This window comes from Coenobita brevimanus, chromosome 29, assembly GCF_032717465.1.
Source record: "Coenobita brevimanus isolate Jiangsu-jjx chromosome 29, ASM3271746v2, whole genome shotgun sequence".
NCBI classification, from domain to species: Eukaryota; Metazoa; Arthropoda; class Malacostraca; order Decapoda; family Coenobitidae; genus Coenobita; species Coenobita brevimanus.
The window spans coordinates 18,953,542-19,097,720 of NC_136982.1; the positions used below are offsets into that span (position 1 = coordinate 18,953,542).

The following is a 144,179-nucleotide window of genomic DNA, read 5'->3' on the forward strand; positions in this document are numbered from 1 at the left end:
TATGTGCCCCAGCCACTTCCAGCGAGACAGTCTCACATATTCATTAACTGGTTCCACTCTCGTAATATCCCTTACTCTTGCATTTGTAACTCTGTCTTGCCACTTTACCCCAAGACTCCTTCTCAGTATTTTATTTTCAAATCCTAATACTTTCTGATCTGTTGCAATTGTACTGTACCATGACTCATGCCCTTAAATTAAAATTGGTCTAACCATGGACTTGTAAATTTTCACTTTAGTGTGTACCGAAAGCATATTATTATTCCAAACAGATTTTAACATTCCAACAGCTCGCCAAGCCTGTCTATTCCTTTCCTCAATTTCATTGTTTAATGATCCATTAGATGATACAATCGTTCCCAGATATTTAAAGTTTTCTACATTCTTCACCACATTATTCCCAATTACGCAATCGATTTGGTTCTCCACATTCATATTAATAATTTCAGTCTTTCCACAATTTATTACCAATCCCACTTTTTCTCCTTCCTCCACCGGACAATCAAGCACCCTCTGCATCTCGTAAATACTTCCGCAAATCAGTACAATATCATCAGCATAGGCCAAATCCATCAGCTTCTTATTTTCTTTCCAGTTAATTCCTGCACCTGTTCTCCTTACAACCTTTTTCATAACATAATCCATAACCAAAACAAACAACAATGGCGAAAGAACTCCTCCTTGAATCACTCCTGATCTAACTTGAAATGGATCACTCAAAGAACCACCCACCATTACCTTTCAAAAAGTACCTTCATGCAAGCTTTTAATAATATTTACAAACTTTTCTGGTATACCATAGAATCTCATAATTTTCAACATAGCTCCACGTGAAACACTATCAAACGCCTTTTCAAAATCCACAAAACACATACTAAGTGGCATTTTCATCTCAGTAGCTTGTTGCATTAGATGCCTTACATTAAAAATCTGATCATTACAACCTCGACCCTTTCTAAATCCCGCTTGTTCTTCTCTTAAAATTTTATCAATTACTGGCTCTATTCTGTTCAACAAGATTTTGGAAAAGACTTTTGCAACTACAGGTGTCAAAGTTATCCCCCTCCAATTGCCACACACACTTAAATCTCCCTTTTTTGGTATTTTTATAATCACTCCATTTTTCCACTCTTTTGGAATTCCACCATTATCCCAAGCTACATTAAAAAGTTTCAAAAGCGCATTCATCAACTCGTCATTTTCCACCTTAAGCATTTCAGGGAATATTCCATCCTCTCCAGGGGCCTTAAAATTCTTTAGCTCTTTTATAGATTTTGCTACCTCTTCCAAAGTTATATCCCCTGTTTCTATCTGCAAATCTCTCTCGGTTGGCAAAATGTCCTCTTCAGCTGGGATTGGTCTGTTTAGAACAGATTCAAAGGCTCTTTCCACCTTCCTTTTATATCCAGATATTTAGTCATCAAATTACTATTTCTATCTCGTACAGGTATTTCCTTCCTTCTCTTTTCAGTCCCAGTTAACTCCTTTATGGCCTGATACGCTGCTCTTGTGCTCTGACCGTCATTTTTACTTAATTTAATTTCTGTCTCTGTCGCCTTTTCATCATATAGTCTCCTCTTATCACGTCTAACGAGTCTTTTTACTTCAGAATGTAAACTCCAGTACTTTGCTCTAAGTACTTCAACTACCTGGCCATCAACATGTTGTTCTTCACTTCTTAACTTAGCCTCTTTCGTTTTCTGAATTGCATTCCATGTTTCATCTGACATCCACTTTTTCCTTCTCGCTTTTCCCTTTTTCTTAATAGTAACCTTAGCACTTTCATGCAAAACCTCTTTTACCTCTCTCCACATTTGATTAATATCATTGTCTTCAGATTCCATCAAAGTCTGCAGGACTAGAAACCTGTTCCTACATTCCCACCGAAACTTTTCCCTCGTGCTCTCATCACTTCTCAGCTCATCAAAATCATAATTATTACCTCCTGTACAATTACCATTAACGTTTCTCTTAAGTTTTATTTTAATCTTTGACACAACAAGTTGATGATCACTACCTATATCTGCCCCCCTCCTTACGCAAACATCTTGCAAATAACTCCTATGCCTTCTGCTAATTGCAATGTTACAATATTTACCACATATGTCTGGTTACAATATTTACCACATGGTGAAATCCAAGTAGTCTTATGTATTTTTCTATGCTCAAAGATAGTTCCACCAATTATAAGGTCATTTGCCAAACAAAAGCTTCCAAGTCGCACCCCATTTTCGTTCCTTATACCAACACCCTCCTTACCCATACAATCTTCAAAGCCATCCCTTCTACTGCCAACAATCGCATTAAAATCACCAATGCAAACTAACACATCATGTCTTGCCACTCTATTCACTACATCCTGCAGCTTCTCATAAAAGTCATCCTTCTTTTCATCAGCAGCCTCATTTGTCGGAGCGTACCCTACAACCATACTGATATTGCCATGGTCAGATTTAAAACGAGCATAAAGCAAGCGCTCATTAATTGGTTCAGACTCACATACTGCCTTACAAGCATCTCTACTCAGCAGTAAGCCTACTCCTTGGTAATGATTTCCATCACTCCTACCAGAAACCAACATAGTAATACCAACTTCCAGATTCATTTTATCAACTCCAAGCAACCTCGTTTCTGTAAGAGCACAAATATCCATCTTGTATTTTGAACACTGAAATAAGTTCTTCCATTTTACCAGCCTGATTGAGAGTTCGAACATCCCAGTTTCCTATTCTTAAGGTTCGTTTAGGATGTATGAACTTATTTTACACCGTGGGATTCTTAGCACCCCCTGCCCACTTAAGGGCTGCACGGAACTGAAGGCCATTGCTTCGTAACCAGAGTTCATCAAGATTTCTTAGGCAAAAAAATATTTTACCCTGGAGCCAATGCCAGTGACTCACAGGAACCAGACAGGGTAGAGAGGAAATTAACTAAATGAAAGTAAAATGCAGAGGGTTTGGACAGACAAAGTACAAGGGAAAGAAAGAGAGCAAAGAGAATATATATATATATATATATATATATATATATATATATATATAACTATATATATATATATATATATATATATATATATATATATATATATATATATATGTATATATATATATATATATATATATATATATATATATATATATATATATATATATATATATATATATATATATATATATATATATATAGATCCGTATTGTCCTTACCTTCATCCTCAAACTTTCATATCCCTAGCACTATCCCCCATTTCCACCACTCCCTCCTTCCATCATTCTCCATCTCCTACTCTTGGCTCTTCACGTCCCATCACCCTCGATCTTCACTCGACACTCCACCCCCACCACCATCATCCCAAGGCATTTCCTCTCCAAAGAAGGGCGGAGATTGCATCGAAAACCCATCCTCTCCAATATCGAATTCTACTGAGTTACATCCACATTTCTATTCGCCATTACTCCCAAGAAGGCAACACTACCACCCGCCTTTGCCGCCTTTGTTTTCACCGCCCCGCATTTTACTTCGGGAATTTCTTATTATTTTCCGATACTTTGGTGCAGCGGCGGGACTTACGGCAAATTACGGGCGATAGTGTCGCGTGGAACGTTTTGGTAATTATTTTAAGGGGATGCGTGGACTGTGAGAGAGAGAGAGAGAGAGAGAGAGAGAGTGGGTGGGTGTGGGTTTGGGTGTGGGTGGGTGTGTAGTGTATATCCGACTCTGGACATAGGCTTAAAAGCCTGTTCCCAGAGGCCCAGCATTCACTACGTACCATACACCTCCACAAGTTTTACACCCACAGTCCATATTGAATGCTAGGGGTGTTTCATTGCCGTAAGTGTTTTTATGACATGTTTGCGGTGAACATTACAGTAATCAGTAAAGTCTACGTTAACAAAATTCAGATCATTAAGCTTCCCCCTACCTCTGCCAAAATTCGAACCCCCTTCCACTGGTACAGCACATCACGTCTCTACCGACTCCTGTCCTAGTGAGGGAGGACATAAGGAAGAGGGACGAAGCGACGGGGGACAGATGGAAAGGAAAACACTGGGAAGAGAAAGGGGCGAAAGAGGGGAGGGGGCGCGAGGTGGGACACAGTTGGAAGAGGGGAAACGAGGGTAGCAGAGGAAAAGGAGGGAACCAAAAAGAAGGCAGGGTAAAGGGGGACCCATGAAGTAGACTGGTGGAAGTGAGAGAGAGAGAGAGAGAGAGAGAGAGAGAGAGAGAGAGAGAGAGAGAGAGAGAGAGAGGGAGGGAGGGGAAGAAGGTAAAGCGGGAGGAGGAGGGAGAAGTATGGAGAGGAGTGTAGGAAATGGGAACAGAGGAAACTGAGCGGTAAGTGAAAGGGAGGGTGCCGGTATGGGTGGGGAAGGAATAGCGGATCAAGGAAAGTGGGATTGGATAGGGAAGGAGGGGAGCAAAGATGGAGAGGAGGAAGAGAGGATGGGGAGAAAGCAAGGAAAGGCGCAGGGAGGAGAGAGGGCGGAATGAGGGAAGTGGGGTTGTCTTTGTCTACATAATCCCTATTGTTTACGCTGGATCAGCTGTTGACTGCAGGAAAATATTGTGCATTTAATGCATTGACCGTTTTTATAATTCACTTCCCTCACCATGAGGATGTTTTCTTACTGTATTCTTGGTACTTTTAGACGATTATATATCTCCTCGTAAGGGCCTCTAGTGTGGACAGATTAAAAATCTAATTCCTCCAAATTATGCAAATTATGCTCTAAATTGAATGAAATTGTCTGTACGCAGCAAGAATAACGAAAAAAACAAAAAATTACTTCATCGAACTGAAGATGTTAACTGCCGTTTGACGGAAATGGTATAAGAAAAAAAATATTTTCAGGAATATTTCACTGTCTTTAATCATAACTGCTTGTTCTCGAGTTGGGTGGAGGAACGATGGGTTTGCTCACTTTTTTTTTTTTATACTTGCTAGTCCATGGCCATGTGGAGAGGATGGAGGGTGAGAGACTGACGAGGAGACTGTATATGAGTGAGGTGGAGGAGGGGAGAGGGAGGGGGAGGCCAAGGATGAGGTGGAGGGATGGAGTGGAGAGGTATATGAGAGAGGGGGGTGTGAGTTGGGAGCGGGGCAGTGAAATGGCGGGGGACAGGGCGACGTGGAGGCGATTTGTTTGTGGCCACCCCGTACGGGATTAAGGCGTCTGGCAATAGATAGACAGATAGATAGTCCACCGATTCATTCTGACAGTTCCAAACGGCACATCTGTAAAGAAAAAAAAAAACAGTATGTACAAATGATTACCCCTGTTGTGGGGAGTCTGGTTTTCCGGGGCTTTGGTGGGCTGTGAATGTCTAACCAAGTTCACTCGGGATGTTTTTGATAATTCTTGTGCCTGCGTTTTCTCATTCCTTCCTTCCTTTCTCGACCATCCTCACCCAATATTTAGATGGGTAAAAAAGCCGGAAAGATGATGATTATGATCTACTGCGGCTGATCAGTGAAACCAAGAAGTCAGTTACGTAGTAAAAGAACTGCCAAATCACTTTCTATTTCTTCACTGAGGGCGTCTTCAGAACGTCTTTAAGGAGCAGTTAGCCGAGGTTTGGCAAGTCTGTTTAGTTATAACATGGGCCAGCCATAATGACGCTTATAATAAGCAAATGCTACCCAACTCAGAGAGAGAGAGAGAGAGAGAAAGAGAGAGAGAGAGAGAGAGAGAGAGAGAGAGAGAGAGAGGTATATACAGACAGATAGATAGACAGATAGACAGATATACAGAATCATCACCAACATCATCATCATCGTGCAGACCTCATTCTCACCTCATGGTGGGGTAAGGTAGCGTCCAGAGTGCCTGAAAAACACTTGATAAAATGAGATACTAACCAAAGTAGACTGGTACACCAGTAAAACAGGGCAATACTGCCAAGGTGGATGGATTTCTTGTGACAGAAAGGGCTGGATTCCGTTTCACCAGCTCTCAGGACTAGCTTCTCGACATTCCCTTTGCTGATTTTCTTTCTAGTGTTTCAGTAACACAGGCAGTAGGCCAGTATACTTTTCGATACATTATCCCCTAACTGTTTACACCAAACTACTTGCACAATACACACCACAGTGAATGCCTCAAAACTTTTATGAAATGGCTTCACAATACCCAGCCTCAGAATTCCCAGGAAGGATGGCATTATAAATGCATGCACCATCCTCCCCTCTCCCGGTGACAACCAAACAAGATGCATGGAATTATTATCTGACCCTCTCTCTTGACTTCTGCAACTTTCGTGGGCTTTCTTTTGATTCTGCTATCTGTTGAACACCACCGCTCTACTTAATCTCAGCTTCTCTTCCTCGCTGAGAATCAGCTGTCTGAGGTGACTAATGGCAGACGCTTCTCTGTATCTTCCTACTTTACAGCCATTTAAAAAACAAAGGTGGTTGTGTATCTGTGCAATAATTTACTAGTGTTTTGCTATTGTGTTCTTGGCCTTGAGTCCTCTGATCTCTCTACACTATGACTTCGTCAGTCATGTCATTCTATGGCTAATTATATCTGTTCTGTGTACTTAACCTCTAATTCCACCGACTATGAAAAAAGAATCTTTGAATCCCTTACTTATAAGATGGCACACATTTTGTCAATATCTCCCTTCTCTGAAAGCCCTTTTCTAGGTGATTTCAGTGTTCACCACCACCTTTGGCCCTCCTCTACATTCATTGATCCACCTGATAAAGAACACATCATTTCTATCCTAACCCATCACGTCCCGAGCTATTTCGCACCTCCGACATCCCCCAATCCAGAGGCATTTTCGAATTTTTTTTTTCTTGGCTAAAACCTCTGCTTTTGGTGAGAAACATCGAAATTTCATAGAGAAATTTCTCACCTGAGGTTTAAAATACTCGATCCAGGTAGCAGTACCTCCTTACCTGACTGGGTTTTCTAACAGGCTGGCACCAAAGAAAACGAGTTCTATGGGAGGGTAACTATTTCACACTACTCATAAACGGTATTTATTTATTTACTTGGTACGAATGTATATGTAGTATGAGAGTATATTGGTTTTCAAACAGTAATATAGGCATTATAAGCACTGTTTCACTCACTAACTCATCACCATACCTGACCTTCTTTTACCACATTACCTGATCATCATTTCTGACTGTTTCTTCCTCTAATGCCATGTAAACTTTGTCCTCCACATTGTCATCGATTGGGGAATCACTCTGGCCCTGAATGACTTTATTGGCCAGGTCACTGGTAACAGGTGAATTGCCGAGACAATGGCGTGCGGGGGGGGGAGAGGTTATGCGGTGTAAGGCATTGTCCCTGCTTGGCATCTTGTAGAGGAATAGAGGAAGGTGTCCTGTGTACATGTACGAAAAATCACGTGCAAAAATTGAAAATTGTGCAAATTATGAACCTTGCAATTGCACGACATACCAGTACATCAACGGGACTGGCAAATGCAAAATGTTGCAACGTACCCATACGTTGACGGGACGCCTCGGGTTAATAACCTAGAGCAGCTTGTACAGCGCCCTTCCTGTATCCCTGACCACCTCGGAGAGAGTTCCAACATACCTAACGTTTTCTTTATTGCTATTATATCTGCTTACTCTTTTTATCTTTTCTTTTTGTTCGGCTACTTTGATCACAGCCTTATCACCTTAACATGTCCTATTGCTCCACTAAGGCCTGCAGACCATCCCAAGAAGCAGCATCTCTTGTACTTTGGGGCTACAAATTGTGAGGCCCTCAGGCAGTACTTCTTTGATTTTCCCAGGAATGGTTTCTGTTTTAACGGTCGACAGTCATCCAAGTGTGCCTCACACACTACAGATTTTTTTATTTTTTTATTATGTGTCCAACTCTGGGCAAAGGCTTCAGAGCCTATTGCCTGGGGGCAGTGACCTATCCCAAGGCCCAGTAGTCCTCCTACACCTCCACATGTCACCACTTTGGCACTAACACCCACCATCCATATTGAATACATGCTAGGGCTGTCTCATACAGGATTGGTGTATTGGTATTAGCGGGGGTATTTTTACATGTTGGTGGGTCATCTGGTAGATCAGGAAAGTCTGCTTTTTTAGGAAATTCAAATCCTCAAACTGTTCCCTGCCCCAGCCGGGATTCGATCCTGGGTCCATTAGGACCGCAGGCCGTGTCTCTACTGATTCAGCCACGCCTCAGGCATAAAAGTATACACTCCTTCATCATATCCTCTGACTTATACAAAAAACCTTGGATCAATAATGTTTCTTCTAATGCTGTACACAACAGGAAGATCAACAAAGAGTACCTGCACCATCCCACCCCTATATCTCACCTCTTTTATGTTTCTGCCCGAAACAGTGCTAAGTCTGTTTTTGCTTTGCTAAGAATAATTTCATTTGTACGAAATGCTGTGAACTCTTCAATTCAGATTCATCCTGCTTCTTTTGGCACTGCCAAAAAAGAAAAAAAAAACTATTTAACAACTTCACTTCATTTTCCTTCCATTTTCTGCTATGATAACTGTTTCTTCTGTCTTCTCGTAGAGCTATAAACAGTGGTATTCCTCAAGATTCTGCCCTTACACCAGCATTCTTCCTTCTATTCAACAGTGACCTTCTACGCTGTACATCTAACCATATCCACTCTCACACTGATGACCCCACCTTTCACCTTTCCATCCGTTTCTTGTGGCATCCATCTCAGCAGGTATATCAACAAACGTGGGTTGAGGCTATGGCACATCTAATTTCTGTCCTGGATCATGTAAACCGATTGGGGTCAAATAACCTTGTTTTTACCGTATCCAGGACTCAGTTTCTACTTCTTTTGACTTGCCATAATTTTTCCTCCAGAGGAACATCGTGCATCATCTCTGAATATACTTGAGGTCTCATTTTCTCCGGATTTATCAGGAAAGGATCATATTAGCTCTAATGCAAAATCTGCCTCCAAGAGAGACTCCATGTCTTTTTTATTCCTGTACAGCTGTTGACTTTGTATTCTCCCTTGTGTATACAACTCTCATGTGTGTAAAGGCTCCCCACATACAGCTTTTCTAAACAGGATGGAGTCAATGGATTTTCCTTTCAGCAACTCTCCATCTCTCACTGACTTCATTAACCTCTGTCTTTTTAATGCATTATTGCATTTCTGTCTCTTTTCTGTCACTATTTCAATGGTCACTGCTTTTTTTAACTGTCTTTTTGCATTCCTCCTCCACTATGGCAGGCACGTAGCAACATTCTGTCAGCAAACTCTCACTTCTTTCCTGTCCAACTCTTTAATTCATGACTTAACCTATACTCCCAGTTTTTCACTTATGTACAGATCAACTCTAGAAGTGTTTTCCTGTGTTTGTATTTCCTTCAGCCTATGACCACGAGTGTATTAACCCGCCCCGTCCCGTCGACGTATGGGTACGTTGCAACATTCTGCATTTGCCAGTCCCAGCGATTTACTGGTACGCCGTGCAATTGCAAGGTTCATAATTTGCACAATTTTCAATTTCCGCACGTGATTATTTGTACGTATACACGGGACACCTTCCTCTATTCCTGTACAAGATGCCAAGCAGGGACAATGCCTTACACCGCATATCCTCCCCCCACCCCTGTCACGCCATTGTCTCGGCAATTCACCTGTTACCATTGACCTGGACAGTAAAGACATTCAGGGCCAGAGTGATTCCCCAATCGATGACAATGTGGAGGACAAAGTTTACATAGCATTAGAGGAAGAAACAGTCAGAAATAATGATCAGGTAATGTGCCAAAAGAAGGTCAGGTATGGTGATGAGTTAGTGAGTGAAACAATGCTTATAATGCCTATATTACTGTTTGAAAACCAATATACTCTCGTACTACAAATAAATTCGTACCAAGTAAATAAATAAATACCGTTTATGAGTGGTGTGAAATAGTTACCCTCCCCTAGAACTCGTTTTCTTTGGTGCCAGCCTGTTAGAAAACCCAGTCAGGTAAGGAGGTACTGGTACCTGGATCGAGTATTTTAAACCTCAGGTGAGCAATTTCTCTATGTGTTTCTCACAAAAGTGGAGGTTTTAGCCAAAAAAAATTTTTTCGAAAATACCTCGGGACTGGGGGATGTCAGAGGTGCGAAATAGCTCGGAATGTGACGGGTTGAATGCAATGTGTCCAGGCATCTTGAAATGAGTGGATCTTGAATTGGGTCTCTCTTACTTTTTCCTTGGAAAGAACTATCTTGCTGGCTTCTGGCTTTTCCTTCCTTCTACCGTGCATTAGAAAAATGAGCCTCCTTTCCATCCACGCACCATTCAAGACCCCAGAATCCTGGCTCTGTCCGATACATCATAAATCACTGAACACTTAACTTCATACTCAGCTATGTGACAGAGTGAATCTGATGTCTGTCAAGTCAAAAAGGGGTGCCAAGCCTTGGTTAAACACTTTCCGCACAAAATTCATCCACCAAGCGTGTTTTCAGTTACTTAGTCTCGATAGCTCCCATATCTTTCTTTCTCCTAAATTCATTCTCCATTTTTATCTACAGTCTTCAAGGCTATCACATCTTCTCCCACCCTCAGATTTGCTTAGATATATCCATTTCACCACTCATTTCCAATTCATTCCTCCGCAACCCCATAAAATCTAAGCACACTTTTGAACTCTGGTGTCCACAGAGTTCACTAATCTGGATCTTTGTTGGATCAAACTAACAAAAAAAATTTTATATATATATATATATATATATATATATATATATATATATATATATATATCGTAGCAGCTGTGGCTCAGTGGGTGAGCACTCCGCTCTGATCGAAGGGTTGGAGGATCGAATCCACCCATGGGTCATTGGTAGACATCAAGGAGGGGCATCCGGTCATAAAATGCTACACGCTCCAGTCCAAAAGTCCTCTACCCAGGGGCAACGCCTTAGCCCTTCGGGGATACCTGGCGTAAAACCAAATAATTCGTAGCAGCCATGGCTCAGTGGGTTAGAGCGCTCTGCTCTGACTGAAGGGTGGGAGGATCGAATCCACCCAAGGGTCATTGGTAGACATCAGGAAGGGCATCCAGCCATAAAATGCTACACGCTCCAGTCCAAAAGTCCTCTTCCCAGGGGCAACGCCTTAACCCTTCAGGGATACCTGGCGTAAAACCAAATATATATATATGTAAGAATACTTGTCTGTCACTCTGTCTGCCTGTCTGTCCTCTGTGGAAATCGAGGACGAGGTGTACAAAAGTCTCTAAATACCTCTAACATGCGTAAGATTTATGGTAAATTTTGAATCTGCCCTCCTCTCTTTCTATTTCTCCCATCATTTCTCTCACTTTCTAATCTTCTTTCCTTTTCAGGTGGCTTTACATTGAGTGACAAGCCTAATGCTTTTCTGTAAGGCAGGAAACCATTTACAACGCTGGGTGGTAACCATATATCCAACCCACACGTGTTCCTTACGTGTCAACAAGTGGGTTGGCGGAGGGCTAGTGTCCCTCTCTGTAAAACCACTAACTCAAAGATAATTGGCCACCCATTTGGAACTGTGGTCTCCGGCTATAGATAGATGGACATCACAGTTTTAAAACTGCCAAACGTTGCTGAAATTGCAAAAAGTTGGATTTTTTTAGCATCCCTCTGCTGGTCTAAATTGGAGCTACACTTTTTTCAGTGCATCTAAGGACACTTTTCAAAACTCTGAGCAGAGCAGCCCGGGAGATCAGCACATGCAGGGTGAGCAGCTCATGTAAATTTGAGGGTTAGGTTCAGAGAACATAACTGAGATTAAATGATGTATCACATAATCCATACACACATAAGAGAGAGTATTTGTCTGTCTGTCCTCTATGAAAATCCAGAGACAATGTATATAGAACTCTCTAAACATCTCTGATGGGTGTAACTTTTTACGATGAATCAAATGTGTAGTTACAGTTGCAATAGTGGCACTTCTGATGACCAAGGAAAGAAGTCATTAGGATTTTTGTGTGTGTTCAACTTTGGGAACAGGTTTCACAGCCTGTTCCCAAGCCCCAGTAGTCCTGCTGCATACCATACACCTCTACATGTTGCCTCTTCGGCGCTAACACTCAATGTCCATAATGAATACATGCTAGGGCTGTATCATACACTGGTGTATTGGTATTTGCAGGGGTATTTTTATGACATGTCAGCGGGTGTTTTGGTTGATCAGTAGTCTGCTTTTATAAAAAATTCAAATCCTTAAACAGTTCCCTGTCCCAGCCGGAATTTGTACCTTTGTCCATTATGACTGCAGGACATCTCTCTACAGATTCAGTCATCTCTTTCTCATCAATATGATGTGAAAATGATAGCCAATCAACGTAGAGGTTTTCACTTCTACATCGATATCATTATTAGTTAGAATGGATCAGGTGGGTGGACGGATTGGTGCGGTGTTTGGCAGGGTTGAATGGATGGGTGGATGTGGAGAGGCAGTGTGGATGGAGTGGGTGTGAGGGTGGGAGGTGAGTGTGGTGAGGCAAGGTGCGTGGGCAGTTTTGGGTGGGTGTGGTGGGCAGTGTGGATGGGTGAGTGGGTGGGCAAGTTAGGTGGGTGAATGTAGGAGAGTGGGTGTGCAGGATGAGTCTGGAGGTGGGTGGGAGGATGGGTAGGGTAGGTGGATGAGCAGGATGGGTGGTGCGAAGGGTTGGTTGGTGGGTGGGTGGGTAGTGAGAAAACAGGTCCATGGGGAATATCATTTCCAGCCTGTAACATTCTACAGCAGAACATGTCTTTCCCAGACATATCCACATGGATGTGTTTGGAAGAAAAGCAGCCAATATAATCCATCAAGGCTGGCTTATGACTTGGAGGGAGTGCTTTTAGTCTGACTGGTGCTAGCAATGCTCTTCTAGTATAGCTGTACCTATCTAGTCTGGCCCTACTAGGTCTAAACAGTGCTCAAACGTGCTTCTCCCTGTATGGTAGCAGACTAGTCTCCATCTCAGAAGGGGGTCTGAGGAATGGCTGAGGTTGAAGAGGCAATCCATCCTCTTCTGTGCCTCCTCGTCTGTACCCCTGAAGGTCCACCGCTAACTGGGACTTGGCTCAATAGAGCCTTGGAAGAGGTGGTGGATGAGGTGACCTTGTCATCCTCCTCTGCACTCTCCTAGTCGCTATCCTTAAAGGAAGAAAAGTGAGGGGAGAAAACAGCCATTACTCCATCCTGGCTGGCCTATGACTCAGGTGAGGGGAGTGTGTTTAGTCTGACTGCTGCTAATGGGTCCTTCTAGCATGACTACATCTTATATGAAGGGCCGCGTGATGGAAGGGGTTCACAGACCACTGTCTGAAAAATTCGTTTTTGTTGGATAACATTATTTTCACCCAAATTCTATCTTGTGGTCTTGGCTGAGAACATCCTCCACTGGAAGTGTGGTTGAAAGTCGAAAAAAAGTATTGGTTATCGTCCTCACGCTAGATACTCGCCATTCACTCAGGACTGGCCACAAAACATAAGGTTGCCTCATGTACCCAGCTGTGGTGGTGGTATGGGAGTGGAGGAGCGTGTCTTGGCTGTGTGTGGATGTGTTGGTTTTGGCCAATGGGAACGTGGCTTGGTCACGAACCTAGCTTACTGATTGGCTCTCAGTATGTGGCAGTGTGTTTGGCGGGAGTTTTTGCCATGCCATTCGTCAGTACCCACTGTTGTGCTGTGTTCATAGCATGCAATAAGGAATTCTTGCTATTTTACAGGTATTTTTTGCAACTTTTATGGAGTTTTGTGTGTGATTAGTGGGATAACAATGTCCCATCGTGCTGGTGATAGTGATGTTCCTGGGAGCTCAGGAACTGATGATAACAATGGTTTTGTGGTGAAGTCGTTCTATAGCAATAATGGTAAACGACTCCGTGATACTTCTAAGGAAAACAACTGTGTTAGTGATGAGAGTATCGATGACCCTGATTACAGCCTTAGTGATGATACCGGAAGTGGTTCTAGTAATCATCATAATGCTCGAGGAGATGGTGATAGTAGCGTGAGTGGTGTGGGTGGTGGACGTAGTGACATGGGTGAAGTGGAGCTGCTGTTGCTGCTGGCTGTGGTGGTGGTGGTGGTGGTCGTGGTGGTGATGATGATGATGGTGCAGCAGGTTGTTATCAAAAACATTGTTCCTTCTATGCACACTGAAAAAAAGGGCAGTGTTTGTGTTAGGTACCAGAAAAGTAGGGAAAGAATGTGGCCTTACAGAAACGTATTATGGGGCAGAAATATGTTAGTTATGACACACACAAAAGTTGTGGAAGCATGCAAAGTTTGTCCCCCATGCCATGATGGCTGCTATGAGAAGATAGGCACAGAAGAAAGAGACGAAATTTGTTACCGGTTTCTGGGCAATTGGCAATTACATTGCCCAGAATGCCTACCTTCTAAGCCTGATATGTGATGAGGCAAGCAAGTAGAAGCACACATATGCAGCAGTGAGCCTCAGGCCAGCCCATATTGTGTATTAAGTACAAGTGGAGCACCAGGAGACCAAAGTGTGCCACTCTGCCTTTGCATCCACCCATAGGCTGAACAAGAAGAAAATGGCCATTCTCCTGCAAAAGTGCTCTGAGTCACCCAATGGGACCCTAGTGCCTGACAAACATGGACACAATCCCTCTCCACATGTCATCACTGGGAGTACCTTGGAGCATGTGCATGAGCACATGCAAGGTTTACCTGTCACTGCAAGTCACTTCACCAATACCTATGTTACCTGGAGGCTTGCAACAGCATCACCGAGCTCTGTATCTGCTACCTGATGTGGATTAACTAGAACAGGAATGATCAGTACAAGATGTCAGAGCGCTATTATAGAACTTTGTTCACACGAGATTACAACATCGTCTTCCAGCCACATGTGAGAGGCTTAATAAAGAGATCAAGAACCGGAAGGATGCTGGCTTTGATGTTGCCAACATTCAAGACCAGCTGGCTGTACATAAGGTTGATGGTAAAGTGCCACAGGACCTCTGGCGTCAGCCTGAGCAGACGGCACCCTCCAGTGATTCAGCCAATGTCAAGATGGTGACCATAGACCTGCAACAAGCGGTTCCTTGCCCACTGCTGTGAGCTGGTGTGGCTTACTATGAGCGGAAGTTGTGGATCTACTACTTTTGCATTTACGACATCAACGAGGAGGAGGCCACGTTGTTTGTGTGGGATGAGGTGACAGTGGGGTGTGGCTTAGACAAGGTGGACAGCTGTGTGCTCAAGTGGCTTCAGATAAAGATCAACCTGCAACAGCAGGAATTTACTACTCAATGTGTGTTCTGTGACAACTGTGGGGGGCAGCACAAAATCGTCACTATGGTTTTTATGGCTCTGCACTTGCAGTGCATGACAGGCATCTCTTCAGGGTTGAGTTCGTCTTTATAATGTCTGGCCACTCATTCCTGCCTCATGACCATATGTTTGGCCTGTTTGAGAAGGTCTGCTCTGCTATGTAAATCTCTAGCACCAAAGTGTACATCGATGTTATGGCTTCCTCTATCAAAAGGCGGTTCCCTGTTGTGGCCATGAAATTGAAGGACTTTTTGGACGTCAAAGCCCTAATGAACTACATCTCAAAACGTCAGGCAGTTGGCTTCTCCCAGGCCTGCCAGTTGGTGCCTGACATCACCTTTCAGGAGGGCTATTACATCAGAAATGACTACAACCTTGATGACATTCCAGCCAACATCACCAAGGTGCGAGTGATGAAGGGAAGGGTGAAGTATGAACGGGAGAGGTTTGACTTGTCCAGCATGGCACTAATGCCTAAGTACCCCACTGATCACCCTTCTGGCACCGCAGAAGTGCGACGATCTCAATAGTCTCAGCTTTCTTGAGTCAGAATCCCAAACGTGGCTCAACAGTCTCTTTGACCATCAGGAGGAACTGAGGCAGGCACAAGGGAGGCGTCAACATGCTGGTGAGGAGTCAGAGCCAGAGCGTGACCGTGATAACGACACTCTGGACTATGTGTCAGCTGTTTGTCACACTGATGTCATCAGGCACTAGTGTCTTTCCTCCTCTCCACCTATGCCTCTCTCGTTTGCAACTATGGCCTGACAATGGAAAATGGCGTTTAGATTACCTCTGTTGAGACCTTCAGTTACTAATCTCTGGTGTTTGGTGTGCATATTTAATTTTATTTTCTATCATTACTCTGTTTAATAATAATACTATTTTATATACTATTTTTCTGCTAATGCAGTATTCACCTTCACTGATAACAAGAACCATACATACATACAGACATAGTGAGGAAGAAACAGACAGGGAGCCCGACAGACAGACAGACAGACATACAGTAAGAGGAGAGGGAGTGGAAATTTGGGAGTTGCTTTGATTGTAACTATTTTTTTTAGGCCTACCCATATGTTATTTTTTATTTGGGGGGGGGAAGCGTAGCACATTCATATTTGATAATGGTACTTATCCTCGTGCTAACCAGTGTTTTTTTTTATTTTTTTTTATTAAGCAGTCAAGCTTTGCCAGAAAGTGATATGAAAGCTCAATCCCCCCAAAAATAAATAAATAAATAAAAATGGAAAAATATAATAAATTAACATTAATTTCATAGATATGACCAAAATATTGTAAGAACCACAGTCTACACTAAAAAACCTTTCCTAGAAAAAAAAAAAAAAAGTTCTACCGTCAAAATTTAAAAATTTCAGACTGCAAGAACATTGCTGAACTTTGAACCCGTTTTCAAGTGTTTTACGAAATGGGTGTGAACACATATGTCGCTCAACCCCTCATTTAGTCTGGCTATCATAGCTCGAAGCAGTACTTAGTTCTGCTCACCATTACAAGGCAGCATTCCACAAACAGGCGATGGGGAACATATCCCTCGGGAAATGGGCCCAAGAAGAAACGTTGGTTCAATGCATGAGTAAAGTACACCCACGGAGATCTTCCACAGGGGAACTGGCCATCCAGCATCCCGGCATTTCCCATATGAATAGACATAAGGTTTTACACTAGCATATATATATATATATATATATATATATATATATTGTTACATAGCCTATGATTTCATCATCCTTTGTGTAATTTTAATGCACAGTATGCTCCATGTTTGATCACGAGCGTGTTCTGCCTCAGTTCCCCCCTTCTACCGTTATAGTAGAGTAAGTCGTCATTTCTGGAGTTCAGACCAGGATTGTCAACTCTTTGTCCCCATGGCTTCATTTGCGCGTCCTTCTTACAAGTTGTATCAAGCTCTGCCAGCCCCTATATAATGAGCTCAGTCTTTGCATCATGGCCACTTAGATCTGCTCCTCATTTTGTTCACATCTCTGTCCTCCCCTGTACAGATATTATTATTGTGAGTGCTCAAGAAATCTCCAAACACCTAGCAGCTGTGTGTAATTTGAGTATAGCTGTTGTTGCATTTTTTTCTTGTACTGTGTAGCATAGGGTTGATTCTTGGGCCTGGTGAGGTCTTTGTGATTAGTGTGAGGTTTTATATCAGTCATTTTAAATAATATTTTATATCTGTAATTATTTATCTTGCATTAACTGAGCATTACCTTGTGTATTTTTATTTTATCAGGGCTGACTTAGATAAATTTACTCTTGCTAATTTCGTGTTAATAGAGGCTATTGCAGTTAACCATATAATTAACCCGTTCTTTGCCATTACATTATCCTCATGAGTTCTGAATGTTTTGTTGTTAGTTTGAGCATGAAACTTTAACTTGTAATTTTACCTAACTCTTTTGTTTTGAACCTGGAACTTTACGGGACAGTAGTGACTCTTAGTATTCTCACTTAAAGTGTACATTATCTTTCTCTGTTCCGTAACATAAATTTGGCGATCTCGCCAGGATATTCAGGATATTATCATAAGGATATTGCTTGATATTTTGTGACTGTTACTTATTCATGATGTCTACTATTACTACACTTGACGAAGCCAAAGATTTTTTGTCAAATGTGCAAACAGTGTGTGATATAGAAAACAGAACAAAGAATGAACTTAAGCTTGTTGCTCAACAATTGGGAATTGCTGTTCGCTCTCATCATTCTAAAGATCAGATTGTTGACATGATTAATGAAAGCTTGTTTAATGTAACTCCTCCAAATGAGCAAACGCAGATTGAATTAGCTAAGTTACAGCTAGTCCTGCAGGAGGCTCGTGTGAAAGAAGCTGAATTTCAAGCACGTGCTAAGGAGGCTGAGTCTCAGGCTAAGGAGGCTTGTGTTAAGGAGGCTGAATTTCAGGCAAATGCTCGTATTCAAGAGGCACAGGTACAGGCTCAGGCACAAATTGAACTTGCCAGGATTCAGGCAGACCATGAGTATCGCATGAAACAAGGTGGAACTGGATCATCTTGCTCTGATGATTTTGATGTGGCTAAAAATGTTAAACTTGTCCCTCCTTTTAATGAATCTGATTTAACAAAGTATTTTCAGTTGTTTGAGAGGGTAGCTACAGGTTTTAATTGGCCCAAACAGAATTGGCCAGTACTCCTTCAAACTGTTCTCACCAGTAAAGCTCAAGTAACTTATGCATCTTTGCCTCAGGATCAATCTGATAATTATGATGTAGTTAAGAGCATGATTCTTAAGGCCTATGAGCTTGTTCCTGAAGCTTATAGAGCAAAATTTAGGACAACTTACAAGCAAGATAAGCAATCCCATGTTGAGTATGCAAAAATCAAAGAAGATCTGTTAGAGCAGTGGTTAAATTCTAAGAATGTGGATTCTGATTTTGGTAAATTTAAGCAGATGATTTTGCTGGAGGATTTCAAAAGGTGTATTTATAAAGATGTAAGCCTATATCTTGATGAGAAAAGAATAGATAATTTGTCTGATGCTGCAGTTTTAGCTGATGAATATGTTCTCACTCACAAGAGATATTCTAAAAAAAAAGGGAAAGCTGAGAGTAAGTACGTTGCCTCTACTCAGAGTACAGGTAACAGGAAAGATAATAAGGATGATGTTTCTCAGGAAGTAAATACCAGCTTCACCTCTAGATTTCAGAAAAGTAAATGTACTTATTGTAGTAAGCTTGGTCATACTACGGAGAGATGTTTCAGGAGACAGCGTGATGTGAACAAAAAGGAGTTTTTAAATATTCAGTCAATTGGTCTAGTGTCCACTCTTGAGAGTTCCCAGAATTCTTTAACCGAGTTAACTGAACCTGCTTTGAGGGGTAACTTAAATTCTCATGATGGAGCTCCTCTTTTGAGCAGTAACGTGGGTGACACTCTCAAGAGTTCATGTGCTAATTTCCTGTCTGATGGTTTTGTCAGTCCTCTGGACAGTAATGACAGGAAGTCAGTTCAAATATATCGTGATACAGGTGCTTGCCAATCCCTTATGCTGACCAGTGTTCTAGGCTCTAATGTTAATTCCTCTGATGAAACTGTAATCTTACAAGGTGTAGGGAATAATTACTTCTCTGTCCCTCTGTGCAGAGTGAATTTAGAGTCTGGTTTTGTTAATGGTTCCGTTATGGTTGGGTTGGTTGAGACACTCCCAATGTCAGGTGTAACTTTCTTACTTGGAAATGATATTGGTGGAAGTCAAGTGTGTCCAGCTCCTCAGTTGTCTAGTGAGCCAGTGGCTGCGACCCAGGATTGTGATGTCCCTGATGTGTTCCCTGCATGTGCTGTCACTAGGGCTAAGTCTAAAGTTACTGGTGATTTAGAGGATAATGATGATGATGATGTTATCCTAGCTGACACTTTTCTTGCTAATTTGGACCACTCACCAGATGAGGCAGTACCCCGTAGTGTTGATAATTTGTCTTGTCAAGAGTTGGTTGAGTTGCAGGTTGCTGACCCTGAGTTGAAAGGTCTAGCTAATTCTGCTTACAGTGAAGAAGAGTCAGCCGGTGCTTCTACTTGTTATTATGTAAAGTCAGGAGTACTTATGAGGAAGTGGAGACCCCCAACAGCATCAGCCGACTGTGAATGGGAGGTTGTACATCAAGTTGTCATCCCTCGTGTTTGTAGGCAGGATATCATTAGAGTGGCTCATGATTCCAGTTTGGCAGGACACCTTGGAGTGAGGAAGACTGTGGCACGCATTTTGAAACACTTCTACTGGCCAGGTATCTTCAGGGATGTTTCCTGGTATTGTAAGTCTTGTCACACCTGTCAAGTTGTGGGGAAGTGTAATCAGACTGAAAAGGTTGCACCTCTAGTTCCCATTCCTCCTTTTGAGGCGCCTTTCACCCGTGTGTTGGTGGATATTGTGGGCCCTCTTCCTAAGACTTCTTCAGGATTTTCTTATGTGTTGACCCTGATTGATATGGCTACTCGTTATCCTGAAGCCATTCCACTTAGAAATATCTCAGCAAAGAACGTGGTTAAGGAAATGCTAGGGTTCTTCACAAAGTTTGGTCTGCCTAAGGAGGTACAGTCAGACCGGGGAAGTAATTTCATGTCAAACGTTTTCAAGCAGTCTCTGAAAGAGTTGGGCATCACCCAGATCACCTCTTCAGCTTACCATCCCCAGACCCAAGGAGCGTTGGAGAGATATCATCAAACACTCAAATCGATGCTCAAGAAATACTGTTTGGAACATCAGAAAGACTGGGATAAAGGTCTTCCATTCGTTGTGTTTGCTGCAAGAGAATCTTCAAATGAATCACTGGGCTTCTCACCTTTTGAACTACTGTTTGGCCATGAAGTAAGAGGACCCCTTAAGTTACTCAAGGAATGCTGGCTGTCGGAGGAAGATGACGTCAACCTGCTGGAGTATGTGATGAAGTTCCTAGAACGGCTGTCCACTGCTTTACAGCTGGCAAGAGAGAATTTAGGAGCTGCTTAGAAGAAGATGAAGACTTGGTATGATAAGAAGTCCAGGTTACGCCACTTTCAGCCAGGAGATCAGGTTTTGATTCTGCTACCAGTTCATGGGCAACCTCTTCAAGCCAAGTTTAGTGGTCCTTATTTCGTGGAGAAGAAACTCAGTGATGTCAACTATGTCATCGCCACACCAGATCGTAGAAAGAACAAGCAACTATGTCACATCAACATACTAAAGTTATATCACAGGCGGGACGAAAATAACCCAGTCTGCACTGTAGCTGTTCCACCCGAGTCTGCAAGTGAAGCTCTCCCATGCAGTATGAGCCTGAGTGATAGTTTGGGGAAGAATCCTGATATCATGAATGATCTCCAGACTAAGCTTTCTCATCTACCTCCCGAGGAAAGGCAGGAGTTTTCGGCATTACTGCAGGAGTACCCGCAAGTGTTCTGTGCCACTCCAGGAAGAACCACTGTGTTGATGCATGATGTCGATGTTGGAGCGCAAAGCCAATTAAATTGCCTCCTTACCGTGTGAACCCAGTGAAAGTTCCTCTCATCCAGAAGGAGCTTGGCTACCTGTTGGACCACAAGATGATTGAGCCCTGTCAGAGCGAGTGGAGTTCTCCTGTCACTCTAGTCCCTAAGCCTGGTGGGTCACAGCGGCTTTGCATTGACTACAGACGTGTTAATCAGATAACCAAAACAGACACTTGCCCTCTCCCTCATGTGGAAGATTGCATAGACAAGATCGGAAAGGCTAGGTACATAAGTAAGTTTGATTTGTTAAAGGGATACTGGCAAGTACCTATGACTGAACGTGCTACGGAGATCTCATGTTTTGTAACACTAGGAAAGGCTTTTGCATGTTCGGTAATGCCATATGGTATGAAGAATGCACCAGCCACATTTCAGAAGCTCATGAATGTTGTAACAGAGGGTTTGGCAGGGTGTGTTGTTTATATTGATGATGTATTAATCTTCAGTGACAACTGGAAAGATCATCTATGCCATGTCAGTAAATTTCTTGACCGTTTAGTTCAGGCCAATCTTGTAGCTAATTTATCAAAGTGTGAGTTTGGTCAAGCTAAAGTTCAGTACCTTGGGTATGTAATTGGTGATGGACATGTTGCACCACCAGGAGCTAAGTTTCAGGTTATAAGTGATCTTCCCAGTCCTAAAAGTAGGAAAGAGCTACAAAGATTTTTGGGAATGGTAGGTTATTACAGGAGATTTGTTCTTAACTTTTCTATTCTTGTATCACCACTTACAGACCTACTGAAAAAGGGAGTTAAATTTGTCTGGACCGATAACTGTGAATCATCTTTCAACAAACTTAAAGCTATTCTATTAAGTCAGCCAGTGCTCGCTACTCCAAATTTTGCTAAGCCTTTTAAGATGGCTGTTGATGCAAGTGATACAGGAGCTGGGGCTGTTTTGCTGCAAGAGGATGATCAGGGTGTTGAACATCCTGTATCTTATTACAGTAAGAAGTTCACTCCACCTCAAAAGAACTACTTCACTATTGAGAAAGAGCTTTTGGCCTTGATTTTGGGTTTACAGCAGTTTTCATTTCATTTGTGTTCTGGTTTTGACCCCATAGTCATTTATACCGATCATAACCCACTGAAATTCCTTAGTAAGTTTAAAGATAAAAATCAGAGATTGACAAGATGGAGTCTACTTCTTCAGGAGTATTCATTAGACATACATGTCAAGGGGAAAGAAAATGTTATATCAGATTGCTTATCTAGACTTTAGACAGATTGTTTTAGAGTAATAAGAAATTTCCTTTGTAAATTTCTTTTTCTTTGTGGGGAGGTGTTACATAGCCTATGATTTCATCATCCTTTGTGTAATTTTAACGCACAGTATGCTGCATGTTTGATCACGAGCGTGTTCTGCCTCAGTTCCCCTCTTCTACCGTTATAGTAGAGTAAGTCGTCATTTCTGGAATTCAGACCAGGATTGTCAACTCTTTGTCCCCATGGCTTGATTTGCGCGTCCTTCTTACAAGTTGTATTAAGCTCTGCCGGCCCCTATATAATGAGCTCAGTCTTTGCATCATGGCCACTTAGATCTGCTCCTCATTTTGTTCACATCTCTGTCCTCCCCTGTACAGATATTATTATTGTGAGTGCTCAAGAAATCTCCAAACACCTAGCAGCTGTGTGTAATTTGAGTATAGCTGTTGTTGCATTTTTTTCTTGTACTGTGTAGCATAGGGTTGATTCTTGGGCCTGGTGAGGTCTTTGTGATTAGTGTGGGGTTTTATATCAGTCATTTTAAATAATATTTTGTATCTGTAATTATTTATCTTGCATTAACTGAGCATTACCTTGTGTATTTTTATTTTATCAGGGCTGACTTAGATAAATTTACTCTTGCTAATTTCGTGTTAATAGAGGCTATTGCAGTTAACCATATAATTAATCTGTTTTTTGCCATTACATTATCCTCATGAGTTCTGAATGTTTTGTTGTTAGTTTGAGCATGAAACTTTAACTTGTAATTTTACCTAACTCTTTTGTTTTGAACCTGGAACATTACGGGACAGTAGTGACTCTTAGTATTCTCACTTAAAGTGTACATTATCTTTCTCTCTTCCGTAAAATAAATTTGGCGACCTCGCCAGGATATTCAGGATATTATCATAAGGATATTGCTTGATATTTTGTGACTGTTACTTATTCATGATGTCTACTATTACTACACTTGACGAAGCCAAAGATTTTTTGTCAAATGTGCAATCAGTGTGTGATATAGAAAACAGAACAAAGAATGAACTTAAGCTTGTTGCTCAACAATTGGGAATTGCTGTTTGCTCTCATCATTCTAAATATCAGATTGTTGACATGATTAATGAAAGCTTGTTTAATGTAACTCCTCCAAATGAGCAAACGCAGATTGAATTAGCTAAGTTACAGCTAGCCCTGCAGGAGGCTCGTGTGAAAGAAGCTGAATTTCAAGCACGTGCTAAGGAGGCTGAGTCTCAGTCTAAGGAGGCTTGTGTTAAGGAGGCTGAATTTCAGACAAATGCTCGTATTCAAGAGGCACAGGTACAGGCTCAGGCACAATTTGAACTTGCCAGGATTCAGGCAGACCATGAGTATCGCATGAAACAAGGTGGAACTGGATCATCTTGCTCTGATGATTTTGATGTGGCTAAAAATGTTAAACTTGTCCCTCCTTTTAATGAATCTGATTTAACAAAGTATTTTCAGTTGTTTGAGAGGGTAGCTACAGGTTTTAATTGGCCCAAACAGAATTGGCCAGTACTCCTTCAAACTGTTCTCACCGGTAAAGCTCAAGTAACTTATGCATCTTTGCCTCAGGATCAATCTGATAATTATGATGTAGTTAAGAGCATGATTCTTAAGGCCTATGAGCTTGTTCCTGAAGCTTATAGAGTAAAATTTAGGACAACTTACAAGCAAGATAAGCAATCCCATGTTGAGTATGCAAAAATCAAAGAAGATCTGTTAGAGCAGTGGTTAAATTCTAAGAATGTGGATTCTGATTTTGGTAAATTTAAGCAGATGATTTTGCTGGAGGATTTCAAAAGGTGTATTTATAAAGATGTAAGCCTATATCTTGATGAGAAAAGAATAGATAATTTGTCTGATGCTGCAGTTTTAGCTGATGAATATGTTCTCACTCACAAGAGATATTCTAAAGAAAAAGGGAAAGATGAGAGTAAGTACGTTGCCTCTACTCAGAGTACAGGTAACAGGAAAGAGAATAAGGATGATGTTTCTCAGGAAGTAAATACCAGCTTCAGCTCTAGATTTCAGAAAAGTAAATGTACTTATTGTAGTAAGCTTGGTTATACTACGGAGAGATGTTTCAGGAGACAGCGTGATGTGAACAAAAAGGAGTCTTTAAATATTCAGTCAATTGGTCTAGTGTCCACTCTTGAGAGTTCCCAGAATTCTTTAACCGAGTTAACTGAACCTGCTTTGAGGGGTAACTTAAATTCTCATGATGGAGCTCCTCTTTTGAGCAGTAACGTGGGTGACACTCTCAAGAGTTCATGTGCTAATTTCCTGTCTGATGGTTTTGTCAGTCCTCTGGACAGTAATGACAGGAAGTCAGTTCAAATATATCGTGATACAGGTGCTTGCCAATCCCTTATGCTGACCAGTGTTCTAGGCTCTAATGTTAATTCCTCTGATGAAACTGTAATCTTACAAGGTGTAGGGAATAATTACTTCTCTGTCCCTCTGTGCAGAGTGAATTTAGAGTCTGGTTTTGTTAATGGTTCCGTTATGGTTGGGTTGGTTGAGACACTCCCAATGTCAGGTGTAACTTTCTTACTTGGAAATGATATTGGTGGAAGTCAAGTGTGTCCAGCTCCTCAGTTGTCTAGTGAGCCAGTGGCTGCGACCCAGGATTGTGATGTCCCTGATGTGTTCCCTGCATGTGCTGTCACTAGGGCTAAGTCTAAAGTTACTGGTGATTTAGAGGATAATGATGATGATGATGTTATCCTAGCTGACACTTTTCTTGCTAATTTGGACCACTCACCAGATGAGGCAGTACCCCGTAGTGTTGATAATTTGTCTCGTCAAGAGTTGGTTGAGTTGCAGGTTGCTGACCCTGAGTTGAAAGGTCTAGCTAACTCTGCTTACAGTGAAGAAGAGTCAGCCGGTGCTTCTACTTGTTATTATGTAAAGTCAGGAGTACTTTTGAGGAAGTGGAGACCCCCAACAGCATCAGCCGACTGTGAATGGGAGTTTGTACATCAAGTTGTCATCCCTCGTGTTTGTAGGCAGGATATCATTAGAGTGGCTCATGATTCCAGTTTGGCAGGACACCTTGGAGTGAGGAAGACTGTGGCACGCATTTTGAAACACTTCTACTGGCCAGGTATCTTCAGGGATGTTTCCTGGTATTGTAAGTCTTGTCACACCTGTCAAGTTGTGAGGAAGTGTAATCAGACTGAAAAGGTTGCACCTCTAGTTCCCATTCCTCCTTTTGAGGCGCCTTTCACCCGTGTGTTGGTGGATATTGTGGGCCCTCTTCCTAAGACTTCTTCAGGATTTTCTTATGTGTTGACCCTGATTGATATGGCTACTCGTTATCCTGAAGCCATTCCACTTAGAAATATCTCAGCAAAGAACGTGGTTAAGGAAATGCTAGGGTTCTTCACAAAGTTTGGTCTGCCTAAGGAGGTACAGTCAGACCGGGAAGTAATTTCATGTCAAACGTTTTCAAGCAGTCTCTGAAAGAGTTGGGCATCACCCAGATCACCTCTTCAGCTTACCATCCCCAGACCCAAGGAGCGTTGGAGAGATATCATCAAACACTCAAATCGATGCTCAAGAAATACTGTTTGGAACATCAGAAAGACTGGGATAAAGGTCTTCCATTCGTTGTGTTTGCCGCAAGAGAATCTCCAAATGAATCACTGGGCTTCTCACCTTTTGAACTACTGTTTGGCCATGAAGTAAGAGGACCCCTTAAGTTACTCAAGGAATGCTGGCTGTCGGAGGAAGATGACGTCAACCTGCTGGAGTATGTGATGAAGTTCCTAGAACGGCTGTCCACTGCTTTACAGCTGGCGAGAGAGAATTTAGGAGCTGCTTAGAAGAAGATGAAGACTTGGTATGATAAGAAGTCCAGGTTACGCCACTTTCAGCCAGGAGATCAGGTTTTGATTCTGCTACCAGTTCATGGGCAACCTCTTCAAGCCAAGTTTAGTGGTCCTTATTTCGTGGAGAAGAAACTCAGTGATGTCAACTATGTCATCGCCACACCAGATCGTAGAAAGAACAAGCAACTATGTCACATCAACATGCTAAAGTTATATCACAGGTGGGACGAAAATAACCCAGTCTGCACTGTAGCTGTTCCACCCGAGTCTGCAAGTGAAGCTCTCCCATGCAGTATGAGCCTGAGTGATGGTTTGGGGAAGAATCCTGATATCATGAATGAACTCCAGACTAAGCTTTCTCATCTACCTCCCGAGGAAAGGCAGGAGTTTTCGGCATTACTGCAGGAGTACCCGCAAGTGTTCTGTGCCACTCCAGGAAGAACCACTGTGTTGATGCATGATGTCGATGTTGGAGACGCAAAGCCAATTAAATTGCCTCCTTACCGTGTGAACCCAGTGAAAGTTCCTCTCATCCAGAAGGAGCTTGGCTACCTGTTGGACCACAAGATGATTGAGCCCTGTCAGAGCGAGTGGAGTTCTCCTGTCACTCTAGTCCCTAAGCCTGGTGGGTCACAGCGGCTTTGCATTGACTACAGACGTGTTAATCAGATAACCAAAACAGACACGTGCCCTCTCCCTCATGTGGAAGATTGCATAGACAAGATCGGAAAGGCTAGGTACATAAGTAAGTTTGATTTGTTAAAGGGATACTGGCAAGTACCTATGACTGAACGTGCTAGGGAGATCTCATGTTTTGTAACACTAGGAAAGGCTTTTGCATGTTCGGTAATGCCATATGGTATGAAGAATCCACCAGCCACATTTCAGAAGCTCATGAATGTTGTAACAGAGGGTTTGGCAGGGTGTGTTGTTTATATTGATGATGTATTAATCTTCAGTGACAACTGGAAAGATCATCTATGCCATGTCAGTAAATTTCTTGACCGTTTAGTTCAGGCTAATCTTGTAGCTAATTTATCAAAGTGTGAGTTTGGTCAAGCTAAAGTTCAGTACCTTGGGTATGTAATTGGTGATGGACATGTTGCACCACCAGGAGCTAAGTTTCAGGTTATAAGTGATCTTCCCAGTCCTAAAAGTAGGAAAGAGCTACAAAGATTTTTGGGAATGGTAGGTTATTACAGGAGATTTGTTCTTAACTTTTCTATTCTTGTATCACCACTTACAGACCTACTGAAAAAGGGAGTTAAATTTGTCTGGACCGATAACTGTGAATCATCTTTCAACAAACTTAAAGCTATTCTATTAAGTCAGCCAGTGCTCGCTACTCCAAATTTTGCTAAGCCTTTTAAGATGGCTGTTGATGCAAGTGATACAGGAGCTGGGGCTGTTTTGCTGCAAGAGGATGATCAGTGTATTGAACATCCTGTATCTTATTACAGTAAGAAGTTCACTCCACCTCAAAAGAACTACTTCACTATTGAGAAAGAGCTTTTGGCCTTGATTTTGGGTTTACAGCAGTTTTCATTTTATTTGTGTTCTGGTTTTGACCCCATAGTCATTTATACCGATCATAACCCACTGAAATTCCTTAGTAAGTTTAAATATAAAAATCAGAGATTGACAAGATGGAGTCTACTTCTTCAGGAGTATTCATTAGACATACATGTCAAGGGGAAAGAAAATGTTATTGCAGATTGCTTATCTAGACTTTAGACAGATTGTTTTAGAGTAATAAGAAATTTCCTTTGTAAATTTCTTTTTCTTTGTGGGGAGGTGTTACATAGCCTATGATTTCATCATCCTTTGTGTAATTTTAACGCACAGTATGCTGCATGTTTGATCACGAGCGTGTTCTGCCTCAGTTCCCCCCTTCTACCGTTATAGTAGAGTAAGTCGTCATTTCTGGAATTCAGACCAGGATTGTCAACTCTTTGTCCCCATGGCTTCATTTGCGCGTCCTTCTTACAAGTTGTATCAAGCTCTGCCAGCCCCTATATAATGAGCTCAGTCTTTGCATCATGGCCACTTAGATCTGCTCCTCATTTTGTTCACATCTCTGTCCTCCCCTGTACAGATATTATTATTGTGAGTGCTCAAGAAATCTCCAAACACCTAGCAGCTGTGTGTAATTTGAGTATAGCTGTTGTTGCATTTTTTTCTTGTACTGTGTAGCATAGGGTTGATTCTTGGGCCTGGTGAGGTCTTTGTGATTAGTGTGGGGTTTTATATCAGTCATTTTAAATAATATTTTGTATGTGTAATTATTTATCTTGCATTAACTGAGCATTACCTTGTGTATTTTTATTTTATCAGGGCTGACTTAGATAAATTTACTCTTGCTAATTTCGTGTTAATAGAGGCTATTGCAGTTAACCATATAATTAACCTGTTTTTTGCCATTACATTATCCTCATAAGTCCTGAATGTTTTGTTGTTAATTTGAGCATTAAACTTTAACTTGTAATTTTACCTAACTCTTTTGTTTTGAACCTGGAACTTTACGGGACAGTAGTGACTCTTAGTATTCTCACTTAAAGTGTACATTATCTTTCTCTGTTCCGTAACAACATATATATATATATATATATATATATATATATATATATATATATATATAAAATGGTAGAGGTGAAAGATAAAAATGGTAGATTACTAGTGGAGAAGGGTGAAAAAGTGAGCAGATGGAGAGAACACTTTAAGGAATTGTTGAACGTAGAGGATGGAAGTAATGCGAGTATAAGTGGCTGGGGAATGGCTGGGAGAAGGAGGGAGGTGAGAAGACAGGAAGAAATCAGTAGGATAGAAGTTGTGGAAGCAATGAAGAAAGTTAAATCGGGGAAAGCCCCAGGAATTGATGGAGTGTGTGGTGAAATGCTGAAGCATGGGGGAGAGATAGTAGTAGAATGGATGTGGAAGATGTGCAGATTGGCCTGGGAGGAAGGTAGAGTCCCGGAGGATTGGAAGTCAGGTATAATTATTCCCTTGTACAAAGGAAAAGGGGAAAAAGAAGTGTGTGGTAATCATAGGGGCATTTGTCTTCTTAGTATAATAGGAAAAGTGTATGGTAGGATACTTATAGACAGAGTTAGAGAAAGAACAGAGAAATTAGTTGGAGAAGAACAGGGAGGCTTTAGGAAGGGAAGAGGTTGTGTAGATCAGATATTCATTCTTAGATCTTTAGTGGAAAAGTTTCTAGAGAAGGGAAAGAAGTTGTATGCGGCTTTCATGGATTTGGAGAAAGCATATGACAGGGTGGATAGACAAGGATTGTGGAAAGTGTTAAGAATATATGAAGTAGACGGGAAGTTGTTGAATGCTGTGAAGAGTATGTACGATGGTGCGAAGGCTGCAGTGCGTGTGGATGGTGAACTAAGTGAATTTTTCTCTTTGAAAGTTGGTTTGAAACAAGGATGTGTCATGTCTCCATGGTTGTTCAATCTGTACATGGATGGGGTAATAAAAGAGGTACAAGGTAGGGTAGTGGATGTTGGAGTGGCCCTGGTGAGAGAGGATAGTGTTTGGAAACTCTCTGTACTGTTGTTTGCAGATGATACTGTGTTATTGAGTGAAGACGAAGGGGAGCTGCAAGGCTTGGTGGATGAGTTTGAGAGAGTGTGTAAGAAACGGAACCTAAAGGTGAATGTAGGGAAGAGTAAAGTGATGGTCTTTGAGAGAGGTGAAGTTAGTGAATGTACAGCGAGGTTAGATGGTGAGGAATTGGAAAATGTGAGTACATTTAAGTATTTGGGTAGTGTGATGAGTAAGGATGGAGGTTTGGAGGGTGAAGTGCTTGAAAGGGTACAGCAGGGAAGAAAGGTTGCTGGTTCCTTGAAAGCAGTGATAAGAAACAGGGAAGTGAGCATGGAAGTGAAAAAGTTACTACATGACAGTATTGTGATACCAACTCTAACGTACGGAAGTGAAGCTTGGACAATGTTGGAAGGACACAAGGCAAGAGTGAGAGCAGTGGAAATGAGTTATTTAAGAGGAGCCTGTGGAGTCACGTGGAGAGACAGGTTGACGAATGAGGATATAAAGGAGCGTTGTGGTGTGGATGTGGATGTGATAGGAAGCGTTAGGAGGAACACACTGAGGTGGTTTGGCCATGTGGAGAGGATGGAGGGCGAAAGACTGACGAAGAGAGTGTATGTGAGTGAGGTGGAGGGGGGAAGAGGGAGGGGGAGGCCGAGGATGAGATGGAGGGCTTGGGTGGAGAGGTATATGTTAGAGGGGGGGGTGAGGTGGGAGCAGGGCAGTGAAATGGCGGGGGACAGGGCGACTTGGTGGCGATTTGTTTGTAGCCACCCCAAACGGGATTGAGGTGTCTGGCAATATATATATATATATATATATATATATATATATATATATATATATATATTGTTACATAGCCTATGATTTCATCATCCTTTGCGTAATTCTAACGTACAGTATGCTGCATGTTTGATCACGAGCGTGTTCTACCTGTCCCCCCCTCCTCCCTTATAGTAGAGTAAGTCGTTCTTTTTGTTGTTCAGAGCAGGATTGTCAACTCTTTGTCCCCAAGGCTTCATTTGCGCATCCTTCTTACAAGTTGTATCAAGCTCTGCCGGCCCCTATATAATGAGCTCAGTCTCTGCATTAATTGCCACTTAGATCTACTCCTCATTTTGTTCACATCTCTGTCCTCCCATGTACAGTTGTTATTATTGTGAGTGCTCAGGAAGTTTCCAACCATCTAGCAGCTGTGTAATTTGAGTATAACTGTTGTTGCATTTTTTCTTGTACTGTGTAGCGTAAGGTGTTAATTCTTAGGCTTAGTAAGGTTTTTGTGATTCATGTGTTTTTGTTAGTCATTATTAATAATATTTTGTATCTGTAATAATATATCTTGCATTCACTGAGTATTATCTGGTATTTTCATTTTATCAGGGCTGACTTAGATAAATTTACTCATGCTAATTTCGTGTTAATAGAGGCTATTGCAGTTAACCATATATTTAACCTGTTTTTTTGCCATTACATTATCCTTATGAGTCCTGAATGTTTTGTTGTTAGTTTGAGCATTAAACTTTAACTTGTAATTTTACCTAACTGTTTTGTTTTGAACCTGGAACTTTACGGGACAGTAGTGATTTTTAGTATTCTCACTTAAAGTGTACATTATCTTTCTCTGTTCCGTAACATAAATTTGACGACCTCTTATCAGGATATTCAGGATATTATCATAAGGATATTGCTTGATATTTTGTGACTGTGATTTATTCATGATGTCTACTATTACTACTTTTGATGAAACCAAAGATTTTTTGTCAAATGTGCAAACAGTGTGCGTGATGTAGAAAACAGAACAACGAATGAACTTAAGCTTGTTGCTCAACAATTGGGAATTCCAGTTCACTCTCATCATTCTAAAGATCAAATTGTTGGCATGATTAATAAAAGCTTATTTAATGTAACTCCTCCATATGAGCAAACGCAGATTGAAATAGCTAAGTTACAGCTAGCTCTGCAGGAGGCTCGTGTTAAGGAAGCTGAGTTTCAGGCTCGTGCTAAGTAGGCTGAGTCTCAGGCTAAGAAGGCGGAGTCTCAGGCTCGTATTCAGGAGGCTGAGTTTCAGGCACAAGTTGAACTTGCTAGGATTCAGGCAGACCATGAGTATCGCATGAAACAAGGTGGAACTGGATCATCTAGCTCTGATGATTTTGATGTGGCTAAAAATGTTAAACTTGTCCCTCCTTTTAATGAATCTGATTTAACAAAGTATTTTCAGTTGTTTGAGAGGGTAGCTACAGGTTTTAATTGCCCAAAAAGAATTGGCCAGTACTCCTTCAAACTGTTCTCACCGGTAAAGCTCAAGTAAATTATGCATCTTTGCCTCAGGATCAATGTGATAATTATAATGTAGTTAAGAGCTTGATTCTTAAAGCCTATGACCTTGTTCCTGAAGGCTATAGAGTAAAATTTAGGACAACTTATAAGCAAGATAAGCAATCCCATGTTGAGTATGCAAAAGTCAAAGAAGATCTGTTAGAGCAGTGGTTAAATTCTAAGAATGTGGATTCTGATTTTGACATATTTAAGCAGATGATTTTGCTGGAGGACTTCAAAAGGTGTATTAGTAAAGATGTAAGCCTATATAAAGATGAGAGAAGAATAGATAATTTGTCTGATGCTGCAGTTTTAGCTGATGAATATGTCCTCACTTGCAAGAGATATTCTAGATAAAAAGGGAAAGCTGAGAGTAAGTACGTTGCCTCTACTCAGAGTACAGCTAACAGGAAAGAGAATAAAGATGATGTTTCTCAGGAAGTAAATACCAGCTCCACCTCTAGATTTCAGAAAAGTAAATGTACTTATTGTAGTAAGCTTGGTCATACTGTGGAGAAATGTTTCAGGAGACAGCGTGATGTGAACAAAAAGGAGATTTTAAATATTCAGTCAATTGGTCTAGTGTCCACCCTTGAGAGTTCCCAGAATTCTTTAACTGAGTTAACTGTACCTGCTTTGAGGGGTAAATTAAATCCTCATGATGAAGCTCCTCTTTTGAGCAGTAACATGTGTGACACTTTCAAGAGTTCATGTGCTAATTTCCTGTCTGATGGTTTTGTCAGTTCTCTGGACAGTAATGACAGGAACTCAGTTAAAATATATCATGATACAGGTGCTTGCCAATCCCTTATGCTGACCAGTGCTCTAGGCTCTAATGTTAATTCATCTGATGAAACGGTAATCTTACAAGGTGTAGGGAATAATTACTTCTCTGTCCCTCTGTGCAGAGTGAATTTAGAGTCTGGTTTTGTTAATGGTTCCGTTATGGTTGGGTTGGTTGAGACACTCCCAATGTCAGGTGTAACTTTCTTACTTGGAAATGATATTGGTGGAAGTCAAGTGTGTCCAGCTCCTCAGTTGTCTAGTGAGCCAGTCGCCGCGGCCCAGGATTGTGATGTCCCTGATGTGTTCCCTGCATGTACTGTCACTAGGGCTAAGTCTAAAGTTACTGGTGACTTAGAGGATAATGATGATGATGATGTTATCCTAGCTGACACTTTTCTTGCTAATTTGGACCACTCACCAGATGAGGCAGTACCCCGTAGTGTTGATAATTTGTCTCGTCAAGAGTTGGTTGAGTTGCAGGTTGCTGACCCTGAGTTGAAAGGTCTAGCTAACTCTGCTTGCAGTGAGGAAGACTCAGCTGGTGCTTCTACTTGTTATTATATAAAGGTAGGAGTACTTATGAGGAAGTGGAGACCCCCAACAGCATCAGCCGACTGTGAATGGGAGGTTGTACATTAAGTTGTCATCCCTCTTGTTTGTAGGCAGGATATCATTAGAGTGGCTCATGATTCCAGTTTGGCAGGACACCTTGGAGTGAGGAAGACTGTGGCACGCATTTTGAAACACTTCTACTGGCCAGGTATCTTCAGGGATGTTTCCTGGTATTGTAAGTCTTGTCACACCTGTCAAGTTGTGGGGAAGTGTAATCAGACTGAAAAGGTTGCACCTCTAGTTCCCATTCCTCCTTTTGAGGCGCCATTCACCCGTGTGTTGGTGGATATTGTGGGCCCTCTTCCTAAGACTTCTTGAGGATTTTCTTATGTGTTGACCCTGATTGATATGGCTACTCGTTATCCCGAAGCCATTCCACTTAGAAATATCTCAGCAAAGAACGTAGTTAAGGAAATGCTAGGGTTCTTCACAAAGTTTGGTCTGCCCAAGGAGGTACAGTCAGACCGGGGAAGTAATTTCATGTCAAACGTTTTCAAGCAGTCTCTGAAAGAGTTGGGCATCACCCAGATCACGTCTTCAGCTTACCATCCCCAGACCCAAGGAGTGTTGGAGAGATATCATCAAACACTCAAATCGATGCTCAAGAAATACTGTTTGGAACATCAGAAAGACTGGGATAAAGGTCTTCCATTCGTTGTGTTTGCTGCAAGAGAATCTCCAAATGAATCACTGGGCTTCTCACCTTTTGAACTACTGTTTGGCCATGAAGTAAGAGGACCCCTTAAGCTACTCAAGGAATGCTGGCTGTCGGAGGAAGATGACGTCAACCTGCTGGAGTATGTGATGAAGTTCAAAGAACGGCTGTCCACTGCTTTACAGCTGGCGAGAGAGAATTTAGGAGCTGCTCAGGAGAAGATGAAGACTTGGTATGATAAGAAGTCCAGGTTATGCCACTTTCAGCCAGGAGATCAGGTTTTGATTCTGCTACCAGTTCATGGGCAACCTCTTCAAGCCAAGTTTAGTGGTCCTTATTTCGTGGAGAAGAAAGTCAGTGATGTCAACTATGTCATCGCCACACCAGATCATAGAAAGAACAAGCAACTATGTTACATCAACATGCTAAAGTTATATCACAGGTGGGACGAAAATAATCCAGTCTGCACTGTAGCTGTTCCACCCGAGTCTGCAAGTGAAGCTCTCCCATGCAGTATGAGCCTGAGTGATATTTTGGGGAAGAATCCTGATATCATGAATGATCTCCAGACCAAGCTTTCTCATCTACCTCCCGAGGAAAGGCAGGAGTTTTCGGCATTACTGCAGGAGTACCCGCAAGTGTTCCGTGCCACTCCAGGAAGAACCACTGTGTTGATGCATGATGTCGATGTTGGAGACGCAAAGCCAATTAAATTGCCTCCTTACCGTGTGAACCCAGTGAAAGTTCCTCTCATCCAGAAGGAGCTTGGCTACCTGTTGGACCACAAGATGATTGAGCCCTGTCAGAGCGAGTGGAGTTCTCCTGTCACTCTAGTCCCTAAGCCAGGTGGGTCACAGCGGCTTTGCATCAACTACAGACGTGTTAATCAGATAACCAAAACAGACACTTACCCTCTCCCTCGCGTGGAAGATTGCATAGACAAGATCGGAAAGGCTAGGTATATAAGTAAGTTTGATTTGTTAAAGGGATACTGGCAAGTACCTATGACTGAACGTGCTAGGGAGATCTCATGTTTTGTAACACTAGGAAAGACTTTTGCATGTTCTGTAATGCCATATGGTATGAAGAATGCACCAGCCACATTTCAGAAGCTCATGAATGTTGTAACAGAGGGTTTGGCATGGTGTGTTGTTTATATTGATGATGTATTAATCTTCAGTGACAACTGGAAAGATCACCTATGCCATGTCAGTAAATTTCTTGAGCGTTTGGTTCATGCTAATCTTGTAGCTAATTTACCAAAGTGTGAGTTTCGTCAAGCTAAAGTTCAGTACCTTGGGTATGTAATTGGTGATGGACATGTTGCACCACCAGGAGCTAAGGTTCAGGTTATAAGTGATCTTCCCAGACCTAAAAGTAGGAAAGAGCTACAAAGATTTTTGGGAATGGTAGGTTATTACAGGAGATTTGTTCTTAACTTTTCAATTCTTGTATCACCACTCACAGACGTACTGAAAAAGGGAGTTAAATTTGTCTGGACCGATAACTGTGAATCCTGTTTCAGCAAACTTAAAGCAATCCTATTAAGTCAGCCAGTGCTCGCTACTCCAAATTTTGCTAAGCCTTTTAAGATATCTGTTCATGCTAGTGATACAGGAGCTGGGGCTGTTTTTCTGCAAGAGGATGATCAGGGTATTGAACACCCTGTATCTTATTACAGTAAGAAGTTCACTCCACCTCAAAAGAACTACTCAACTATTGAGAAAGAGCTTTTGGCCTTGATTTTGGGTTTACAGCAGTTTTCATTTTATTTGTGTTCTGGTTTTGACCCCATAGTCATTTATACCGATCATAACCCACTGAAATTCCTTAGTAAGTTTAAAGATAAAAATCAGAGATTGACAAGATGGAGTCTACTTCTTCAGGAGTATTCATTAGACATACAACATGTCAAGGGGAAAGAAAATGTTATTGCAGATTGCTTATCTAGACTTTAGACATATTGTTTTAGAGTAATAAGAAATTTCCTTTGTAAATTTCTTTTTCTTTGTGGGGAGGTGTTACATCATCCTTTGTGTAATTTTAACGCATAGTATGCTGCATGTTTGATCACGAGCGTGTTCTGCCTCAGTTCCCCCTTCTACCGTTATAGTAGAGTAAGTCGTCCTTTCTGTTGTTCAGAGTAGGATTGTCAGCTCTTTGTCCCCTATGGCTTCATTTGCGCGTCCTTCTTACAAGTTGTATCAAGCTCTGCTGGCCCCTATATAATGAGCTCAGTCTCCGCATTATTGCCACTTAGATCTGCTCCTCATTTTGTTCACATCTCTGTCCTCCCCTGTACAGTTGTTATTGTGAGTGCTTAGGAAGTCTCCAGCCATCTAGCAGCTGTGTGTAATTTGAGTATAACTGTTGTTGCATTTTTTCTTGTACTGTGTAGCATAAGTTTAATTCTTAGGCCTAGTAAGGTTTTTGTAATTTATGTAAAGGTTCTTATTGTCAGCCATCATTAATAATATTTTGTATCTGTAATAATATATCTGGCATTCACTGAGTATTATCTGGTATCTCGTTTTATCAGGGCTGACTTAGATAAATTTACTCTTGCTAGTTTCGTGTTAATAGAGGCTATTGCAGTTAACCATATATTTAACCTGTTTTTTTGCCATTACGTTATCCTTATGAGTCCTGAATGTTTTGTTGTTAGTTTGAGCATTAAACTTTAACTTGTAATTTTACCTAACTCTTTTGTTTTGAACCTGGAACTTTACGGGACAGTAGTGATTTTTAGTATTCTCACTTAAAGTGTACATTATCTTTCTCTGTTCCGTAACAATATATATATATATATATATATATATATATATATATATATATATATATATATATATATATATATATATATATATATATATATATATATATATATATATATATATTGTTCCCCTCCAAAACGGCTGATGATTATATATATATATATATATATATATATATATATATATATATATATATATATATATATATATAGTTCCCCTCCCTTTAATACTTTCTTTGTAATTTTGTTGTGCTATCTCAAGACGACTTTACATAGGGAAGAGTATACTAATTTCGTGCCATTGCTTATTGTATAGTTTGTCTTTATTCTAGTCCACAACTATTATGGCACTCTTTGTTGTCGGCAAAATCGTTTGGTGGTAACAAGAAAAAGGCTTGCTAGGGCTCAACTGATTAATTCCCTCATTCTGGTGGGTGTTTTATGTTACATTTTTGTTATTTATAGAGAGTTTTATTCAGTTAAAGAGAAATCTTTAGACTTGGAGTGAATCCCTTAAGTACTTGCGTGGTTTCAATAGCTTTATGCAGTCGTCCTGTGGCTGAAGGGTTAAGGAGTGTGGAGGTGCTGCAGTAGAATAATGTTGTCGTGCTTGCATGCTAATGAGCTAGACAGGTATAAAGGAGTTAGAGTTTTACTGGGCTCCGATCCTTACTGTTAGAGAGAGAGAGAGAGAGAGAGAGAGAGAGAGAGAGAGAGAGAGAGAGAGAGAGAGAGAGCTAGCCGAGGATGTGGAGTGGAAGGGGAGAGGGATAATGATGAGTGCCAGGAATAGGATGGGGGGATGTGGAGGGAGGCAAAAGAGTGTTGGGAAGGAAGGAAGGAGAAAAGCGTGAGAGAGATGCAGAGGGTAATTCGGCAGGGAGAGGGATGAGGACAGGGAAGGCGACGCGTGGAGACGAGAGTCAGAGTCGGTAAGGAGATGGGATAGTGTCGGGAGGATAAAGAGCAGAGCTGAGGGAAATTCGGCAGGGAGTGGGAGGAGGAGAGAGGCAAAGCCGACAAGGAGATGAAGTAGTGTTGAGAAAGTATGGAGCAGATCAGAAGGGGTAATATGCCAAGAAGAGGAGGGAGGTGGGGAGGGGTGTTCAGCGGAAGGTTTTAGGACGGTACGGGGGGAGGGGGAGAAAGAATTCTTACTGTTAATACAGATTTTTATTTATTTATTTTATTTTATTTTTTTGAGGTTGAGAAGAATTGTTACAGGCTGACCATTACTTCTTCGACCCAAGGACGTCATTTTTGAACTATTCTTGTTAACATCCTACGGTTTTATTTAGCTTTGAGGAAACCTTTTATAGTGGAGTTTTCCCGAAAATGAAGTCGAAAGTCCTAGAGCCCTTGAGCCAGGATGATAGTTTCCGTACGTCTGTTCGTCTGTCCGACTGTTGGCAGCTAGGTAAGTAGGCAGGGAAGAAAGCAGACAAGGTGGTAGGTTGGGAGGTAGGCAAGGAGATAGGTACGCATGTCGGTAGGCAGGCAGGTAGGAGGTCGGGTGGTTAGGCAGTTTGCTGCGTCGGTCAGTACCCAGAAAGTAGGCAGGAAAGTAACCAGGGTGGTAAGTAACGAGGTAGGTAGGCAGGAAGGCAAGGAAGTACAGCATTATTTTTTTTAATGACTAGAAAGAACCAAAGGCTAGAAGTCAGCATTAAGCTGTTGCATCCAACGAAAAACAAAAGAGCCTTATTGAAGATCCGTTCATTTTGAAATGCATGCACACATTGCGTTTAAAACACTGGAAGTAACAAGCAGTGGGAAAAACACACAGTCGAAGACATTTCAATAACGGACCTGTTGCATACATGAATGACTGATTATCAGTTAATCCTTGCATTAGAGAAATGGACAGAAACAAGGTAAGACTGAACTGCTAAATTGGTGCTACGCACCCGCCTTATGGATGAGGAATGCAGTCAGATAGTTCAGAATGGCAGCGACCACTGAAGTAGGGATAGTAAAGAGATGAAGATGCAATAGTGCTGAGAAGAGACGTGAGGATGAAGGGAGTCAGTATGAGGAGAGGAAATGATGAGATGGAAAGCCTTTGAAAGTCAACCTTGCTGAAAAGAATCGTATATGGGAAACCCCTCTATCCCTCATACGTGAGAGCTGTGCTCCACACAGGGGTGAAAAAGATCCATATACAAAAAAAAAGCTGCTGTGCATGGAATAAAGAGGGAAAGAAGCGGCTTGGCACAACTAATCTCTTGGAAACAGCTTTTACAAGAGAGGAAATGTGATCTTTCTTTGATAGGTCCCAAGAAATTGAAACCTAACATTATTGAGAGATGTTGTAGAGCTGAGTTGTATGCTGTTGAAATCTACTGACTATTAAGGAAAGGTAAGTAGGCAGGGAGGTAAGAAGGGAAAGGTGACAAAAATGAAGTGTAAGTTACTTTATTTAAGACTGAAGCAGTAACTTGCAGGTTGATACTTCCAGTTAAAGGATCACATTGCTAACACAGAGATGTAAAACCGTGATCATCGCGTAACAAAAACAGTGATCATCGCATAATAAAGAATCCGCTGTTCATAGCAAAGCTTATACAACACTTCGTGTCCAAGACCCTAGTGTGGAGACAAGCATGTAGTATATGTCTGACTGCTCATAAAATTGGCTAGCTGAGAAAGATGGAGTGTGAATTCTATATATTTTCTCACCCATGTTGTAAGAGGTGGCATTGGGCATTGTTTACGTTTGTCACAAGATTATGCAAATGAAATTAACGCAATCTTGTCTAGACTAAAAATATTAAGACAGCAATACCCATTTCCACGGGATATAATCTATTTACATGGCTTATGTTCACCCCCTTCACGATTCCAGATCATCCCACATGTTACACTTCCCACGCCCACTTCTTGCAGGACATTTTGAAATAAACCTTCATACTACTTAAACCCCTAATCATACAACATTCATTTTCAGAGCGTATACTGTATTGCCCCCAAACCACTGCCCAGTAAATTTCCAGTGTATCTTGCATAGTAGAGTAGACTGTAGCGCCAGTCGAGCAGGACAGTACTCCCAAGGTGGATGGAAAGCTGATGACAGGGAGAGCTGGAGCTCCCGTTTCAGCAGCCCTCGGGACTAGTTCCTGACAATCCCCCTTTGCTGAACTTTTTCAGTATCTCAGTAACACAGACAGTAGGCCAACATGCTCTCCAATACAAGTTTCTCTAATTTTAACACCGAACTACATGCACAGTACACACTACACTTCCTTTTCCAAAATTAAAAACAAATCACGGCTTCTTTACAACACATAGCCTCGGAGTCCCCAGGGAAGGGGACCATAAATGCCCCAACCATCAGCCCCTCTCCCGGTGATGACTCGAGCTTCCTGGCACCAGTCTGACTCAATTATTCTTCATTTCTGCAACATTCGCGGCCTTTCCTCTATCTTTCGCTCTGTTGAGCACTATCTCTCCTCCTCTAAATCTCACCTTCTTTTCCTAATTGAAACTCAGCTATCTGAGGCAATTGACAGCAAACCCTTTTCTGTATCCTCCTACTTTCTCCATACCCGTTTCAAAGCCAAAGGTGGCTGTTGTGTATATATACACAACGACTTATCTTGCTCTCATGTTCCTGAACTCGATTCGTCTGAATTCTCTATGCTCTGGCTTCGGCTTTCCTGTCATTCTCTGACTAAATATATCTGTGCTGTTAACTAATCCCCTAATTTTACTGACTATCAAAAATTCTTCGACTATCCTACTTCTACAGTATGATGGAAAACATTCTATCCATTTCTCCTTTCTCTGAAATCTCTATTCTAGGATTTTTCAGTGTTCACCATTACCTTTGGCACTCCTCTCCTTTCACTGATCCACCTGGTGAACAAGCCTACATCTTTTCTATCCTTAAACTCTTAACCACGGGCATGTCGGAGGAGGTCCGTGCACCTCATGCGGGGATATTCGCGCTCCAACTGACTTTTTAAAAATATTTGCCAAAAATCAGTTATTAGTCCAAGAATATTATAATTAAATATGCTTATGGCACATACCTTCAGCTTTCTCCTGGGATGTTTTTTGAGCCTCCGTTGACTACCGTAGGACTTGTGGAGACTTCTGAATTTGGGTAACAAAGTCTCCACTTTACACTTCCCGACACCCCATAATATGATTACCACTACCTGATATTATCACTAGAAACACTATTCTATGAATTTCAAGTAGTTTGGAATCCATACTCCAAAAAAAAAAAAAAACTGTGAAAGCAATGTAAATTACGAGCGCATACCAGCCTCCCACTCGCGCTTGTTCCCCGCTGGTATTCTGTCATTTATTATTCATAAACACGCTCACACTTTATATTCCTAGTACCTTATTACACTTATATATATATATATATATATATATATATATATATATATATATATATATATATATACAGTATTTATCCATAAGTTTCCTTCAGTAATAGTAGTTTATTTTCACTCCAGGCATTCACTTTCTCGTTCAGTAAACTAGCGCAGAGAGCAAAGCATTCACGATCACTGTCATTACTCCAAGTATTTGTATTCATATTCTTATATTAGTAATTATTTACATTTCTATTTTATTTCCACTATGTTATACACTGTCACTTCCAGTAACTAAGGGCTCCTTTCCCTTGGAGCCAGGATGAACTTAGGACACTGAAGCACTCGTACTGGGAAAGTATCACCATTTCCTCCACTGGCTCATCACACGATTCACCAGAAAGATTGTAGTCACTGCCCATCATTATCATGGATAAATTAGCCAGTTCACGTTACACAGCAGAGTCACTTAGTCCTTTACCCCTTCCCACACGAGGTTTAGTAGGGGTAGAGGTCACAGGGCTCTCTAGAAGTGACGGAAATGGAGGGACGTGAGTACGACGTGGTTTCATCTCAAGAGACAAGACTGAACTGAGTGACGAGGCAGATGTGGGGCTGCCAAGGGTTGACAACTTCAGCATGGTGACAGCTGCTAGTTTATATGCTGTGAAATGATTGGCAGGAAATCTAGACAATACATAATAAATTAGGTAGTTCCAGGTGAATGTAAATATCACTTAGGCTTCTCTCTTCCTTTCTTATATATAATTTTTATTATGAGAACAGGTCATACAGCATATTTCAAGGGGAAATAAACAGGGAAAATTAGCGAACGAGTGCACATGGGGTTTTGGCAGTTGATAATTAGCCAGTTCCATGTGTATGGCACTATTAATTACCCTTTTTCTTTTTTATATATATTATTTTGTATAAGAATAAGGCATAGGGCTCGTTCCAATGGATGAAATGAGTGAAAAAATCCAGGCAAGATTTACCTAGTGTGGCGCAGCTGGGGCAGGCAGGAGGAGAAGGTAATGGAGAGGAGGTAGGAAGGGGAGTCAAGAAGGGGGAGGAATGGCTAAATTGTCAGCAATGGATGGGAGTACAGATGACAATAGCAGCACTGACTATTGTTAGACACTGGCAGCACTGACAGATGATACAAGCAACCATTTGAAAGCCCAGGCGAATTCAAAATAACACAGAATCGCAAAAGTGATGGCCCGTGGGAAGATCCATTGCACCAGAGTGTCACAAAAGTGACAACTCGCAGTTAAGTGGTTAATGACATAGAGCAGCTTGTACAGCACCCTACTTGTATCCCTGACTGCCTTGGAGAGAGCTCCAACATACTTGACCTCTTTCTTACAACTAATCCTTCTGTTTACACTGTTAATCTTTTCTCTCTGTTGGGCTCCTCTGATCACAACCTTATTACCTTAACCTGTCGTATCGCTCCAGTACGGCCTGTGGACCCTCCAAAGAAACGTCATCCATGGCACTTTGGAACTGCAAAATGGGGAGGCCCTCAGGCAGTACTTCTTTGATTTTCCCTACAATGATTATTGCTTCCATAGCTGGGAGCCATCTGAGTGTGCCTTGTGCATTACAGAGGTTATTCTCTCAGGCAAGGAAGTATACATTCCTTTCTCATATCCTCTGACTAATGCAAGAAAGCCATAGTTTAATCACGCTTGTTCTAATGCTGTCCACAACAAGAAGAGGGCCTATAAAAGGTACCAGAGCCAACCCACCCCTGAATCACATCTTTTTTGTGCCCAGAATCATGCTAAGTCTGTTTTTTGCTCTGCTAAAAGTAATTTCATCCGTACTAAATGCTCTCAGCTCTCCAACTCGAATTCTTCCCACTCCTTCTGGCACCTTGCCAAAAACCTTTCTAAGAACTTTATCTCATCAGCCTTCCCTCCCCTTTTCTAGTCTAATGGTTCTGTAGCTATTTCTTCTACTGATAAAGCAGATCTTTTCACTCACACTTTCTCCTCCAATTCCACCTCAGACGGTTCCGGTGCTGTTCCTCCATCATTTCCCCCCTCTGAATTCCTCACGGCTGACATTAAAATTTCTTCAGCTGATGAAATTTCTGCCATCAGAGGCCTCAATACTAACAAGGCATATGGGCCTGACAGAGTCCCTCCTGTTGTCCTCAAGAACTGTGCTTCTGTGCTTACACCCTGCCTAGGTAAACTCTTTCGCCTTTGCCTGTCAACTTGTACCTCTCCTTCCTGCTGGTTGTTTGCTCTCATTCAGCCAGTCCCAAAGAAGGGTGACCATTCCCAGCCCTCTATCGTCCAATTGCTTTAACATCCTGCATCTTGAAAGGTTTTGAGTCAATTCTTAATAGAAAAATTTTAAACCATCTTTCCTATCACAAGCTTCTTTCTGATCATCAGTATGGGTTCCATCAGGGATGCTCCATTTGCTATCATCTCACCTACCTTTCTGACTCCTGGTCATCCTCCTTTTGGGAATTTGTTGAAAGCTTTGCCATTGCACTTGACATCTCAAAGGTTTTCTATTGAGTCTGGCATAAATCTTTAATTTCCAAACTGCCCTCTTATGGTTTCTATCCTTCTCTCTGTGCCCTCATCTACATCTTCCTTTCTGGTCATTCTATAGCCACTGTTGTAGATGGCCATCATTCTTCTCCTAGATCTATCAATAGTGGTGTTCCTCAGGGTTCTGTCCTATCACCAACTCTCTTCCTTTTATTCATCAACGACCTTCAAAGCTGTACATCTAACCATATCCACTTGTACGCTGATGATTCCACCCATCACCTAATCTGGTTCTTTTTAATGCATGAAAGACTCAGTTCTTACACCTATCAACCTGACAAAATCTTCCACAGGTGTACCCAGTAATGTTAAATAATATTCAGCTTAATCTGCATCATCCTTGAACATGCTTGGGGTTTCAGTCACTCAGGACTTATCTTGGAAAGATCACATTACATCTCCTGTAAAATCTGCTTCCAAGAGATTAGGTGTGCTAAGCCGACTCCGTTCCGTCTTTATCCCTGCACAATTGTTGACTCTATACACGGGTTTTATCCGCCTCTGTGTAGAGTACAACTCTCATGCATTGGGAGGTTCCCCACATACAGCTCTTCTCAATAGGGTGGAGTGAAAGGCTGTTCATCTCATTAAAACTCCTTGTCTTACTGGCTCCCTTCAACCTCTGTCTCTTCGCCACACTGTTGCATCTTTATCTCTTTTCTGCCGCTACTTCAATGGTCACTGCTCCTCTGAATTGTCTACAATGGGGCACAGTACCCGTCTAGCAGCAAACTCTCACCCCTTTTCTGTCCAACTCTCTAATGCAAGAGTTAACCGTTACTCCCAGTCCTTCATTTATGCGACAGGTCAGCTCTGGAAGTGTCTCCTTCTGTCTGTATTTCCTGCTAACTATGATCCCCAGTCTTTCAAACACAGTGTGTCCAGGCATCTTGAAATGATCGGATCTTGAATTTGGCTCTCTCTTGTATTTTGTTATTCTCTTTGAAGGAACAGTTATTACAGGCTCATGGGCTTTGGGTCCTTCTTCCTAGCATGAAAAAAAATGCAGGTATTTGTTTGCTCACCATTCCAATTTCTTTACTCTTCCTTTGATGGGTTCATGACACGACCTCGGTCATATAGTCGACAAAAGCACCTTTTTAAAAATGTAGCTTGGACTCTTTGTGAAAGCATGGCTGAACCTACACCACCACTGGAACAGTGTAAAACCCATCCACCCTCAGACAAATAGTGTATAACTGACAAGCTTCATATTTCAATCCCTGGTTTTAGTTCTAGGAAGGAATATACTATGTTAATGGAAACCATACCCAAAGGTTGCACGATGGGTCTAGGGTTTGAAACCATCTCACTGTGTCTATGAAGTTGCCACCAAAATTCCCTTGGCTAAAAGGATATTAAAACTTCTCATCACAGAGTGTGGTAGCCACTCTGTAAGTAGGAATGGCGTAGGTTCAAAATGCTGTCCTGTATATGGGGTATAGGAGAATTCACGCAAAAACGGTCCCAAAGCCCAGTTCTGTGCTTATGAAATAAAAGACCTTCGCTATTCAAGTGCAAAACTGTTCGCAAAGTCTTGCTAACCTTTGTAGGAATCTCAAAATTGCACCATGAAGATATTTTGTTCTTCTTTCTTTCTTTCAGAACTCCAAAACAAAAAGGCATACACGACTGTACTATACATCAAAACGCTGCTTGTCAAGTGTAAGTGTTTCTTTTCATGTTCAGAAAAGCATTCAGGCTATGGTTCGCAAGTTACAGCCTGAAATCCGCAGCACAGTCACCCGTATGTACACCATTTGGTGAAATACTAGTTAGCTACAGTTCACCTACGGTTAACCCGCACCGTCCGGACCACTTTTCCACCACTGACTCCCCCCAGTCCCGACCAATTTTGGAAAACAATTTTTTTGGCTCAAACCTCCACTTTTGGTAAGAGACATCGAAAATTCATAGAGAAATCGCTCACCTGAGGTTTAAAATACTCGATACAGGTAGCAGTACTCCTTACCTTACTGGGTTTTCTTTCAGGCTGGCTCCAAAGAAAACGAGTTCTATGGGAAGGTAACTATTCCAAACCACTCACAAATGGTATTTATTTATTTATTTGGTACGAATTTATATGTAGTACGAGAGTGTATTGGATTTCAGACAGTAATATAGGCAATATAAGCATTGTTTCACTCACCAAACACACGAACATACCTGACCTTTATTGGTGATATTACCTGATCATCACTTCTGACTGTTTCTTCCTCTAATGCTACGTAAACTTTGTCCTCCACATTGTCATCGACTGGGGAATCACTCTGGCCTTGAATTTCATACTGTGGCATGACATGTCTTTACTCTGGTAACAGGTGAAATGCTGAGATAATGGTGTGTGAGGGGGGAGGAGGTCATGCAGGGTAAGGCATTGTCCCTGTGTGGCATCTTGTAGAGGAAAGTGTCCCGTGTATACTTACCAAAAATCACGTGCAAAAATTGATAATTGTGCAAATTAGGGACCTTGCAATTGACTCGTGTTTATATACATCAACGGGAGTTGCAGTGACAAAACGTGTGGATGTATACAGTATATATGTCAACGGGATGCAGCGGGTTAAAGAAAGTACCAAAACACTTCAATTCACGGGAAGGCACATTCGTTTTGTCCTTTCAGTATGCTATGCATGTAACAATCCAAATCTAAGACTAGCTTGACGCATAAGTATACTCCCACAAAAGATCATAAACTAGAAAACAAAAAATTTCTTTCAAAGTGATTGTTAAGAAGAAATGGCAAAAGTGCACAGATAAGAGATAAAAAAGCACAGAAACTAGAAAGCATTCAGGATGGGAGGATAATTGGAGACCTATTCCCACTATAACGTTCCACCAGCTGCAAGTCTGTGGCAAAAGTGTGGAATGTAGTAATGGGTATAGGTCTCCCAATCTCCTCCCTTCCTGAGTGCTCTCTTGTTTTTGTGCTTTTTCCATCTCTAATCTGTTCACTTTTGCCATTCGTACTTCTTAACAATCGTTTAAGAGGAACATTTTTGTTTTCCAGTATAATAAACGAGGAAGTGGCTCATATTGTGGTGAGATGTTTCAGGTATCTATCTCGGTCTTTGACTTCATTTCCTTATATACATGAAGGACAATATATATATATATATATATATATATATATATATATATATATATATATATCATCATCATCAGCCGTTGAGGTCCACTGCAGGACCGGCCTATCCCTACCGAAGCAGGGATGATACAACCAATGTATCTCTACCCAGTGGCTTAGGCTGTCTGGTAGAGACTGTATGTAGGGTGAGAAGTGCTTGTGAGTGTGATTGTAGTGTTGTGGTGGCTTTGGATGTGTGTGTAGTTTGTGAACCAAGTGTAATCGGCCCGCCTTAAGCAGATTGGGTGCAAGCATACTAGTATGCAACACTGGTTCAACCACAGCACCCCTTGTGTCCACCAAAGTAGCAAGTAGCTTGGTGAACACTTCCCAAAGTTTTTACAACTCTGGCAGGAGGCGAACCTGCGCTCACCAGTGTGCGAAACACACACTCTACTACTGTACCACAGAGGCTCGATACATACATATATATATATATATATATATATATATATATATATATATATATATATACACACGAAGCTTCTAAATGGTTCCAAATCACAAAATGTTAGAATCAGTAATCATTATGCACATCAAAAGGAAAGTATTATGAGAGGTGACGCCTCCAGCGTTCTTAAGCTACAACTTGGGATTCAGTTGTAATGCAGGCGTTCCCTTTCTTTCACAGCCCGTTTACTGTGCACGCCTTCTGATTACCTCCACCAACAATGTTCACCTGTTTGTTACTTGCTGGAATCGAAAGATTCAGCAAGCATTTTGGTCAGCTCTGCCTGTTTGTCTGCCTGTCTGTTTGTTTGTCTCTCTCTACTGGTCACAATCTTGCACCATTCTTTCTGAAAAAAAAAAAAAAAATCAGAATGTAGATATCCATAAACCCACAAAGCCTATTGTTCATCAAAATCCATCAAAGGCCTTGGGATGGGTGGGGAGTTGAATCCCCTCAATGGCCGTGGGTCTGGAAATTGTTGGGACTACAGCAAGTGGCGGGCCCAGATACCATTTTTTCAGATTTCGAAAATCGATGTTTTTTTTCCTTACCAAATTGAAGATAAATGTTTGACATACCCGGCATTGCAATTTTTAGCTTCCTAAACCCATCCCGTGCTTCACAATGAAGCAAGAAAAAAAATCGCCAATTTACTGCCTACACGCTGGTGAAAGCAAAGCAGACACAATTGGATCCATCTGGCAAGCGCTCTACTGCGCAGACACCAGTGAAAAATAAGCAGGCACAATCGGATCCATCCAGCAAGTGCTCTGTTTATGGCAGTTTCATCTGTCTGTTCCTATGTCTTACCTCAACAGGTGACAAGTTTGTGCCAATCGTTCTGAAAATAATTCCGAAGGAGGATATCCATAAACTAGGAAAGCCGATTGTTTTTCATCATAATCGGTCAAAGGCCTTTGGCTGGGTAGGGGACTGAATCCCTGTCTTTAACATGGAGCAAATGTTCAAAAATTCATCTCTTGTCAATTCTCACTGGATAGACACATTGAGGGTGGCTATGTCTAACGTCAGACACAATCGGATCCATCTGGCAGGCGCTCTGCCTATGGCAGTTTCATCTGTATGTTTCTTTGTTTGTCCAGACAATATATCCAAAGTTTCTCAAAGAACTGCAATAAAATTTTGTGGAAGGGTGGACCATGGGCCAAGAAAGGCTTGATTAAATTTTGGGGTGGATCCGGATCTGGAGTATCCCGCGCAGTATCTCCAAAAAGTTCTTGACGAATTTCAATGAAAGTTTGTGGAAGGGTGGGCCATGGGCCAAGGAATAATTGATTATAATTTAGGGCAGATCGGGATCCGGATCCGGATCCGGACCCTGTGTATCGCGCACAATATCTCCAAAAGTTCTTAGTGAATTTCAATAAAATTTCGTGGTAGAGTGGGCCATGGGTCAAGGAACAATTGATTAACTTTGGGGGCGGGTCCGGATCCTATATATTCCACAATATCTCCACGGATTCGGATTCATATTCATTTTAATGATAATGGCATTGGCGGAGGTATGCGCTCTCAGACGACCTTCCAGTTGATACATGCCACCGCAGGATGATTCGTTAATACTGAGGGAGACTTTTCGTTATGAAGAAGTTAATAGTCATAAGTGTGAACTGGGATGAATTGATTTGTTACGTTTAATAAGTTATTTGGAAATTTTGCTAAGAGTTGATGAGGTAATTATATTATATTCCTGTTACTTTCAGACGGTTATATTGAACTTAGGGAGAGACGCCAAGTTGGAAGAGATAAATAGTGATCGTTTCTATCTCCGTCATTAAAAATAAAGTTTCACAAAACAAGATAACAAGTATAAATTAACTTATTCGCCATTGTATTCAGGAAGTTCATGCTGTAACAATTATGTAACTACATAACATAAAACATACTAGTACGAGAGTTTAGCTACAATGGATAAAACAACTAATTCATTTATTTTTCTGTTTCAGGTAAATGTCTTAACTATGGATTTGCTGTGAGCTCAGGAAAAGGACAAAGGTAATGTGATGACATGTTGAGCATTGATGATATTAGCTTATGGATTCATCAGTATCGCTCGTCGCTTAGGTTGGCCTAGACCACTGGTTCTCAAACTGAGAGCCATGGTCCCCAAGGGAGCCAAGGCAGGATTTTAAAGGGGCCATGGCGGGCTAGTGTAAGTAGTAAATCAGAGTGTGTGTGTCAAATTGCACTTAGATTTCTCTTACCATTTTCCACAACATATTTATCTGAATCTGGTTTCTCGATTAATCTACGCATAATAAAAGCCGAATCCGGTTGGATGTGGACCCAGATACGAGATGTAGGTTAACTGTGACTTGATCACGAAGCAGTCGACTGACTAAAAGCAAACAGTGTCCTCCATCCCTTGATATGTTACAAAATATGCATTCTGATTGATGGTTGTAACCACTTAAATAAATGGAGAGCACCAAAACAGTTTTATCATCATTATTTGTGAGGGGGATGAGAGAAAACTGAAGGACAGCACGAGGATGTTAAGATCCCTACAAGTGGGGAATGAAGAGAACAAGTCTGAGACTAGGTTAATCAAAAAAAGAGGCTTAAAGGACAAAGACTCGTACAGCTTTAAGGGTAGGAGAGAAATTTTGGAATGTGGCTAGAGTGATGTGTGGATACTTTTTAAAGGAGAAGACTGAACTTGTTGAGGCGTCCAATTGGGGAGTCTGTAGTATGCGCATTTACCAGTCCAACTGAACTTGGTTAGATTGCACTCTAGGAGCTAGGATTTAAAACGTTAATGTCTTTTAAGAGGCTACATAACTATGCTGTTTCATAGTTCATTATTTCACGTATTGGCACCTTGTCCAGAATCATTTTATGAAATATGAAGACTCATTATTAGAAACAACTGCTCCAATACAAATTTCTGTTGCATTATATCTACCCTATACTATAAAACTTTCATACGTATATCTGTGCATGAAACGCTAGGAGCAGGTGGGACACATCTTACTGACAAAGTATTGCAGCTTGGCAGTTCCAATCAATTGCCCTTCAGGACTTCTAAAACACGATTTTAACGTGGCTCAATCGGTAGAGACGTGGCCTGGAGTGCTGCCGGACCCAGGTTCAAATCCCCGCTGGGGCAGGGAACAGATAAAGGATTTGAATTTCATAAAATCAGACTTTACTGATCTACCAGAAGACCCGCCGACATGTCGTAAAAATACCCCCGCTAATACCAATACACCAGTCCTGTATGAGACAGCCCTAGCATGTATTCAGAATGGACTGTGGGTGACAGGACCGAAGTGGTGACATGTAGAGGTGTATGGCATGTAGGAGGACTACTGGGCCTTGGTAGCAGGCTGTGAAGCCTATGCCCAGAGTCGGACACATAAAAAAATAAACACCAGACGATTATATTCAGTTGATAAAGACGGCTAAGTTTGTTTCAGTATGGATAACATTAACCCTATCAAGGTCAAGACAAATCCTACTCCAGCTGGCGTCCAATGATTGTAGCAGACTGAGAGAGTCAAAGGAACCTAAGTGTTAATAAGGGTACCATTGGTCCTATCTTGGTTGGGACAATTCTAATGTCATACTTCAGCCGACGGTAGATATTATTCACCAGAGAGAAAGTCGTTGGTGTGTGAGTGTATTAATACTGGCATACCACAAACCACTTCATGGTGGGAACACAATTGGTATTCTTTTCTAGTTAATGCCAGACAATTACATTCAGCTGAGAGTGAGTTGGCTAGTTTGAGAGTATTAATAGTAGTATCATTAACTTTTTCATGGTTGAAATAATTAAAATACTGCATTCAAGCTAATGCAAGACGATTTTATTAAGTTGAAAGTAAGTCACAGGAGCCTGGAAGGTTGAGATGAGGAGGAAGGAAAATGTGATAAATTTTAAAGATTGTAGTTAAGCCATTCAATCAGGTAACCTACTTTAATTTATTCTTGCTATCCCCAAACAGCTTGAGTCGGCTAATAGTAGTTTTTTTTTTGTTTTTTTTTAACTGGAGAGGTTAGGTAGAGCCTTCGTGAATCCGTTATCTGCCAAAGATTCCTTTTAAACTGAATAAACTGCCTGTGGGTAGCAAGAGTAAAACCATGAAAAACATCATGTGGCTGAAGGGGTTAAGGCAGTGGTCCCCAACCTATTCTGATTGAGTACCACCTGGAGGTCCCATACAGTCACCTCGTACCACCTGGTTCCAGAAAAAGTCAAATCGATAAGATATCAATTTATTCACAAGTCGAACACACAAATAAACTATAAACAAAGTACACAATTTAATGCGAGGGCTGCATCTGTTTCTTCTCCACCAGCTGGTCGATGCAGGGCATAACTTTGCTCACAGCACATCGGAAATCATGCCCAGGCGCAGCAAGACGGTTCCGGCTCTTTGATTTAATGGTCATCATGGCTGAGAACCCCTGCTCGCACTCCCACGTAGAGTGGAAAATCAGTAGCTGGGAAATGCGTGACGAGCTAGTGTGGGGTACGAGGAGGCCATGCTTACCCAGAAGTTCATAGGAGAGCATTCCTTGTGCTTCATCTTTGCTGTCTCATCAGCCTGGATATCTATGAGTTCCTCTTGTTCCCTGGTCCCGACAGGCAGATCGGCTGGATCAACGGAGAACGGATGGGCGATGTAGGCACAACATGTCACGTCCAGGAAGTAATACACCAACTCAGTCTTGAGCAGTGAGAGGTGATGGACGATTTCTTGGGAAAACTGATCATTGGGCTCGCTCTCAAGGGTAGTCAGGAGTTCGAACATTCCGTAGCGTTTCCTTTCCACGTTCTTGATCCAGAGGTCCACTTCCGGACAAATGCGCCTAGCTTCAAGATGAAATCTGAGACAGAGCAGTTAAGCCCTTGGAATGACAGGTTTAAGTGGCTGAGGGCCCCAAAAATGTCTGAAAGGTAGGCCAACCTTGAGATAAACTCCTCGTCCTCCAGATCTTTTTGAAAATCGTGTTTTTACTCCATGAAGAATACGAGGAGTTCATCCCTCAGTTCAAGGAGACGTCTCGTTGTATTCCCCCAGGAGAGCCAGCGAACCTCAGTGTGGTAGAGGAGACAGATGTGGTCGGAGCCGAAATCTTCACAGAGTAGTTTGAACAGCCGAGTATGCAGGGCGGATGTTTTGACGAAATTCACGATTTTGATAACTCGGTTCAAGCATGATAACAACTTCGGAGGGAGCACCTTAGCACAAAGGGCGAATCTGTGTATGAAACAATGGACAGTGGTGGAGTTTGGTGACACGCTTTCACATGGGCCTGAAACCCTGACTTTCGACTGAGCATAGACGGAGCCCCATCTGTCGTGCATCCGACTAACTTTCCCCAATCCAGTTCATTCTATCTATCTATCTATCTATCTATTGCCAGACGCCTCAATCCCGTTTGGGGTGGCCACAAACAAATCGCCTCCAAGTCGCCCTGTCCCCCGCCATTTCACTGCCCTGCTCCCAACTCACACCCCCCTCTCTCATATACCTCTCCACCCCATCCCTCCATCTCATCCTCGGCCTCCCCCTCCCTCTCTCCCCCTCCACCTCACTCATATACACTCTCTTCGTCAGTCTTTCACCCTCCATCCTCTCCACATTCATTCTGCTTGAAGAAATTGTCCAAAATGTTGAAAATATCCTTTCCTTTTGTTGTACTGGACAGTTCTTGGCTCAGCAGTAGCTCAGTCTTCACAGTATTATTCTGTGTGAAGCGGACGTAGACAAGTAGTTGACAGCAGTTGCCGACGTCTGTCGATTCATCGAGTTAAATGGCAAACCCAAACTTTGAGGCTCTCACTCCCACAATCACTTGGTCAGCAATGTCGCTTGACATTTCCTCCATACGGCGCTGTACAGTGTTGTTCGAGAGGGAAACACTCTCCAACTTCGCCACAGCTTCCTCTCCAATCACGTGTTTGACCAAGATCTTTGCCGCTGGTGTGACAAGAGACTGCAATGGTATGCGCCTTCATGTTTTTGGCAACCAGAAGAGCGACTTCATAGGATGCTTTGACAATCCCTGCCCCTTTCTGGTACGTCTGGCCAGTCTTGTCCAGGCGCTGCCGCTTCACGTTCTCGCCAAGTCGCTGGAAGTAGGTCTGATCTCGGTCCTTCTTGTCCGCGTGGTTCGTCTCAAGATGACATTTGAGCAGGCTGGGTTTCATGGACTCATTGGAAAGAGTCTTCATGCGGACCACACACTGTGGAAGAGATTCTCCTCCACGTTCTATTGCTATGAAACTATACTTTATGTATGTCGGGTCATACTTTCGCTTCGGCATGTTACCAAATCCTGTGGAAAAGAAAAATAATATGAAAAATAATTAATCAAGAAATAAATAAATATAGAAATAGAAAAATAAATAAAGATACAATATAATAACAAATGAAGGGAAATACAGACGAGGGCTTCTTGGTTACTTACTTTACTAAGTGATAAGACACATACACGTTCACAGTATGGAGGCAGTGGGATAACTACCAGCGCCAGACGCCAGTGGACCGTTACGTGACATTATAATAGTTGCCAAGTGCCGACAACTAAAAATCGCACATGACCCCGAAAGTGCTCGCGTACCACCTGGAAGGCCCTTGCGTACCACTAGTGGTACGCCTACCACAGGTTGGGAACCACTGGGTTAAGGGGTTTGTAAGACAGAGAGATAATTCAGTTAAGTATGCCTTACATATTGCGGTTGCATATAGCATGGAGCTGTGGACTGCAAGTCTTTTGATGAAGTGTGGCTCCATACCACATCTCTATGATGATGAGTTTATTTCCTTTGGTTGTTACCAATGTCTGACAGGTTTAAGCTGCTCCAGAGATCACGTAAAAATGGCCTCAGTTTACCCCTTCAATAAGTTGATGCCCCTTTATTTCTCTTACTATCGGATAATTTTACCCAACTCGGGAGACTGTTTAAACTGAAGGAATTCAACAAGACATTCATTAATAATAATAATAATAATAATAATAATAATAATAACTAGAAAAGGGAAATTGCCATTTGCAATTTCAGTAACTCACCACATGACAAGGTCATCCAATTTCTTCTTCAGTTCAACTGCAGGGGCCTATTCCCCAGTGTCCCAAAACTGTAGCTATCGATGGACCTGGTGATTTCAACGCCATTCATATAGTGAGCACTTTGAAGTGAAGGTAGTAGGGCCCCCCTAGAAGAATGTGAAACATGTTGCGTGAAGGTGAAAGCAACAAAATCCACACAGTGCAAAAATGGCGGAGCCCAAACTACTTTCCAATGACCCTTAGGTGATCTCAGCAATTACTGGCCCAAATGGGCCCATAGTAAAATCAGACTTGATCCCCGACCCTGACTATGCCCCATAAAAATTTCAAGTTTGTAGCTTTGGCGGTTTCTGAGAATCCATGAATAGACTGTTTTTGGTTTTCCACTATGTAAGTGGAAAACCAGTACCAGGAATAGGATGATACTGAGTCATATGAAACCGCCAGCTGGGGACTCAGATGACCAAGTATGATGGCTGTAGCTTTGAAAGTTAGCAAACAGGAGCAATTTACATCTTCGTAAGAAATTAATAATAATAGTAATACTAATAATAAAAATAATATTAATAATAATAATAATAATAATTATAATAACAATAATAATAATAGTAATGACAAGAACAATATAACTCACCACTAGTGTGGTGAGTTATAATAATACCAATACCAATAAATGGTTATACACATTAGTACAGTAATCCCAGTATTTTCCGGACGTCCACTTTCTGGACACCTCACTTACCGGACATTGTGAGCCGGACCTTTGGAACCCAAAAATGGCCAAAAAAGAAATAAAATCCCCCCCAAATCCGAATTTTTTTCCCACCTGTAATTTGATATTGCTGCTCAGTTCCGAACAGCTTTTTACACCACGGTCCCTTCACCCCTTCCTTCCTCCCCCCTCCCCCATCCCCTGTCAGGGTTGCCATATGGTATTTTTCGTTACCAATTGGGGGCCAATTTGGTAATGAAAAATTCATTTGGTAATGAATCAGAATAATGCATTACCAAACAGATTTTTCACATGTATGAGGAGGAGTAGACTGTAGCACCAGTCGAGCAGGACAGTACCTCCAAGGTGGATGGAAAGCTGATGACAGGGAGAGCTGGAGTTCCCGTTTCATCAGCCCTCGGGACTAGGTCCCGACCATCCCCCTTTGCTGAACTTTTTCAGTGTCTCAGTAACACAGAGAGTATGCCAGCATGCTCTCCAATACAAGTTTCTCTAACTTTTAACACCAAACTACATGCACAGTACACACTACACTTCCTTTTCCAAAATTTAAAAAAAAGTTATGGCAGCACTACATGTGGCCTCGGAGTCCCCAGGAGGGGGGACCATAAATGCCCCCACCTTCCTCCCCTCTCCCGGTGATGACTTGAGCTGCCTGGAACCACTGTCTGACTTTCTTCTTCTTCATTTCTGCAACATTTGCGGCCTTTCCTCTAACTTTCGCTCTGTTGAGCACCACCTCTCCTTTTCTAAACCTCACCTTCTTTTTGGACATGTGGAGAGAATGGAGAATGAAAGACTGATAAGAGGGTGTATGTAGGTGAGGTGGAGGGAGGGAGAGGGAGGGGTAGACCGAGGATGAGGTGGAGGGATGGAGTTGAGAGGTATATGAGGGAGGGGGGGTGAGTTGGGGGGAGGGTAGTCAAATGGTGGGTGACAGAGTGACTTGGAGGCGTTTTGTCTGCAGCCACCCTTTGCGGGATTAGGGCGTCGGGCTATAGATAGATAGATAGATAGACCTTCTTTTTCTAACTGAGACTCAGCTGTCTGAGGCAACTGACAGCAAACCTATTTCTGTATCCTCCTACTTTCTCTCTACTCATTTCAAAGCCAAAGGTGGATGTTGCGTATACGTTCCCAAAGATCTATCTTGTTCTCGTGTTCCTGAACTCGATTCTTCTGAATTCTCTACACTCTGGCTTCTGCTTTCCTGTCATTCTCTGACTAAATATATCTGCGCTGTTTACTTATCTCCTAATTCTACTGACTATCAAAAATTCATTGACTATCTTACTTCTACGATGGAGCACATTCTATCCATTTCTCCTTTCTCTGAAGTCTCCATTCTAGGAGATTTCAATGTTCACCACCACCTTTGGCTCTCCTCTCCTGTCATTGATCGACCTGATGAACAAACCTACACCTTTTCTATCCTTAATCCTTAGCTGCCAGGGGGTTCCCAGCCGCGGCACATGCCTCCCTACGGGCGATTTCCGAGATTTTGGAAAAATTATCCTTACTTCAAACCCTCATATCTAACAAATTATAATAGCTAGAGATTCAAATAAAAGTTCATAAGACTCACCAACTCATTGTCTTTCTAATGATGGTATCCCGAGGTCTCTAGGTGGTACCGTCGATGAGTAAGGATGAGCTGAAGACGAGTGTTTTTTCATGTTTCAGAGCAGCACGCGCCACTGGCTGAGGTCTTGGCCCAGCCGGCTAGCATTGGCAGCACTTCCTGGAGTGGTGATTGTAACACTGCCCGTGCATCCTTCGAAGGAATATGGAAGATTCCACTCGTTTTTTCCACTGCTCTTACTCACCGCTGTGAAAATGAGTCATCACCTGGTTCATGTGGCTCACCCAAGGATTTACCACCTGCTCCATAATGCCTCTATGTCCTGTAGGTGTGTGGGAATATCTCGTATTTCTGCACTCATTTTTTCCGTAAGGAATATTTCTCCTTTACCTCGTTTTTCTGTTCTCACTTCTTCTGTAAATAATCATATTTCTCCTTTACTATGACACTTAGAACTGCACTGTACATCACCATTATGCATAATTACACTTTGACAAGTAAATGTTGTTGCTCTTTCACACATTATCGTAGAGTATGAGGTGGATGGAAAGCTGATGACAGGGAGAGCTGGAGCTCCCGTTTCATCAGCCCTCGGGACTAGGTCCCGACCATCCCCCTTTGCTGAACTTTTTCAGTGTCTCAGTAACACAGAGTAGACCAGCATGCTCTCCAATACAAGTTTCTCCAACTATCAACACCAAACTACATGCATGGTACACACCACACTTCCTTTTCAAAATTTTCAAAAAATGACATCGAATAACATAGCCTCGGAGTCCCCGGGGGGGGGGGACCATAAATGCCCCCACCTTCAGCCCCTCTCCCGGTGACGACTCAAGGTGCCTGGAATCACTGTCTGACTCTCTTCTTCATTTCTGCAACATTCGTGGCCTTTCCTCTAACTTTCGCTCTGTTGAGCACCACCTCTCCTTTTCTAAACCTCACCTTTTCCTAACTGAGACTCAGCTGTCTGAGGCAACTGACAGCAGACCCTTTTCTGTATCCTCCTACTTTCTCTCTACTCATTTCAAAGCCAAAGGTGGCTGTTGTGTATATATACGCAACAATTTATCTTGCTCTCATGTTCCTGAACTCGATTCTTCTGAATTCTCTAAACTCTGGCTTCGGCTTTCCCGTCATTCTCTGACTAAATATATCTGTGCTGTGTACTTATCTCCTAATTCTACTGACTATCAAAAATTCTTTGACTATCTTACTTCTACGATGGAACACATTCTATCCATTTCTTTCTCTGAAATCTCCATTCTAGGAGATTTCAATGTTCACCACCACCTTTGGCTCTCCTCTCCTTTCACTGATCCACCTGGTGAACAAGCCTACACCTTTTCTGTCCTTAAGGACCTAGAGCAGCTTGTACAGCACCCTACCCGTATCCTTGACCGCCTTGGAGAGAGCTCCAATATGCTTGATCTCTTCCTTACAACTAATCCTTCTGCTTATAGTGTTAATCTCTTCTCTCCGTTGGGTTCCTCCGATCACAACCTTATCACCTTAACGTGTCCTATCGCTCCAGTACGGCCTGTTGACCCTCCAAAAAAACGTCGTCTGTGGCGCTTTGGAGCTGCAGATTGGGAGGCCCTCAGGCAGTTCTTTGATTTTTCTTGGAATGATTATTGCTTCCATGGCCGGGAGCCATCTGGGTGTGCCTTGCGCATTATGGAGGTTATTCTCTCGGGCATGGAAGCATACATTCCTTTCTCATATCCTTTGACTAATGCACGAAAGCCTTGGTTTAATCACGCTTGTTCTAATGCTGTCCGCAACAAGGAAAGGGCCTATAAAAGGTACTGGAGCCAACCCACCCCTGAATCACATCTTTTATACATTTCTGCCCGGAATTGTGCTAAGTCTGTTCTTCGCTCTGCTAAAAATAATTTCAACAGTACAAAATGCTCTCAACTCTCTAACTCGAACTCTTCCCACTCCTTCTGGCACCTTCCCAAAAACCTTTCTAACAACTTTACCTCATCATCCTTCCCTCCTCTTTTCTACTCTGATGGCTCTGTAGCTATTTTTTCTACTGATAAAGCAGATCTCTTCATTCAGACTTTCTCCTCCAATTCCACCTTAGACGATTCCGGTGCTGTTCCTCCATCACTTAGCCCCTCTGACTTCCTCATGGCTAACATTAAAATTTCTTCAGCTGATGTATTTTTTGCCATCACTGGCCTCAGTACTAATAAGGCATATGGGCCTGATGGAGTCCCTCCTGTTGTTCTCAAGAACTGTGCTTCTGTGCTTACACCCTGCATAGGTAAACTCTTTCGCCTTTGTCTGTCAACTTGTACCTTTCCTTCTTGCTGGAAATTTGCTCTCATTCAGCCAGTCCCAAAGAAGGGTGACCATTCCCAACTCTCTAACTATCGTCCAATTCCTTTAAGATCCTGTATCTCAAAAGTTTTTGAATCTATTCTTAATAGAAAATTTTAAAGCATCTTTCCTATCACAACCTTCTTTCTGATCGTTAGTATGGGTTCCGTCAGGGACGTTCCACAGGCAATCTTCTCACCTACCTTTCAGACACCTGGTCATCCTCCTTTCGGGACTTTGGCGAATGCTTTGCCATTACACTTGACATCTCAAAGGCTTTCGATCGAGTCTGGCATAAATCTTTAATTTGCAAACTGCCCTCTTACGGTTTCTATCCTTCTATCTGTGCCTTCATCTCTAGCTTCCTTTCTGGTCGTTCTATAGCCGCTCTTGTAGACGGCTATCGTTCATCTCCTAGATCTATTAACAGTGGTGTTCCTCAGGGCTCTGTCCTATCACCAACTCTCTTCCTTTTATTCATCAATGACCTTCTAATCTGTACATCTAACCCTATCCACTCATACGCTGATGACTCCACCCTTCACCTTTCCATTCGATTCCCACAACGTCCATCTCAGCAGTTACTTCAACAGGCAAGGGATCAGGCTATGGCAAACCTAATGTCTGACTTGGCTCGTATCTTTGACTGGGGTAAAAATAATCTGGTTGTTTTTAATGCATCAAAGACTCAGTTTTTGCACCTATCAACCTGACAAAATCTTCCACAGGTATACCCACTTATGTTTAATAATACTCAACTTAATCCTGCATCATCCTTGAACATGCTTCGGGTTTCATTTCCTTGGGACTCGTCTTGGAAAGATCATATTATATCTCTTGTAAAATCTGCTTCCAAGCGATTGGGTGTGCTAAGCCGACTCCGTTCCTTCTTTGCCCCTGCACAACTCTTGACTATACGGTGGTTTTATCCGCCCCTGTGTGGAGTACAACTCTCATGTGTGGGGAGGCTCCCCACATACAGCTCTTCTCAATAGGGTGGAGTCAAAGGCTTTTCGTCTCATTAACTCTCCCCCTCTTACTGACTCCCTTCAACCTCTGTCTCTTCGCCACAATGTTGCATCTTTATCTCATTTCTATCGCTACTTCAATGGTCACTGTTCCTCTGAACTGTCTGAATGCATTCCTCCACTTCTATGACGGGCGTGTAGCACCCGTCTAGCAGCAAACTTTCACCCCTTTTCTGTCCAACTCTCTAATGCAAGAGTTAACCGTTACTCCCAGTCCTTCATTAATGCAACAGGTCAGCTCTGGAACTGTCTCCCTCTGTCTGTATTTCCTGCTTCCTATGATCTCCAGTCTTTCAAACGCAGTGTGTCCAGGCATCTCGAAATGAATGGATCTTGAATTTGGCTCTCTCTCGTATTTTGTTTTTCTCTTGGAAGGAACAGTTTTGCGGGCTCATTGCTTTTGGTTCCTTCTTCCTCACATAAAAAAAAATATATATATATTTGTACTGTAAATCATACTGCTTTGTACTATTTAGGGTTATAGTGAAAATCATTGAAATGTTTCACACAACTAACATTATTTGTACGTCACATCACAGATACACTGATGCTCATATTTGGCACAATCTCCCTGAGTATTGAGTGAAATAATTTAGGTATAGCCAAGCAGGTATTTTTCATTGTGGCCTGCACACAAGTGGTTTTCTTTCAGGTAACACGTAGGCAAAAGCAAAGTATTCCAATAATTTTCAATCCATTTTCCAATACACAGTATCAATTTCTGTACTGCACTTACTATAAATAACTTATTTGCACTTGTTGAACTTATCATAAATGACTTACATCTTAGCACTTACTATACTTCACTCATACTATCACACTTTTCACTCATTTATGGAAATACACAAACTTGTGCATTACTGTACATTATTTACATTTCCCCACACACCAGCTAGGTACTCACGCTCGGAGTGATACTCTGAGAAGCATTTGAGGCATAGGGGGACCTTTCATTCTACACATTGATACGAGGTCTCTTTTCGTGCTGGGGGACGGCGTTTAGTTGTGCGGCAGACGTGGCACTGCCTGTATGCCAGACGACCTGCTGCTGTTCTCCCAATCTCCACAATCCTGTGCCAACGGAAATACTCAGCACAGCTGAGCCTGTCACCTGGAGCCGCTGTCCCCCGCCTAGCACCTGTCACCTGATCAATTGAATATTGCTCAAGGAGTTCGCGTGCAAGGTCTCTCTCAAACTCTCATAAAGAGAGAGGTTTCCTTACAAGCTCCTTGAACAGTATGAAACTGTTCAGGACGGTGATATCAAAATGGTGTAAAAACGCCGTCTTGTACCACCTGCATGACTTTCGTAGGCAATCTACCTCACCAATTTCCATGTCCGATTTATCAACCAGCCGCATGTTGATATTATAATCATTGACTGCATCTGGCTTTACCACGGGTTCCCTGGTCCTGTAGTCTGTTTTACCAGTTTCCTCCAGCACACCCTTATGAACTGTAGACAATATGTTAACCCGTCTCTTATCATGCCAGAGAAGGGCTAACATGTTCCCACATTTCTTTGTCAGAAGGGCTCCTTTCTCAGTATTTGCCGGAAATACTGGAAAATTCTTTCTGTTGGCCCTAACAGTTCCACAGGACCCAGTACCATGGTCAAGCAAATACTATGTCAATGCCAGGGCTGTGTAATAATTATCGGTGTAGAGAATGTGGTGCCTGTTGAAATATCTTTCCATCAGCACTTTCACTACTAATGCAGAGAATCCATGAGGATCATTGCTAGGTATATTAACATCTGTCGCTGAGTAAACTATTACATCCAGCACATATCCAGTTTTACAGTCACAAAGCACAAAGAAATTCAGGCCAAATCTGTGATGCTTTGATGCCACATACTGAATAAATGCAAGCCTGCTCCTGAATAACACCAGCGACTCGTCAATAACAACTTTTTGGAACGGACGGAAAACCCTGGAGAATGATCCTTTCAGCATTGTCAGGATTGGTCTTATTTTCCATAACCTGTCGTTCGGTGCAGGCCCGTAATTTCAACTGAAATGTAGGAACCTCAGGATTGCCAGGTACCTATCACGGGCCATGTATTTTCTGAAGACAGGTGTGCCAACGAGTTCATCCACCGACCAATAGTCGTGAAGCACATTTTTTTTTAAGTGCGCCATCAGCATGGTCATGGCGAGACACAAACATCTCCCCCACCTCTACAGGTATCCATTCATGCATGTGCGTGCTCTCGGTAGCAGGTACGTCCAGCCAACGCACGCACATGGCCTGGTGAAAATTAATTTCATCAACCAGGTACTGCATAATTGCAGTCGTGAAAATTGCCTTGAATAGACTACTAATAGTACAAGGCCTGGGGGGAAGTCCATCCTCCTGCACACCTGCACCCTCCTCATCAAATGCCGGCACAGACGGCTCAAAGCTGGCACCATCCTCCCACACAAATGTATCTACTCTACCCACACGTGGTAGAGGAGGCCGTCTGGCAGTTGCACTGCGTTTTCCAAGCACTCGTGCACGACCACGTGCACTGCCACGGGCAGGGGGGAGGGGAGGGGAGGAGAGGAGAAGGGAGAGAAGGAGGGGGAGTTAGAGGGAGAGGGAGAGGGAGAGGTGGGGGAGTAAGTGGGTGTTGACTCACCTGACGTGGAACTTTCCTTTGTAGATGCTCAGCACTGCGTATCACCACGTGGCTTCCGTCTAGGTAATTCAACTCCTGAAGGGCCTGGTTGAGGTCATTCTGCCCTTGAAGTGGTAGGCTGAGGTGTGAGGGAGCGGTGGAGGAAGATACGTCGGCGAGCAGGAGGTGAGAGTGTGGGGGAAATGGCTTTGCGGTGTTTTTTATGCAGATGTCCGCCAGGTCCACGGCCACTTTCCCGATATCCTGGGTCATTTACCGCCCCATCATCAGCAAAATCATTGCTGTCATAGGCTCTCCCTTCCTCCTGTAGAAGTCGGAGAGCTGTCTCTGGCGTCGGAGAGCAAGTAGGGGATGGAGGGTGAGAGAGCTCGCTCTCCACGTGGTAGCTTTCTTTGCCCTCTGATGACATATTCTCACTCAGTATTTGAGATGACACAGTTTCGTCTAGGGCACGTCCTATGGTACTATCACTAAGCCTTTTGCCTGGCACAAAGGGCATGACTTCAGCGGGGGCTGATCAGGCGATCGGCCCTTCATGTGGTGGAATGGAATCTGACGACGTCGAGGAAGATGACATGGTTCCTCTCGCAACCACTGCCGAGTACAGACTGAACAGTGCAACATCGGGGTACCTGTGAGTCTTACCTACCCCCTAGGTATCACAGAAAATGGTCCCGCACTCAAACAGTGGCTGGAACGTGAGTGTGGTACAGCAAGACAACCGGCGGCCCTGCATGCCATGAATCCTGTCATGCATACACGTCAACCAGCGGATAAGAGTTAATGACCTAGAGCAGCTTGTACAGCACCCTACCATATCCCTGACTGCCTGGGAGAGAGCTCCAACATACTTGACCTCTTCCTTACTACTAATCCCTCTCATTACACTGTTAATGTTTTCTCTCCGTTGGGCTCCTCCGATCACAATCATATCACCTAACCTGTCCTATCGCTCCGGTACGGCCTGCGGACCCTCCAGAAAAACGTCGTCTGTGGCGCTTTGGAGCTGTAGATTGGGAGGCCCTGAGGCAGTACTTCTTTGATTTTTCCTGGAATAATTATTGCTTCCATGGCCGGGAGCCATCTGGGTGTGCCTTGCGCATTACGGAGGTTATTCTCTTGGGCATAGAAGCATACATTCCATTCTCATATCCTTTGACTAATGCACGAAAGCCTTGGTTTAATCACGCTTGTTCTAATGCTGTCCGCAACAAGGAAAGGGCCTATAACAGGTACCGAAGCCAACCCACCCCTGAATCACATCTTTTATACATTTCTGCCCGGAATCATGCTAAGTCTGTTCTTCACTCTGCTAAAAATAATTTCATCCGTACAAAATGCTCTCAACTTTCTAACTTGAACTCATCCCGCTTCTTCTGGCACCTTGTCAAAAACCTTTCTAAAAACTTTATCTCATCATCCTTCCCTCCTCTTTTCTACTCTGATGGCTCTGTAGCTATTTCTTCTACTGATAAAGCAGATCTCTTCGCTCAGACTTTCTCCTCCAATTCCACCTTAGACGATTCCGGTGCTGTTCCTCCATTACTTCCCCCCTCTGACTTCCTCATGGCTAACATTAAAATTTCTTCAGCTGATGTATTTTCTGCCATCACTGGCCTCAGTACTAATAAGGCATATGGACCTGGTGGAGTCCCTCCTGTTGTTCTGAAGAACTGTGCTTCTGTGCTTACACCCTGCCTAGGCAAACTCTTTCGCCTTTGTCTGTCAACTTATACCTTTCCTTCTTGCTGGAAATTTGCTCTCATTCAGCCAGTCCCAAAGAAGGGTGACCATTCCCAACCCTCTAACTATCGTCCAGTTGCTTTAGCGTCCTGTATCTCAAAAGTTTTTGAGTCTATTCTTAATAGAAAAATTTCAAAGCATTTTTCCTATCACAACTTTCTTTCTGATCGTCAGTATGGGTTGCGTCAGGGACGCTCCACAGGCGATCTTCTCACCTACCTTTCAGACTCCTGGTCATCCTCCTTTCGGGACTTTCGCGAAAGCTTTGCCATTGCACTTAACATCTCAAAGGCTTTCGATCGAGTCTGGCATAAATCTTTAATTTCCAAACTGCCCTCTTACGTTTTCTATCCTTCTATCTGTGCCTTCATCTCTAGCTTCCTTTCTGGTCGTTTTATAGCCGCTGTTGTAGATGGCTATCGTTCATCTCCTAGATCTATTAACAGTGGTGTTCCTGAGGGCTCTGTCCTATCACCAACTCTCTTCCATTTATTCATCAATGACCTTCTAAGCTGTACATCTAACCCTCTCCACTCATACGCTGATGACTCCACCCTTCACCTTTCCATTCGATTCCCACAACGTCCATCTCAGCAGTTACTTCAACAGGCAAGGGATGAGGCTATGGCATACCTAATGTCTGACTTGGCTCGTATCTCTGACTGGGGTAAAAATAATCTGGTTGTATTTAATGGATCAAAGACTCAGTTTTTGCATCTATCTACCCGACAAAATCTTCCACAGATATACCCACTTATGTTTAATAATACTCAGCTTAATCCTGCATCATCCTTGAACATGCTTGGGGTTTCATTTGCTCGGGACTTGTCTTGGAAAGGTTATATTACATCTCTTGTAAAATCTGCTTCCAAGCGATTGGGTGTGCTAAGCTGACTCCGTTCCTTCTTTGCCCCTGCACAACTGTTGACTCTACAGTATACACGTGTTTTACCAGCCCCTGTGTGGAGTACAACTCTCATGTGTGGGGAGGCTCCCCACATACAGCTCTTCTCAATAGGGTGGAGTCAAAGGCTTTTCATCTCATTAACTCTCCCCCTCTTACTGACTCCCTTCAACCTCTGTCTCTTCGCCACAATGTTGCATCTTTATCTCTTTTCTATCGATACTTCAATGGTCACTGTTCCTCTGAACTGTGTGAATGCATTCCTCCACTCCTACGACGGGCGCGTAGCACCCGCCTAGCAGCAAACTATCACCCCTTTTCTGTCCAACTCTCTAATGCAAGAGTTAACCGTTACTCCCAGTCTTTGATTTATGCAACAGGTCAACACTGGAACTGTCTCCCTCTGTCTGTATTTCCTGCTTCCTATGATCTCCAGTCTTTTAAACGCAGTGTGTCCAGGCATCTCGAAATGAATGGATCTTGAATTTGGCTCTCTCTTGTATTTTGTTTTTCTCTTGGAAGGAACAGTTTTGCGGGCTCATTGCTTTTGGTTCCTTCTTCCTCACATAAAAAAAATATATATATATTTGTACTGTAAATCATACTGCTTTGTACTATTCAGGGTTGTAGTGAAAATCATTGAAATGTTTCACACAACTAACATTATTTGTACGTCACATCACAGATACACTGATGCGTATATTTGGCACAATCTCCCTGGGTATTGAGTGAAATAATGTAGGTATAGCCAAGCAGGTATTTTTCATTGTGGCCTGCACACAAGTGGTTTTCTTTCAGGTAACACGGAGGCAAAAGCAAAGTATTTCCAATAATTTTCAATCCATTTTCTAATACACAGTATTAATTTCTGTACTGCACTTGCTACAAATAACTTATTTGCACTTGTTGAACTTATCATAAATGACTTACATCTTAACACTTACTATACTTCACTCATACTATCACACTTTTCACTCATTTATGGAAATACACAAACTTGTGCATTACTGTACATTATTTACACTTCCCCACACACCAGCTCAGTACTCAGGCTCGGAGTGATACTCTGAGAAGCATTTGGGGCATAGGGGGACCTTGCATTCTACACATTGGTACGAGGTCTCTTTTGGTGCTGGGGGACGGCGTTTAGTTGTGCGGCAGACGTGGCACTGCCTGTATGCCAGACGACCTGCTGCTGTTCTCCTGATCTCCACACTCTTGTGCCAACGGAAATACTCAGCACAGCTGAGCCTGTCACCTGGAGCCGCTGTCCCCCGCCTAGCACCTGTCACCTGAGCAGTTGAATATTGCTCAAGGAGTTCGCGTGCAAGGTCTCTCTCAAACTCTCATAAAAAGAGAGGTTTCCTTACAAGCTCCTTGAACAGTATGAAACTGTTCAGGACGGTGATATAAAAAAGGTGTAAAAACGCCTTCTTGTACCACCTGCATGACTTACGTAGGCAATCTACCTCACCAATTTCCATGTCCGATTTATCAACCAGCCGCATGTTGATATAATCATTGACTGCATCTGGCTTTACCACGGGTTCACTGGTCCTATAGTCTGTTTTCCCAGTTTCCTCCAACACACCCTTATGAACTGTAGACAACATGTTAACCTGTCTCTTATCATGCCAAAGAAGGCTAACATGTTCCCACATTTCTTAGTCAAAAGGGTTCCTTTCTCAGTATTTGCCGGAAAAACTGCAAAATTCTTTCTGTTGGCCCTAACAGTTTCCACAGGACCCAGGACCATGGTCAAGCAAATACTATGTCAATGCCAGGGCTGTGTAATAATTATCGGTGTAGAGAATGTGGTGCCTGTTGAAATACCTTTCCATCAGCACTTTCACTACTGATGCAGAGAATCCATGAGGATCATTGCTAGGTATATTAACATCTGTCACCGAGTAAACTATTACATCCAGCACATATCCAGTTTTACAGTCACAAAGCACAAAGAAATTCAAGCCAAATCTGTGACGCTTTGATGGCACATACTAAATAAATGCAAGCCTGCCCCCGAATAACACCAGCAAAACGTCAATAACCACTCTCTGGAACGGACAGAACACTATGGAGAATGACCCTTTCAGCATTGTCAGGATTGGTCTTATTTTCCATATCCTGTCGTTCGGTGCAGGTCCGTAATTTCGTTTGAAATGTAGGAACCTCAGGATTGTCAGGTACCTATCACGGGCCATGTATTTTCTGAAGACAGGTGTGCCAACGAGTTCATCCACCGACCAACAGTCGTGAAGCACATTTTTTTTAACGAGCGCCAACAGCATAGTCATGGCGAGACACACAAACATCTCCCCCACCTCTACAGGTATCCATTCATGCATGTGCGTGCTCTCGCTAGCAGGTACGTCCAGCCAATGCACACACATGGCCTGGTGAAAATTAATTTCATCAACCAGGTACTGCATAATTGCAGTCGTGAATATTGCCTTGAATAGACTACTCATAGTACAAGGCCCGGGGGGAAGTGTATCCTCCTGCACACCTGCACCCTCCTCATCAAATGCCGGCACAGACGGCTCAAAGCTGGCACCATCCTCCCACACAAATGTATCTACTCTACCCACACGCTTATAGAGCAGGCTGTCTGGCAGTTGCACTGCGTTTTCCAAGCACTCGTGCACGACCACGTGCACGGCCAGGGGCAGGGGGAAGGGAAGGGGAGGCAGAGGGAGAAGGAGAGGGAGAGGTGGGGTAGGTGGGGGAGTAAGTGGGTGATGACTCACCTGATGCGGAACTTTCCTTTGTAGACGCTCAGCACTGCGTACCACCACATGGCTTCCATCTAGGCAATACACTCCTGAAGGGCCTGGTTGAGGTGATTCTGCTCTTGAAGTGGTAGGCTGAGGTGTGGGGGAGCGGTTGAGGAAAATAAGTCGGCGAGCAGGTGGTGAGAGTGTGGGGGAAATGGCTTTGAGGCGTTTTTTCCACAGATGTCCGCCAGGTCCACGGCCACTTTCCCGATATCCTGGGTCATCTACCGCCCCCTCATCAGCAAAATCATTGCTGTCATAGGCTCTCCCTTCCTCCTGTAGAAGTCAGAGAGCCGTCTCTGGCGTCAGAGAGCGAGTAGGGGATGGAGGACGAGACAGCTCGCTCTCCACGTGGTAGCTTTATTTGCCCTCTGATGACGTATTCTCACTCAGAGTTTGAGATGACACAGTTTCGTCTAGGGCACGTCCTATGGTACTATCACTAAGCCTTTTGCCTGGCACAAAGGGCATGACTTCAGCAGGGGCCGATCAGGCGATCGGCCCTTCACATGGTGGAATGGAATCGGATGACGTCGAGGAAGATGACATGGTTCCTCTCACTACCACTGCCGAGTACAGACTGAACAGTGCAACCGCGGGGTACCTGTGGGTCTTACCTACCCTGTAGGTATCACAGAAAACGATCCTGCACTCAAACAGTGGCGGGAAAGTCAGTGCGGTATAGGAAGGCAACCGGCGGACCTGTGTGCCCTGAATCCTGTCATGCATACACGTCAACCAGCGGATGAGAGTTAATGACCTAGAGCAGCTTGTACAGCACCCTACCCATATCCCTGACTGCCTTTTAGAGAGCTCAAACATACTTGACCTCTTCCTTACTACTAATCCCTCTCCTTACACTGTTAATCTTTTCTCTCCGTTCGGCTCCTTCAGTCACAACCTTATCACCTAACCTGTCCTATCGCTCCGGTACAGCCTGTGGACCCTCCAAAGAAATGACATCTGTGGCACTTTGGAGCTGCGGATTGGGGGGACCCTCAAGCAATACTTCTTTGATTTTCCATGGAATGATTATTGCTTCCATGGCCGGGAGCCTTCTGGGTGTGCCTTGTGCATTATGGAGGTTAGTCTCTCGGGCATGGAAGCATACATTCCTTTCTCATATCCTCTGACTAATGCAAGAAAGCCTTGCTTTAATCACACTTGTTCTAATGCTGTCCACAACAAGGAGAGGGCCTATAAAATGTACTAGAGCCAACCCACCCCTGAATCACATCTTTTATACATTTCTGCCCGGAATCATGCTAAGTCTGTTCTTCGCTCTGCTAAAAATAATTTCATTCGTACTAAATGCTCTCAACTCTCCAACTCAAATTCTTCCTGCTCCTTCTGGCACCTTCCCAAAAACCTTTCTAACAACTTTATCTCATCATCCTTCCCTCCTCTTTTCTACTCTGATGGCTCTGTAGCTATTTCTTCTACTGATAAAGCAGATCTCTTTGCTCAGACTTTCTCCTCCAATTCCACCTCAGACGATTCCGGTGCTGTTCCTCCATCGCTTCCCCCCTCTGACTTCCTCATGGCTGACATTAAAATTTCTTCAGCTGATGTATTTTCTGCCATCACTGGCCTCAATACTAACAAGGCATATGGGCCTGATGGAATCCCTCCTGTTGTTCTGAAGAACTGTGCTTCTGTGCTTACACCCTGCCTAGACAAACTCTTTCGCCTTTGTCTATCAACTTATACCTTTCCTTCTTGCTGGAAGTTTGCTGTCATTCAGGCAGTCCCAAAGAAGGGAGACCATTTCCAACCCTCTAACTATCGTCCAATTGCTTTAACATCCTGTATCTCAGAAGTGTTCAAGTCAATTCTTAGTAGAAAAATTTTAAAGCATCTTTCCTATCACAACTTTCTTTCTGATTGTCAGTATGGGTTGCGTCAGGGACGCTCGACTGGCGATCTTCTCATCTACCTTTCAGACTCCTGGTCATCCTACTTTCGGGACCTTGTTGAAAGCTTTGCCATTGCACTTGACATCTCAGAGGCTTTCGATCGAGTCTGGCATAAATCTTTAATTTCCAAACTGCCCTCCTACGGTTTCTATCCTTCTATCTGTGCCTTCATCTCTAGCTTCCTTTCTGGTCGTTCTATAGCCGCTGTTGTAGACGGCCATCGTTCTTCTCCTAGATCTATCAACAGTGGTGTTCCCCAGGACTCTGTCCTATCACCAACTCTCTTCCTTTTATTCATCAATGACCTTCTAAAGTATTCATCTAACCCTATCCACTCATATGCTGATGACTCTACCCTTCACCTATCCATTTGGTTCCCACAACATCCATCTCAGCAGTTACTTCAACAAACAAGGGATGAGGGTATGGCATACCTAATGTCTGACTTGGCTCGTATCTCTGACTGGGGTAAAAATAATCTGGTTGTTTTTAATGCATCAAAGACTCAGTTTTTACACCTATCAACCTGACAAAATTTTCCGCAGGTATACCCACTAATGTTTAATAATATTCAGCTTAATCCTGCACCATCCTTGAACATGCCTGGGGTTTCATTTACTCGGGACTTATCTTGGAAAGATCATATTACATCTCTTGTAAAATCTGCTTCAAAAAGATTAGGTGTGCTAAGCCACCTCCATTCCTTCTTTACCCCTGCGCAAATGTTGACTCTATACAGGGGTTTTATCCGTCCATATGTGGAGTACAACTCTCATGTGTGGGGAGGCTCCCCACATACAGCTCTTCTCAATAGGGCGGAGTCAAAGGCTTTTTGTCTCATTAACTCTCCTCCTCTTACTGACTCCCTTCAACCTCTATCTCTTTGTCACAGTGTTGCATCTTTATCTCCTTTCTATTGCTACTTCAATGGTCACTGCTTCTCTGAACTGTCTGCAAGCATTCCTTCACCTCTATGACGGGCACATAGCACCCGTCTAGCAGCAAACTCTCATCCCTTTTCTGTCCAACTCTCTAATGCAAGAGTTAACCGTTACTCCGGGTCTTTCATTTATGCAACAGGTCAACTCTGGAACTGTCTCCCTTTGTCTGTATTTCCTGCTTCCTATGATCTCCAGTCTTTCAAATGCAATGTGTCTAGGCATCTCGAAATGATTGGATCTTGAATTTGGCTCTCTCTTGTATTTTATTTTTTTCTTGGAAGGAACAGTAATTGCAGGCTCGTGGCCTTTGGTTCCTTCTTCCTCACATAAAAAAAAAAAAAAACAGGATGGGGATGGTGGATTGTTTGATCTCTCTGATTAATCTGCTAGCCAACATAGCGTGAAAATGATCAACATTGCGGTTAATTATGAAAAGAGTGATTACATGTATTTCCAGTTGTATATATAATTAGTGAAGAATAAATGCTAGGTTTACGAATTTGGTCATGAAAAGCTAAATTTGGTAATGAAAATTGAGGAGTTTGGTAATGTGGCCATTGAGATCTGGCAACTCTGTTTCCCCATTATCAATACTCCAACTGTTATTGCCTAACTTCGATGGCGAGTAGATGCCTATCGCAATGGAAGCCACATGTGCTCATTTTTTGTGAATAAACAGTGAATAAGCTGCAATACCTCGCCACTAGACCACATGGAAATTTACAGTGTTGTGCAGTGTTAAGAAATGAGAATTTAGAATGCAAAGCATTAACTCATTCATTGCATCAGTGTTTGTTTACATATACATCCTGTGTGTGGCAGTTTTCAAATATTTAGTAAAAATATTTTAAAAAATAATATTTTCAAACGACAGAGATAAAAATCCCGAGTTCAATGGTATATAACACAGTATAGCAAACAAAAAAATAACCTCTGATACAGGTCCGTGAAGTAATAAATATTCCCTGTGCGGTGGTGCCAGGCGAATGATATGTTATGGTTGCACTGTGTCGCCAGTATCAATCTTGCGATCAGATAAGGTGTAAAGCAGCATCTGAACCATCCTTGTCATCATCTAACAACAAATCACTATCATTACTACATTCATCCAGAGATTTCATCCACTATTTGCTTGGGCTACTGCTAGCAGCAGTATGGAGATTTCGTACCTTTACCTTCGGCATTCTGTAGGTAACTGAGTGAGCTCTGCACCTCGTAAAAATGCATAATCTATGTATGGCAATGTTCTATAGGGTGCCAAGAATTGCTAGCTGATTTGTTTTGTGCCATTTTTGACAGTGGAATTTTTAAAAGCAGGAAATCATATATGATACAGCCGCAGTGAAAGCCATTTGGACTCGGATATCATATATGATACAGCCGCAGTCAATGGGTTAACTGTGGAGTGCAAATTGGTGGTTGAAACTGGCGGTTGAAACTGGCATGATGCAGTTAAGAACAATGTGCAGTGTTAAACAATTATAGCTCACACTGCAAAGAACTAAGTGCAACACAATACTGGATTACTGTACGTGCTTCAAGAGCATTTTCACCACTGCCAAAACCTTAGGAAAGCCAGCCACAAACGTGCTGTAAGTACCCTGGCTGAGGTACAGTCACTTCTAATTCCTCATTCTTTGGCTCCTATTCATTTATTTCATGCTTTATGTCCATTATTGGTGTGAATAGGGTCTTAAATAGGTTAAAATAGGTGCAATGCATATCTGGTAGGGAGTTATTTAGGTGGCTTTCAAAGTTAGGCTGGGTTAGGGTCCTTAAGTACCAGTCCAGGTGCTAGGGGCCCACTTTCCGGACGGGCCCACTTTCCAGACGGGACCACTTTCCGGACATGCCTTTGGCCCTATTACAACGGATAGTAGAGGGATTACTGAGTTAAAGTAGTACTTTCGCAGACAGACAGACAAGTACATATAAACACACACACACACACACACACACACACACACACACAAATATTGTCATAGTACACAGTAACTGATAACAAGAGGCAATGCCAAGGCACAGCAAAACCCGTTTCTGACAGGCATTTTAGTGCTGTTATAAAAACAAAACAGGGTATCTAGTCAAAGATGTCACATGTCAAATTCGGAGTAAATCGGGTGAAAATTTAAAATTTTATGCCCATTTGAAATTTTAGGCCCGACCTACTTTACATTGATCTCCCTACTGTTAACTGAGGGATGACCCAAATGATGTAATGAGGCATGTTATAGGATGCAGATTTGAAAAATGCACCTTTAGGTTTTGGTTTCATGTCGATATGGCGAATTTGAAATTAGTTATGGCAAAACAATCATTTCTTTTTTTATTTTGGGGGCCTACAGCCTGGGCCTTTGCTCAAATTGGCCCAAAATTTAATCAGGGGATTAAAAGGTAATAGACCATCATCCCTTTAATTTTAGTGAAAATCGCACCAGTGGTTTTTGCATGAAGTTGTTAACAGACAGACAGACAAACCAAGTGAAAACAACACCCGTCCCCGAGACATTCTGGGGCAGGGACGGGTAAAAACATTCTTGGAATTGAATAAACACACATATGCACACACAAATATAACTGTATGTACAAAGTAATTGATATAAACATTCAAGGAACTGAACAATAAGTAAGGATGAAAGAGAATCCATGTTAATTAACGAAGCAGTTGACAACGATTTTTCAGTCATTCATTTTTCATTAAGGTCGTTTGAAGCCAGGTTTATATTAAACTGAAGCATCCATTAATCTGTGTCTGCACGTAGTTTATCTCTTCAGTTAATATATTAACTAATTTGTTATTATCAGTATTCTAGTAATATTAAGAGTTAGAATATCAGAGATCATCTCGATGATATCCCTTTTTGAGGTTGAATGTGTGTGAGAGCAAAGCCCTTCCTCAAAAAAAATAAATAAATAAATAAAATCTCGTCCCGAGGGTTGCATGCATTTGATCATGATGGAATCCACAGATATATATAGTTCTGTTGACCCCTCTAGTCTGATGGCATATAATGGATTTTATTCTGTTTCTGTCAAACAAATTTATTCATCTTTCGATAGACTTTTCTGCATAGACCGGGGAGATAAACATAATATACAGTAGCATTCATTAACCTTTCACTATCAGAGACATCATTCGAAGTTGAAAAAATTGTCTGTTGATGGTCTGTTAGAAATAGAAATCCATAATCGAAGTGAAGGGGTAAGATGGTTCGATCAAGGAAATGAGCATCTTCTCGAATTAACCTTCATACATCGCGAACAGACCAACCATCCGAGGGTCATATTTCTATTTGCTTCATTTTGAAATGCACCTTTCAAGCAATTTTTTTTTGTTATATTTTTTAATAGCCTGTGCATCACTGAAGCCGCTTATGTCGGTCTAGAAATATATAGATAACACAAAAATAACAATTAAACTATTATTTGCATAATTAAGAATTAAGGCAAAGGTGTTACAAAGTTTTCAAAGCCATTGAGGATTTGACGACGATACACAAGGTAGCCCATCGAGGACTGTGGTTATATTTCCTAGTTTAACCTTTTCAATCAAGGGTATTAATTTTGGTTTCGTTTTTCTTGCTTGTAGATTATTTCATTCAGCACTGGAGAGTTCCCTTGGAGAAAGAAAATGAAAGATGGCTATATCTAACACCAACAGTTTGAAAGGTATATCTCACATTGAAGATAACTGTTTGGAAATAGCAAAAGTAATGTAGACAATGCATCATGGTAGTGTAGCAGTTCAATAATCTTAATCACATGAATTCTGTTCTTTAACCCGATGCATGCCAGTGCCGTTTTAAAACGGTCTAACAAAAATCTGCAGTCCGTGCCAGTGCCGTTTTAAAACGGTCTAACAAAAATCTGCAGTCCGTGCCAGTGCCGTTTTAAAACGGTTTAATATTATAACATTCACTGTCACCACATTTTTCAAGATTCACGGGTACAAACTTGAAGGCATGTATGTTAACTGTTCCTCTATCATTCCTCAGGCAGTCAAGGCCATGTACCCACTCATTCCCCCCTTCACACTCGCTCTGACTCATTCTGCTTGTGTGCCTCACTCAGTGCTGTACATAGTGAAGGCATGTTGTAAATATTTTCATGTAAGTGAAGGGACTATACATAGTGAAATGAAGTTGTAAATATTTTCTTGTAAGTGTAGGAACTTTACATAGTGATGTCAAGCTGTAAACACCTTCTTGTAAGTGCCAGGACCGTTCATAGTTAAGTCAGGTTGTACCTATCTTCAAGTAAGTGTAAGACACTGCATTCACCTTGAGACAGACACGCAAATTGTGACAGATGTTGAGGTAATAAGTAATCAGAAAAGTGTACTGAACATCGCTATACCTTCCCAACATAAATACCTGAGTCTACCCTACATAGAAAATGGCTTTCTCTCACCTACTTGGTGAGCGTGAGAGAACAGAAATACCTGTATACAGGTATGCAAGACTCAATAAAACCCATTTCTGACATTTGGTAAGTATTTTAATGGTGAAATTCGTTGTTTTCACATCAAAATCTATCATATCAACCAAAAAAGAAAAGATCAAAATATCAGCACGGGGGTGACCCATAGGGCTAGAAAATAGCTGGCATGCGGCGGGTTAAAATTACAGTTTCTGTCTTGCAACCTCCACGCAGTTTTATTCAATGTAGGGGGACCTTTTGCAATAAAGGAGTTTTGAGTCCTTTATATCTTAAAAGATATAACCATTATTAATTTCTTTACTACTACAGCTATGTTCTGAGTTAAATAAAATCGTCTGGTAGAAGCAAGAGTTAATAATAAAAAACGTCACTATACAGAATCCTGTATTATTATGTTGATGTCGCTCTGTGTTATTTCAGGTTCATGGTTTATGGTTAACCACTTGAAACCAAAGACCATTTTTTTATCTTTTTTAAGTCCACATCATTTAACACAACATAGTACGGCAGAGGAGCCTGAGAGTGTTATTACTATTACCATTAATCCTTTCTTGGTCGGAGCAACTCTGGTAATATGTTCCAGTTAACGTCAGATGATTTCATAGGAATCCGAGATTGGTAATATGATCACCATTAGTAATATTATGGTTGGCATAACTCCAGATAGCACCAAATGTGTTCACAGGAGTCTGAGAATACAGTCATCATTAACTACCTCATGCTTGGAACATCTCTAGTAAACTGTCACAGAAGCCCGTCAACTCGAGGTCAGCATTTGTTTCTTATTCTTGTTACCCCTAGATGTTCTTATTCAGCTTAGAATGGACCTCAAGCAGTCATGAAGTTAAGTCTATGTCTGACTCATGCAGCTCAGAAAGTGTCTAAAGCAAAGGAAACAAGATTGCTTTATGGTTTGACAATTGATCCCGTATCTAAAATTAAATCCCCCCCTCCTGAAAAAATACATTGGCCAGCTCCATGCTACCCTTATTATTAGTTGTGTTTTCTTTCTTTCTTCGTGTTTAATTGTGACAGGCATTTCTACCCTTTAAAATAACGATTCTAACCAAACCTGGACACGGTGACCAGCCTAAGGCCTAGTTGTGTCGTAAGGTTTTGGTTGCTAGGCAACTACTTGTTGCCTAGCAATGACTGAAAAACTGCTTTTTTCTTGTTTAATTGTGGCAAACATTTCTACCCATTAGAATGAACTGATTCTGACCAAACCTGGACACAATGACCAGCCTCTGACCTAATTGTGTCTGTAGTGTTTTTGCTGCTAGTCATCTACTCTGGACACAATGACCAGCCCATGACCTAGTTGTGTCTACAAGGTTTGGGTTGCTAGGCAACTACTTATTGCCTAGCAATGGCTGAAAACCTGATTTTTTCATACACTGCACGTTTTGAGGTGCAGACGCTTTACTAATGGGAGTAGAAAGCTCTGACTTCTTTAGGCATGATCTAGAGGTCATTCCCTATCGCAAGTGTTCCGGCCATTTATTCCCCCTCTCCCCTCTAGTTTTCGAGTGGCCACCCTGCAGAGATTGGCCTTAGCATCCCTTGCAGTCTTGTTTAATTGTGGCTGGCACTTCTACCCTTCAGAATTAACAACTTCCAACCAAACTTGGACACAATGACCAGCCTATGATATAGCTGTGTCTGCAAAGTTTTGGTTGCAGGGGAACTACTCTGGACTCAATGACCAGCCTATGACCTAGTTATAACCCCAAGGTTTGGGTTGCTAGGCAACTACTCGTTGCCTAGCAACGACCCCCATAGCTCCTTTGTGGCTGTGGGTCTGGAAACTGTCAGGACCCAGTGGCCAGCCCTGGCACTACTGCGTTTGTTCAAATTTCGAAAATCGATTTTTTCTACTAAGTTAAAGAGGAACGTCTGGCACACCAGACAATGCAATTTTAAGCTTCCTGAACCCATCCTGTGCTCCGCAATGCAACACGAAAAATATCGCAAAATGACCTGCGTATATGCCAGTGAAAAAAAAAAAAAAAAAGCAGCGGGGCAAAAAAAAAACCATTGAATTAAGAAAAATCCACATTTTCATCCCCCCAAAATTCCAGCATTACTGAAATAGTTGGAAATGACAAGATATGTGTGTTACGAACAAAATCAGTACATATTATGAGAGGTTTCATTTTTAAAAATATGAGTTTTCTTTTCACATTTGATGATGTTTATTGTGTTTAGGCAAGTATCAAGTTACTCCTGTTGTTTGGGTGGTTTAGTTTGTGTCCAAAGAGAAGCAAGAGGTGGTATTTTTAGATTCTAACCAGATAAGGGGGAGGCGGTGGCTCAATCGGTAGAGAGGTGGCCTGCAGTTCTAACAGACCCAGGTTCGAATCCCGGCTGGGGCAGGGAACAGTTTAAGGATTTGAATTTCATTAAATAAGGCTTTACTGATCTACCAGGAGACCCGCCGACATGTCGTAAAAATACCCCCGCTAATACCAATACACCAGTCCTGTATGAGGCAGCCCTAGCATGTATTCAATATGGAAGGTGGGTGTTAGCGCCGAAGTGGTGACATGTAGTGATGTATGGTATGTAGGAGGACTCCTGGGCCTTGATAGCAGGCTGTGAAGCCTATGCCCAGAGTCGGACACATAAAAAAAAAAAAAAAAAAAAAAATTGTGTGTACAGGCTGAACAGCAGTGACTAAAATTTGATAGGCCCACTTAGAGCTGGCTATCGTCGTCTATCAACTTATGTGTATGTGTGTGTGTGTATATATATATATATATATATATATATATATATATATATATATATATATACAGTAATCCCCGTACTTTCTGGACGCCCACATTCCGGACATCCCACTTATATATATATATATATATATATATATATATATATATATATATATATATAAATATATATATATATACATATATACAGTAACCCCCGTACTTTCTGGACGCCCACATTCCGGACATCCCACTTACCGGACATTGTGGGCCTGGACCTTCGGAACCCAAAAATGGCCAAAAAAAGAAAAAATACCCTCAAAATCTGAATTTTCCCCCACCCGTAATTTGAAATTGCTGCACAGCACCAAACAGCTGGTTTACACCACGGCCCCTTCACCCCTTCCTCCCCCCACCCCCACCCCTGTCAGGGTTGCCATTTGGTATTTTTTTTAACCAAATGTGGGCCAATTTGGTAATGAAAAATTCTCTTGGTAATGAATCAGAATAATCCATTACCAAACGGATTTTTCACGTGTATGGGGAAGCGTGGCTCAATCGGTAGAGAGATGGCCTGCCGTTCTAACGGACCCAGGTTCAAATCCCCGCTGGAGCAGGGAACAGTTTAAGAATTTGAATTTCATTAAAACAGGCTTTACTGATCTACCAGAAGACCCACTGACATGTCATAAAAATACCCCCGCTAATACCAATACACCAGTCCTGTATGAGACAACCCTAGCATGTATTCAGTATGGATGGTGGGTGTTAATGCCGAAGTGGTGACATGTAGAGGTGTATGGTATGTAGGGCCTTGGTAGCAGGCTGTGAAGCCTATGCCCAGAGTCGGACACAAAAAAAAATAAACACCAGACGATTATATTCAGTTGATAAAGACGGCTAAGTTTGTTTCAGTATGGATAACATTAACCCTATCAAGGTCAAGACAAATCCTACTCCAGCTAGCGTCCAATGATTGTAGCAGACTGAGAGAAAGTCAAAGGAACCTAAGTGTTAATAAGGGTACCATTGGTCCTATCTTGGTTGGGACAATTCTAATGTCATACTTCAGCCGACGGTAGATATTATTCACCAGAGAGAAAGTCGTTGGTGTGTGAGTGTATTAATACTGGCATACCACAAACCACTTCATGGTGGGAACAAAATTGGTATTCTTTTCTAGTTAATGCCAGACAATTACATTCAGCTGAGAGTGAGTTGGCTAGTTTGAGAGTATTAATAGTAGTATCATTAACTTTTTCATGGTTGAAATAATTAAAATACTGCATTCAAGCTAATGCAAGACGATTTTATTAAGTTGAAAGTAAGTCACAGGAGCCTGGAAGGTTGAGATGAGGAGGAAGGAAAATGTGATAAATTTTAAAGATTGTAGTTAAGCCATTCAATCAGGTAACGTACTTTAATTTATTCTTGCCATCCCCAAACAGCTTGAGTAGGCTAACTGTAGATTTTTTTTTTTTTTTTTAACTGGAGAGGTTAGGTAGAGCCTTCATGAACCCCTTCTCTGCCAAAAATTCCTTTTAAACTGAATAAACTGCCTGTGGGTAGCAAGAGTAAAACCATGAAAAACATCCTCTGGCTGAAGGGGTTAAGGGGTTTGTAAGACAGAGAGATAATTCAGTAAAGTATGCCTTACGTATCGCAGTTGCATATAGCATGGAGCTGTGGACTGCAAGTCTTTTGATGAATTGTGGCTCCATACCACATCTCTATGATGATGAGTTTATTTTCTTATATTGTTATCAACATCTGACGGGTTTAAGCTGCTCCAGAGATCACGTAAAAATGGTCTCAGTTTACCCCTTCAATAAGTTGATGCCTTTATATTCTACTATCGGATAATTTTACCCAACTCGGGAGACTGTTTGTACTGAAGGAATTCAACAAGATATTCATTAACAATAATAATAATAATAATAATAACTAGAAAAGGGAAATTCCCACTAGCAATTTCAGTAACTCACCACAGGACAAGGTCATCCAATTTCTTCTTCAGTTCGACTATCGATGGACCTGCTGATTTCAACGCCCTTCATATAGTGAGCACTTTGAAGTGAAGGTAGTAGGGCCCCCCTAGAAGAATGTCAAACACGTTCGGTGAAGATGAAAACAACAAAATACTCACAGTGCAAAAATGGTGGAGCCCAAACTACTTTCCAATGACCCTTAGGTGATCTCAGCAATTACTGGCCCAAATGGGCCCATAGTAAATTCAGACTTGATCCCCGACCCTGACTATGCCCCATAAAAATTTTAAGTTTGTACCTTTGGCGGTTTCTGAGAATCCATGAATAGACTATTTTTGGTTTTCCACTATGGAAGTGGAAAACCAGTACCGGGAACTGGATGATACTGAGTCATATGAAACCGCCAGTTAGGGACTCAGATGGCCAAGTATGATGGCTGTAGCTTTGAAAGTTGGCAAACAGGAGCAATTTACATCTTCGTAAGAAATTAATAATAATAGTAATAATAATAATAATAATAATAATAATAATAATAACAATAATAATAATAATAGTAATGACAAGAACAATATAACTCACCACTAGTGTGGAGAGTTATAATAATACCAATACCAATAAAAGGTTATACACGTTAGTACAGTAATTCCAGTACTTTCCGGACGTCCACTTTCTGGACACCCCACTTACTGGACATTGTGGGCCTGGACCTTCGGAACCCAAAAATGGCCAAAAAAGAAAAAAATCCTTCCAAAATCCGATTTTTTCCCCACCCGTAATTTGATATTGCGTGCAGCACTGAACAGCTGGTTTACACCACGGCCCCGTCACCCCTTCCTTCCTCCCCCCTCCCCCATCCTGTCATGGTTGCCATATGGTATTTTTCATTACCAAATGGGGGCCAATTTGGTAATGAAAAATTCATTTGGTAATGAATCAGAATAATGCATTACCAAACGGATTTTTCACATGTATGAGGAGGAGTAGACTGTAGCACCAGTCGAGCACGGCAGTACTCCCAAGGTGGATGGAAAGCTGATGACAGGGAGAGCTGGAGCTCCCATTTCATCAGCCCTCGGGACTAGGTCCCGAATATCCCCCTTTGCTGAACTTTTTCAGTGTCTCAGTAACACAGAGAGTAGGCCAGCATGCTCTCCAATACAAGTTTCTCTAACTTTTAACACCAAACTACATGCACAGTACACACTACACTTCCTTTTCCAGAATTAAAAAAAAAGTCATGGCAGCACTACACTTGGCCTCGGAGTCCCAAGGAGGGGGTGCCATAAATGCCCCCACCTTCCACCCCTCTCGCGGAGATGACTCGAGCTGCCTGGAACCATTGTCTGACTCTCTTCTTCTTCATTTCTGGAACATTCGTGGCCTTTCCTCTAACTTTCACTCTGTTGAGCACCACCTCTCCTTCTCTAAACCTCACCTTCTTTTTCTAACTGAGACTCAGCTGTCTGAGGCAACTGACAGCAAACCCATTTTTGTATCCTCCTACTTTCCCTATACTCATTTCAAAGCCAAAGGTGGATGTTGCGTATATGTACGCAACGACCTATCTTGTTCTCGTGTTCCTGAACTCGATTCTTCTGAATTCTCTACACTCTGGCTTCGGCTTTCCTGTCATTCTCTGACTAAATATATCTGCGCTGTTTACTTATCTCCTAATTCTACTGACTATCAAAAATTCATTGACTATCTTACTTCTACGATGGAGCACATTCTATCCATTTCTCCTTTCTCTGAAATCTCCATTCTCCATAGGCTGTGAAGCCTATGCCCAGAGTCGGACACATTAAAAAAAAAAAAAAAAACAGGATGGAGATGGTGGATTGTTTGCTCTCTCTGATTAATCTGCTAGCCAACATAGCATGAAAATAATCAACATGCTGTTAATTATGAGAAGAGTGATTATATGTATTTCCACTTGTATATATAATTAGTGAAGAATAAATGCTAGCTTTACGAATTTGGTGATGAAAAGTTAAATTTGGAAATGAAAATTGAGGAGTTTGGTAATATGGCCATTGCGATCTTGCAACTCTGTTTCCCCGTCACAACACTTCAACAATTACTGCCTAACTTCGATGGCGAGTAGATGCCTATCGCAATGGAAGCTACATGTGCTAATTTTTTGTGAATAAACTGTGAATAAACTGCATTATCTCGCCACTAGACCACATGGGAATTTACAGTGTTGTGCAGTGTTAAGAAATTAGAATTTACAGTGCAAAGTATTAACTGTGGAGTCCAAATTGGCGGCTGAAACTGGCGGTTGAAACTGGCGTGGTGCAGTCAAGTAGAATGTGCAGTGTTAAACAATTATAACTCACAGTGCAAAGACCTACGTGCAGCACAACACTGTATTACTGTACATGCTTCAAGAGCATTTTGACCACTGCCAAAACCTTAGAAAGGCCGGTCACAAATGTGCTGTAAGTACCCTGGCTGAGGTACAGTCACGTCTAATTCCTCATTCTTTGGTTCCTTTTCATTTATTTCATGCTTTATGTCCATTATTGGTGTGAATAGGGTCTTAAATAGGTTTATAGGTGCTATCCATGTCCGGTAGAAAGTTATTTAGGTGGCTTTTAAAGGTATGCTGGGTTAGGGTTCTTAAGTACTAGTCCAGGAGATAGGGGCCCACTTTCCGGACATGCCTTTGGCTCTGTTACATCAGATAGTAGAGGGATTACTGTATATACAGTACCTCGCATCCAGTACGTTATTTTTGTCAAACAGTACTACCGTTCTGGACTAAATCCGTACTGGACAAACAACAGACCTTATGGAAAAAAAAAAAAAATGTCAGGCAAGCTTTGAAAAATTGCCCCCCCAAATTCAGCTTAATTACATTTTGACACAACTAAGATTTTACCAACCTTTACGGTGAGTGATGATGGGCTTGGAGGGGAAGGGGGAGTTTCCGAGGCTGTTGGAGGTTCTCCTGACCCCCCAGAGGAGGGCCTTTAATTTCTTGAGGAGGCCGCCTCCTCACGTCACGAGTCATGAGGAAGGCATACTGGACTGGTGCGACGGTACTAAGGAATGTTCCTCAGTGTTGGCCATCGTCCCGTGCACAAGCGGGTATTAGTACTGGACTCAACATGTCAGTACTAGAGAAGAGCTCCTTGGATTTGTCCCACTTTGTGCGGCCAATCCGTACTAGCCGAACAAATCCATACTACAGTATATATTATTTTATTTTTTACCAACCGACCTGGACGAAAATAGTACTAGACAAACGCGTATTGGATGCGAGGGTACTATATATATATATATATATATATATATATATATATAAGGTTCTTGGCCCTAGGAATGTTTGTGCCAAACTTGAAACAAACTGAAGAAGAAATAATGGAATGATGCCAAGCTGAAAAATGGTTTGGAATAAAGTAACTGACAAAATACAGTGGTTTTCCACAGTTTGGTGTGGAGACCCAAATAATATAAATTTAGCTGCGAATGAATTAAAAGTAAAAAAAAAAAAAAAAAAAGAGAGACTAATCTGAGTGAAGTCGTGAAAATTATGAAAATGCGGAAACAATCCTCTCACATCGATGACATTTTTTTTGTTATCTACAAACTTATATTTCATAGATTAGGAAAGTTTTTTTCTTTTTTTTTTTAACTGGATTGGGTGTTTCCTAGATGTAAAAGAATCGTCAACTGCAGCACACACACACACACACACACACAAGAACATCACCAGACAGCAGGAATTGGGGCTGTTAATATGATGAGAGTTAGGAATTATATTGTAACTACTGCCTGACTGTTTCACTCAGTTAAGGAAAGCCCTTGAAACTGGTTGGCTGAAATACTGTAGAGCCTTCATTAACCCCTTCTGTACAGTATATCTCTGTGAATTGAATAAAACACTCTGAAGGTAAATCTGACTAAATGTCTTAAGATATCAAGTTAAAACAAAACGTCTTTGTATGGAATGGGTAAGTACCGGTGTCATTTTTACCGCACTCAGAGGGGTGACCAACTATGCACATTGCACAGTGTATTCCTTGCTGTGTTATTCACTTACTGTCTTAGGCACTATATCATTTTGAAAGATGGGGTCCAAGTGTTATGGGGTATGTGTTGAGGGATGGGAGCATATACACAGACACATACATATTTATATGCATACACACAGAAATACACAATACTAGTTTTACAGTCGACCACGTACCTGCGTCGTGCCATAAGTTGCAGTTATGACAAAGAGGAACAAGGCAGCAATTAAATGTATACAATCTTATATACATGCATGCAGAGATACACAGTACTGACCCATTAATGGATAAAGTGAACCACTTGAACAATCGGTCAAGAAGTGTTCTTGCAAAATATTAATACTGCAACATTATTACCTTATAATATATGAGGTTTCCAATAAACTGGACACTGTCCACCTGGGCCATTAAAAGTAACATATCTGAAACGCATGTGCACGTGTGCATGTGTGAGTGTTGGTACATATGTGTGTGTATGTATATGTAAGTATGGATGTATGTGTTTGTATGTAGGTATGTACATATTTATGTATGTATGTATGTACACATTGGGAACTAAACATTTTATTGTTGTAAATTATTAGCTTGTCCACAAAGGGCTTGCAAACACAAAATCCATTCTCCACAAAGGTCTTGCAAGCACATCAAATAAATGAACAAACATCAAATAAGCATATAATCTATTAAATGTGATACATTATATGACACTTTGAATGTAGGCCTATGTTACAGTACATTTTGTACAGGAGAATGTTCCATTTCCTGGGCAGTTTGCACACCTTCATAAATTTGAAGGTTCTAATCAGTGATCGAGGCCATCACATTTTATATCTTTGAGTAGTGTGGGAGCTATTTTGCCCTGTGTCGATGGTGTGTGTTTAGCTTTTAGAATGGCAACTGGAAGATTTCTTCGGAACTGATGCAGATGTCGGTTGCTATATTTTACCTTTCTCCACAAAAGCCATGCATTCATAACTGTGATATCGAAGAAATATGCAAGAGTTGTCCACCACCATTTCCTTTGCCTCATCCTCGCTGGATAAGTAACTACCATTTGATCCACTAGATTCACTCCCCCCATGTGTGAATTGTAGTTTTTTACAGCTACTGGTTGTGGGTGCTGATTTTTTCCCTCCGAATATCTTTGTGTTGTACCAATATCTGATGAGTCAAAATTTGATGCAATCGTCAATCCATTATCTTTATGCTTCTATACCATAATGAAGTTCGTGAACACGATTTACACACTTCCTTTACTTTTCTTCAAGAATTGTGTCTTACTGGGAAGAGGACAATTTGCTACTCTGTTTCCTCCAGCTATGCCTGTAACACAAATTCCTATTTGTGAAAGGTATTCCAACAGTTTTTAAGAATAAAATAATGATTAAAAAATGCTTTGTGTCCAGCATTTTGAGATACAGTAATCCCCGTACTATCCAGACGCCCACTTTCCGGACATCCCCACTTACCGGATATTTTGGTCCTGGGATCAATATTCCCAAAATGGGCCAAAAATTGCAAAAAATTGAAAAAAATCCGACTTTTTTCCCCCCCGCAATTTGAACTCAGCACACATGGTGCAGACCAGCTGTGTTTTGGTGCGTAGTTCTGCCACCGTCCACTAGAGCGCATCCTCCCCACTAACCGCCCATCTCTTGTGAGTGCACGCTCATGATCATGGCTGCTCACGTGCTCGCTTTTGTGGTGGTGCCCTACCTGCTGCAGGCTCTGCTGCTGCTGAGAAGTTCACAAGGCTTCATGACGCCCCAGACTTTCAAGGCATCAGAGGGTTGGCTCTTCGCGTTCAAGTTACAACATGGCCTTACCAACCATAAGGCCCATGGCGAAGCTTTGGACGCCAACGAGGATGGAGTAGAGGAGTTTCGGCACTAGGTGAAGTGCTTGATCGACAGGGAGGGCCTCACTCTCGGTCAAGTCTACAACACTGACGAAACTGGTTTATTCTATCGCTCTTTGTCAACAAACACTCTAGCCGAGGAGATGGAGAAGCGTGTACCTGGCCGCAAGCTCTCTTAGCAATGGATATCTACTTTTTGTGCCAATGCTAAAGGCATGCTCCGGCTTAAGCCCATTATTGTTGGCCATGCAAAGCAGCCTCGGTGTCTTCATGGGGTGATGGATGTGCTTCCTGTCATTTGGTACCATTCTTTGAAGGCATGGTTCACTGCCCACATCTTCAAAGACTGGTTCCACCGCCATTTCGTCAAGGAGATCATCCATTACCAGACGGAGAAACTGGGAATCCCCCACGACCAGGTAAAGGCCCTCCTTCTCCTCGACAATGCACCTGCTCACCCGTGCGACAAGGACTTGGTGGTTGAGAATGGGTGCATTAGGTGCATGTCTCTGCCCCCTAATACGACTGCTCTCATCCAACCAATGGACCAAGGAGCGATCATGGCAACGAAGAGGCTGTACCGAAGGAAGTTTTTGGATGAGATGATAGGTTATTCTCAAGGACGAGGACGAGCGCAGGGAGGGACGGGGCATGTGAGCCCAGCAGACTTTGGAAAACCTTCGCCGCTACAACATCAAGTCTGCCATCTACAACTGGGCCAGTGTATGGAAGGAAGTCCCTGTCAAGGCTCTAGAAAATGGTTGGTCTTGTCTGTTTCTCGGAACGGATGTGGAGCACAATTTCATAGGTTTTGACGTGGATAACTTCAATGCACGTCTATGTGTGCATGGGGACGATGTTGATGACGAAGTGCGTGAGTGGTTGGATGACGACGAGGGTGATCCTGGGTATCAGACCATGTCTGATATCGAGATCGCATCTTCAGTTGCAGGTGTCAGTATCCAGCTTGAAGATTCCGATGAGGATGGCGATGATGATGCCGACTCCTCTCAGCATGACACTACTCCAGCCATCCCCAAGCTAAGCCCACTCCGGGAACAAGTAGAGTTCATTCTTGACTACCTGGAACACCCGGACTGCGACTGGGAGATGGGGCCCTTGGGACTTTTGGAGGAAGTGCAAGCTTTCAGGCAATGCATCATTAATCGCCAAAATCGTCATTCCTTGCGTCAATCAACCATTGACAGCTTTTTCAGACCCGTGACCCCTGCTGTGCCCAGCCCTGGCTCCACTCCATTTCCTCCCCAAGGCAGGCCCTCATCCTCCGAGCCACAGCCCAGCACATCAGGCATGGTGGAGTCACCATTGGACGTGAGTTTGCGCCTGTTTTCAGAGTCGTCTGCAGTGGGTAGTCCATCACCACGACCCAGTGACGCACCCCTAGGCCACCTGCATCAGCCAATCTCAGACTCTGACAAGAACTCTCCACTAGACCACACGGGAATTTACAGTGTTGTGCAGTGAAGAAAACAGTGCATAGTGTTAAGAAATTAGAAATGTGAATGCAAAGACTAAAGTGCAGAGTGCAACACTGATTTTATTGACGTTCAATGGAGCGCAAATTAGACTAGAGTGTATAATGTTAAGCAAATGGATTTATGAGTGCAAGGACTTAAGTGCAGAGTGCAACACATTTCATTAAGGTGCAATGGAGCGCAAGTAAGGCTAGAGTGCACAGTGTTAAGAGAATGGAATTCTGAGTGCAAATGACTAAGTTCTGTGCAAGACTTCATGTACAATGTACTGCAGGTGCTTCAGGTACTCCTTTTTACTGTTAAAGTCTGGGAGGAGGCGGGTTATTCATCGAGATGGCCAGGGACTTGTAAGTACCCAGAATGTTTCATATTGTACTGTATTTTCCATACTTACCTCTAAAACCTCATTTCACTCTTTTATGTCCCTTATTAGTGTGAATAGGGTCTTAGGTGCTATGCATGTGCAGTAGGGAGGTGTTTTTCTGAGTCAGGGTAGGTTAGGGTCCATAAGTACAAGTCCAGGAGGCTATGGCCCACTATCCAGATGGGACCACTTTCCGGACATGCCTTTGGCTCTGTTACAACAGATAGTGGGGGGATTACTGTATTTGCTTTTTGAGTAGCTTATTTGCTGTTCTTCCCCTACACCTAAGCCAGTGTTGTGTCATTCTCACATTTACCCATGTAAACATCGAAGGTGTACATATATCTGACAGGTGAGCACAATGTCCATTTTTTTCAGTCCAAATGTTATTGGTTTTCCATTGATAAACTGTTTGACTTAATGCCTTCCAAAGTAGGGAATTATGGACTCGCCAATAGAAAGATGTTCATTCAATATTCCCAAATCAAGGATGATCTAGAACAGGCCTAAGCTTGTACAAATAATCACTAGTGTCTATTTGTGAATTATCATTGAAATGAATGTGGTGAAAGATTGATTCAAATCATTTCAAGTGAATGGAATCTGACAGTATGGATGGAGTGTCATCTTCTCAAGACCAAAACATTCTCTTGTTTGGGTATTAACATAACCAGATAGATGCAAACCACCAAACACGACCCATAATTGTTTTTGACGTGTTGAGTGATAAATTCTTTTGCTGAGCATCCAGATTTGTCTGGCTAACCATGTGCTCCTTAAAATCATCATTGAAGATCAATTTGAATAGCTCAGGTTCATTACTGAGTGCTAGCACATCATCATTCACTCTACTCATGTCGGGTTTTCCTTTATTTATATAAAAAATAGGGACTGTTTCCTCCCACGACCTTTGTTTGGTAAGTTTTCTTCTTTTAGGGCCACTTTTCTAGATGTTGATGTACTGGGAACATCATCACAACTACTGCCCGAGTCTTCCAGATGGGGCATGAAATTACAGGTTGTCCTCAACAGCCTCTTGCCAAACTTTTTTGTTTCCTGTGGCTTATCGTCAGATTTATCTGAATCTTCATCAGTATGTACATTCCCTTCAGACTCAGAGATGTGCAGGACAATATCTCCACCTTCGACTTCATCTTCCATCAGTGCCAGAATTTCATTTGTTTGTAGCCTGGAATCATTATGAAACCTAAAATCAGCATAAACATTGCATTTGTGACAAGAATATTGTATTCCAAAAAATATATATTCAAAGGACGCAGTTATTTGGTATTACTTTTGTTAAAATTTTCTCCATACTCCTCCCCCCTAAATTCACTTTTTTCTATTGCTCAAGTGGACAGTCAAAAAATTTGGACACCACTATTTACATTTGCCTGTGCCCTACATGTCGCCAAATTGATTCATATTACCTCTTTTATGATCTCTGATGATTCCTTCATTGTTCAACAAGATATGGATGACACAAATCCAAAAAGCAAAAAATTATCAGTGATTTAATTACCTAGAAAAGTAACAAGAAGCCTTCGTTAGTCACATGGTTCACTTAAATAAAGATATACAATTACTCTAACTGCAAAATATATAGTAAACCTTATGGGTTCACAGAAAATAACTCAACAGATAATATGGCAAAGGAAAAAACAGAATATATTTGATACTTCAAAAACTGCTTCACTATGAGGGACTTTCAGGTGTCGTCTGGTACCTAACTGGTGAGCCCTATTTCGGTCCAGACCTAGAAAAGTAACATAACTATTGTGACTGTTCTATATGTCTGGATAAACTTACAAGAGTTAGCAACACTATAGACCATTAAAGTCACTAAAATACTCGTTGATAAAAAATACCATGCCCATAAATGAATACCTTTGACTGGCTATTATGCATATGTATACATTGGGCTTCCATCCGGTAATCCCTTACACACAGTCATTTCGTTGTGTTACTGATGACTTCAGTGTAATTGGCTTTCATATCTACATTCGTATTGTCTTTTTGAGTAAGAATAGTGCTTTCTTGAAGCTTGTCATTGCCTCAGTTTTCTGAAATTTAATATTTGCCAAATACCTCCACTTGACATCTGTTTCCATACGCCATAGGCGACCGTCCCATAAAACATAGCTCACTTTTCGCTAGCGCTCAGTGAAGGCGGATGTGTATACGGTTCATTTACTAGACCATTATGGCGATTAACCAAGGTTTTGAAGTCCAATATTTGCATGATTCGTATGATGTACCTTGATTTATACAATGAGGATACAAAAAAGACAATTACAAGTAAGTTTAGTGTGCTACATGAGCGTGATTACTTCTTTCACTATGAGGACGTAAATAATTTTATTCTCTATTCCGACGACTTTGTTCAGCTCAAGAGAGATTGAACTGGATGATACAGCTTCATTAATCCCTTTCAGTATGAGTATTCTAAATGGTAAAATCGTTTGGCAGCAAGAATAAAACTGTATATCATCGGACTGAAAAAGTTAGGCTTCTGACATCAGTCTTTCAGAGGCTCAGAGGCTTACCTGATCATCATTTGGTACATGTTTTATGATTTATCATCCTTTCCAAAAATTGAAGAAACATACTTGATTCTAAATGGCGCTGGAGACTTGGTACGACTTCTGTCTATATTACACATGCCACCGGAAGGTAATTTGTTCCGGTCTGAATGTGTATTTTTTGGGGGAGTATACACTTACAGGTTAACAGATAGCTAGGAATAAGAAATGTAGAAACTGTAGCAACTGTAAAATGAGTGTGTGGTCACAATGGTAAGAGTTTGTGAAAAAAAAAAAAAAATGAATAAGTAAACACTTTTATCACAGAAAACATCATTCAACATTTATTTGGCAACAGCATGTAGTGCTGCCCTCGGGTGTCCGTCCTTTCCTTTTCTCCTTCTTTCTTTCCCTCCTGTCATTCTTTACTTAATATCTTCCTCGTCCTTTTGTCTACGGATGACTACACTCCCTCTTCTATCTTTCCTTCATTCTTTCGTCTTCTTTCTGTCTATGAGTGACTTTACACTGAGTGAAAAACCAAATGGTTTCCTGTACACTTAAGTAGCAGCACATTAACCCGCCCCATCCCGACCACTTTTCCACCACTAACTCCCCCCAATCCCGACCATTTTAGGAAATTTTTTTTTTGGCTCAAACCTTCGCTTTTGGTGAGAAACATCGAGAATTCATAGAGAAATCGCTCACCTGAGGTATAAAATACTCATTACAGGTAGGAGTACCTCCTTACCTTACTGGGTTTTCTATCAGGCTGGCACCAAAGAAAACGAGTTCTATGGGAGGATAACTATTTCACACCACTCATAAACGGTGTTTATTTATTTACTTGGTACGAATTTATATGTAGTACAAGAGTATATTGGTTTTCAAGCAGTAATATAGGCATTATAAGCATTGCTTCACTCACTAATACCTGACCTTTTTTTGCCACATTACCTGATCATCATTTCTAATTTTCTTCCTCTAATGCTATGTAAAGTTTGTCCTCCACATTGTCATTGATTGGGGAATCACTCTGGCCCTGAATTTCTTACAGTGGCATGACATGGCTGTACTGGCCAGGTCACTGATAACAGGTGAATTGCTGAGAAACTGGCATGCAGGGGGGGGGGAGGAGGTCATGCTGGGTAAGGCATTGTCCCTGCCTGGCATCTTGTTGAGGAAGGTGTCACGTGTATACATACCAAAAACGACTCGCGAAAATTGAAAATTGTGCAAATTAGGGACCTTGCAATTTTTTCGCATTTATGCACGTCGACGGGATTGGCAGTGACAAAACGTGTGGACGTTAAAGAACGTCGACGGGACACCGCGGGTTAAGAACCTGACCCTTCGCCAGCCACATTCTTCTTCTCCAACCATGTTTAGCCTTCGTCTGAATCGTCTGTTTCTGTAAACACTCTGGGTGGCCTTTTCTCAAATCCGGGACTGTCCCTCTGGTGCGCATGCGCGAGTGTATTGGAGAACTTACAAGCGTTAGCTTCTTGTTTGTTTTTTTAGTTAGTTGTTTTCCGGGGAGGGGCACTAACCCTCCGCCAAGAAAATGTTCTGGAGAGAAGTGAAAAGAGTAAGACAGGGTGGAAGTGAAGTTAGCTGGGGAGTGAAAGATAAACATGGTAGATTACTAGTGGAGAAGGGAGAAAAAGTGAGCAGATGGAGAGAACACTTTAAGGAATTGTTGAACGTAGAGGATGGAAGTAATGCGAGTATAAGTGGCTGGGGAATGGCTGGGAGAAGGAGGGAGGTGAGAAGACAGGTAGAAATCAGTAGGATAGAGGTTGTGGAAGCAATGAAGAAAGTTAAATCGGGGAAAGCCCCAGGAATTGATGGAGTGTGTGGTGAGATGCTGAAGCATGGGGGAGAGATAGTAGTAGAATGGATGTGGAAGATGTGCAGATTGGCCTGGGAGGAAGGTAGAGTCCCGGAGGATTGGAAGTCAGGTATAATTATTCCCTTGTACAAAGGAAAAGGGAAAAAGAAGTGTGTGGTAATCATAGGGGCATTTGTCTTCTTAGTATAATAGGAAAAGTGTATGGTAGGATACTTATAGACAGAGTTAGAGAAAGAACAGAGAAATTAGTTGGAGAAGAACAGGGAGGCTTTAGGAAGGGAAGAGGTTGTGTAGATCAGATATTCATTCTTAGATCTTTAGTGGAAAAGTTTCTAGAGAAGGGAAAGAAGTTGTATGCGGCTTTCATGGATTTGGAGAAAGCATATGACAGGGTGGATAGACAAGGATTGTGGAAAGTGTTAAGAATATATGGAGTAGATGGGAAGTTGTTGAATGCTGTGAAGAGTATGTATGATGGTGCTAAGGCTGCAGTGCGTGTGGATGGTGAACTAAGTGAATTTTTCTCTTTGAAAGTTGGTTTGAAACAGGGATGTGTCATGTCTCCATGGTTGTTCAATCTGTACATGGATAGGGTAATAAAAGAGGTACAAGATAGGGTAGTGGATGTTGGAGTGGCCCTGGTGAGAGAGGATAGTGTTTGGAAACTCCCTGTACTGTTGTCTGCAGATGATACTGTGTTGTTGAGTGAAGATGAAGGGGAGCTGCAAGGCTTGGTGGATGAGTTTGAGAGAGTGTGTAAGAAACGGAACCTAAAGGTGAATGTAGGGAAGAGTAAAGTGATGGTCTTTGAGAAAGGTGAAGTCAGTGAATGTATAGCGAGGTTGGATGGTGAGGAATTGGAAAATGTGAGTACGTTTAAGTATTTGGGTAGTGTGATGAGTAAGGATGGAGGTTTGGAGGGTAAAGTGCTTGAAAGGGTACAGCAGGGAAGAAAGGTTGCTGGTTCCTTGAAAGCAGTGATAAGAAACAGGGAAGTGAGCATGGAAGTAAAAAAGTTACTACATGACAGTATTGTGATACCAACTCTAACGTACGGAAGTGAAGGTTGGACGTTGTTGGAAGGACACAAGTCAAGAGTGAGAGCAGTGGAAATGAGTTATTTAAGAGGAGCTTGTGGAGTCACGTGGAGAGACAGGCTGACGAATGAGGATATAAAGGAGCGTTGTGGTGTTGATGTGGATGTGATAGGAAGCGTTGTGAGGAACACACTGAGGTGGTTTGGCCATGTGGAGAGGATGGAGGGTGAAAGACTGACGAAGAGAGTGTATGTGAGTGAGGTGGAGGGTGGAAGAGGGAGGGGGAGACCGAGGATGAGATGGAGGGATGGGGTGGAGAGGTATATGAGAGAGGGGGGTGTGAGTTGGGAGCAGGGTAGTGAAATGGCGGGGAACAGGGCGACTTGGAGGCGATTTGTTTGTGGCCACCCCAAACGGGATTGAGGCGTCTGGCAATAGATAGATAGATAGACAAGCGTTAGCAACACTATAGACCATTAAAGTCACTAAAATACTCGTTGATAAAAAATACCATGCCCATAAATGAATACCTTTGACTGGCTATTATGCATATGTATACATTGGGCTTCCATCCGGTAATCCCTTACACACAGTCATTTCGTTGTGTTACTGATGACTTCAGTGTAATTGGCTTTCATATCTACATTCGTATTGTCTTTTTGAGTAAGAATAGTGCTTTCTTGAAGCTTGTCATTGCCTCAGTTTTCTGGAATTTAATATTTGCCAAATACCTCCACTTGACATCTGTTTCCATACGCCATAGGCGACCGTCTCATAAAACATAGCTCACTTTTCGCTAGCGCTCAGTGAAGGCGGATGTGTATACGGTTCATTTACTAGACCATTATGGCGATTAACCAAGGTTTTGAAGTCCAATATTTGCATGATTCGTATGATGTACCTTGATTTATACAATGAGGATACAAAAAAGACAATTACAAGTAAGTTTAGTGTGCTACATGAGCGTGATTACTTCTTTCACTATGAGGACGTAAATAATTTTATTCTCTATTCCGACGACTTTGTTCAGCTCAAGAGAGACTGAACTGGATGATACAGCTTCATTAACCCCTTTCAGTATGAGTATTCTAAATGGTAAAATCGTTTGGCAGCAAGAATAAAACTGCATATCATCGGACTGAAAAAGTTAGGCTTCTGACATCAGTCTTTCAGAGGCTCAGAGGCTTACCTGATCATCATTTCGTACATGTTTTATGATTTATCATCCCTTCCAAAAATTGAAGAAACATACTTGATTCTAAATGGCGCTGGAGACTTGGTACGACTTCTGTCTATATTACACATGCCACCGGAAGGTAATTTGTTCCAGTCTGAATGTGTATTTTTTGGGGGAGTATACACTTACAGGTTAACAGATAGCTAGGAATAAGAAATGTAGAAACTGTAGCAACTGTAAAATGAGTGTGTGGTCACAATGGTAAGAGTTTGTGAAAAAAAAAAAAAAAAAGAATAAGTAAACACTTTTATCACAGAAAACAACATTCAACATTTATTTGGCAACAGCATGTAGTGCTGCCCTCGGGTGTCCGTCCTTTCCTTTTCTCCTTCTTTCTTTCCCTCCTGTCGTTCTTTACTTAATATCTTCCTCGTCCTTTTGTCTACGGATGACTACACTCCCTCTTCTATCTTTCCTTCATTCTTTCGTCTTCTTTCTGTCTATGGGTGACTTTACACTGAGTGAAAAGCCAAATGGTTTCCTGTACACTTAAGTAGCAGCACATTAACCCGCCCCATCCCGACCACTTTTTCACCACTAACTCCCCCCAATCCCGACCATTTTAGGAAAAATTTTTTTTGGCTCAAACCTTCGCTTTTGGTGAGAAACATCGAAAATTCATAGAGAAATCGCTCACCTGAGGTATAAAATACTCATTACAGGTAGGAGTACCTCCTTACCTTACTGGGTTTTCTATCAGGCTGGCACCAAAGAAAACGAGTTCTATGGGAGGATAACTATTTCACACCACTCATAAACGGTGTTTATTTATTTACTTGGTACGAATTTATATGTAGTACAAGAGTATATTGGTTTTCAAGCAGTAATATAGGCATTATAAGCATTGTTTCACTCACTAATACCTGACCTTGTTTGGCCACATTACCTGATCATCATTTCTAATTTTCTTCCTCTAATGCTATGTAAAGTTTGTCCTCCACATTGTCATTGATTGGGGAATCACTCTGGCCCTGAATTTCTTACCGTGGCATGACATGGCTGTACTGGCCAGGTCACTGATAACAGGTGAATTGCCGAGAAACTGGCATGCAGGGGGGGGGAGGAGGTCATGCTGGGTAAGGCATTGTCCCTGCCTGGCATCTTGTTGAGGAAGGTGTCACGTGTATACATACCAAAAACGACTCACGAAAATTGAAAATTGTGCAAATTAGGGACCTTGCAATTTTTTCGCGTTTATGCACGTCGACGGGATTGGCAGTGACAAAACGTGTGGACGTTAAAGAACGTCGACGGGACACCGCGGGTTAAGAACCTGACCCTTCCCCAGCCACATTCTTCTTCTCCAACCATGTTTAGCCTTCGTCTGAATCGTCTGTTTCTGTAAACACTCTGGGTGGCCTTTTCTCAAATCCGGGACTGTCCCTCTGGTGCGCATGCGCGAGTGTATTGGAGAACTTACAAGAGTTAGCAACACTATAGACCATTAAAGTCACTAAAATACTCGTTGATAAAAAATACCATGCCCATAAATGAATACCTTTGACTGGCTATTATGCATATGTATACATTGGGCTTCCATCCGGTAATCCCTTACACACAGTCATTTCGTTGTGTTACTGATGACTTCAGTGTAATTGGCTTTCATATCTACATTCGTATTGTCTTTTTGAGTAAGAATAGTGCTTTCTTGAAGCTTGTCATTGCCTCAGTTTTCTGAAATTTAATATTTGCCAAATACCTCCACTTGACATCTGTTTCCATACGCCATAGGCGACCGTCCCATAAAACATAGCTCACTTTTCGCTAGCGCTCAGTGAAGGCGGATGTGTATACGGTTCATTTACTAGACCATTATGGCGATTAACCAAGGTTTTGAAGTCCAATATTTGCATGATTCATATGATGTACCTTGATTTATACAATGAGGATACAAAAAAGACAATTACAAGTAAGTTTAGTGTGCTACATGAGCGTGATTACTTCTTTCACTATGAGGACGTAAATAATTTTATTCTCTATTCCGACGACTTTGTTCAGCTCAAGAGAGATTGAACTGGATGATACAGCTTCATTAACCCCTTTCAGTATGAGTATTCTAAATGGTAAAATCGTTTGGCAGCAAGAATAAAACTGTATATCATCGGACTGAAAAAGTTAGGCTTCTGACATCAGTCTTTCAGAGGCTCAGAGGCTTACCTGATCATCATTTGGTACATGTTTTATGATTTATCATCCCTTCCAAAAATTGAAGAAACATACTTGATTCTAAATGGCGCTGGAGACTTGGTACGACTTCTGTCTATATTACACATGCCACCGGAAGGTAATTTGTTCCGGTCTGAATGTGTATTTTTTGGGGGAGTATACACTTACAGGTTAACAGATAGCTAGGAATAAGAAATGTAGAAACTGTAGCAACTGTAAAATGAGTGTGTGGTCACAATGGTAAGAGTTTGTGAAAAAAAAAAAAAAAAATGAATAAGTAAACACTTTTATCACAGAAAACAACATTCAACATTTATTTGGCAACAGCATGTAGTGCTGCCCTCGGGTGTCCGTCCTTTCCTTTTCTCCTTCTTTCTTTCCCTCCTGTCGTTCTTTACTTAATATCTTCCTCGTCCTTTTGTCTACGGATGACTACACTCCCTCTTCTATCTTTCCTTCATTCTTTCGTCTTCTTTCTGTCTATGGGTGACTTTACACTGAGTGAAAAGCCAAATGGTTCCCTGTACACTTAAGTAGCAGCACATTAACCCGCCCCATCCCGACCACTTTTCCAGCACTAACTCCCCCCAATCCCGACCATTTTAGGAAAAAAATTTTTTGGCTCAAACCTTCGCTTTTGGTGAGAAACATCGAGAATTCATAGAGAAATCGCTCACCTGAGGTATAAAATACTCATTACAGGTAGGAGTACCTCCTTACCTTACTGGGTTTTCTATCAGGCTGGCACCAAAGAAAACGAGTTCTATGGGAGGATAACTATTTCACACAACTCATAAACGGTGTTTATTTACTTGGTACGAATTTATATGTAGTACAAGAGTATATTGGTTTTCAAGCAGTAATATAGGCATTATAAGCATTGTTTCACTCACTAATACCTGACCTTTTTTTGCCACATTACCTGATCATCATTTCTAACTGTTTCTTCCTCTAATGCTATGTAAAGTTTGTCCTCCACATTGTCATTGATTGGGGAATCACTCTGGCCCTGAATTTCGTACCGTGGCATGACATGGCTGTACTGGCCAGGTCACTGATAACAGGTGAATTGCTGAGAAACTGGCATGCGGGGGGGGGAGGAGGTCATGCTGGGTAAGGCATTGTCCCTGCCTGGCATCTTGTTGAGGAAGGTGTCACGTGTATACATACCAAAAACGACTCGCGAAAATTGAAAATTGTGCAAATTAGGGACCTTGCAATTTTTTCGCGTTTATGTACGTCGACGGGATTGGCAGTGACAAAACGTGTGGACGTTAAAGAACGTCGACGGGACACCGCGGGTTAAGAACCTGACCCTTCGCCAACCACATTCTTCTCCAACCATGTTTAGCCTTCGTCTGAATCGTCTGTTTCTGTAAACACTCTGGGTGGCCTTTTCTCAAATCCGGGACTGTCCCTCTGGTGCGCATGCGCGAGTGTATTGGAGAAATGTTAAGAGGTAAAATTTACAAACTAATAAATTACAGGTAAGACAATGACTGTCATGTCGAAAATCGGTGTTAAGAATGAATAATGATCGGGACTTCATATATGTATGGGATCAGCTACAATATCCAACAATCAAAATAGCATTTATGCAAAAAGAATTTGTGAAATACTAACATTTAAGAAGCGAGTCTACAATCTTAACTTATGAAATAGCACAAATTAAAAAGATCATTCATGTTGGTTATAAGTTTTCTAAGTAGTATTTTCTTATTCTCAATGATATATGCCCTTACTATATCTCACAGTTCGACAAGGGAGTAAAAATAATCCACAAATATTACATGCAAGGTAACTGGGAAAGAGCTGCCATAGGACCGAATTAGGTACCAGACGACGCGCTGAAAGTTCCCCATTACCTGCATGAAGCCACAAAGAGGCAAGGCAGTGCACTGGCAAGTCATCTGTACTGCGACAGTCTGAGAGCCATAAGGTTATCTAAATGCTTCCCAGAGGATATTTGATTTCTCTGTAAAATGCCACAGGTGGTTGTGAATACACACACACACACACACACACATATATATATATATATATATATATATATATATACATATATATATATATATATATAAATATCTACTCTATATATATATATATATATACATATATACATATATATATATATATATATAAATATATATATATATATATACACAAATATATATATATATATATATATATATATATATAAACAAAAATATATATATATATAAAGTATATATATATATATATACACAAATATATATATATATATATATATATATATATATATATATATATATATATATATATATATATATATGTATATATATATATATATATATATATATATATATATATATTGCCAGATCCCTCAATCCCGTTTGGGGTGGCCACAAACAAAACGCCTCCACGTCACCCTGTCCCCCACCATTTCACTGCCCTGCTCCCAACTCACACCCCCCCTCTCTCATATACCTCTCCATCCCATGCCTCCATCTCATAAATATATATATATATATATATATATATATATATATATAATATATATATATATATATATATATATATATATATATATATATATATATATATATATATATTATATATATATATATATATATATATATATATATATATATATATATACCAGAGACAGAGAGAAGAACAATGAAGGAGAAACTTGGCTCAGATGAAACAAACTATCAAAGAAGGAAAAAGTATGAAACAGGTCCAAAGCAAAATTTCACCAGGAAAGCAACAAATTATATCACTGAAAGACAATAATGGTGAAGTCATTAACCCTCTTGCACATGCATACCTTTTATAAGTTTTGCTGACACACGATTTTACTCCACCCCCATCCCCACCAGCCTGCCTGTGCGCAGCTGAAAACTGGTATTCTCGCCTTATTTTCGCCACCCAAACCTCTATATATTGCCATGAAATCAAAATATCTTATTCGCCGATGTTTATTCTACCCGATAAACGAAAAAAAAAAAAACAGAAAAATACAAATAAAAGTACATTAGGTCATCCTGAATAAACATCTCTGAACATCAATTTCACTTCCCAACATCTTAGTTCGAATGTTTTCCATCGTACAGAAAAATGTTATTTGTTATGATAGAGAATTTCAGCAGCTTTCTAATGGTAAAGTCCGGTTATGATAAGATTTGTAGTTTTCGTGAAAACAGCCAAAAAATTAAATCAATTTTCTGAAAAAAAAACAGATTTTTGTGCAGGGAGCTTTTCCACAAAAGTTTTTATTCCATAATCTTGTGTAGAATTTCATGAGCTTTCTCATAGTCCCCGCCAATTATTGATATGCCTCATAGTTTCCAAGTAAATCGCAAAAAACTACTGGGCATTCAAGGCCATGCTGCACTATTGTCATGTGCACACAATAACCTTTATATTCCTGCCCACATAACGACTTTTTACCAGAGATGTTACATTGTTATGTCCTGTACATACATAGAATGCACTTATTTTTATCATGGTTTTTAGGAAATCAATATGTCCAATAGTTTTCAAGTAAATGGACGACAGATATAGAATACTCCTCGCCCGCAAGCGAAATAAAAATGCTCCCTTTCCCTGCCTCACACACACCTACATATTTTCGCTCTTTAGGTTTTATTACTTTCTTTTTTTACTCAGAGTATACACGTAAAATATCATTAGCCTTTTGACAGTGCTCTCAGAAACTCAACATGACCACCAGTCTTTTTGCTAGGTAGTGTTACTGAAGCTGAACTTTTTTCCATCTCATATGTGTATATGTAAAAAACAATACTTATTTGTGTAAAAATATAGAAATATAAAAATAGGTCCATATACAAATCAATAAAATATGGATAACTCACTTCCTCCAGAGGTGTTGAGATGTTGCCAGGACCTTGAAGGGTTTGAAGACTACGAGTTATGTAGTGTGTGTGTGTGTGTGTGTGTGTGTGTGTGTGTGTGTGGCATATTTTGTTCTCTCCTCATTGCACTACACATGCTATGTACACAATAGATTTCTCCATGAACATTCACTGCACGACATACATATACATGTGTGGCATATGTCTTGTCTCTGATCCTTGTGCTAGGTTTTCACTAAGTCAGTCAATGCAAACAATATTTCTGAGCGAACACTTACTGGACTATTTTATTTGTCTGCTGCACACTAGACCATATGCAATATAGCTCTGTCTGAGATTGGTACAATATGTTTTCACTGAAGTCTGTGATTGTGTGGCATATTTGTTGTCTCTGATACTTGCACAAGGTTTTTGCTAAGTCAGTCAGTACATGCAATATTTCTTGGTGAACACTTGTTGCACTATTTAATATGTATGTTTCACACTAAACCATATGCAATATAGCACGATCTGAGATTGGTACAATACCTTTTCACTGAAGTCTGTGATTGTGTGGCTAATTTTTGTCTCTGACACATGCACTAGGTTTGAACTAAGTCAGTTAATGCACGCAATATTTCTCAATGAACACTCACTGCATTGTTTTATATGTGTATTTCACACTGAACCATATGCAATATAAAACACTATCACATGATTCCACTCCAACCTCCTCTATTATTCCCTTCCTGATTCTATGGCGTACGTGACCGCTTGTTTTCTTAGTGACTATAGCATATCTCTATGGCATACATATTGCCTGCTATGGTAGGTCAGTTATTTCACTAATCCAAGCACTATATGTTTCACAAAATATAAGTACTGGCTTCATTAAGAAGGTAAAATACTCACATCATTTATGGCCAGGGTGAAGTTGAGTGGAAACCCCTTTATAACTAACCATACTCCTGCCTCTAGGCCTAACCGCTGATAACGGGCCCCAGTGCTTTACAAACAATATACATATGTTCCATAGACACAATCACTTCACATTATGGTAAAAAACATTGTACAATCACAATATTTCAATAATGGCCTCTAACTCGGGTGGGAGGGGGAAAATGGTGGATTTAAAGGGATGACTGACAGCAGCGCTACCCTTCAGCCTGCCTGGTCTGGAGATACTAGTGTTTTTCAGCTGCTCATTGTCTCATCAGAGCATCCCAGTGTTGCCAAGTGTTTACCTCGGAAGAGAGATGCACCCACTAGAACGAACCAAAATTTGATGCAAATTGTCAGAAAACTTTCCTTTTGATCCCATTTTTTCTGCTTAACAATGCAATTCGCACCTACTTGCATTTATATGCCAAACTACAAAGGACGCAATTTGCGTCAATCTTGGAGGGTTAAGTGTAGAGAGATAATGAAGAGGCCGCTTTAATCCCTGCCGTGCTAAATAATATCTACCTGATTACCTTCCCTGGGTCATTTATTTAGAGTTTTTATTTTAGTCTATCTATCCATCTATCTATATATTGCCAAATGCCTCAATCCCATTTGGGGTGGCCACAAACAAATCACCTCCACATAGCCCTGTCCCCCGCCATTTCACTGCCCTGATCCCAACTCACACCTCCCTCTCTCATATACCTCTCCACCCCATCCCTCCATCTCATCCTCGGCCTCCCCCTCCCTCTTCCCCCCTCCACCTCACTCACATACACTCTCTTCGTCAGTCTTTCACCCTCCATCCTCTCCACATGGCCAAACCACCTCAGTGTGTTCCTCATAACGCTTCCTATCACATCCACATCCACACCACAATGCTCCTTTATATCCTCATTCATCAGCCTGTCTCTCCATGTGACTCCACAGGCTCCTCTTAAATAACTCATTTCCACTGCTCTCACTCTTGACTTGTGTCCTTCCAACAACGTCCAAGCTTCACTTCCATACGTTAGAGTTGGTATCACAATAGTAATGTAGTAACTTTTTCACTTCCATGCTCACTTCCCTGTTTGTTATCACTGATTTCAAAGAACCAGCAACCTTTCTTCCCTGTTGTACCCTTTCAAGTACTTCACCCTCCAAACCTCCATCCTTACTCATCACACTACCCAAGTACTTAAACATACTCACATTTTCCAATTCCTCACCATCCAACCTCGCTGTACATTCACTGACTTCACCTCTCTCAAAGACCATCACTTTACTCTTCCCTACATTCACCTTTAGATTCCGTTTCTTACACACTCTCCCAAACTCATCCACCAAGCCTTGCAGCTCCCCTTCATCTTCACTCAACAACACAGTATCATCTGCAAACAACAGTACAGGGAGTTTCCAAACACTATCCTCTCTCACAAGGGCCACTCCAACATCCACTACCCTACCTTGTACCTCTTTTATTACCCCATTCATGTACAGATTGAACAACCATGGAGACATGACATCCCTGTTTCAACCCAACTTTCAAAGAGAAAAATTCACTTAGTTCACCATCCACAAGCACTGCAGCCTTCGCACCATCGTACATACTCTTCACAGCATTCAACAACTTCCCATCTACTCCATATATTCTTAACACTTTCCACAATTCTTGTCTATCCACCCTGTCATATGCTTTTTCCAAATCCATGAAAGCCGCATACAATTTCTTTCCCTTCTCTAGAAACTTTTCCACTAAAGATCTAAGAATGAATATCTGATCTACACAACCTCTTCCCTTCCTAAAGCCCCCCTGTTCTTCTCCAACTAATTTCTCTGTTTTTTCTCTAACTCTGTCAATAAGTATCCTACCATACACTTTTCCTATTATACTAAGAAGACAAATGCCCCTATGATTACCACACACTTCTTTTTCCCCTTTTCCTTTGTACAAGGGAATAATTATACCTGACTTCCAATCCTCCTGGACTTTACCTTCCTCCCAGGCCAATCTGCACATCCATTCTACTACTATCTCTCCCCCATGCTTCAGCATTTCACCACACACTCCATCAATTCCTGGGGCTTTCCCCAATTTAACTTTCTTCATTGCTTCCACAACTTCTATCCTACTGATTTCTTCCTGTCTTTTAGTATTAAACTGATTTTTTGCCATCAGATCAGGTGTTTCTGGGCTCAAGCTCCCCATCAGCCTCATCTTCTTGCAATTTATGCCTCTTGGGTGAGTACGAGGGTGGCAATAAGTTGCTAGCACCATGGGAGGTAGATGGGCGTGAATCCGCCACTGCTGGGCTACAAAGGAGAACTGAATTATTAAATCTGTAGTATTTGGCAACCGCAGTATGGCAGGGTTTGGCAACGGCTGTGGTGGGATAGAGGGAGACTCAGCATTCCCAAGGAACCATTGATGCTTCCTCATGTTTGAAATTATGGCACTAAGACCCATTGCCTCATATGAGGCGATCAGCATGGCCAGGGATGGCCTGCATCACCTCAAATGAGGCGATGAGCATAGTGGGGTTTATGTTTACATGCACACTGATGGTTCAAAAAATTACCATTGTAAGATTTTCTCTTAATTTTATGAAAAAGGAACAACTTTTGCTTTAAACATTTCTTCACATCTCTTCTAGTTCTCATAATATTAGTCTCAACAAATTTTTTGAAGCACCTGTATAAGTAACAGCATTGCTCATAATTAACCCGCCCCATCCCGACGTTTTCTGGGCAGTGGTATGCACCAGTCCCGACATTTTTGGGCCTTTTTTTTTTTTTTAGACTCAAACATTCGCTTTTGGTGAGAAACATCGAAAATTCATAGAGAAATCGCTCACCTGAGGTTTAAAATACTCGATCCAGGTACGAGTACCTCCTTACCTGACTGGGTTTTCTAACAGGCTGGCACCAAGAAAACGAGTTCTATGGGAGGGTATCTATTTTATCCACTCATAAACAGTATTTATTTATTTACTTGGTACGAATTTATATGTAGTATAAGAGTATATTGGTTTTCACACAGTAATATAGGCATTATAAGCATTGTTTCACTCACTAACTCATCACCATTCATGACCTTTTTTTTCCCACATTACCTGATCATCATTTTTTATTGTTTCTTCCTCTAATGCTATGTAAACTTTGTCCTCCACATTGTCATCGATTGGGGAATCACTCTGGCCTTGAATGTCTTTATTGGCCAGGTCACTGGTAACAGGTGAATTGCTGAGACAATGGCGTGCAGGGGGGGGGGAGAGGTTATGTGGTGTAAGGCATTGTCCCTGCTTGGCATCTTGTAGAGGAATAGAGGAAGGTGTCCCGTGTATACATGCCAAAAATCACTCGCGAAATCACTCGCGAAAATTGAAAATTGTGCAAATTAGGGACCTAGCAATGTTGCCGCATTAATTTACGTCTTCGGGATATGAGTGCACATCATGTGAGGACGTGAATTCATGTCTCCGGGACGAGGCGGGTTAATGATGTGCCTGGCAACCTACAAAATTAGTGTATTGTATTAGAATAAACCATGTTATTCTCAAACAGGTTTGGAAAAAATATGATAACTATCCATCCATAAAGCTTTACAATCACTAATATTGTTGTATTTTGTAGCATACAGTAGAAACAAAATATGTCTATTTTTTGTATATAAAGACCTTTTGCATCACACAGATATATTAATGAGGCCTGTTTCCTCACTGCATCAATATTAAATGGAAAATTTCTCTCTTCACTACCTCCACTTCAGTATACTTAGTACTCATAGAATATACCTCACCACTTCTGTTGAGCAAATGTTAAAGGACTAAGAACTTCACCTGATTGTTGTGCATCACATAGGCACTAATGCCCCTAAGTCTTCACTTTTTCACCCACGAAATGTGTGTGCATTCATTATGATGTCTGAAAGAAAATCGTAAATATTCATAAAAACTCCCTCTCTATGATAACTCAACTTCTTTATTGAACTGTTTCAATACCATGTGATTTTACCATAAAGATGTCACTCAACAAAACTGTTTAGCATTATTCAAGCTCTAGTGCAATATATTACTCATCATATATAATATGATATTGGTCCTCAAATTAGTCATCATTGTTAAAAAAAAAATACAAAAATGGTACAGGAATATTGCTTACCTCTCAATAAACTACTAAAAATGAGTGAGAATAATGAGGAAAATCAGGTCTTTTTGGTAACTGAGAGGCTATGCTTACTCTGAGAGAGTTGGCTGACACAGGCTGTCGTTTGTTGAGGGGATCAGGCACCAAAGCAAAGGCTACAATGCTGCTGAGCAGCCTGGACAGAGATTGTCTTTTCTGTACTCCCACTTCAGTATATCTTGCACTCCTTGAATATGCCTAACCATTTTTGCCGAGCAAAAGATTAAATGTAGGGAACTTTTCAAAGAACTGTACGCATCAAAGACAATCGTACCGATAGGTAAACATATCAGTTGACACTTGTAAGTGAAAAAACAGATATAGCACCTAATGAAGCAAATTTCTCTATTGAAAGTATGGAAAGATGAAAGGCCCCAGGAGGAGATGAAATGATAGCAGATTTATTGGTAGATGCAGGAGTAGAAATTCAAAACAGGCATACTCACTTATTTCCATGCTGTGAAGAAAATTCCCAACACATGGTATAATGGAATAGTTATTTTGCTTTACAACAAAGGCAACACAAAAGATCCTGGTAACTATCAACCTATTAGCTTATTATCGGTTATTTACAAGCCTTTCACTAGAGTCTTTATGAACAGAATATTATAAAAGAAAAAAATATAAGATCAACCTCATAACCAGGCAGGATTCTGAAGCGGTTATTTGACTACTGGTCATCAACACACAATGAATCAGTCAACTGAGAATACTACAGAATATAAGCCACCATGCTCAGGTTTTGTTGAGTATGAAAAGGCTCTCGACTCAGTGAAGCACACAGCAATTATAAATTCATTGCTGGAAGAAGATGTACATGGGAGTATTGTAAAGATACTCTAAAATATATGCAAAGAGGAAACTGCTACAGTTCAGTTATATAAAGACTTAGAAAAAAATCAGATTGAGAAAGACGTGCATCAGGGAGTTACAATTTAATCAGAGTTTTCTCCACTTATCTTGCAAATATTATCAGAACGTAAGAATTGGAGGACAAAGGAATAAACATAGATGGAAAATACCTACACCATTTAAGATTTCCACTTAACATTGCAATAATCTCAGAAACAGTAGAGGCACTGCAAAAAAAAAAAAAATGTTCTATCTATCTATCAGTAACCAGATGCCATAATTCCATTAACCCACCATGTGCCAGTGCCGTTTTAAAATGGCCTGACATAATTCCGCGGCCAGTGCCCGTGCTGTTTTAAAACTATTTAAAATAGAAAACTTCACTGTGTCTGCATTTTTCAAGATTCACAGATAAAAATTGGCAGGCATGTATGGTAACTGTTCCTCTATCATCCCCCAACTGTCAAGGCCATACACTCACCCGCTCCCCCCCTCACGCTCGCTCTGCCTCACTGTGTCTTTGCGCCTCACCCAGTGCTGTCCATAGTGAAGGCATTTTGAAAATATTTTCATGTAAGTGTAAGTTGTAAAAACTTTCTTGTATGTGTCAGGACTATATAGTGAAGTCAAGTTGTAAATACCTTCTTGTGAGTGCATGGACTGCAAGTAATGAAGTCAGGTTGTACCTGTCTTAAAGTGTAAGATAATGCATTCACAGTGAGAAAGACGCAAATTGTAATAGATGCTGAAGTAATAAGTAATCAGAAAAGTGTACTGAATATTGCTATACTTTCCCAGCATAAATACCTGAGTATACTTTACATAGAAAACGGCTTTCTCACGTACGTGGTGAGCCTGAGAGCGGCTATATCTGTACACGAGTACGCAGGCCTCAATAAAACTGATTTCCAAGCCTCGGTGAGCATTTTAATGGCAAAATTCGTTATTTCCACATCAAAATCTATCATTTTAGCCCCCCAAAAAAGATCGAAAAATGGCCGGCACTGGGGTGACCCATAGGGCTAAAAATAGCTGGCACGTGGTGGTTAAAAGGGTGGCCATTTGTTTTGAGTAATTCGTTTTATGGGGAGGGGTACTAACCCTCTGCCAACCCACTTCTTGACATGTAGGGAAGAAAAGTTATCTAAACAGAGAGAGCCTCGGAGCAGGGCTAAGGTTGAGCTGGAGTAAAAATGTTTTATCCATATGCACCACAGAGCATCATGAAAATAAATGATGGAATTCTTAAAAAAGTTGAGGAGTACAATTGCTTGGGACAAGTACAAAGACTAACAAAAGACCATGAAAACGAAATAAAATGACGCATTACAACTGGATAGAAAGCATTTGGTAAACAAAGTGACATTGTGAAATGTAGCTTGGCAGTCTGTATGAAACAAAAAGTGTATGGCAACAATATGAACCCAGCTATGTCATATAGCTGTGAGACCTGGAAACTGTGAAAATCTTTGGAAAATAAAGTAATCCATTCTCAAACAGCAAGGGGAAGGTCAGTGTTGGGATTATCATTGACGGTCAGGAAGAGATCACCCAGAGTGAGAGAACAGACTAAAGTCAAAGACATTACAGAAGTTATAAAAGAACAGAAATGGAGGTTGGCAGTTCACGAACCAAGAATAAGAGATAAAGGATGGAGCAAGAGGCTGACTGATTGGATTCAGGAGACTGCAAGTGTAGCAGAAAAAGGCTGGACAGGAGGTAGAGAGATAAGATAGAGAAGTTTGCAGACAAAATCTGTCAGGGATTAGATCAATCAAGGATTTCATAGAGATGAGTGGGGGAGGCTTTTGTTCAGCATTGGGCTTGCAGTGGCTGATGATGATGTCTCTCCACCTATAGATCGATAGATAGGTGGCAGAACTGGTAGACAGGCGGCCTGTATTCCCAATGGATCCAGGTTCGAATCCCAGCTGGGGCGGGGAACAGTGTAAGGATTTGAATTTCTTAAAAAGCAGACTTTTCTGATCTACCAGATGACCCGCCGACATGTCATAAAAGTACCCCCTAGCATGTATTCAATATGGATGGTGGGTGTTAGCGCCGAAATGGTGACATATGGAGATGTAGGAGGACTACTGGGCCCCAAGGAGGACTACTGGGACTTGGGAATAGGCCTTGAAGTCTTTGCCCTGAGTCGGACACGTTAACAAAAAAAAAAAAAAAAAAAAAAAATATATTACTTTTATAACCATTCCAGCTCTTTTCAGTTCCCCTCCCCCTTCCCTTATGCATTCTTTATGTCCATTTATCCAGCTATTACTACATGTTCTGTTTTCATATACACCTTAAGAAAATGTGGCTCAACTCTTTCAGAATATGTGTATGCTTTAATGTCAGATGGTGATCTTGAACTCTGAATAACCTGATTGAAATAGTGTAACTGGTGCCAGTATTTATCTGCATTACGCAGTATTTATCAACTGCATTGTTATGCCATTCAGACCAGTTTGTATCTCGTTATTTTAATGTCATGGATACAAGACCTGCTAGAGATGGCACTGCACCTAAAGCCATTGTAACAAGGTTGGATATAAAATAAGGATTTTATTATATATATATATATATATATATACAAGGAAGAAGGAGCCAAAAACCAGTGGCTTGCAAACTGCAACAGACAACAGAGAACCAAATTCAAGATCCATTCATATCGAGATGACTGGACACAAAGCATATGAAGGTCTGGAAATCATAGGCAGTACGAAAAACAGAGGGAGACAGTTCCAGAGTTGACCTGTTGCATACATGAATGACTGGGAGTAGCAGTTAGCTGTTGCATTAGATAGTTGGACAGAAAAGGAACAAGAGTTTCTTGAAAGATCGGTGCTACGTGCCCGCCGTAGTGGTGGAGGGATGCAATCAGACAGTTGCACACACACATATGTTTGAATTGCATACTTTTTTCTGTTCCAAGCATAAAAAAGTACAATCCCAGATGCAACAAAATATTTTGAGGAGTAACAGTCATATCCACCATTTTATTTTGGAGTTACATCTGGTGAGGAAAGAAAGTGCAAGAAGACAAGAAACAAGAGAAACAAATATTTTTTTGTGACCCAGTTTCATGACCCATTGGGAAGGTTAGCATGGCTTTGCGAGTTGCTTGCGTTTAGATAACGATGGTATTTTAATTCACATGCCTAAATCTGGATTTCACTAACATAATGGCGTGTGAGTCCCTATATATTACGTATGTGATGTCATTTGAACCAGGGCCATCCTTAGTAAGTAAGCACTCCAATACATACTCCTATGGACAAGATGGATAAATCAGTAAAAAAATAATAAGGTTTTATAGATACAGAGTGGAGATGGATAAAAATAGTAAATGACTAGCAAACAAATTATTGCATGCACTCTGTATCACGTTCTCCTTCGAGATTTATTTTACATATTTATGTATTATTGTTCTGTCTGCCTATCAGTCCATAGCCAGATGTCTCAGTCCCAGAGGGAATTACACCTAATATTTTATGATATGACATTTATATTTCTGTTATATCATTAACGATTTTGATTGCAGAAATAATCCACAGGAGAAAATCAAAAAATATAATAGGCAGGAATGTATGATGGTCTTTTTGGAAGGAGTGTGGAGGTGGCAGCGAGAGTCCTTCCAGAAGACGACAGGAAAATTTATATTTTGTATGCTCCATTATTCCTGCCAAATTTGTGATTATGCTGAATGAGTGGGTCACAAGGTTCTCCCCTCTGGCTGCCTGAAGGTGTTGCATCACTCAGTCATCCACTGGCCACCATGTTTTCATGTCATTGTCATGTTTCAACTACATACATTACTCCTCACCTAACTGGCCAGGAAGTGCACCCAGCCACATTTCTCCTCACCCAACTGGCCATGAAGTGCACCCAGTGACCCAAATGTCACCACCTACCACTCAGTAATACCTCTGACAGTGACTCCGAAAGGAAGGGGGTGTAAATGAGGAGAAAAAAACTAAAAATGGAACATGTGTGACTGTATGTGTGTTAACCCTAGACCACTAAACTTCAGTGCCTGTTACAGTGCAACTAAGTATGGGTATATTATACCCGAGTTCGGAAAAAAAAAAATGTAAATATGCAAACTTATTAAAGATATCACTTACACACTAAATTTAAGACAGCTTAATGTTACCTAAACTGTTAGTAACATTTAATCACTATAAATGATGTATTTTAGGGAAATTTAAAAAAAATCCAACACTAAAATTGTCACCAAATTTTTGGAAAAAAATCACAAAATAAACACTCCACCAAATTATCCCAAACTTCCCCATACCCCTCCAAGCACTTCTGGCTCTGCTCCAAGGGGGTTATTAGCACCAAACCCATGTATAATATACCCAAGTATGTCACTGGTCAATTATCACTAAACTCGGGTACACTATACCCAAACCCATCACTATGGACAATTCCCAGCCATGCAGCAGTTCGACGTGACCTACCTCCTTGAGCACTCAGGGAACCCTGAGGGTACTGAGGGTCCCAGAACACTGGCTTGGCAGGATCACTGTGTAATGCAAATGATGTCATTGGGTCAATGAAAGTTCGGTCTTTGTACAGGAGAGTGCTTCCGTGCCTCCACACCTCTGAGTGTTTTTAAGAGTCCCAGAAAAGGGATAAGTATGTGAAACTATCCTGCTTTGGTATGTAGGAAAATATAAAATCAGTGAAATAATGAATACAGTGACACTGATGAGTGACAATGCATTGCATTGCACACAAGCAAAAGTAAGTCAATAAATGTATTGGGAAAAGCTGTACGTACATGCAAATACAGTGTTTTTGTATGTAAAAAAATAAAAATAATTAGTACGGTACATTAGCAAGTATGGAAACGGTGTGACATTGCAGCAATGCAACACACTAGCGAAAGTGAAAGTAGTACTCTTAGAGTTCTGAACATCCTTGTACAACACCTCTGAATGCGTTGGAAAGTAGTATCCATAAATGTAAATATCATGTAATATTGTGAAATAAAATGTCGTAAATAATCAGTAAAATAGCGAGCACGGAGGCAATGGTGAGTGGTATTGCAGTGGACTACACAAGTGAAAGTGATGCTTGCTACGAAGTTATTTTGGAGTGTTATTATTTTATAAGATGACAGACAGTAAATCACTTTCAAAGGTTATCACTAATAATAAGTTGTAGAAAAATAAGTAAATAAGTGACTATTTATGAAAGTCAGGTGCTGCAGTTTTTCCCTCATGTGGCAGCTGTGCATATTTATTTACATCAACACCTTGTCATTGATTTTATACTAATAAGTGGTAATACTAATCGATATACTTAGAGAGAAAATGCAAAAGTATGTGAAAATATCAAGCGATATATTTAGAGAGAAAATGCAAAAATTATAAGGAAAATGTTGTGCTGTCATCTCAATTATTGTAAAGCTCTCATGTTATTTTTATTGCTAAGTGAAGCACTTGTGATTTTTCTTCTGTAGGTTACGTCCATGACACATTACAGTGCAACAAGAGTCTTTATACCTGAAAATTAAAGAATAATTTGTTTTTAGTGTTATAAGGACGGAAGTCAACCATTCTTCTTACGGCATGTGGCATGGCAGCCACCAACAGCGCTGCTTGGTACCCTCCTTGGCAACACTTCGTCACTGACCGTACAAAATACCTCCTCCTCAGCCCGCTTTCCCTCAAGCTGTACACACGTATAGACCTCTACTTTCTTTCAGATGTTAATGGGAAGATTGAAGTTTGTGTTCCTAAAATTTTAAACGTGATGGGTTAAGTATAAGTGGGTTAAAACTGCTCATAAACACACTGTCACAGCTGAAGGGTCCATTGACTGGGCTGACAGATATGTACATGACCAAGGTAAAGTGATATATACGCAGAGGTCCATATGAGCTAGAAGATAAGCGATGGGCTCAAACGGCCCACCAAAGCTGAAGGGTCCACTGGCAGAGCTGATAGATATATAAGTAATCAAGGTAAAGAGATATATAAGCAAAGGTCCATAAATAAGCCAGAAGGTAAGTATTGGGCTCAAACAACCCAGCTCTTACCAAGCCAGGAAAGTGGCTCTAATTTCAGGATAATTATATGGCCTTCACAAATTAAAGCCAGTGACTGCTGGCCACTTGAGAGTGGCAGACCATGTCTTGAATCTCTCTCTCTTTCATACACACAATATATATATATATATATATATATATATATATATATATATATATAATCTCATCAGCCATTTGAGTGTCCAGTGCAGGACCGGCCTGTCCCAGCCGAAGCGGGGACGATACAGCAAATGTATCTCTACCAAGTGGCTTAGGCTGTCTGGTAGAGATTGTATGTAGGGTGAGGAGCGCTTGTAATTGTATTATGGTGTTGAAGTGGCTTTGGATGTATGTGTAATCTGTGAACCAAGTGTAATCGGCCCGTGCAAGCATACTTCATAGTATGCGACAATAGTTCAACCACAGCACTCTTGATGTCCTCCAATGCAGTACGTGGCCAGAAGAACGCTCCCAAAGTTTATTACCCTGGCGGGGCGCGAACCCTCGTTCTTCAGTGTACGAAAACGCACATTTTACCACAGAGGCTCCATATATATATATATATATATATATATATATATATATATATACAGTATATATGGTGACATGTAGAGGTGTATGGTATGTAGGAGGACTGCTGGGCCTTGATAGCAGGCTGTGAAGCCTATGCCCAGAGTCGGACACACACACACACACACACACACACACACACACACACACAAATATATATATATATATATATATATATATATATATATATATATATATATATATATATTATATTATATTATAATATTATATTATATATTAAATATATATATATATATATATATATTATATATATATTATATATTAAATATATATATATATATATATATATATATATATATATATATATATATATATATATATTATCCACTCATTAGATTATTTTCGCGCTCTTTCCTTTATCCTCCTCCCCTCTAAATTTGAGTAAAAGGAGAGAGAGAGAGAGAGAGAGAGAGAGAGAGAGAGAGAGGTCGGGTAGGGGGGATGAGGTGGTGAAGGAAGAGGAAATTGGAGTGAGAACAATAAGGGGTAATGGGAGTTGAGAGGCATGGTAGGGGGCCTAAGTGATATAATGGGAGTCGAGTAAGGGAAGAAAAGGAGAGAAATGGAGGGGGAAGGAAATGGAGAGGGGAAGGATGGGGAGAGATGAGGAAAGGGAGGGAGGGAAGGGATGGGGATAGGTGAGGAATGGGGGGGGAAGGAAATGGAGAGGGGAAGGATGGGGAGATGAGGAAAGGGAGGGAGGGAAGGGATGGGGATAGGTGAGGAATGGGGGAGGGGGAGGGAAGCGATAGGGAGAGGTGGGGAAAAGGGGGGAGGGAAGCGATGGGGAGAAGTGGGGAAAATGGCGAGGGGAGGTATGGAGGGAGGTGAGGAAAGGGGTGACGGGAGGGGTATTATTCAATTGGATGAAATAAAATAAATCTGATGGGGCGGAAAGGAAGGGAAAAGCGATAAGAGGGGAAAGGGGAAGCAAATACACACACACACACACACACACACACACACACACACACACACACACCTTTTCTCTCTCTTTCTCTCTCTCTCTCTCTTCATTTAGCAGTGTTGTCATCTTACATCAATCACAGTTGGATGGATTTTGGTATTGCTGACTATTGTATAACTTATCTATTCGATATGTGTGTGTGTGTGTGTGTGTGTGTGTGTGTGTGTGTGTGTGTGTGTGTGTGTGTGTGTGTTTGCTTACCTAATTTTATCTTGACAGGAATGAGTCAAGCTCGTATTGTCCCGTGTCTTAAACCATTTTCATCATACACCTCCTTAAATTTATGATTTGTTTTGGACACAGTTTCATTCGGTAGTGTATTCCATTGATCAATTGGCTTATTTGGGGAAACTAAATTTCCTTACGTCTTTATCGCCTCTTTTTTTTTTGTACAGTTTTTTATAGTGTCCTCTTGCTGTTGTTTCCCCATAGATTGTATATTCTTATATGTCTATTTTCTCCTTCCCTGATATACATTTATATAGCATAATCATCTCCTCTTTTCCTTCACTCCTGTAGTGTTGGCAGATTCAGTTTTTCTAGGCTTTCTTCATAGCTTAAATCCCTTAAGCTTGGTACATATCTTGTAGCGGCCCTTTGAACTTTTTCAATGTTATGTGTTTATTGAGATGGGGATTCCAGACTACTGATGCATACTCCAGGGTTGGTCTGATGAAAGATGTTATTATCTTTCTCAGTATGTCTTCATTTATGTATGTGAATGCTATTCTCATATTTGCAACCAGGGTGTACATATTCCGTACCCTCTCACTTATGTGGTCAGCCGGAGATAGTGTGTTGTTGATAGTCACATCTAAGTACTTCTCTCTTTCTGATCTGTGTAGGGCTTTTACTTCCTAACTTATAATCCCAATCTGGTCATCTCCCACTCTTACCAAACTTGATTACACGACACTTGTCCACATTGAATTCCATTTGCCAGGTATTACTCTATTCATGAAGTTTATTTACTTCTTCTTGTAGCTCTCTCAAGAGTCTGTGTTAGTAATTCTCCTTTGTATTTTTGTATCGTCAGCAAATATATTTAAATAGCTTTCATTCCCAGTATTACTATCTATGTTATTTCTGTACACTAAAAACATAATCGGTGCCAGCACTGACCCCTGTGGAACTCCGCTAGTCACTTCCGTCTATGATGAATAATATCCCCTTAGTACTGTTCTCATTTCCCTTTTTCTGAGAAAATCTTGCTTTTAATAGTACAGTTTGCCTCAGATTCCTCCTTGATGGTACAGTTTCCATAAAAGTCTTCGGTGCGGTACTTTGTCAAATGCTTTTGTGAAATCTAGGTAGATACCGTCAACCCATCCTTCTCTTTTCTGTAATGTTTCTGCAACTTTGTCACAGTAGATTAATAGATTAGTAACACCTGGTTTTCCCTTTTTGAAACCAAATTGCCTTTCTGGTATCATATTGTGTTCTTCTACATGATTTACCTAAACTTTTCTTATCAGCTTTTCCAGTATCTTACAACACTGGTTAGTGAAACTTATCGGCAGTTTAGTGGATTCTGTCTATTCCCTTTCTTGAATAAGGGAACAATGTTTTCTTCCAAATATCAGGTAGTTTACCTTGACCCAGGGATTCCCTGAATATTAAAGATAATGGTCTGCTTAACTCCTTTGCATATTTATGTAGCACCCAACCTAAAATTTCGTCTGGACCATTTGCTTTTCCTTTGTCTAATTTACTTAACTCCTCCTGTATTTCTTTTTCTGATATTTGTATATCTGGTATTATCTTTGGGCATGCATGTTCCATATCATCCCTCTCAAAATTATTATTTTTTCTGTAAAAATTGATTGGAAATTTTTGTTTAGTGCTTCAAAAATATCTTTCTTGTGTATAGAGGATCCCTTCATGGACAATGGATTGTACTTTATCTTTTACTTTAGTTTTGCGTCGGATGTAGCTGTATAATAGCTTTGGGTGATCACTACTTTTACTTATGATGTCCTCCTCAAACTGTTTTTGGGCTTCTCTCCTTATTCTTGTGTATTCGTTTCTTGCCTGTTTATAGTTGTCATATGCCCTTTTACTATTGTGTCTTCTGTATTTATTCCATAACAAGTCTCTTTTTTCTTTTGATTCCTATTTCATAAAGTTCACAGAAGTTTCTACATATAACATTAAAATCTTGTCCTCTAAGCTCCTTTTCCCAATCTATTTCTAAGAAGTATTTCTTTAGGTCATACTTGTGTGTGTGTGTGTGTGTGTGTGTGTGTGTGTGTGTTCTTACCTAATTGTATCTTTACAGAAATGAGTCAAGTTCGTACTGTCCCATGTATTAAACCATTATTATCATACCTATCCTTAAATTTATTAATTGTTTTGGCACACACTATTTCATTGGGTGGTGCATTCCACTGATCAATTGCCCTGTTTGGAAAACTGAATTTCCTTACATCTTTATCGCCTCTCTTTTTATATGTTTTTTTTGCAGTGTCCTCTTGCCAGTGCTTCCACATAGCTTATATACTCATTTATGTCTATTTTCTCCTTCCCTGAGATGCATTTATAGAGCATAATCATGTCTCCTCTTTTCCTTCTCTCCTGTAGTGTTGGAAGATTCAGATTTTCTAGTCTTCCTTCGTAGCTTAGATCCCTTAAGCTTGGCAGCCATCTTATAGCTGCCCTTTGTACTTTTTCAGTCTTATCTATGTGATTTTAAGATGAGAATTCCAGACTACTGATGCGTATTCCAGGGTTGGTCTGATGAATGATGTTATCTTTCTCAGCATGTATTCATTTATATATGTGAATGCTATTCTTATATTAGCAAGCAGTGTAAACATATTACGTACCTTCTCACTGATGTGGTCAGCCGGAGATAGTCTGTAATTGATAATCACTCCTAGGTCCTTCTGCTTTTCTGATATGTGTAGGGTTAAACTTCCTAACTTATAGTATCAGTCTGGTCTTTTTCCACTTTTACTAAACTTAACTATATGACACTTGTTCACATTAAATTCCATTTGCCATTCATTTCTCCATTAATAAAGTTGATTTAATGCTTCCTGTAGCTCTCTGCAAGAATCTATGTTGGTCATTCTTCTTTGTATTTTTGCATCATCAGCAAACATATTTAGATAGATTCCATTTCCATTGTTACAGTCTATGCCATTTATATATACAGTAGTCCCTATTTTATCTAGACATGCAGTATCTGGACGTGTTCATTATCCAGACGGGCTGTATTAAACCATTATCCAAATTTATGTGCTATTATCTGGACGTAAAAGACCCCAAGAATTTCGGCCAGCCAGCCGACATGTTCAGACATTCGATATTGTGGCCACTGGGCTCGAGCCATGAATGGGAAGTAGGCCGTAACAAACAACCAGAGCTAAAACATCCATCCACCCCTGTACTGAATGGTCAAAGTTGCATGCTAGCCCGATAACTCCCAACGAACCTACAGCACTCGAGTCATACAATGTAACCCACAAGTGGTGTCAAAACGTCCATACACATCCCCACCAAAAGTCCAAAGTCGCACAGCCACTGGGCTAAGTCATTCCCAACTGCCACTGAGATTCTAACAGACCGTAAGCCACTAGTACATGTTCAGTGACAGAGGCTGGCCGCTTCTCTACCAAACTTCCAAAGTCCCCTGGTCACCGTGAGTTGTGTTTCCGCATGGCCACTCAACATCCAACAAACCACAAGCCATGAGTAATTATATGGTGAAAGTGCCCATCTGACTTCTGACAGAAGGGGAAGAATCCTGCCGACAGCCTTGCTTCTGCCCCCTCCCATCCCTCCTCCATACCCTCCCGGCTCCCCCTTTCACTTCCTCAGACTCTACCCTCCTCCGTGGTGATAACACTGACTCGTTAAACTTTAATGTTTTTTGCGATTTGTTCGACTACTATTGGTCTTACTGAAATTCCACAAAATCTAACAGAATGCTCAGAAAATTTTGCATCTAGCCATATGTTTAACTCTTGGAAGGTGCTGCAAAATTTTGCACTAGGATGGTGGGAAGTTATATGAAGATAGTTTTACTCCTGAACACTTTATTCTCACTGTATATATGTACTTTTATTTGTCAGTTTCATGTGTTCTAATAGCTTATCTTATAGTATAAACACCAGCAAAGATGATAGTATACCATTTATACCAGTATAACCAATCTTCGGTGGTATATATGGCTGTGGATTTTTTTTTTTTTTTTTTGAGCCCCAGGAGCAATTACTCTTTACAGATAATTGATTATCAGTAAGTCTTCAGTTTTTTTTTTGTGTGGATTTTTGTTGTTTATGCATTGTTTTCTTGATGTTTAGCATTAATATGGATAATCCTGCAGTATATGTGTTTTGATGTCTCAATATGGCAGAATGGAAAACTGCCAAAATTACTCGTAGGAGGGGTACTGTAATTACATTAGTGGAGTGGTTGGGTGTTTTTTGGTTTTCATTGTTTTTTTCATGGTTTTCTTGGTGTTTAGCATTATTTTGGATATTCCTATGTGTGTTTTGATTTCAAAATATGGCAGAAAGACCTGAAAACAGTGCCAAAACTAGGAGGGATGCTGTACATACAGTAGTGTATAGGTAGTCTTTTTTTCTTTTCAGTGTTTTTTTTTTCATGGTTTTCTTAGTGTTTAGCATCTTTAGGATATTCCTATATGTGTTTTTATGTCTAAATATGCCATATTGACCTGAAAACAGTGCAAAAATTAGTTGGGGTACTGTACATACACTAGTGTATAGGTAGGATGTTTTTTGTTTTCAGTGTTTTTTAATGGTTTTCTTGGTGTTTAGTATTACTTTGAATATTCCTATTTGTGTTTTGATGTCAAAATATGGCAAATTCACGTGATAACAGTGCCACAACTAGGAGGGGTGCTGTACATACAGTACTGTATAGGTAGAGTGATTTTTTTTTTTTTTCATGGTTTTCTTGGTTTTCAGCATCACTTTGAATATTCCTATGTGTGTTTTGATGTGTAAATATGGCATATTGACCTGAAAATAGTGCCAATATTAGGAGGGGTGCTGTACATGCAGTAGTGTATAGGTAGGGTGTTATTTGGTTTTTAGTGTGGGGTTTTTTTTTTTTTTGCATGGTTTCCTTAGTGTTGAAAATTATTTAGGTTAATCCTATGTTTGTTTTTATGTCAAAATATGGCAGAATGACCGGAAAACACTGCCAAAATAAGGAGAGGTACTGTACACCCGAGGAAAATTCCGCCTTATACACCTGCCTGCCAGTTCGGATCTTTATGAGTGAGACATCCAGTAGTGAAGCAGTAGCCAGACACTCAAATGTCTGGTACCACTGTGTGAGAGTGGAGAGGTTAAGGGAGGAGGAGACTGGGGGAGCTGATAGTTCATACCCCTCCCTCCTCCATCCCCATCCTTCTCCTACAGGTACCAGATAGATGAATGTCGGCTACTGCTTCACTACCACCTGTCTCATATTTACGATTTCGAAGTGGTGAGTGAGTGTATAACACACAACTTTCCTCGGGTGTACATTCAGTAGTGTATAGGTAGGGTGTTTTTTGGTTTTCAGTGTCATTTATGCATGATTTTCCTGGTGTTTAGCATTACTCTGGATATTCCTACGTGTGTTTTCGTGTCTAAACATGAAACACTGCCAAATGAAGCACAGGTACTGTACAAATAGGTTAGGTATAGGTTGGAAGTTGGGTATACAATAGGTAGGGTCTGGGTGTAGGTAGGGTCTGGGTATGGTAGGGGAATAATGTTCATTATCCGGATGTTGGTACCACCCAGACATGCCTTTGGCTCTGTTATGTCCGGATAAATGAGGGACTTCTGTGCTTAACCCCTTATGGGCGGGCAACTTACCAATTATATGACTGTGTGGGGCGGCATATTTTCGGAAAAATAAAGTATCAAGGAATAAGCCTAAACATACATAAATCGATCAAAAATGGATGAAAAACAAAGGTAAGAGGTGTCATATGCACGGTGATACGTCTCTGCTGGCTGTGGGAGGAGAAGGGGAGGAGTGAGGGAGGAGGGGGGGTAGGCAGCTTATCACCAGGCGCGCCTGGGGTGAGGCTAGCAAACTTTTCACTCATTTGCTTTTTCTTCACCACTGAACACCATATTTTTCATTTATACATTCTTTACATTGTTCATTGTCTTCAAAATCTTATGTGTGTACTTTCTATTATACTTGAACACTTATAACAATAAAATTTACGTACCTATAACTGTTTTACTTGAACAGTTATATCTATCTATCTATCTATTGCCAGACACCACAATCCCGCAAGGGGTGGCCATTTGACTTTGAGTTATTTGTTTTACGGGGAGGGGCACTAACCCTTCACCAACCCACTTATTGACACGTAGGGAGCACGTATGGTTTGGTTATATGGTTACCACCCAGCGTTGTAAATGGTTTCTTGGCTTACAGGAAACCATTTGGCTTGTCACTCAATGTAAAGCCACTGTAAAGGAAAGAAAAGCAATAAGAAGGACAGGAAAGCTGGAAGAAATAGGAAGAGAGGAGGACAGGCACAGAAAAAGAATGATGAAGACTAAGGAAGAAGTAGACAGCACTACATCAAGTGAGTGAATGATGGTCGCCACCACCTACCACAAACAATTATAACACTACAACTTATATACACTACAACTTATATATTATGTATATTCTATTTTACTTGTTTCAAGGCTTGGAAGAGTTGAGGGCAGGACAATAGGTGACAAGGATGCCTTATCACCAAGTTTCACCAATAATTTAGGACTGAAAATGGCTGGACGTTACGTAACATCGCCCGCCTCCTCACGCACGGACGTTACATGACGTCGCCCGCGTGTTAGGGGTTAAAACATAATTGGTGCCAGCACTGAGCCTTTTGGAACTCCACTAGTCACTTCCCTCCATGATGAGTAATTTCCCCTTAGTACTGTTCTGATTTCCGTTTTTCTGAGAAAATAGTGCATTTAACAGTACAGGTTGCCTTGGATACCTCCTTGATGGTACAGTTTCCATAAAGGTCTTTGGTGCAGTACTGTCAGATGCATTTTTGAAAATTAAATAAGCACTGTCCATTCATCCTTCTCGTTTCTGTAATGTTTCTGTAACTCTGTCATAGTAGCTTAGTAACACTTGATTTTCCCTTTCTAAAACCGAGCTACCTTTCTGTTATCATACTATATTCTTCTAGATGGTTTACCTAAACTTTTCCTATCAGCTTTTCTGTCTCATACCAATTAATCTGGCCAGGCATGTATGACAATACTGTTCCCACCGAGATATTGATTGGCTGGAGGTGTTTGTTCGATTTTGTTGTTGCTTAAACCGATACTGTGCTTATTATCAAATGTGATAATGAGTTTGTCACCAATACAGTCGTCAAAAGCAATATGAAATCCTTTTTATACTTAACAACAATAAAATTTTCTTAGGAAGATAGAGAGAGGAGTCAACAAAGTATTATAATACAGTCCAAGCCAAGGTCAGCATTCAAACAATTCCTTTACGTCTCCAACACTCCGTAATATAACAGAAAATTAAGGAAACCTGCTTAATCTAAGCGTTGATATAACACATTTAAATTATAAGATCAGTCTGTACTGTGATAATGGAGGAGATATAATGAAATTGTTTTCCTTTAGCTTACTTTGATTTTTGCTATTTTTTCAACCTCCCTCCCCGCAGAACTCGTCTTTTCATTAGATTTTTTAATTATTCAGAGTAGTGGCATGATTTAAGGACTGATCTTATAATTGAAACGTGTTATACCAACACTTAGATTAAGCAGGTTTCCTTAATTTTCTGTTATATTAAGTAGCGTCAGAGACATAAAGGAATTGTTCGAATGCTGGCCTTGACTTGGACTGTATTATAATACTTTGTTGACTCATATCTCTAGCTTCCTACTAAAATTTCATTGTTGTTAAGTATATAACGGAGTTCATATTGCTTTTGACGATTGTATTGTTGACAAACTCAGTATCACATCTGATAATAAGGAGAGTATCGGTTTAAGCAACAACGAATAGAACAAACACCTCCAGCCTATCAGAATCTTGGTGGGAACAGTGTTGCCATACATGCCTGGCCAGATTAATTGACATGAGGTATCGTATCTTACAACCAGTGTTGCTACACGTACGATAATTATCGTATGTTTACGATAATATTGCCTCTGGAATGATGAATAAGGAGAGTTTCGGTTTAAGCAACAACGAATAGAACAAACACCTCCAGCCAATCAGAATCTTGGTGGGAACAGTGTTGCCATACATGCCTGGCCAGATTAATTGGTATGAGGTATACAGTAGTCTCTTACTCACAAGTCACGACATTGGTCAGTTGATACTGGTCGGTAGTTGAGTGTATTCTGCCTGTTCCCTTTATTGAACAGGGGAACAATGTTTTCCTTCTTCCAAGTATCAGGTAGTTTACCTTGACCTAAGGATTCCTTGAATATTAAATATAATGGTCTACTTAACTCTTCAGCACATTCATGTAGCACCCAACCTGAAATTTCGTCAGGACCATTTACTTTTCCTTTGACTCATTTTCATAAATCATCCTGTACTTGTTTTTCTCACATTTGTATATCTGGTAATACGTGTGGGCATGCATTTTCAATATCATCTCCTCAGTTTTTTTATTCTGTAAAAACAGATAGGAAATTTTTATTTACAGCTTCACAAATACCTTTCTCTTGCATATAGATGATCCCCTCGTCTGTAATGGACTGTATTTTATCTTTAACTTTGTTTTTGCCTCGGATGTAGCTGTAAAATAGCGTAGGATGATCAGTACTTATATTTACAATGTCTTCCTCAAACTGTCCAGTGAATCTATTTCAACTGACACTCATCTGTTGTCGCATCTTTCTGTTTAGTTCCTATACTAGTTCTCCATTTTGTTCCCTTTGTTTGCATAATTCCTTTCTAATTTCCTTTATTTCTTTGAAAAGTTTTCCCTAGCATATTCACTTTCTCCACAAATTTATTATACGTTTCCTTTTCAACCAGTTGTGGGTTGAAGGCATCATCCATTTTTTTTTCTTCTTCTTCTAATACCACCAAGTAATCCATCTTACAGAAAGGTAATCTTTGCTTATAGTCTGACATATCTCTCTGCCACGTCCACCTGCCTTAGTGTGTTTTGTCTTTAGTGAATCCTTGGGCACTGTTATTTGATGTTTACTTTCTTTAGACTACACTTTTTCGTTATTACTTGCTGTACAATGTTGAATCGTTACTTAATTTAGCCTAACAACGAGCTTGACACATTTAAATAGATACAACTCAGGTATGCCCAGATTGGAGTGAGTCACTATGCTTCCGACCTTTCCCACTGCTCTCTCGTGTGTGCTGGTAAGTATAAGTGTTTAGTGGTCTGGATGTGGGTGCGGATGTAGATATAGATGTGCATGGAGGTATGGATGTGTGTGGATATTATAGGGGTATGGATGTGGGCGTGGACATAGGCTTGGGGTACAGTTGGGTGGGTTTCTGGGTATGGGTGTGTGAAGATGTATGGAGGAAGACAGACGTGTGTGTGTGTGTGTGTGTGTGTGTGTGCGTGCGTAAAAGAGTAGTCTACGACCGTAACATTTAATCACGGCAGATTTACTCACTCTCCCTCTGTGTGTGTGTGTGTGTGTGTGTGTGTGTGTGTGTGTATGTGTGTGTGTGTGTGTGTGTGTGTGTGTGTGTGTGTAAAAGAGGTGTCTACTACCGCAACATTTAATCACAACAGATTTATTCTGTGTGTGTGTGTGTAAAATAGGTGTTTACTACCGCAATATTTAATCACAACAGATTTATTCTCTCTCTCTCTCTCTCTCTCTCTCTCTCTCTCTGTCTCTCTCTCTCTCTCCTGCTGCTCAGCTCTGGAGGGTTGGAGGCGGAGGGAAGGGGACGGGCACACTCTGCTCTCTCTCTCTCTCTCTCTCTCTCTCTCTCTCCTGCTGCTCAGCTCTGGAGGGTTGGAGGCGGAGGGAAGGGGACGGGCACACTCTGCTCTCTCTCTCTCTCTCTCTCTCTCTCTCTCTCTCTCTCTCTCTCTCTCTCTCTCTCTCTCACACACACACACAGTGTAGTAAACCTTTTCCTAACTTGGTTTATGATATATACTGTATTATTCGTTTTTTAGTTGTTCGGACTACACGTAATTACAGAGGTGCTTGAAGAACAGAAACCTTTAGCTGGCTGTGAGCGAGAGTATGGAGGGTACTGGGTGGGGTTATGGGGTCGGAGAGAAAAGTGGGGGGGGGGTTGGGTGGGAGTGTGGGACTATGAGGAAGGGAAGAGGAGGGGATACCTCTCCATCGGGCAGTTACAAACACGGAAAAGGAAACGAACTTATTCCGACGTCTGTACCTAATTTAAAGCACTGGAAAAAAAATAGTAAAAAACATAAACACAGACTTAAAAGATAGATGATGTCACGCTCGGAGACTCAGAGATGTGTTGCTAGATGATGTCGCTCTCGGAAATTCAGCTGTGTTGACAGATGATGTCTCTCCCAAGAACTCAGAGATGTGTTCATAGATGATCTCACTCTCGGAAACTCCAGGGCTTGGTGATAGATCAGGGTTGATTGTAGTGCAGAATAGCCTCAGTTATGCTCAAACCTCACCATACATCATTGAATTCCAACACAATAACTGCTGAGAATTAATGAGTATGAGCAGGAATGCGTGAGGATAGATGAGTGACAAGTGGTGCGTGAGATGCGTGGGTCAGAGGTACAGCTGGAGAAATTTCTGCGCGGGACACCGCGTAGAAGGCAGCAGGAGTGGCAAATAATTTGATCTGGTACAGTGTTGGGGGTAAAGGAGGGATGGGACTTGTGGGGTAGGTGAGAGTTTGGGAGGATAGTGGGGGGGCGCTTCGTGGTGGGAGGGGTGGGACGTGAGGGATTGGGGGGTAGTGGGAGTAGTTGTGTGTTGGGAGGGATGGGAGTGGGGGTAGCGGAGTGTTATGGAAAGAGTTAATAGCCATTTAATGGCGTAACATAATTTGCTTTGATTTTAAATGAATGTGTTATTATGATAGGGGAACACACGAAGTTGCAACAAGCTGCAAGGTGATGGTTCATGACATGATGAGAAATGGTCAGTTCAGTGATCATGCAAAGCTGATATAAATACACAGACATCACCAACACGTAACCTTATATAATGACTCGTCCCCCTTCGGTATCTATTGCATCCCTATTGTAATACAGACTGATATCAGACGTTTACCTCAGATACGTCTCAGAAAAGTTTCTCATACATTCTTTAACTGTAACGTAGATATGTAGTGTATCGAAAACAAAGTATGTATAATATTCCATTTCCTCGTTCTTTCAGTCAACCATTAATATTTTTTTACCCCCAAAGGCATTAAAGTATGTCCGATTTTAAGACAAATGCATCTTTGCCACAAGCTCATTAAAGCATAAACCAGACCTAGACCTTTTCAGGTCAAACAATAGTGTGTGTGTGTGTGTGTGTGTGTGTGTGTGTGTGTGTGTGTGTGTGTGTGTTGTGCAATGTATAATACTAGGTCTCTCGTTGTCTAACTCAGTTTATCTCACAGAGACTCATAAATAGGCTTAGGATAGTCATGCATTTGCATAGGTCCATATGCAAATGTATATTCTAAATATGCACTTACATTCATGTATGGTTAGAATATGCATTTGCATATGTGCATATGCAAATGCACATTCTAGCCATTTATGAGCGTAAGTGCATAGTCCTACTGTTTTATTTATACGGCATATTCTTTGAACTTCTGGATATTATAACTTCTTCAACCTGTAATGATATTTAAAATCATAATATCCATTAGATCAGCGCGAAGTATATGCTGCTTAACTGATTGCGGTTGTGTATTATAAAATCTTATCTTAGTGACATAAAAGACTTTGTGGTTCCTTTGTGGTTGAGTTATATATATATTAGACTTGTGGACGAGCGGTTATTATACTGGAGTAGCTTGTAGTAGATAATCTTCTTTCCCATTTGTCATGTAGTGACAGGAGAGGTAAAGAATAGAATGGGACTATTTTTATTTGTCTTGGAAATATTAACAAGTCTCTCACACAGAGCGAAGTATAGAGTCCAGTCCCGCTAGCTATCTCTCTGTCTCGCTCTCTCTGTCTCTCTCTCAAGTTACCAAGCCCTTCTCCCTGCGACCTGTCTCTTCTAAGGCCTCTCTCCTTCTCTCCTGCCTGTTCTGTGGCTAACCTCCTTCTGAGCTCTCTTTCCTAAATTCTGGTGTAGCAGGGGTTGTATCACGTGTGTTCCTTGTGAGTGGAAAGTTCTAGAAGCCTGTGTGTGAGTATGTGTGTATGTGTGTGTATGGTCACTAGGCGCTGTCGTGTGCCTAATAAGCATTCCTTGAGTTAAGAGTGTGTAAGCATGTTTAGCATTGCTCGATTCTCGCAGACACAATACCTTCTCATCATTTGACTCCCTGCTTCTATCTGTCTCTCTATCTATCTATTTATCTATCTATCTATTATGATTTGTAATTATAATATGGAGTCCTAACATATTGCTCGGTACACGCAGCTGAAGGACCTCCGACAGCAACTATCATTGACAGTTAATAGTCATAATATATTAATACATATTATATACACATTATAATGAACTTATAAGCTAATTAAGTGAAATACATAATATTGCAAAAGTAACATAATTGTATGAATATTGTATACATATAATATAGTAAATAGTGATTATTCAGTAATATTACATTTTAAACAAGTTGTATACATATTTGAATAAATGCAATGGTTGTTGTATAACACTTTGTAAGACGTGCATGTACAACAGACGTACGCATATAATTGTGCAATGGTAATACTGCTAGGTTATACATTACATAGAGTTATCACTTTAGTAATGTCTAATATTTCACCTAACTTGTATGATGATACTGGTAATACAGAATTGTGCTATAATTGTATGACTTATAATATTGTACTAACATTGTGGTACTACATAATTGTAACATTTTATGAATTGTTACAAAATATTGTGTTAATGCATAATTGTGTTGGCCTTATAGTTGTAGTTACATTTTGTTAATGCAACTGTTAATTGGCAAAGTGTAACATAATGCAATCGTTTGTCGTTACATAATTGTTACATATCGTTTGTAGTTACATAATTGTAGTTAAAGTTACATAAAAGTTACATCTTGTTAATGCAACTGTTATATAAATTGGTACATATTGTTTGTAGTCACATAATTGTAGCAAGTGTAACATAATGCAATCGTTTGTCGTTACATAATTGTTACATATCGTTTGTAGTTACATAATTGTAATAAGTGTAACATAATGCAATCGTTTGTCGTTACATAATTATAATATGGAGTTACATAATTGTTACATATCGTTTGTAGTTACATAATTGTAATAATTGCAGTCCTGACATATGCTGCGGTCAATGATAGTGATGATGTGTCATGCCACTTGCTTGTGGAGACAACAATTTGCTTTTCTGTTTGTAGTTTATGTGGTATTTTGGCATATGTAGTAACGCTTACACTTATTTTCATTTGTTTGTTATGTGATCTTACTCTATTTCTCTTTTTTCTTTCTTACTTTTCTTTCTTTCTTTTTTTTTTCTATGTATTGATTTTCTATAGTTTGTTTTTCTTCGCTTGTGTACGCTTTTTCCATGTTGTTCATGGTTGCATAATTACTGGCTAATTTCCTGGGGATACTTTTTTAAAGTTTAGTTTATATTGCACAGATATTATTGAAAATGATATTATATAGTCCCATATTTTGTTATTTTATATAAAAATATATATATACACTATATACAGTATTAACTATATACACTGACTTGTTGTTCACTTGTACCTATCGTGGGTAATATGTGTGTCAGCACTGTGTGGAAATCATTGTCTTCACGATTGTGTTGAAGATGTTCACTCTTGCTAACGTCATTTGTGTTGGCCATTTTTTTTTTCTCTAGTTTACCTTGTAACTTAATTTATGTTTCCACTAGGTAGCTTTAATTAATAAATGTTTAATACAGTTCTTTTGATCGCTCACTGAGTAACTGTGATGGTATATTTTCTTTATCACTTTGTAGATATAATAATGTATAGCTGTATGTATGAAACACGTATTTTATGTAGGTATAAATGGTAACACTCGTTGGTAGTAAATAAATGTTATAATAAATGAATGAATATATATATACAGTGTAGAATATTTATTGTTGGTGATTATTTAGTGTTTGAGTTATGCAGATAACTGAAGTAAGTATGAGTATTTAAGCTGTAACTATACAGCACGTTTTATATGTTTGTGCAGAAGCTTATTGTCTATCACTGTGTATTGTATAAATGAAGTAACTATGTAACTTACTAATTTTTACCGTGGTGGGAATGGTGTGAGTGGTGGTGCAAGTGGTGAGTTGACTGACGTGGCGTCTTTTCAGCAAGCACGCATGATGACCTCAACTTCCCACACTGGTAGCTGTGGTGAGTGAATGAGTAGCGATGAGTAACTTGAGTAAAGATGAGTGAGTAAGATGAGTTATGAGTCGTGTCTCACTCTTCGTTTGTTTGTTCCGTTTTTCTATGTCGATGTTTTCTCGGTCCTTTTCTCTAGTGATTTACTCGTTGTGGGATGAAGACTGCCGCTACTTGTAGGTGCGTGTAGAAGATTATACAGACGACGTAGAGTTGTTAATTGTAGTTGATTGTAGATGGTTGTAGTTCGCTGATTCGTTGTAGAAATTGCAAGATCGTATCAATATTTTGTTAAACTACTTGCAAGGCGTCGTGTGATCACTTCTAAATCAGCGTGATGATCGTGGAGACGGAGGGGGCTGGTTGGAGAGAATACTGTCAGGAGCTGGTTGTAAGTTGTTGGTTGTGAGAGGTATATTTTTGTTTTCAATCTTGATATTTTGTAGGAATTCACTGTTGATTCGTAGACGAGGTTCGTATACGTTCGCTGCTACCAAATGTCATAAAAGACTTTGAGGTTCCTTTGTGGTTGAGTTATATATATATTAGACTTGTGGACGAGCGGTTATTATACTGGAGTAGCTTGTAGTAGATAATCTTCTTTCCCATTTGTCATGTAGTGACAGGAGAGGTAAAGAATAGTATGGGACTATTTTTATTTGTCTTGGAAATATTAACAAGTCTCTCACACAGAGTGAAGTATAGAGTCCAGTCCCGCTAGCTATCTCTCTGTCTCGCTCTCTCTGTCTCTCTCTCAAGTTACCAAGCCCTTCTCCCTGCGACCTGTCTATTCTAAGGCCTCTCTCCTTCTCTCCTGCCTGTTCTGTGGCTAACCTCCTTCTGAGCTCTCTTTCCTAAATTCTGGTGTAGCAGGGGTTGTATCACGTGTGTTCCTTGTGAGTGGAAAGTTCTAGAAGCCTGTGTGTGAGTATGTGTGTATGTGTGTGTATGGTCACTAGGCGCTGTCGCGTGCCTAATAAGCATTCCTTGAGTTAAGAGTGTGTAAGCATGTTTAGCATTGCTCGATTCTCGCAGACACAATACCTTCTCATCATTTGACTCCCTGCTTCTATCTGTCTCTCTATCTATCTATTTATCTATCTATCTATTATGATTTGTAATTATAATATGGAGTCCTAACATTAGTCCCTGGTGGGGTCAGCCGCTCAAATATGTTGTTGTCGTAACTTCTGTCCGCTTCGTTCTCTTCCTCGAAGCCTAACTGCCTCATTTCTTTCTCAGTTCCATCTCTTCACCTAATCTTTTGTCTTCCCCTCATTCTTCTCCCTTCCACCTGACTCCTCTAAGCCACCCTCACAGGATCAACTTCCTCCACCCTCGTCACATGCCCATACCACCTCAAACGTGCCTCTCTTGCATCTCCACAACTGGCACAACTCCTGCCTCTGCTCTGTTGTCATCATTCCCCCTCCTCTCTCAGTGACACTCCCATCGGTCATCGCAGCATCCTCATCTCTGTCCTCTCCAGGGTTTCTCTTCATTCTTCCTCAACGCCCAGGCTTCTGTGCCATACAGCAATATAATAGCAACTCTTTGAAGATGGCTTCAGGTCATTCCTCCATCTATCTCACACACCCAAAGGGGGACGCGTTCCCTAGTTTGGAAAGCAGTGGTTTACAAGAATATTGCCAACCGAGTGCTAACCCGACAAAGTCACATTGACACATTCTATCAGTGACGTTTTTTGCTCTTCGTTCTGCTAATAATGTTTGTTTATCCAGACTAATATTAGAACGCGTAGTACTAGATTGATGCATGAAGTTTATCAGAAACTCAGTAGAACAGACTAGTTGGGTTGAGAAACACATCTTGTTTAAATGTAATGGGACAAATAAGTCCTTCCATTTACCTAATTCCCAGAAATAATTATTATTCAGCTATATTCTCCTCAACTGTGAGTTGTATGAGACAATAAGTATGTGGCATTATCTCTTAGTGTGTGTGGAAGGAGTGCGCGGAGAGAACTGCCTGCCAAAATTTAATGCATTTAGGTGAGTGTGTGTAATTCACCGGGTCGGACAGGATAACGTGATTGGCGAGATCGTCAGCTCCAGGAAGAGAGCTGAGAGCTTTTATAGTCCGATCTAAGGCAAGGCTGTGACCTTCACACACGCACGCAACCATTCCCTCCCTGAGGAGGAACAGTAACCTCCCACTTCGTTAGTGAAACTTTTCGCACCCCATCTGGCGTGAACCCCCGTCCTGCTAGATGGCAGGCGAAAGCATTACCACTACGCCAGTTGTGTGTGTGTGTGTGTGTGTGTGTGTGTGTGTGTGTGTGGAAGTTTGGTTAGAACAACTGTGTGGACGGGGTGACCACTACTTCTAGCACATGTGCAGAATTACGAAAATTTCGTAGCATGCACGGCTTGTAGCAATGCGAGTCTTATATAGTGCTGGTAATTTCGTGTGAGTGTCGTGTGTCTTTTGTCAAATGTATCACCATCTTTAATAGCGATATTATGTCGCTATTCACTTTAGATGAGAACTGAAAAATAGACTGATTGTATCTTATTCCTGCCAACCAAAAGGTTACCAGTGTGACTGTTTATAATGTAACCTACTGCGTGTGCCAAAGAGAGAAAGAGAGAATTATGCACATTTAATACTCGTATAATCACGCATGTATACACATAGGCATAAAGTTATATTTGCATATTAAGATATGAGGGATCCATAAGTAAGTGTTGACTGGAGTATGCTTAACTTTATAGTCTGGTATGCAGTCCAGGCTCTTTCATCGGTATGCGGGGTAAGTGGCTATACGACTATGAAAGGATAACAAATTACACGTCAGTCTAAAGGATGTATTTTCCTTATTCTGCCAGCGTTCGGTTTTAACAGTAATTGACTTATACAAATATAAAATGGTCCTTTACAGGATTATAGATTCGGTATTCAATACAAGTTGCAATGAAAGTTACAGTATCTTTGTTAAGCAACCTGTATGAGATGCTGCTGAAATCAGTTCTAAATATTTGTAAATTCTCGGTCAACAATATAAAGCTTTCCGATGAGGGGACGGAATGACGGAGGCGAAGGAGAAGGTTAGGTATTGGCGATACCTGTTTCCTTAGGTACTGAACTTATTCCATCAAATAGTGAACCATCATTAGCAACATGTTTTTTTTTTTTTTATGCGAGGAAGAAGGAACCAAAGGCCATGAGCCCGCAGTAACAGTTCCCTCCAAGAGAAAAACAAAATACAATAGAAAGCCAAATTCAAGATCGGATCATTTTGAGATGCCTTGACACACTGCGTTTGAAAGACTGGAGATCATAGGCAACAGGAAATACAGACAGAGGGAGACAGTTCCAGAGTTGACCTGTTGCATAAATGAAAGACTGGGAGTAACGGTTAACTCTTGCATTAGAGAGTTGGACAGAAAAGGGATGAGAGTTTGCTGCCAGACGAGTGCTACGCGCCCGTCCTAGAGGTGAAGGAATGCAAGCAGACAGTTCAGAGGAGCAGTGACCATTAAAGTAGCGATAGAAAAGAGATAAAGATGCAACAGTGCGGCAAAGAGACAGAGGTTGAAGGGAGTCAGTAAAAGGAGGAGCGTTAATGAGACGAAAAGCCTTTGACTCCACCCTATTGAGAAGAGCTGTATGTGGGGAGCCTCCCCACACATGAGAGTTGTACTCCACACAGGGGCGGATAAAACCCCTGTATAGAGTCAACAGTTGTGCAGGGGTAAAGAAAGAGCGGAGTCGGCTTAGCACACCCAATCTCTTGGAAGCAGATTTTACAAGAGATGTAATATGATCTTTCCAAGATAAGTCCCGAGTAAATGAAACCCCAAGCATGTTCAAGGATGATGCAGGATTAAGCTGAATATTATTCAACATTAGTGGGTATATCTGTGGAAGATTTTGTCGGGTTGATAGGTGTAAGAACTGAGTCTTAGATGCATTAAAAACAACCATATTACCACAACCTTTTACTATTAATAGAAAAATCGTATTAGAATGATTATCTACGCAGAGTTTGTCGACAATTAATGGCTACTTAACCTCTCCCTAACACTCACCTACCGCCACCATCACCCCTCCTCCCCCCCCCAATCACTCATCTTCCCCGCAACTCCCACCTCCTGCTTCACCCCCAGCACTGTTACCAGATCATTTCTGTCTGTTGTTGCTGCTGCCATCTACGTAGTGTCCCGCGCGGAAATTTCTCCAACTGTACGTGGTGGTTTTGCTTGGGTTTGTCTAACCTCTTCACCCCTATGTCAGCGTGGTGATGAAGGAGATGGAAAAGGTGGTTGGAGAGAAGGGTGGGGCCAGGTGGTTGTAGTTGTCACTGTGATTACTTGTTGAATGAGGCTGCCGCTACTTGTAGGTGCGTGTAGAAGATTATAGAGATGTCTCATAGACTTTTTACTTGTAGTTAATTATAGAACTTGTTTTTCCTCACTCGTAGCTCGTCCTTCTTATTGTATACTCGCTTGTGGTTACTTGATTGTAGAACTGTTGGCTTGTAGGCATTGGTTCGTATTCCACCACTGCCACCAAAAATAATTAGTCTTGTAATTGATTATATAGTAGCCGTGGTCGAGCTGGAGGCAGTAGTGAGCAGATATGTGAGGAAACAACTTCAATTCACTTGCAGTTGATGACAGGAGAAGTTAAAGATGGATACTGGGTCTGATTGTAGTTTTATTGTCTTCAATGGGAAAACTCAAGTTGAACACTATCTGTATTACACAAGAGCATTTAAATGCTAGCTAACTTCTCGCTAGACCCCTCTTCTTGCTCTCTCTCTCGACAACCTCTCGCCTCTGTCACTCGCTTCCTTCTCCCTGTCTAATTCCTCCCTTCTTGTATAGGAGAGGTTGTGTCACGTGTACTGTACATGTGGGGAAGCTTGTGTGTGTGTGTGTGTGTGTGTGTGTGTGTGTGTGTGTGTACGGTCACGAGGCCCTATTTGGGGGCTGTTTGTGCTTGTGTGAAACATTCCAGAGAGTTGCTACATCATTTCCATTCCCACAGCTAACTTGACTTTCATTACATTCACACTTTAAACTACACATTTATGTTCCTATCTGTTATGCATTGTATTATGATAATGTAGATTCCTAACAGGTTCACTGCATACAGTAGTTATGGGAGGGACACGAATATCGGGGATCACGGAGGGAAATGGGCAGAGAGAAGGGAAAGGGAGGAAGTGAAGACAAGGGAGATGGGGAGGCAGGGGAAAGAGAAGAGAGGGGGAAGGGGAGACAACTAATAAAGGAAGGTAGGTAAGAGCGTATTGGAATGGGAGGAAGAAAGGTGAGGAAAGTATGAAGGGAGAATGGAAGGGAGATATGGGAGAGGAGAGGAAATGAAGGGAAGGGAAGACATGGGGGTAGAGAGATGCAGAAAGGGACGGGGATACATAGGAAGGGAATGATAAGAGATGGAAAGGTGAAGAAACAGGTAGGGAAATAGGAACGAAATGGTGAGGTGACGAAATATTAAACTTAGGGGAAGAGAAGGGAAAAACATAAAGGGTAAACAAAGAGAGGGGAAAGAAAGGAACGAAGAAAAATGAGAGAGACATGAAGAGAAAGAGGATGAGAAGGGAGAGGAGAAAGCAAATGCTAGGGGGATGGGGAGCAGGGGAGAGAAAGATGACAAGGGAATGGGAGATAAGGGAACAAATATGTGAAAAGGAGTAAGAAAATTTGACTTTAATAGACGGAAAAGAAATAGAAAAAAAAAGGGGGGGGGGGAGAGAGATGTATGGAGGAGACTGGAGGGAAAATGTTCTATAGAAGTGGGGAGTGGGTGAGGAGACAGAGTGAGATGTAGAATAAGAGGTTAGAAAAGAAGTATGAAGTGAAGATGAAAAAAAAAAAAAAAGAATAAGAAGACGGAAGAAAGAAACAAAAACGAACGACTACATAAGAAGAAATTGAAAACAAAAGTATCTTTTCAGGTAGAAAGTGAAGTGGGAAGGAGGTGCAGATAAGAAGCAGAAGAAGAGAAGGGATGAGGAAAAATTATGAAGTCAAGTACTCCAGAAGCAATGAAAGAGACGAGTAAAAAAAAAAAAAAAACGAGAACAGAACAACCAGATAAAAAAGTAAGGAAAGTAGCGCGAAAAAATAATTGCAGAAATGCGAGAAGAGTGAATAAAACATACCGGTAGTAACATATTATGCCTCTCCATATTTCTCTCTCGCCACTGTTATGACGTCTTTATGTATTATTGTTACTATAGCCAGAAAATTTTATTAAGCATGGGAGAAATTTCGAAACTGGTGGGGTGAGGGGTAATGTTTATAATTATCTTAATTAAAAGAGGTCTCCCCTAACAGTTTGAATACGGTGACGTCCTTTTATTTTCTTGGTGTCAAGAGATGACTCAGTTCATCTTGGGAAAAACTCTTTGAACTAGAGGGGTTAGATAAATGTAGCCTTAATTAACTCTTTCAAACTAGATTTTTTTTTTTTTTTTAATATAAGTAATGTAATGGTAGTTTGAGAGAGTGTGTAAGAAACGGAATCTAAAGGTGAATGTAGGGAAGAGTAAAGTGATGGTCTTTGAGAGGGGTGGTCAGTGAATGTACAGCGAGGTTGGATGGTGAGGAATTGGAAAATGTGAGTACGTTTAAGTACTTGGGTAGTGTAATGAGTAAGGATGGAGGTTTGGAGGGTGAAGTGCTTGAAAGAGTACAGCAGGGAAGAAAGGTTGCTGGTTCTTTGAAAGCAGTGATAAGAAACAGGGAAGTGAGCATGAAAGTGAAAAAGTTACTACGTGACAGTATTGTGATACCAACCCTAACATATGGAAGTGAAGCTTGGACGTTGTTGGAAGGACACAAGTCAAAGAGTGAGAGCAGTGGAAATGAGTTATTTGAGAGGAGCCTGTGGAGTCACATGGAGAGACAGGCTGACAAATGAGGATATAAAGGAGCGTTGTGTTGTGGATGTGGATGTGATAGGAAGCGCTAGGAGGAACACACTGAGGTGGTTTGGCCATGTGGAGAGAATGGAGGGTGAAAGACTGACGAAGAGAGTGTATGTGAGTGAGGTGGAGGGGGGAAGAGGGAGGGGGAGGCCGAGGATGAGATGGAGGGATGGGGTGGAGAGGTATATGAGAGAGGGGGGTGTGAATTGGAAGCAGGGCAGTGAAATGGCGGGGGACAGGGCGACATGGAGGCGATTTGTTTGTGGCCACCCCAAACGGGATTGAGGCGTCTGGCAATAGATAGATAGACAGATAATGGTAGTCCGATTCAGATGAAAAAACACGTCATTTTAGTGACGGGATCAAATTGTGTCTATTTATTTATTTTTGGTTGTCAGACGAAACACGGAAAACTATTCTCTTAGCAAAGGAGTTAAGTCCATCTAATAGATGATTATTTTTAATGACATGTCCAAGTGTTGTGGTGACAGTCGGACGTGAAATGGATGTGACATGAGGCGAAGTGCCTGGAGCAGCTAACAGAGGCGACAGACACCGAGGTTACAGGTTGAGGTGAAAATACAGATGACAGCTTGATATACACACGGAAAGACGAGAGGAAATGTGAGAGGAAAGTTAGATGGAGAGATGAAAGGAGGCGGGAGAGGAGGAAATGGGTAAGGGGATGGGTATTGGGTACGGGAGCGTAGCTAAGACAGGAAGAGGAAAGGGGGCATTAACCCATTAGTTCCCAGAGTTCCTGTGCCAGGAATTTTGTCGGACGGGTATTAAACGTACCGCCCTCTGCCTGTCGGCTCACGGTCTCGAAACTCATAGGTCCAGACCCCGGGGTTCTCTTCTCTATTAACGTTTGAAAATGCTCAGTTCCGTCCTATACTGAGAACAATAGGCGGAAATGGGTTAAAGATGCAAAGAGATGGGAGGGCAAGGGCAGGGGAGAAGAGTAAGATAAGAGAGTAGAAGACGAAAGGGAATGGGTGAACTGCGGATAAGGGAGAGGAGAAGAGAGATGAGCGGAGGAGTGAGAGAAGAATGGAGTGGGGAAGTGTATGGAGAAAGAAGGGGTAATACAAGGGACAAATAGTGACGGATAAAGTATAAAGGTAAACCCCTCCGATTCGGTGACGCCTTTATAAGTATACGATTATTTTCAGACTATCTTATTTTGCGTAGAGGGAGATCGCAGGTATTGTACGAGTTACAGACGGATATACTTTGACCCCTCCTGAGTAGAAAAGTCTCCTAAGATGAGCAAAATCGTTTAGCGACAGCATGAATTTACATATCGTTACCCTTATAAAGAAACTGCCTAAGTCATTTTTTCTACTTTTCGGGAAATCGAGAAAAACCTGTCTCATTTTCTTAACTTTTAAATGACTTAGGCAGAAACTTGAGGAGCATTTTAGACGACTCACACCCTAGACCTGGCAAAGGCAGCTATACCAATAGGTGCGCCACGTGATGAAGAATTGATTTAGCCAAAAATCTAGAAATCGCCGAAAAATGACAGGCAATTTCTTTATGAGGGTGACGATATGTTTCATCATGGTGCGTGCCTACCATCCACTGACTGGCTGGAGTCTGCCTTCAGGTCACTACACTGAGTTACAATCCAAATAATATACTGTAACCCAGGAAAACATTCACTGTGCTGGGTGGTATCAGTATAACCCGTCCCTGGAGAAGAGGAGAAAGAATATTGCCATCTATATCCCCAGCTGACCAAAGGTAAAAGGTGATAGGACTGACCGGGATTATCAAACGTATATGCTCCATTCTTAATCACTATGAAAGTTACAGAAAGCCTCGTATCTGGGTCCTGCACCAGTAATGAGCAGGCTCGTGTGGCCTCCTGAAAAGTAAGGGGTGTGGATGATGAATGTAAGAGAGTGGAATGGTGAATGTGTTTAAGAATGCGAGGTGCCCTGTGATGGCGTTGTGTGAAACAAAGTTGAAAGGGTGGGAACCTGGGGTGTGGGAGAGTGTGACCTTGTAAGATGGGGTATGAATGCACATGGGGAATGTAAAAAACGAATTGTTTCATTGACGAATGGTGACTGGCAGAGAGCAGTGAAAGATTATAAATTTATCAACTCGACGTTTATATACAACAAGACCCAGTATGAAAGGGTGAAGGTGGCGGTGATATTTGCATATACCAAAACAGTTATAAGATTGAGGAAGAAAAGACAGGATTTCAAACCAGATAGGATGAATGATAGGACAGTTGCCCTGGAGGTATAGAGTGTTTGTGATGACTGACATGGGAGAGTTGAAAGTGGTCCTGGGAATGATGCAACAGATCATGGTCATTGTGAAGTACCAGTGGAGAATAATAACAGACGACGACTGAAAGATATGTGTCTGGAAAGGAGGCTTTGCATGTGTAATTCATATTTTTAGCACAAGGACATTATGCTTGGTAGAAAGGAAGCCGATTGGTTATGTTGTCGATATGACGGCAGTGTGTGGACGATTTGTGTATGCAAAATATAACTGAGAGGAGCATGAAGGATACACACACACACACACACACACACACACACACACACACACACACACACAGAGTAGGATTAAAAATAAAAGATAGGAAGTGAGGAAGCTGTGAAACAGATCAGTGGCAGGTGAATTCCAAGTAAATGAATAAAACGAATTAAGATTAATTCTAGTCAATAAATTTGAAGGATTTGGAACAGCAACATTTGTGTAGCGCATTAGAAGTATTTGGTCAGGCATGGTAAGACCGTGTGTGACGTTACGAGGTTAGCAACTGGTAAGAAAGTTACAGCTTGGTAGGATGAACAGATTGAAAGCGTAGTGGAGAAAAAGAGAAAGAAGAGGCTATAGTGATGTAAGGATTGGGTTCAGTTGAAAATAGAATGGAATATTACTTTGAATGTAATAAACATGTGAAGAGACTACCAAAGAAAAAAAAAAGGGGGGGAGGAGAACCGTGATCGTTGAGGAAAAATGAGTGTAAACTATTCTGAAAATGGGAAACTGTTCTTGAAAGAAACGCAAAAAATGTAGAAACTAATATGGAAAAAGTATGAAAGTGTGAAGTATGCAAGCGGAGAAACCTAACAAATGGAAATGATGTAGGGAACAGATGGAAATATTATTTTGAATGTCTGATAAACAGAGAATGACGATCCGTGAACAGTAGTAAATAGGATAGGGTTTAATGGTGGGCAGAAAGGGAATGTGGTTCAAGAAAATTTTACATTAGCAGAAGTGAAGAATGATGTTAAAATGTTGAAAACGGGAAGGCATCAGGTGTTTATGAGGTATACAATATGCAAGATGACCGAGAGTAGTGGAGATATGTAAATAAAGTGTTTGCTGGAAATACGAAAGAGCTTGGATGAAGGGAACTGTTACAGCTGAATGGAAGAAGACTCTCTTTGTTGCTGTACAGAAGTAAAGGTGATTACAGTGACTGCAAAAATTATCATGTTATGTATTGAGTGTGGGAGGAAAGGTACATGGAGTATAAATGTAACGCATATATATATATATATATATATATATATATATATATATATGTATGTATAGAGAGAGAGAGAGAGAGAGAGAGAGAGAGAGAGAGAGAGAGAGAGAGAGCCTCTGTGGTACAGTGGTAAAGTGTGCATTTTTGTACACGGAAGAACGAGGGTTTGCGCCCCTCCAGGGTAAAAAACTTTGAGAGCGTTCTTCTGGCCACGTACTGCATTGGCGGACACAAGGGGTGCTGTGGTTGAACCAGTGTTGCATACTATAAAGTATGCTTGCACCCAATCGGCTTGCGCGGGTCGATTACACTTGGTTCACAGACTACATACATATCCAAAGCCACTCCAACACTACAGTTACACTTACAAGCACGTCTCACCCTACACACAATCTCTACTAGACAGCCTAAGCCACTCGGTAGAGATACATTGGCTGTATCGTCCCCACTTCAGTAGGGATAGGCCAGTCCTGCAGTGGACACTCAAACAGCTGATGAGATGATATATATATATATATATATATATATATATATATATATATATATATACAATATATTGCGACAAAACTGTAACGTGACAGTAAATGTGTATGAATGTGTACAAAAATGTGTACAGGAATGTGTGTACAAAATGAGACTAAATGTGTGTTTGTACAAAGAGAGACAAAATGTGTGTCTGTACAAAAAGAGACAAAAATGTGTCTCTTTACATTTTCCTCGACCTTATAAAGGAGACTTACTCCGCCTTTCTCAGCTAATTAACCACTAGGCTGTCTTAAAAATAATCTCTGTCCATACAGAAACAATAGAGGCATCTGCTACCAATGAGGGCCTCGTACACTCCACACAGAACCAATTGCGTGCCATCAAGAACGTGACAAAAGCGCCATTTGGGCTTCTAATTGGCTTTTTTTTTTTTTTATGTGTCCGGCTCTGGGCATAGGCTTCACAGCCTGCTCTCAAGGCCCAGTAGTCTTCCTACATACCATACACCTCTCTACATGTTACCACTTCGATGCTAACACCCACCGTCCATATTGAATACATGCTAGGGCTGTCTCATACAGGACTGGTGTACTGGTATTAGCGGGGATACTTTTATGACATGTCGGCTGGTCATCTGGTAGATCAGGAAAGTCTGCTTTTAGGAAAGTCAAATCCTTAAACTGTTCCCTGCCCCAGCCAGGATTCGAACCTGAGTCCATCAGGACTGCAGGCCTCCTCTCTACCGATTCAGCCACCGCCTCCCTCTTTTAGCTCCTCCCACACCATAAGCTACACCCACAGTTCAAGGACAAGAGGAATCTTCTGCATTATTTGTGAGAAAAACATCTGGTGTGTTATCAGTTGAGAAGGCAAAAGTTGACCGCTAAGTAAATAGAGGTGGGGACTAGGGTTACCCCTACAGCCTGCAAAACTGATAAGAGAAAAGATTTAATGTTCTTAACGGCTCGCTTCTCTCTCCTTTCATTATCATCTTATCTTCTATTTCACCCATTCGCTACTGGGGTAACTACGCCAGTGACACCTCCCTTCCTGAGAGAAGAGATTTCCCAAGGGGAAATTTCTTGTTTTTGTACAATCAACTTCTGGACAGGTAATCTGCTAAAATATTACTAAAACCTTTTACATGTCTTACATCAAGGGAGTAGACTTGCAAAAATAGGGCCCAGCAGGTCAATCTAAAATTTTTGTCCTTAAATGGGACAAAAATTTCAGAGGGTGGTGATCAGTGTACACTACAACATCACCTGACCCTGGACCAACATATACAGAGAAGTGTTGAAGGGCAAGTGTGAGTGCAAGGAGTTCTTTCTATATAGTTGAATAATTTCTCTGGGTCTTATTGAACTTTTTGCTAAAATAGCACACAGGCACCTCGAAGCCTTCATCATTATCCTGGAGCAAAACTGCGCCGGCCCCTAGGCCACTGGCATCAACAGCTAACTTAAAGGTTTTATCAAAATTGGGAGCTTGAAGCATTGGGTGATTTGACAGGATGGCTTTGACTTTAGAATAGGCTTCCTCACGTTCTGACTTCCACTCATACTTGACTCCTTTTCTTAACAAATCAGTGAGGGGAGCTACAAGATCAGAGAAGTTCAGGACAAAACATCTGTAGTACCCTGCCATACCCAAGAATCGTTGCAACTCTCTCTTATTTTTGGGTAGGGGGGAATTGACTATGGCCTGAACTTTAACATCATGTGGACTCACTTGGCCTAAACTGACCAGATAACCTAGGTACTGCACTCAAGCCCTCACAAATTCACATTTAGCTAAATTAAGCACTAAATTAGCAGAGGACGGCCTCTGAAGCAAGGCATCTAGTTGGCTCAAGTGATGTTCCCAGGTGTTGCTAAAAATAACATCATCAATGTATGTAACACAGTTCTCAACATCCTTGGTGAGATCATTCATCAGCCTTTGGAAGGTGGCAGGAGCATTCTTCACACCACATGGCATGACTTTACATTTATAAGTCCTGCCACCGACCACAAAACAGGAAATTTCTTGGGCCCTTTCTGTGAGTGGGACTTGCCAATATCCCTTCATTAAATCTAATTTTGTGATAAACTTGGCACTGCCTATCACGTCCACACAATCATCTACTCTAGGAAGTGGGTAAGTATCAGTCTTGGTAAGGGAGTTGATTTATTATAATCAATACAAAAGCAATGTGACCCATTGGGTTTTGGAAACACTATGACCAAGGGGCACCACTCACTTTGACAGGACTCGATTAACCCCTGCTGCAACATGTAGTTCAGTTCCTCTTGAATGATGGTCTGCTTCTGAGGACTAGCCCGGTAGGGGGACTGCTTTACAGGGCTGGCATCTCCAACGTCCACGTCATGCTGTGCAACATCCATCCATCCTGGGGTGTCCCAGAAAACATAAGGGAACTTCCTGGGAAGGACAGCAAGCTCAGCACACTGCTCTGCAGTCAAGTGGGAGAGTTTATCAGTCAGTGTACTCCATATTTCCTGGTTTTCTCTCCAACTGGTCATCTGGTCCAAAGTCAAAGGACAGCCCTCGTCCTCCACCAACTCAACAGCCGACACCAGGCATGCAACACTAAGGGGGTCCGCACTCTCGACAGCCGACACCACTCATGCAGCACTAGGGGGATCCACGTCTTGCCTGTGGTACTCCTTCAACATATTTATATGGCACAACCTTCGTTCCTTCCTCTGGTCTGGGGTTAAAATGACATAATTTACTTCATCTACCCTCTTTTCCACTCGATAAGGGCCTGCAAAACTTGCCTGCAGAAGCTGACCATGAATGGGAAGCAAGACAAGAACTTGATTGCCTGGGTGAAACACTCTGTGCCCAACTTTCTTAGAGTGGTCATACCACCTCTTCATCTTCTCCTGAGAGGACTCCAAGTGTGCCCTGGCTACTTCCATACTATAGGCCAATCTTTCTTTAAATTTTGACACATAGTTTAGCAAGTTAACCCGCCCCGTCCCGACGACGTATGGGTACGTTGCAACGATTTGCATTTGCCAGTCCCGGCGACGTACCAGTACGTCGTGCAATTGCAAGGTCGCTAATTTGCACAGTTTTCAATTTTCGCACGTGATTTTTCGTATGTATACACGGGACACCTTCCTCTATTCCTGTACAAGATACCAAGCAGGGACAATGCCTTACACTGCATAACCTCCCCCCTCCCCCCCTCACGACATTGTCTTGGCAAAGGACCTGTTACCAGTGACCTGGCTAGTAAAGTTATTCAGGGCCAGAGTGATTCCCCAATCGATGACAATGTGGAGGACAATGTTTACATAGCATTAGAAGAAGAGACAGCCAGAAATAATGATCAGGTAGTGTGGCAAAAATAGGTCAGGTATGGTGATTAGTTAGTGAGTGAAACAATGCTTATAATGCCTTTATTACTGCTTGAAAACCAATATACTGTCATACTACATATACATTCGTACCAAGTAAATAAATAAATACCGTTTATGAGTGGATAAAATAGTTACCCTCCCATAGAACTCGTTTTCTTTGGTGCCAGCATGTTAGAAAACCCACTCAGGTAAGGAGGAACTCCTACCTGGATTGGGCACTTTAAACCTCAGGTGAGCGATTTCTCTATGAATTTTCGATGTTTCTCACCAAAAGCGAAGGTTTTAGCCAAAAAAAAAATTTCGAAAATACCTCGGGACTGAGGGATGTCGGAGGTGCGGAAAACCTCGGGACGTGACGGGTTAATATGGTCATCATCCTTGACCTATTGTTCTTTGAGGAGTTTAAGAGGACCTCTTACTTCATGGCCAAAGATTAACTGAAATGGGGAGTAGCCCAAGGACTCACTCGGTGCCTCTCTGGTTGCAAAAAATAGGAAAGGCAAACACTTGTCCCATTTCTTTTCATCAACACATAGTTTTCTGAGCATACTCTTCAAAGTTTGGTGATACCTCCCTAATGCACCTTGACTCTTAGGATGATATGCTAAGGAAGTGATCTGTGTGATTCCTAACTCCTTAAAGGTTTGTCTGAACAGTTTGGATTTAAAATTACTGCCTTGATCCGACTGCACTTTTTTAGGGAGACCAAAACGGGTAAAGAAGGTTAGCATCTCCTTTACAACCAATTTAGCTGAAATATTTCTCAAGGGAATGGCTTCAGGATATCTAGTGGCCATGTCTAACATTGTGAGGATGTACTGGTGGCCTGAAGAGGTCTTAGGCATAGGGCCAACAATGTCCACAAGGACTCTAGTGGATGGGGCCTCAAACACAGATAGAGGAATCAAAGGAGCCGCAGGGATGGACTTATTGCTCTTAACGACTAGCTGACAGGTGTGACATGACCTACAGAACCGAGAGACATCTCGATGGATTCCAGGCCAGTAAAAATACTGCCAGACGCGGAGGAGAGTCTTCCTTACCCCTAGGTGACCTGCTAAAGAAGGGTCATGAGCAATGGACATAATTTTTCGCCTATAGGGTCTTGGAACCACCACCTGATGTACAGTCTCCCACTCGTTATCATGAGCAACACTAGGAGGTCTCCATCTTCTCATTAACACGTTATTTGGCCTTAAATAATAACACTCAG

General features: G+C 41.3%; 1 protein-coding gene across 1 annotated transcript; it reads right to left on the minus strand.

Moving 5' to 3' along the window:
- Positions 1–51,788: 51,788 nt before the first annotated feature.
- Positions 51,789–111,164, minus strand: LOC145394980 (SCAN domain-containing protein 3-like). The gene is made up of 5 exons (XM_080268730.1): positions 111,077–111,164; positions 53,562–53,810; positions 53,296–53,452; positions 52,019–52,355; positions 51,789–51,941 (listed from the first exon to the last, which is right to left on the minus strand). The coding sequence occupies exons 1-5, from the start codon at positions 111,162–111,164 to the stop codon at positions 51,789–51,791; spliced, it is 984 nt and encodes a 327-aa protein (XP_080124856.1).
- Between the last annotated feature and the right edge of the window lie 33,015 nt (positions 111,165–144,179).

Coding starts and splice junctions, on each gene's coding strand:
- LOC145394980 (XM_080268730.1), bottom strand. CDS start 111,164: ATGACATCATTTGCATTACACAGTGATCCTGCCAAGCCAGTGTTCTGG. Junction 53,811..111,076: donor TTCCCTGAGTGCTCAAGGAG/GTAGGTCACGTC, acceptor TCTTTTCCACAG/GATTTGGTAACATGCCGAAG. Junction 53,453..53,561: donor GCAGCGCCTGGACAAGACTG/GCCAGACGTACC, acceptor TTGTCACACCAG/CGGCAAAGATCTTGGTCAAA.